The 144,179-nt window shown below is 37.4% G+C and overlaps 5 protein-coding genes and 1 long non-coding RNA gene across 9 annotated transcripts in view; 2 read left to right on the forward strand and 4 right to left on the reverse strand.

Moving 5' to 3' along the window:
* Positions 1-20,699: 20,699 nt before the first annotated feature.
* Positions 20,700-23,711, reverse strand: LOC113308898. 4 transcript variants are annotated; one of them, XR_003340172.1, is made up of 6 exons: positions 23,478-23,711; positions 22,988-23,035; positions 22,675-22,869; positions 21,687-21,810; positions 21,248-21,418; positions 20,700-21,152 (listed from the first exon to the last, which is right to left on the reverse strand). It is a non-coding gene; the product is annotated as an uncharacterized LOC113308898 (long non-coding RNA). The 4 variants fall into 4 exon arrangements; XR_003340173.1 differs by lacking the exon at positions 21,687-21,810; XR_003340170.1 differs by lacking the exon at positions 21,248-21,418.
* Positions 23,712-24,980: 1,269 nt separating this feature from the next.
* Positions 24,981-26,338, reverse strand: LOC113354717 (zinc finger BED domain-containing protein RICESLEEPER 2-like). The gene is made up of 2 exons (XM_026597873.1): positions 25,623-26,338; positions 24,981-25,479 (listed from the first exon to the last, which is right to left on the reverse strand). Exons 1-2 carry the CDS (start codon positions 26,336-26,338, stop codon positions 24,981-24,983), a joined length of 1,215 nt encoding a protein of 404 aa, XP_026453658.1.
* Positions 26,339-56,230: 29,892 nt separating this feature from the next.
* On the forward strand, positions 56,231-65,294 carry LOC113354733. Its single transcript, XM_026597874.1, has 7 exons — positions 56,231-56,880; positions 57,877-57,969; positions 58,730-58,803; positions 62,479-63,068; positions 63,159-63,336; positions 63,895-64,256; positions 64,754-65,294. Exons 1-6 carry the CDS (start codon positions 56,231-56,233, stop codon positions 63,957-63,959), a joined length of 1,650 nt encoding a protein of 549 aa, XP_026453659.1. The 3' UTR covers positions 63,960-64,256; positions 64,754-65,294.
* A 10,336-nt stretch (positions 65,295-75,630) lies between these two features.
* LOC113354765 lies at positions 75,631-78,105 on the reverse strand. The gene has a single exon (XM_026597875.1). It carries the CDS (start codon positions 78,103-78,105, stop codon positions 75,631-75,633), a length of 2,475 nt encoding a protein of 824 aa, XP_026453660.1.
* Positions 78,106-79,361: 1,256 nt separating this feature from the next.
* Positions 79,362-80,330, forward strand: LOC113354781. Its single transcript, XM_026597876.1, has one exon. The coding sequence runs from the start codon at positions 79,362-79,364 to the stop codon at positions 80,328-80,330; it is 969 nt and encodes a 322-aa protein (XP_026453661.1).
* Positions 80,331-137,773: 57,443 nt separating this feature from the next.
* Positions 137,774-144,179, reverse strand: part of LOC113308914 (CTP synthase-like) — a 7,128-nt gene continuing 722 nt past the window's right edge. Inside the window, exons 2-22 of the mRNA XM_026557364.1 lie at positions 144,109-144,179; positions 143,431-143,510; positions 143,214-143,300; positions 143,030-143,080; positions 142,806-142,923; positions 142,660-142,716; positions 142,481-142,545; positions 142,300-142,383; positions 142,159-142,209; positions 141,992-142,054; positions 141,851-141,897; positions 141,650-141,719; positions 141,494-141,556; positions 140,921-141,010; positions 140,791-140,820; positions 140,467-140,694; positions 140,262-140,347; positions 139,770-139,818; positions 139,541-139,621; positions 139,367-139,460; positions 137,774-138,569 (exon numbers count right to left, since the gene is read on the reverse strand). The exon at positions 144,109-144,179 is cut by the window's right edge and continues 79 nt beyond it. Of these exons, the coding sequence (XP_026413149.1) occupies positions 138,343-138,569; positions 139,367-139,460; positions 139,541-139,621; positions 139,770-139,818; positions 140,262-140,347; positions 140,467-140,694; positions 140,791-140,820; positions 140,921-141,010; positions 141,494-141,556; positions 141,650-141,719; positions 141,851-141,897; positions 141,992-142,054; positions 142,159-142,209; positions 142,300-142,383; positions 142,481-142,545; positions 142,660-142,716; positions 142,806-142,923; positions 143,030-143,080; positions 143,214-143,300; positions 143,431-143,510; positions 144,109-144,179 (1,792 nt within the window). The 3' untranslated portion in view covers positions 137,774-138,342. The remainder of the gene's footprint in view (positions 138,570-139,366; positions 139,461-139,540; positions 139,622-139,769; positions 139,819-140,261; positions 140,348-140,466; positions 140,695-140,790; positions 140,821-140,920; positions 141,011-141,493; positions 141,557-141,649; positions 141,720-141,850; positions 141,898-141,991; positions 142,055-142,158; positions 142,210-142,299; positions 142,384-142,480; positions 142,546-142,659; positions 142,717-142,805; positions 142,924-143,029; positions 143,081-143,213; positions 143,301-143,430; positions 143,511-144,108) is intronic.

Raw genomic sequence — 144,179 nt, forward strand, 5'->3', positions numbered from 1 at the left:
TCTCTTAACAACTACCAAAGTAATTGTCTAGACTATGCAATCAATACTCTTAATCACAAAGAACTATGTTGATGCTGATCTACTCAACTAATCAATCAAGGTTATCACAAAGATAAACCAATTATAGTTGGATCCGCAGCCGATCAAGTTTTGTGCACACCAAAGATTATGAACTCAAATAAGAAATCTTTATTGTATTCAAATCTTCTTAGATCTTCAATAAACACATGTACACAAACAACTTGAATCTCTTGTGATCAATCACACACAGAACGAAGTCTGTTAACAATGGATCATCACAAGATGTCTTTAGATTTACAAACAGTCTAACGATCCCCGTCGACACTTCGATCTAGTTAGAGTGAATCTTATATCAGAAGAGAAGATTCTCAAGCATAAACAAACTAGGTGCAATCAAAGTTCAACAATTGTTAGTCAATCGAATCAATCGAAAACTAATAATAAACTGCAACTATCTAGTTTCCCGCCAACAATACTCTTAGAGCTTCCCAATCCCAAGGAAGTCTTTAAAACGAGCGGTCATAAGAGATTTCTCCTAACTAGGGTACTTTCTCTCCGAATAGACGGCTCCACCAGTAACAACACAACTAGGTAGTTTTGCTGGCTCTGAGGATTAGTTTGCTTGAATTGCAAACTTTAATATTTATAAACCAAGGAAGTTTGGACACCAAGGAATTTCCAAAACCGAATATTCTCAAAGATATGCAATAAACGCCAAAATCGGTTTTCATAATTCCTGCAAATGTACTGTCCAAATATTGACCGAAATCTCAGTAGAAAATCTCCAATTAGTAAATTCACATTACTAATTTTTATTTTCTAAAGATATGCATTTAACTGTTGGAAATTAAAAGCATATAAAACTAAAATCCTTAATTAAAATATTCTCAATTTATTTCGATCCGGGATTCTCCTTTAGCTATTAAGGAATATCTTTGAACAATAAAAGATAAGAGTTACTGCACATGTTCAAAGTATGTTGACATCTTTACTTTGTAAATCCTTTTTCATATTTACAATCTTGGAACCGATTTGCCACATTTCCAAACGAGTTTAGAATTGGTTCATCTGACTTCCAAGAACTATGTGATTGATTATCCTATCAAATCACCATTAATGGCTTTCACGGTTCTACCAAAACACAAAGCTTCGGTTCTACCTCCATGTGGGTACTAGGATCAGTCACACTAGCTTTCCAAAAATTGTTTGACTAGGTACTAGGATCATTTACCACATATTTATGGTATTTAACTTGTAATCGGTTGCACAAGTCATAGGACCGGTCACCAATTACTAAGACTTGTTGTACCGCTTACAAGGATCAATTCCCCATGCTTGTGATCGGTTGCACCTCTTACTAGGATCGATTACCCAATGTCTAGAGTTGGTCATACCAATTACAACATATCGATCATACCATCTCAGGTGATTACTTAAGATCGGTTTCACTAATAAAATTCATACCAATACAAAAGTCAGGCATTGTGAATAGTTTTACCAAGATACATAAGAAAGTTATGAGCGGTTATACTAAACACACATATTGGTAATCAAAAGATTTGCAATGGATAAAAATACCAATAAGCCTAGCGATTTCCCTTTCGATTCATAGAACAAGTTTATGAATTGTACTTCCTTTAAGAGAATGTAAAACATTGTTTCCTAGGACGAAATCTTCACCCATACCTATACATAATCACAATATCATTCATACGATTATGTCTATGTCTTATATACGAAGTTCAAAAGATAGGCGTTATACTTCGTGTTGCAATTCCTTAATACTATGTCTAACTAGAGTATAATCATTCACATCTTCGTAGTTATGTTTTCAATATGCACGACTTGAAAGATACGTTAGGAATGAAACATTTCAAGTCAAATATTACTAACCTCAAGAGGAAGGAAGATGTCGTCGTTGTAGTTCTTTACTTCTTCACATTCTTCAATTTTTCACGTAATACTTGTAAGTCTCATATCCTAGTAATTGTCTAGCTAACCTATACGAAGTTGACTTTAGCAAATAATCAAACGACTCTTTAAATGAGTTTTGATGCACTAAAATATGACAACCAAACATGACATACCAATGCTTTGTGGGTTCAGCCGAGATATGCTCTAACATCTTCCAAGTGTAGAAAGGACTAAGTGTGGGGGAAACTTTCAAGCAATAACAATTTCATTATTCATATCTTATGCTAATAATTATGTGAAATTTTTATTAGAATTTCAGTTTTTTCTGGCAGACTACCATATTTTCAGATTGTAGGTATATGGACGATAACAAGAGAGTCGGGCTGACGACTTTAAACCAAGCGCTAAATGGGAGGCAACCCATAAGTTTTGTATCTTAAACCCTTTTATTTTTACTTTTTATAGTTTTCATATCATATTTGAATCCCATGTTTAATTTCAGAGGCCGAAATCTATTTTAGAAGAAAATTATGACGAAAAATTCAGAATGCACGTAGTTCAGAACAGAGACCATAGCTGTCAGACCGTTTATCGAAACAACGTTCCCTTTTGAAACCCTGTAGAAAATACGTACATGAAAAACCTTTGTGAAATGGTGTTTTTCCAAATTTCTTACCAATTTGTATAGTTTTAGCGTTTTATCTGCTATTACGTCAGAATTCAGAATTTTCGGTTTTAAACATTGAGGACAATGTGAAGTTGAAGTGTGGGGGAGTATTTTGGCATATAGATTTTTCACTTTTTTGTAAATTTTTGCATAAAACCTCCAACTTGTAGAGATTTTAGAGTCACTAGCATACTTCTAGCTATGTTTACATAAGGAATTCTTACCGAAATAATGGAACTTAGAAGTGCTAGAGAATACTACACATTAGGTATCATTAATCTTTGCGAGAAGTCATTTACTGTTTGTGGATCAACTTAACCATGCTGGTGGCAAATTAGGTGCAGGGGGAAATGCATTACTAGAGTTGTTGATCAATCATTAGTGGAGACTACCTATTTTCACATCAACAGAGGCACCAGACCTTAAATTCTTTGTTCCCGACTTAAATGCTTGAGATAGCAACGCATGCGAGTTCGACCGAGCAATGCTCTAACAGATTGTTTGTGAACTTATTTATATTAACTAAGGAATGCAAAATGGAAACCGTGGCTATAAAGTTCATGAACCGATTCGAGTGAATCAAATCGTTTTTGCTTCGACTGTGTCTTGTGTAGTTACATAAGATTTCCTTGCAATTGAACAACTCTCTAACTAGTTCATTTGAGTCATTTGAACTAGTTATGGTGAAGAAGAATATGGTTGATATGAAAGTGCTCATATGGCTAACCATTTGGTTAACTATTGTTGAACCAACAAATGTACATGTTTGGGTACGGTTACACAAAACTAAAATCGTGAATTTCATTTGTGTGTAACAAGCTAAGTTTTAGATCCAATGGTTGAAATATATTAGCTTGAATCTAATCAGGTTTTCTTCTAACGGTGAATATTGAATGCTTTGTTACCAAGCTAACATTGATTGCAAACCCTGATTTGAAAGACTATAAAAGGGAGAACTCTAGCAACTGGGAAACCTAATCCCCACACCTCATGTGTGATACTAGTTGTATTAGCTAGAGTCGATTCTCCTTTAACCTTAGGCTTCTTCTTGAAAACCAGGTTAACAACTTAAAGACTTCATTGGGATTGTGAAGCCAGACCGATACTACTTTCTCGTAGTTGTGTGATCTGATCTTGATGATTATATCGTTTTGAGTACAATCGTAACGATTTCCTTGAGATTTATATCTCCGATAGGCAAGATAGAAAAGTAGTCACAAACATCTTCGTCTCATCGTTTGTGACTCCACAATATCTTCTTTCGCCGCGTCGATTAAGATTATTGTGAGGTGATTGATAATACTAGGTTGTTCTTCGGGAATATAAGTCTGGTTTATCAATTGGTTCCTGTTCACCTTGATTTATCAAAAGTCGGAACAAAACTTGTAGGTATTTCTGTGGGAGACAGATTTATCTATTCCTGTAGACTTTTATGTGTGATACAAATTTGTTTATTAAAGTCTTCGATTTTGGGTTGTAGCAACTCTTAGTTGTGGGTGAGATCAGCTAAGGGAATCAAGTGTGTAGTATCCTGCTGGGATCATAGATGTAAGGAGCGCAATTGTACCTTGAATCAGTGTGAGATTGATTGGGGTTCAACTACAGTCCAGACCGAAGTTAGTTTGTAGTAGGCTAGTGTCTGTAGCGGCTTAATATAGTATGGTGTTCAATCTGGACTAGGTCCCGGGGTTTTTCTGCATTTGTGGTTTCCTTGCTAACAAAATTCTGGTGTCTGTGTTATTTCTATTCCGCATTATATTTTGTTATATAATTGAAATATCGCAGGTTGTGCGTTAGAATCAATCAATTGGAAATCCGACCTTTGGTTGTTGATTGAAATTGATTGATGTTTGAACATTGATCTTTGGTATCGTTCAAGTTATTTCTCTTGTATTCAATTAAACTCGTAGATTACTATTTGCTTGAGTAAGAATTGAATCGAGAAATAAAGATATAACTCTTTGGTATACTTTATTAAGATTGAGTCTAGTTGATTCTCTTGAAAGTATATTGGAGTTTGTCCATACAGATTGTTAATCGAAAATTGGGTGAGGTTGTTGTACCCCCGCTTTTTCACAATCAAATTAAGGATTTCTCATCACCATTTTGAAGAGAATTGAAAGATAAAAATAATGCAAAAGGAGTGAGGTCATTCCGAGTTCGGACGAAGAAGTTGTGGCCAAACGAATTTTTATTGAATACCGAAGACACTAGGGTACGCGTACGAGTACGCATACCCTAGTTCCGAAAATTTCTGCTGGAATTTGATGTACGCGTATGGGTACGCATACCTAGCAAGTAGGAAAACGTGTATAAACTCCTTGGAAGGCCTAAGGGCACGTTTGGGAACGTTATTTCGTTATTTTGGGTTGGGTTCTTGAACCGAACTAAATACGTGAAGACCAAGCAATGAAAACGTATAAAAAGGTGGTAGGTTATGTAAAATGATATCATTAGGTCACGAAATTATAATCTTTGGAGAGGAGAAACAACACACTGAGTGATTCTCAATCGTAACGATATCTCTAAAATTTTCTTATATGTATATCATGGATGCTTCTACATCCATGAGTAGCTAAACAACTATTGATTGAGGATGAATTCTAAGTTGTAAACTTGAGTTGATTTAATATATGAATCTATTTTGATTTCTTCATATGATTATCGTTTGTTTCTACTATGAATAGATATTATGATTGATTGATTGATTGATTGTTCTAGGTGGCCAACTAAATCAGTTTATTGATTAATCTAAAGCTAGTAAAGGGTTAGGATATCCGTGTAATTGTTGAATAACCCCTACACAAGTAGAAAACGTGAAACCTTGCAGAGGGATTCTGTGGAGCGATCATGTGTAAAAACAACACTATAAAGTGGACCTTGCGCTAAGAGTCTAACTACTAGGATTAACCTAAGTCACAAAACATAAAGTATTCGACAAGATACACCTTAAGTGCGCTACTACTTGGTGGTTTGGACGAATAGAATCTGGTATTCGAGCGCTTCGGAACCCAGTGACCAAAGGACTTTAGAGAATAGCACTGCTCTAGCTGCTTTTCTACGGTTGGTGATAATCTATGGTTAATGACGCATAGGTAAATATATTAACTCATTGAAGGTTTATATACGGAGAAGGATTCCTCGATCATATCTCTCTCTATTGATTACAATACAATTTTATTTGCTTTGATTATTTATTTTGTTCTCAATCTAAAACAAAACCCCCCTTTGTGACACTTTGACAACTAAAACTCACTGCTCTTCGTGGGAACGATCCTTACTTCCATTATATTACCAGTTAATTGTGTGAAAATAAGATTATTAATTTGTTGAGCCTACAACACCCATCAAATTTTGGCACCGCTGCCGGGGAGCAGTCGGTAGCTTTAGTTGTTATTTCTTTTAGTTTTATTATTGTTTTTAGAATTTCTTGTTAGTTTTTAATTTGTTTTCTAGATTTTTATTTTCAGGTACTTAATATCTGGCACCGAAAGACCGGGAATACTAGAGGTGCGGTATTCAAACCCGTAAAGGAACGTTACTTCAAGCACGTCAGCAAACACAACAAGAAGAACCATCTACATCAACAATGGTGAACGACATAGCACCACCTCCACCTCCACCTCCGGAGAGGAAAACGTTGAGAGATCTAACATCCCCATGTTTGGATTCTCAACCCCTGTGTATCACTCTGAATTGCACAGTGGAACTTAAGTCAAATCTTCTTCATTGGGTTCCAAAGTTCAAGGGACTACCGGATGAAGATCCTAATCGACACCTGCAGCAGTTTCATAATACAGTAAGAAGTATGAAGAAGAGCGATGACAATGATGATACAACTTCTCTACAAGCATTTCCGTTTTCATTAACAGACCAAGCAGAATCATGGCTATATCATCTCCCTTCCGGAAGTATTACTACATAGACCAGAATGAAAAAACTATTTTTAGAGAAGTATTTTACTTCTTCTAAAGCTTCAGCTATTCGTAAGGAAATCAGTGGCATCGTACAAATCTCTGGAGAATCTTTGTATGACTATTGGGAGAGGTACAAGAGATTGTTGGCGAGTTGTCCACACCATCAGATACCACCACAACTTATTATCACACACTTCTATGAAGGGTTACTACCGCATGAAAGACACTTGATTGATGCGGCTAGTAGTGGTGCACTGGCTAACAAAACTATCGAGGAGGCTACTAGTTTGATCGAGAGCATGGCTGCAAATACACAACAATTTTATACTAGAGATTTATCGGTGGTTAGAAGAGTTAGTGAGATGGGAGATTATTCGCATATTGAGCAACAAATAGGTAATGTGGAAAAGATGGTTCAACGGATAGCTTCTGCAGTCATTCCTACATATGAAGTTGATGCTGAGGTGAATGCTATATTTCCTAATCAAAGGAAAAGGTATGATCCGTACTCAAATACTTATAATCCTGGTTGGAAAGATCACCCAATTTTAGTTATGCGAATAAGCAAGCTGCAGTTCCTAATCCATATGCGAGACAAGGTGGTTTTTAACAATCACAACTCCATGCTCAAACTCAGCAACAGACTCAGATTTCCAGTTTAGAGGATATGATGAAGGTTATGATGCAAGAACAAAAGGGAATATCTCAGAAACAAGACGTTATTTTGCAACAAAACCTACAATATCAACAAAAGAATAATGTTGTTGTTAGAGACTTACAAATGCAGATGGGGAAAATGCCGACTGATATGAATTTGCTAAAAACACAAACATCAACAAAGTTTCCATCACAACCTTTTGTGAATCCGAGAGAGCATGTTAATGCAGTAACTCTAAGAAGTGAGAGACAAACTGAATAACCACAACAACAACAACATCAATACTTGGTTAGTAACGACATCGAAAAGGAAGTAGAAGAGGAAAGCATCCCAAAGGAAAAGCCAACCTCAAACGGCCAACTTAAGGACACGGTTCCCACTTTTACCATACCACCTCCTTTCCCTATTCGTTTTGCCAAGTCGAAGAAGCAAGCTCAATACAAGGAGATCATGGATATTTTCAGCAAGATACACATCAACATTTCATTTATTGAGGCCATCAGAACCGTACCCAAGTATTCCAAGGTTTTGAAGGATTTGTGTACAAGGAAGGATAGGTTGATTGCCAATGAGATTACTCAGGTGGGCGAAAGTGCTACAGTTATGTTACTTAAGAAGATGCCTACAAAGTGTAAAGACCCTGGTGGCTTCACAGTTCCCGTTACCATTGGTAACCGACGATTTGAGAGGGCTTTTCTTGATTTGGGAGCTTCCATAAGTGTGATGTCAGCCGATGTTTATGATTCTTTGAATCTCGGACCTTTAAAAGAGGCAAAGATCACTATTCAATTGGCTAACAAGTCCAATATATATCCTAAGGGAGTCGTGGAGGACGTGTTAGTTCAAGTGAATCAGTTAATCTTCCGGTTGATTTCTATATTGTGGATATGCACAATGGAGATAATCATTCATCTACTTCGTTACTTCTTTGGAGACCGTTCATGAAAACTGAAAAGACGAAGATTGATGTTGATAATGGTGCACTCACTATGGAATTTGATAAGGAGATCATACGGTTCAATATTTTTGAGACCATGCGCTATCCTAGTGATGTTCACTCAGATTTCTCTATTGATGTTATTGGTTCGTTAGCACAACAAATGTTTGATTTGAACGGTGAAGATGAACTTGGAGTTGTGCTACACAATAGCATTGATTTGGATGTTCACGGGAAGCCGAACCTGGACGTTGACTTAGCCAAAGAGCTAGTGGAGATGTGTGGTGCTTTAACAGCATTACAAGAAGCAAAAACGGGCAATATTTCTTATATTTCTTTACCCATAACTAATGAGGTTCATTTACCTTCTATTGTGCATGCACCGAAACTAGAATTGAAGCCGCTTCCAAACCACCTGAAGTACGCTTACTTGGGTGATAAAGAGAACTTCCGGTGATTATTGCAAAGAACCTCACCCCAATACAAGAAGAACGTCTACTTAGGGTTCTGAAAGAGCACAAAACGACCATTGGTTGGACAATTGCTGATATCAAAGGCATTAGTCCATCCATGTGCATGCATAGAATCCTAATGGAAGATGATTTCAATCCAGTACGTGATGCTCAGCGTAGGCTTAACCCCCCAATGATGGAGGTCGTGAAGAAAGTGATACTCAAATTACTAAGTGTGGGGGTGATTTACCCAATTTCTGACAACAAATGGGTTAGCCCAGTTCAAGTGGTGCCTAAGAAAGCAGGTGTCACTGTTGTTAGAAATCATGATGATGAACTCGTTCCTACAAGAGTTCAAACAGGATGGAGAGTGTGCATAGACTACAGAAAGCTTAATGCCGCAACCCGAAAGGATCACTTTCCTTTGCCTTTCATTGATCAGATGTTAGAGAGGTTAGCGGGACACTCACATTATTGCTTTTTGGACGGTTATTCGGGCTACAATCAGATTGTTATTGCACCGGAGGATCAAGAGAATAGTACTTTCACTTGTCCTTTTGGTACGTTTGCCTATAGACGAATGTCGTTTGGTCTTTGCAATGCACCTGCCACTTTTCAGAGATGTATGGTCAGTATATTTTCTAACTACGTGGAACGCATCATTGAGGTATTTATGGATGATTTTAGTGTTTATGGTGATTCATTTGATATTTGTTTACAAAATATTGAACTTGTGCTTAAAAGATGGATAGACACTAATCTTGTTCTTAATTGGGAGAAATGCCACTTTATGGTAAACCATGGCATAGCACTTGGTCACATTGTGTCCTCTCGAGGGCTCGAAGTTGACAAAGCAAAGATAGACTTAATAGTAAACTTACAATATCCCACTTCGATGAGGGAAATTCATTCTTTCCTTGGTCATGCAGGTTTTTACAGGCGGTTTATCAAGGATTTCTCCAAAATCTCAATGACGATGTGAAAATTATTGCAAAAAGAGGTTGTTTTTTACTTCAATAAGGAGTGCAAGGATGCCTTTGATAGATTAAAAGAATTGTTGACCACTGCACCAATTATTAAGTCACCAGATTTGAGCTTGCCATTTGAATTAATGCGTGATGCAAGTTACTATGCAGTTGGAGCCGCTTTGGGTGAAAGAGTAGACAAGTTGTCTCATGTGATTTATTATGTATCTAGGACCCTAAACGATGCACAAGTCAACTATTCTACCACCGAGAAAGAATTTCTATCTATAGTGTTTGGACTAGAAAAATTTAGATCCTATTTGGTTGGTTCAAAAGTGGTTGTGTATTCTGATCACGCAACAGTTAGGTACCTACTAAAGAAGAAAGAAGCTAAGCCAAGACTTATACGGTGGATATTACTATTACAAGAATTTGATTACGAAATCAAGGATAAGAGATGTGTTGAAAATACTATCGCGGATCATCTTAATAGACTTGTTGTTTCTGAATAAGAACTCCCTTTACAAGATCGTTTTCCAGACGAACAACTTTTCTCAATTGAAGAATCAACACCTTGGTACGCGGATATAGTGAACTACTTGGTTACAAGACAAGTACCTAGTACGATGTCTAATTTTCAAAAGCTTAAGCTTAAGAAAATAGCCAAGCAGTATGTGTGGGATGAGCCCTACTTGTGGAAATACATTTCTGATCAAATCATCCACAGGTGCGTACCTAATTCTGAATTTCAATATATTCTTACTTTTTGTCATACTTATGCATGTGGTGGTCACTTTGGTTCTAAACGTACCGCTTTCAAAGTACTTGAAAGTGTATTTTATTGGCCTACCCTATTTGAAGATGCATATATTTTTTGCAAATCTTTTGATAGATGTCAAAGAACGGGCAATCTAGGTGCTCGAAATCAAATGTCACTCACACCAATTCTTGCTGTTGAAGTATTTGATGTGTGGGGAATTGATTTTATGGGTCTTTTTGTCAATTCTAATGGAAAATTCTATATACTTCTTGATGTGGATTATGTTTCGAAATGGGTGGAAGCTAAAGCCACCCCTACTAATGATTCTGAAGTTGTTTGTGAGTTTGTGAAGGAATATATTTTTTCTATACATGGTACACCAAGAGTGGTTATCAGTGATGGAGGCTCACATTTTCAGAAATCCTTTCATGCTCTACTCAAGAAGTACAATATAACACACAAGGTCGGTACGCCGTACCACCCACAAACTAGTGGGAAAGCTGAAATCTCGAACCGTGAGTTAAATCCATTCTTGAGAAAACCGTAAACACTACACGGAAAGATTGGAGTTATAGGCTTAATGATGCATTATGGGCATATATAACGGCGTACAAAACACCGATTGGTATGTCTCCATATAGGTTGGTTTATGGAAAAGCTTGTCATCTTCCGGTTGAACTTGAACACAAGGCATATTGGGTGATAAAGATGTTTAACATGGATTATGACAATGCGGGGAAACAAAGGAAGTTACAACTTAACAAGCTAGAAGAGATACATAATGATGCTTATGAGAGTTCTCGTATATACAAGGAAAAGACGAAACTTTTCCATGACAAGATGATTTCTCGGAAGAGTTTTGTTGTGGGTCAAAAAGTTCTTTTGTTTAACTCCCGTCTTAAATTATTTCCTGGTAATCTAAGGTCCCGATGGGGTGGACCGTTTGTTGTTACCAATGTTTTTCCTTATGGTGCAGTTGAGGTTACTAGTCTCACTACAGGGACAACTTTTAAAGTCAACGGCCATAGATTGAAGCCATATTATGAAAATTTTCGTACAAAGAATGTGGACGTAATTGAACTTCAGGATTTACTCCCTCTGGAGGAGTAGCATAATTGGAATGCCAAGTCGGGATGAGGATATTAAACTAAGCGCCACATGGGAGGTAACCCATCGGTTTTGTATCTCTATCCCTTTTGTTTTAAATTTTCTTATTTTTGCATGTCATATATTGCATTCCCATCTTATATTTTACAAGTCCTATATCTATAATGAAAGTTTTAACGAAACTATTCTCGTCAGAAAAATTCTGATTGTGCACTTGTCACGAAAATAGCTCTCGAGACTTCATACGGAGTCCGATTTGAGTGTCTGACCCCAACTTTTAAAGAGGACAGAGATACATTTATTTTTCAAAAATAAAATATGAATTCGGAGTCTGTTAAGTTGGAGCGATAGGCCTGGACATTTATGTTTCGGTATTTTTCCAGAATTTTTTCAGATTGCATGTCAGTCAGTCCGGAGGCCGTAAATGTCAGACCATATATAGAAACACTGTGCCCTTTTGACATGTCATAGAAAACACATAGGTGAACAACTTTTGTTTAGGATGTTTTTCCTAGTTCCCTACCCATTTGTACAGTTATTGAGTTTTTCAGGGCTGTTATGTCAGAAATCAGAATTTTCGGTTTTGAACATTGATGACAATGTTGAGTTTAAGTGTGGGGGAGTAGTTAAGCATGTTTGGTTTGCATAAAAAAAATACATAATAAATAATACTCTTTGATTTCTTGGATTCTTGAGACTTCATATTTTGGAGTTAATTATGAGCTATTTAGGATGACACTCTACACCTTTTTAAGGTCGAAACAGTTCTTACGGCTATAGATTGAGTTACACTTTATCGTTCTAAAATCTTTAAATATATATGTTCATAATTTAATGATAAACTAAGTTAAGGTAGTCGTTTGAAAGAGTCATCCTCGCAATTAATCATCACTGAATCACTTTGTTTTTATTTTTGTAGTTTTATGTTTCTCTAAAGTGATTGGGTCGGATCCTGATACTGCCGTGGATGTTGTCGCAAGGTAATCATTCGTTGAGTCTATAAAAGCCCCATAGAAAATTGTGTTACACTCATAAAGCATGAGCCGAAAAAAAACATATATATAAGGCTTTTCTTCATTTATCGACACTTGGATAGCAATACGTGTGAAACGTTGTCCCTGTCTCCGTCGCCTAAGCAAGCGTGGAATGCAGGATCCAAGGCAACTATCAGGTATTTACTGAAAATGAACATGCTCTTAGAGTATCTAATCATGTGGTCGATGAAACAAAAACCATATCATCATTATATAGCAAGTCAAAAAGACTATTGATGAGGTTCTTGACGCTTAGATAGCAGTATGTGTGAAACGTTGTCCCTGTCTCCGTCTCCTAAGCAAGCGTGGAACGCAGTATCCAAGGAAACTATCACATACTTGCTGAAAAGGAAACATGTGCTTAGAGTATCTAATCATGTGGTCAAGTTAAATGGGTGCTTCTCTCAACTATTGCGGTATAAATATGAATCCTTTGACGACATTCATACAAGTATTGTGGGTAACATCTTTCACTTTAGTCAACATTTGCACTTCACTTTTCTATTTTCATTTTTTTATCTATCCATGTGATTTCAGTATGCGAGTGTTGTGGCAAACGTTGCAACAAGTAAGATGACTATCTTAGTAGAGTTTTACAGTCAGGTTGAATGACACACGCAAGTAATTGCTTTGTGTGATGATTGAAATGTTTGTGGGATGTTTGCAGCTAAAGAACATATGCAAGCTAATTATTTGGCTTTCTACTTTGTGTCTATCCTTAGTGGTTCTTCCAAGGCGAGATATTGGAGTAGGTTTTGTGGGTATATCTCTTGTAAGCCCTCACGAGACTATAACTCGTCCATTAGGGACACCTAGGGGTTTAAAGGCCTGTTATTCATGCTAAGAGTAACCATATCCTCGCGACATGGAGTTGTTGTATTTAGGATTAGTTTTATTTAGTTTGCTCGAGGACTAGCAAAATCTAAGTGTGGGGGTATTTGATAAGTGCATAATTCATATGATTTTAGTGTCCATTCCATACTTGTTTAAGCTATTATTCTTGCATATTTTCGTATTATTACTCTTGTTTTCTCTTATTTGCCTCCAATAGATGAATCATCCAAAAAGGAGCTAAAAATTTCTGAAAATATCTAGGAAGAGAAGTATTCCAAGCATTCAAGTGCCCAAAGTCCAAGAGAAGTGGAAGAAGTGCGACGAAAAGGAGCAAAACGCTCAAAATCAAGACTCAGGCCAAAGACCGATATTAACTCATTCAAATTAAGGATTTTTCATCACCATATTGAAGATAATTTAAAGATAAAAATAATGCAAAAAGAATGAGTTCATTCCGAGTTCGGACGAAGAAGTTGTGGCCAAAACGAGTTTTTATTGAATACAGAAGACACTAGGGTACGCGTACGGGTACGCATACCCTAGTTCCGAAAATTTCTGATGGAATTTGAGGTACGCGTATGGGTACGCATACCTAGCAAGTAGGAAAACGTGTATAAACTCCTTAGAAGGCCTAAGGGCACGTTTGGGAACGTTATTTCGTTATTTTGGGTTGGGTTCTTGAACCGAACTAAATACGTGAAGACCAAGCAATGAAAACGTATAAAAAGGTGGTAGGTTATGTAAAATGATATCATTAGGTCACGAAATTATAATCTTTGGAGAGGAGAAACAACACACTGAGTGATTCTCAATCGTAACGATATCTCTAAACTTTTCTTATATATCATGGATGCTTCTACATCCATGAGTAGCTAAACAACTATTGATTGAGGATGAATTCTAAGTTGTAAACTTGATTTGATTTAATATATGAATCTATTTTGATTTCTTCATATGATTATCGTTTGTTTCTACTATGAATAGATATTATGATTGACTGATTGATTGATTGTTCTAGGTGGCCAACTAAATCAGTTTATTGATTAATCTAAAGCTAGTAAAGGGTTAGGATATCCGTGTAATTGTTGAATAACCCCTACACAAGTAGAAAACGTGAAACCTTGCAGAGGGATTCTGTGGAGCGATCATGTGTAAAAACAACACTAGAAAGTGGACCTTGCGCTAAGATTCTAACTACTAGGATTAACCTAAGTCACAAAACATAAAGTATTCGACAAGCTACACCTTAAGTGCGCTACTACTTGGTGGTTTGGACGAATAGAATCTGGTATTCGAGCGCTTCGGTACCCAGTGACCAAAGGACTTTAGAGAATAGCACTGCTCTAGCTGCTTTTCTGCGGTTGGTGATAATCTTTGATTAATGACGAATAGATAAATATATTAACTCATTGACAGTTTATATACGAAGAAGGATTCCTCGATCATATCTCTCTCTATTGATTACAATACAATTTTATTTGCTTTGATTATTTATTTTGTTCACAATCTAAAACAAAACCCCCCTTTGTGACACTTTGACAACTAAAACTGCTCTTCGTGGGGACGATCCTTACTTCCATTATATTACCAGTTAATTGTGTGGAAATAAGATTATTAATTTGTTGAGCCTACGACGCCCATCAGGTTTACCCCTTTAGGGAGAAACCAGGAAACGGTGTAAACATGATATGCGAGCGCTTCGGTATCAGATTACACAAGGAACTTTGGAGATAGCTAAGCATACCTGTTATTCTATGGTTGGTGATAACTGATTCTTACGGAAGGCAAACGAGTATTCTATGAGAGTCAACGTTTGGTAACTTCCTAATCATGTTTTCATCTTATTATTTATTATTCTTTTTGTTTATTATAATCAAACCAATTCCCCTTTTTTAGTATTTTTTATTGTTTAGCTATTCCAAATAATATATTAATTACACAGCTCTCTGTGGGAACGATCCTTACTACCGCTATATTACTAGTTAATTAGTGGGAAATATCTTGATTAATTTGTTGCACTTACGACACGCATCATAACTCGGTTTGACCGATCACATAGTATCCTTGGAAGTTTGGTAGAACCAATTCTAAACTTGTTTGGAAGTGTGGTAGAACCGATTCCAAGATGCAAATCCACGTAGATACGGAATAAGGATTTGCAGTGAAAAGATGTCAACATACTTTGAGAACGTGGAGTAACTCTTATCATTTATTGTTCAAAGATATTCCTTGGTACCCAAGGTGATCCTGTGCCGAAATAAATTAAGAATCTTTTAATTGGGGTTTTTGGTTTTATATGCTTTAATTACTAGCAATTAATGCATAGCTCTAGAGAATAAATATTAGTAATGTCATTTACTAATTGGAGATTTTCTATGAGAGATTTTGGAGAATATTGGACCAACATTTATTGGATTTAGGAAAACCTAATTTGGGCATTCATTGCATATATTGAGAATATTTTCGGTCTTGGAAATTCCTTGGTGTCCAAACATCCCTGGTCTACAAATACCTAAGTTTGCATTTCTAGCAAACTATCCTAAGAGCCAGGCAAACTTCATTTCTTGTTGTTTCTGGTGGAGCCGTCTATTCGGAGAGGAAAGTATCCTAATTAGGTGAAATCTCTTACGACCACTCGTTTAAAGACTTCTGTGGGATCAAGAAGCTCTACGAGTACCGTTGGTGGGAAACTAGATAATTGCAGTGTTATTAGTTTTCGATTTGATTTGATTTGATTGACTAGCGTTTGTTGAAACTTTGATTGCACCTAGTTTGTTTATTCTTGAGAATCTTTTCTTCTGATATTAGATTCAATACTGGATCAAAGTATCGACGAGATCTTTAGAACTATTATTAGATCTAAAGAAATCTTGTGATAATCTATTGTTAACAGACTTTGTTCAGTGTGTGATTGATCACAATAGGATTTAAGTGTTGTTGTGCAGATATTTGAAGGCAGTAGAAGATTTGAAGACGAAGAATAATTCTTATTAGTTTTCGTATCTTATGGATTTAGTGCACAAACCTTCATCGGTTGGGATCCAACTAGAATCAGTTTATCCTTGATAGATTTGATTGATTAGTTGCGTGAGATCGGCATTCTCTATATTTGTCTTTGAGATCTATATCGATTGAGTGCAAACCTATACTTGACTATTTCGGTAGTTATTGGATTGATTGATCTAACCAGACAAAGGAGTTTATTAGATTAAACATAAGAGCCTTTGTCAACGACTCATCTTATCTTTAGAAATATTGATTAGAGTGGTTACTAAACAGATACTTCCTTGCTTTTTGGAATACGATCCAATGGACTTGCTATTCACGTGCGCGACTCTAAAAGTCGAAGGCGCAGGGATACTGAGGAAACTAAGTAGCTAGGGATAGTCTGCTTAGTCTCAACTATACGAAGTTGGTATTTGATTTTGTATTGCGGCTTAAGTCTGAGAGTATTCAAAACTGGACTAGGTCCCAGGTGTTTTCTGCATTTGCAGTTTCCTCGTTAACAAAATCTTGTTGTGTCTTTTACTTTGTTTTCCGCATTATAATTATTATAGAGTTTCGGTTTTTTGAACCTATTATCAAGTACACACTTTGTTGTCCTATCGCCTCGGTCTTTTATCCATAGTCAATCACACAAGTGATCTTGTTGTTGTATTGTCTCGATCTCGTATCCATAGACGATCACACGAAGTGTGAACCGAATTGTCGTATTGTATCGACTTTGTCCATAGACGATCTCATTCGTTAGAGGACTTATAGGTTGAAATAAAAAGATTTTGATGCATTTGGGTACCCCCGTCTTTTCAATATCTCTCTAATAATCAATATGAAACATTCCCGAATAACATCAATGACACATATCCAGGTTATTTTTAAATGATTAAATCTTGAATCATAATTAGGTCATAAAAAATAAATTGTTCTTAACCAAATTCATCAAGTATGAACAAATGTTCTTAAGCTTAGCATATTTCTAGAACAATATTCAAGATAAACTTGAATCGAAATTTTTGTTATGCATGTACTGTCTAATTTAGTCATGCGACAGTGTCTCATTAGATAGAAAGGTGAAAATTTGAGAAATAGGTGGTTCACTCTTCACTTATCTTTTGTTAAGGAAGTTTTCCAGAGCTCTTGTTGATCTTCGCCTTCAAACGGTAGAACGCAGTGATATCCGATACTCAACTACACACTTCTATCCTAATCCGAGACTTGACTAAATGTAGACTAGAAATCAAGATATAGTTTTGACAACTAAATTTGACAACAAGATTGAGATAGCAACACTTGTGTGTTCAACCGAGCAATGCTCTTACAAATTTAATGTTTTAAGACTTATGGTTTTGATAATTATGTTTATAGTACAATTATGGTATGCAATGGATTTTGTGGTACAATTGGTTTTTAATCATGACTCGGTTTTTTTTTTTTGTAAACACGAGCATAGAATCAGTTTATGTAGGTATTATTTATGATATGATTCTGTAAGTCTTAGAGAAGTCAGTTTCCTGTATCTTTTTTATGCACAATCGGATTAAGTATGCGATAATATGAACCGATTACGGTCGGTGGAAACTTCAAAATTTGTTGTTAATTTTCAAATTCATGATCGGTCATAGTGGCACATATGCCGATTCCTTTTGGCATCAGTATGGATTCGGTTTTTATGCACGATTGTGCTGGATTATTTCACTTTTTTCGGAAAAAATAGTCGGTGAGGTCTTTCTCTATATAAAGAGGCCTCATACCCAGACCCAATTTGTCCCATACTTTCTCATTATATTCCTTCATACTCCATATACATTGCAACTACTCATTTCATACCTCTATATACAAGCATGGCATCATTTGATTTTGCTGAATATTTGGCCATAGTCAAAACATGGTACAATCAAACCCGACGTGAAGATGTCTTATCCAAAAGGGTTACACCTGAAATCTTTTGGGTCAGGGTGTATCTCAAATTTGTGGTAGATTCTGAAAATACAAGGGGAAGAACTTGGCGACAAATGTTCTAAAGGTTCCAACTTATCCAAAAACGGATTACTAATTACGTAGGCATACAAGAGATGATATTTTCAGTAACCATTCAGGCTTGTCGATCCAAGAATTATTAAAATATTTACCAATTTCTATTGCATGAGCTCGGTTGTTTGGTCTTCCACTTGAACACTAAAAAATTAAGTTTGTGTTTTTTTTTTTTTGTGCAGGAGGAAGTCACAAGACACTACTTGGAGGAAAAAGGTGAAGAATTCATATTTTTTTGAAAGCTATGAATTCATGAAGTCCAAAATTTTGGAGTTCAACCCGGACCATATGTCATTCAGTGTACCGGGATTCGATTCTTCCAATGAAGATTGATAGTTTTAGAAGTTTTTTTGTAGATTTTATGGGTAGATCTCTATGTAATCTGGCTTTAGAAAATATCTAATGTTAGTTTAGCACTTAACTAATATAGTTTTTCTAGAGATATGTTTTGATTAATGGAAAATCAAAAACATATAATTCGAAAATCTTAATCAAAAGATTTTCCAATATTTAGGTTTGGGTCATCTCGAGTATCAAGGAATATCTTTGAACAATCAATGATAAGAATTATGTACATGTTCAAATGATGTCGACATCTAGAACTTTACTATCTAACAAACCCTAATTCCAAACTCACACAAAACCCTAAAGTAATATGTGAATATTGAAAATTGGTTTTGCTCTTGGGACCAGTTCTACCATGACTCCCAACATAGGATATGATCGGTTCTACCAAGTCTCCCAATATAGATAGGGATCGGTTCTACCATGACTCCCAGCAAAATCTAGGATTGGTTCTACCATGACTCCCAATATAGATAAGGATTGGTTCTACTAACATTCCTAACAAAATCTAGGATCAGTTCCACTATGTATCCCAAAATAGGTAGGGATCGGTTCTACTTAACTCTCAATATAAGTTAAGTTCGGTTCTACCTGATCTCGTTCGAATTTGGTCATCCAATATATCTTCATAGAAAACAGGATCAAAACACCTATTGATTTTCTTTCGATTGCGAAACAAGTTCGTACATTTACTTCCTTAAAACAATGTAATAAAACATAGTTTCCTACGATGAAACCACACATATATCCGATACACAATCAAGTAACAAGTTACATAAATTATGTCGATTGTCGCATTTACGAAGTTCAAAAGATAAACGTTATACTTTGTAATTCAATATACTTCCTTGACACTTTGATCATACTAATATGACCAAGTCTAATACTAGATTGTCATATATGTAACCTCACATGTTATGTTTTCAATCTTAAACGACTTCAAAGAAACGATAGGAATGGAGACAAGTCAAGTCAGTATTACTAACCTCAAGTGGAAGGATGATGTCTTCGTTGTAGTCGATACGTCTTCACGTTCTTCAGAGTAATACTTGTATGTCTCAACATTCGTAGACTTTCTAGTCTAACCTAAACAAAGTTGTTTCTTGTAATCTTAATCAAACGACTCTAATTGACAACTAACCTTGACATACCAACGCTTGTTGGGTTCAACCGAACAATGCTCTGACATTACCTACAAGATCTTTAAACTTTCTATAGAATGAGTTGTGAACATTTACTTCATTTATACGAAAGAATTACCCGTGCCGTACCGGCACGAGCTATTTCACACCGTTATACTCTGGGGAGATTTGCAGTCAGATCACGTCTGGCTTCTTCTTGATGTTATCCTCTGGGTTTTATCTGCCAAGTCACACAGTTCTGCAATTGATCGAATCCCTTTTGGCAACGTCTAGCTTAGGGGATTTTTTAGGGCATTGCATGAAGGTCTGTAAGACCGGCAACTGATTGATAATTTAAGTTGCACCAGTATAATGACTTGTTTTGTTAATAACGTAATAAATTGAAATGGACAAACTGATAACATAAATGATAACGTAATGGAACTCTCCTTTGGCGGTATCGCAACCACCAAACTCAAAGAATTTGATACAATGAAGTTTTATATCGCTTAAGGACCCCCGTCGTTTCTAATACACTGAGAACTGCGTCACAGAACAGGAACGCTGATGACTGAGGATATAAAATGAATAATTTTATTTTTTTTACGCAAATTGATAAAATGTAACTATATTTTGAGCAACACATCAATGGCTTTCCATTGGGTTGAAAGCATCTCATCATTATAGACAGGGTTGGAAGATTATAAATTCGTCTACGCCTTAACGATATTATCATTAATCTACACAAAAATGCTTCGTGGCAATTCAAGCATAGCATCTCAGCTTCCATAAATTCACATTCAGCACATATTTCAACTTCCCAACCACTTCAATCATTTTTTCATAATTCAATTCATTAAATTTATTTACGCTACGGCGACAAAATTACCACCCATAAAAGAAAAGCAATAAATTAGTGAACATTAGCGGTTTAACGATCTAAAAACTAAAAATTATAGATTCTTTATTACCGGTATGTACATCTGTAAAGGAGTATATGAAAATTACATATGGGAAAAAATTCAAAAAGAAAATCTAAGACCGATAGTAATTGATACAAAGAGAGAGCATATGCTTAAAAAAAAAATTTGAAGGGGCATATGCTTTAATCAAACATTTGTATCAATAATGGAAAAAACAATCTCAGCACCAATGGTTTGTATCAATACAGTTGATTAACAATGGCATACGAATTTTATTATAGGGTTTATACATTTTATATCAAAGATAAGGATATAGAGTTGAGGTGCAAGATAAGGAGAAGAAGATGAACCTTGCTATTTCTTTTTCAACCATCAGCAAGGCAACCTGTCGCTTTGAAGCTTTGAATCTCTTCACCCATACATTTTACTCCCTTGACGAAAGTGTTATTGTAAAGATAATTAGATCCTGAAATTAATCCAAAAACAAACAAACATTAGGCTGCAAGAAGAAACACTAACGATAGATCTTTCTGGAAAACTGATGGTATACATCGCCAACACCTTACTGGTGATTTGCAATTAACCATATCCTTGTCCCAGTATTCGCACACACGAAGCCCTCCCCAATATATCAACCCACTCTATTTTTCATGATTATAATTTTACCGCCATTATCTACCTAACTCGTTACAGGCTCCTCACCTTCCAACCTTCAAAATAATAGTTAATGACCTGCAATATAGTGGAGTTTCGGGTTGCGCGTCATGGCTGTAAACTTAAAAGATTTATCAACAACACAGGTCTACAATTTAACCATTTTTAATGGAACTTACAATCCAAAAAAGGATATATAGAACTATAATTTCACGCACAGGGTAGGACATGTTTCACCAACTATTAGTTTCAAGTTTGTTTCAGCTTCAAAACTGAACTGGGGTTAAAGAGCCAATAAATGAAAAAAATATTAAAGAAACTGCATAAATAGTGAACAGAGACTAACATCAAACTGCCTCGGGCTGCAAAGATATGAGCGACTAATTCCACTGAGAGCAACATTCCAGCTTTATAGGCTCTAGTATACGCAAGGTTTTCTAAGACACTTTTGCCAACAATTAAGAACTAACCTGCAACCATTGACTATTATGTAAAGCCAAAATTTTCCAAACTTGCTTCATCATATATATACTACCTACAATATGTAAGAGTCCTACGTCCTGAAGTTCCCTTAGCGTCAATGTACATTGATTTAACTCACTTTTATGTTAACATTTACCGCGATAGCCTTTTGAGAAAAATGTAATGCATCTATGTTATTCTAAGCACGATCAAAATCCTTAAGACAATTACTACAAAGCAATCTCATATCGTTTTTTATACAAAGTTGCATTGAATCGATGACATGTTACACTTGAGCCGGCATTTATCAAATTCATGGTCATCCTAACATGAAATAGGCACAACGTATAGCAAATGCGCCTGTATTCTGACATTTCCACACTTACAGTCATACATAGTAGCGAATTCAATATTCCAGTGATAAAGTAGAAACAAAATTATTCACTCAAACTCCAGGTGGTTTCACTAACGATGCTCAATTGAAAATCAACTATATTTAAACAGTTTTGATTCAACAGAGATCATAAGCATTAGATTATCTCCATTTGTTTCTCAGTAGAGGTTTAGACAGTGAGAAAATCCCATTAATAAATCACCAAAAACTCATGGCTTTTCCTAATGTATATACCAAATTAAATAGGATAGTTAGCAGAGCTGAAATTTAGATTCATGGGTTACGAACTTTCCTTTAACTTCAATTGTTGGATTCATGAGTTAGTCTTGGCATGAGCACAACTGAAATTTGGTCTCCTCATGGAATCAATTGTTTAGATCAGTAGTATATTTGAGCCCCTCATGGGGGTATTTTAACACTAAACTTGAAACAGAATCGACTAAATATAGTGAAGCAAACTAAACGGAAGTATGAATACCTCCTCGTCAACGATAACCTCTTCCCATTTCCTTGTCATTCGAACTGTGACGACATTTGACTTTCCTTCTTCCGCTAATCGCAAGCACTTGAAGTTGTCCTGTGTGGCTGAGAAGCCTAACTTTGGTGGGTTGTAATTGACCTGTGCTGCCATTTTGATGTCAATTTACCAACCTATGCCAACGAAAAACACGTTCTTGCATAATGACAATATAAAAGTAACATTAGGTAAAGCATATCCAAAAATAACAAACATCCAAACTGAGAAGTTGGTTTTCGGCTGAAATCATGAGAATCAAACTGGAATATCATACCTAATTCGATTAGGAATCCTGACCCCACAAACTTCATCAGCAACAAACCTAATTATTAAAAAAAATTAATATGAAAAAAACAACAGGAAAGGAAAAAAAACAATTTTACCATGTTCAGAACATACTTTTGCTAGCTTATGTTCAGTATTTGTTTAACCAAATCAAACAAATCAAAAACACAAAGAAATTGATAGGGGAAAAATTTCCATCAAACCATATTAATCGAACATTATCCGGTCAAGCCAGCAAAAATTTATGGATTACTGAAGATTAGCTACAAAGCAAACACTATCAGATTAAGAAATTAAAAAACAACATGGTTTATTGATAGAACTAAAACTTCAACATCAACATTAGGTTTGCAACTCAGTAGTGAAAAATCGAATGATGCAAAGCTGAAATTCTAAAAATCGAAAAATCTACTCATGCAAAGAAGAAATTCTCAATTATTTTGGGGAAAAGACTGAAAGTGCAGAGAGGAGGAACATACGTGTTGAAGGGGTTGAATTGATACTCCATTCAAACTGGATCAGACAATTTGAAGTGAAAAATTAATAGAAAGCTGTCATTTTTTAAGAGTTTAATTGCAAAAATTTAAGATGAGAAATTGATAACAGAAATCGGAAAGATGAATATCAGAAGGCCATGGATTTGTGATTTTTTTTCTCCTTAAATTCTCCTGGTGGTGTAGAGTAATCTTGAAATTGATGGGTTTCGGTTGGGGTTCTTTACTAGGGATGGTCATGGGGCGGGAATGGGGCGGGGATCTTGTATCCCGGTCACTGCCCCGTTCAAAAAAAAAAAACCACACACTCCCCATTACCTGCCTGATCTGGGACGGGGAGGGTTTTTTTACGGGTTACCCATAACATTAAGCTCAAATATGATGAGTTAATTTAATAATCAATACCTAAGTTCAACCAATAATAATAATAATAATAATAATTTAAAATTTCAAACTCATAAATTCATCGTAAAACAAGCAAAGAAAAACAAATTGGTCTATAAACGAGCATCACTCATTTTAGTTCTTAATTATTTCTTATCAAGTATCTTCCTCCATGTTGATCACCTCATCGTCTGTTTCAGTTTCTTCCCAAAATGTTTCACCATCGAATTTTGATCCACCTAGCCAAAATAAGAAAGTGTATCATATAACCATAATGATGTATTAAATGTAAAAAAAACATTTCAATAAAAAGAGAATTTCATTACCATTCAGCATATCCCATAGCCAGTCTTGAGCGCACATCAAATCTTCCAACGTTTTTGGACGAAGTCTATTACGTTGGACACTCACAAATCTACCTCCGGTACTAAAAGCTGATTCGGAAGCTACTGTTGAAACTGGAATCGCTAAAATATCTCTAGACATACACTGCAAGACTGGATATTTAATCCCATTTGTCTTCCACCATGCTAGTATGTCAAAATTACCAATCCTAGGTAAAAGATCTTCTTCTAAGTAATTGGTTAATTCTGACTTAACAGTACTAGTAGGAGCAGTATTAGAGACAAACATATCAAACTTTTCCAAAGGATCTACGTCATCGTTAAAACCATGCATCTCTGAAGTGAAAGACAAATCATTTTGGTTAACAGATGTTTCAGCAAATTTTACTTTCAGTTCATACTCCGTCGCCAAATCAACGCATAAATCGCGTACTCGATCAATTTCGATTTTTGAAAAAGCTTGACCATAAATTTATGGAAAATAAAACTCAATCAATTTCATCTTAAACCTTGGATCTAACATAATTGCTACGGTCATTACTCCATTGATCACAAACCAATACTCTTCAAACTTCTCTATCATTTCATATGTCATTTCCTTAATCACACCAACTTTAGATTTTTTCTACTCATTTAATGACAATCTAATATCACAAAAACTTGGAAAGAAAAGGTTGGTGGTAGGATATTTTACTCCGGAAAACTTCTCTGTGAAGGTATAAAATATCTTAAGTTTGTCGCACATTTCCTTTGCCAACAACTAATCTTCATCATCTGGCAAACAATCATACTGTGGCTCACGTTGCTTTAGTCGAGCAAAAACCTTCTGATACTTAATAACAGTATTAAGCATCAGGTATGTTGAGTTCCATCTTGTCTCACAATCAAGAACTAACTTATTTATACTCGAAATATTTAGTTGACGGGCGGCCTCTTCAAATTTCTCAACTCGTTTTGGTGTTGCTTTCCAGTAAGCAACACTATTACGAATCAATTCGATTGCTCCTTTGATCCCCTCTAATCCTTTCTTGACTATAAGAGCTAATATGTGTGCACAACAATGCATATGAAAAATATCTCCACCCGACAGTAAGTTACTTGATAATTTTTCTAGGAGAAGTTGGATCATAAGATCATTAGTGTAACAATTATCATCAGTAAGAGTGGATACTTTACCATCGATATTCCAGTCTAGCAGACACTCCATCAATGCGGCTGACAGGACTTCAGCCGTGTGCGGACATGGCACATACATAAACCTAATACAAAATAAAATTTAGATGGTTGATTAGACCGTACTACGTAGCAACTAGTAATTAATCAGTAACAAAATTAATGGTAGTGATTTTTCATTTATGACATGCATATCCAATGCCTGAAATCATTAAATGAATACACATACCTGATAATTCGGCTTTGCAAGATCAACGATTCATCGATGAAATGAGCCGTAATAACCATGTATCCTTTCTTTTGCTTACTAGTCCACATATCAGTAGTCAACGCAATTTTACCTTGATGTTTTTGTAGCACCTCCATTGTTTTAGTTTTTTCTTCATCATAGATTTTAAGGATATCCCTTTTAACTGTGCTTCGAGATACCACCTTAAACAACGGTTGAAGCGCATTTGAATATCGTCTAAATCCGGCATGTTCAACGATGGAAAGCGGATACTCGTGTATGGTTATCATATAAGCAAGTTCCTTCCTAGCGAACGATTGATCAAAACTGTACGTGTTAAGCTGACTTCTTCCGTCACTTTTTTTACTCGGAGTGATTATTGATTGTCTTATGTCTTGCTGTTTACATCGAGGACATCTTTTCATGTGTGCGTGTAGATGCTTAGTCCCATTTGTGTTTTTTCCTCCTAATGGTTTATGACAATATTTGCAAACTGCTTTGTCTTCCCCTTTTATCTTTTTCTTTTCAAAGTGGTTCCACACTATGGATCTTTTCTTCCCTGAAACTATAGCAATTTCACCTTCGGCATTATCACAATCACCTGTAATGTTTGCCTCCACAGTTTCACCATGGTCATCATCCATTGGAGAACTTGGAATTGTCTCGACATGGTGTTCAGAGTGTTCGGATTCACCTCGTGTGGATATAGTTGTCATTTTGGGATCACTGTGTAATATATACATAAAGTAATATAAAATATATAATAAAGAAAGCTTAAATAATATAATATAATCAATACAAAAATTAAATAATATAATATAATATAATTTTTTAGTTTAAATATAATATAAATAATTAATGATATCTTATACTTTTACGTTTTCTTTTATAATATAATATAATATAATTTTTTAATTTAATATAATATAAATAATTAATGATATCTTATACTTTTAACTTTTCTTTTATAATATAATATAATTTCTTAGTTTAAATATAATATAAATAATTAATGATATCTTATACTTTTACCTTTTCTTTTCTTTTATAATATAATATAATATCTTAGTTTAAATATAATATTAATAATTAATAAAAATATAAAATCCTAAAATGGGAACGTACGGGGCGGTATGGGGCGGGGACCTAGAATCCCATCTCCGCCCCATCCCGCTTCACTAATTTCGGGTATTACTCATACCCAACCCCAAACTCGTTTGTACGGGTAAAACCCTATCCAATAGGGACGGGTATCCACAGGGATGGGTTTGGGTGGGGCAAATGGCCATCCCTGTTCTTTACCCGTTACTGATCGGAAGAGTGGGGAGGGAGAAAAGGAAGGAAACATAAACGTGGAAAAGTATTGTATTTATAACGCCCACATGGCACATGAAAATGGATTGACGTTGGATCAAATCTAGAAAACTACGCTGGGAGGGGAGGGAGAGATCACGACTCCTAGTTGACACCAAAGGATGTATCTTGGCCGTCGGGTGACACAACAAACACTACTGTTGTATAAGCATTGATACTCTATTCAAAGAATTATAAAACATAACAATATCCAAAGTAAAAGTAATGAGAGAGTGTGTGACGGAACAGAGAATCTGGATTTCCAAGGAACCGGGTTTCGGCCCGCTTGACAAGTTCCGACTCCCAGATACGCCACTCAAGAAACCAGACTTTCAAATTTTTGGAACTAATTCGCATTTAACCTGCAAAATGTTCATTGAATTATCCCAAGAACAACAGACCTGAGATCCTGCTAAACGAAAATCTTATTGGTCTCAAGTTTGGAATTCTATTAGCATATGTCCCATACCATAATACTCATAAAATTCCACGAGGGATCCAATTTCCAAAAAAAAATGAAATATAAGAGTCGAAACTGTGACGGACCAGAGAATCTGGACTTCCAAGAAACCGGGTTTCGGCCCGCTTGACAAGGACTCCCTGATACGCCACTCAAGAAACCAGACTTTCAAATTTTTAGAACCAATTCGCATTTAACCTGCAAAATGTTCATTGAATTATCCCAAGAACAACAGACTTGAGATCCTGCTAAACAAAAATCTTATTCGTCTCAAGTTTGGAATTCTATAAGCATATGTCCCATACCATAATACTCATAAAATTCCACGAGGGATCCAATTTCCAAAAAAAATAAAATATAAGAGTCGGCCAATTTGCCTAAAATAAAATTTGGCCAGTTGCCAACCCAATAACTTATACGGCCAGTTGCCAAAATTAGCACGGCCCAATTGCCCAAAATAACAGACGGCCAGTTGCCAAATTAACACGGGCCGATTTCCCAAAGTAGTCTTAACTTACTTCTTAGATTATTTAAAGGAGGATAATTATTTATAGAAGAAGAATTATCTAAATTCAACTGTCACTTAAGAGCTTCTACTCCAAAAGCATTATGACATAATTAAATATCACGACCAGCCATAAAGAACATAAATTAAAAGCAACATCAAGTCTAGGCGTCTATCTATCTCCTCTCATTGACACGAGACAAAATGGCTAAGCATTTTTAATGTTGACGTTTCTAATCCAAGGATGCTCGACATTAATATTCAGCAACCATATAGGATAATAGCATCCGACAATGAACCGAAGGGAAAACATCAAAATTTAGATAAATATGTAAAGAAAATAATAAGAACCCTTCAGGGATTTTACCGAACACATTGCAGGTGTGAGATAGCCCTGGCGCTGTATTTTAAGCCCTTTCTACCTTCTCATTCCCTGTGAAATTTCAAGTTGGAGAACAAACCCAATCATTATATACCACTGTACACTCTAGCAGCACCGTATACGATCTACGCAACCATGGGAAACTAGCTACACAACCAAGGATGACTAGATAATTATACATTCATACTTTCTAGTTCCTATAGAAAATCTGCAAGCATCTTGTTAACAATGAAAGTAAAATTTATCATCCCCTACTTTCAAACTTTTATTGCTATTTTCCATCCTGTTAAGGATTCAATCTACAACATAGAAATGACATTGCAATATACATATATAATTCAGCGTAAACGACAAGAATGTTAGCGATTTCAGCGAACGCACATCAAGCAACTTTCTAAATTGTGCTTTTCAATGGATATGTTAGTTCAGGACTTCTAACAAACAGCTAGAGCACATCAGATTCTCAGTTATTATCAAACAAGCTATAAATGAAAAATCCAAATAAAAGACCCTGATACTCACAGTGTTAGCCCTTAGCCAAGATAAACAAAATATTTCGTGATGATTCCCAAGATGAACAAAATCTCTCGCGATCATTCAAATCCATAAATATCCAAGACCCCAATCTCTATTTCGGAACATCTGTTTTATTCCACTAATTTCTCTGGTTATAATCTCTTCAGTTCTTGATTCAAATTCAAATTCAAGAAGAACCCATATTTCCTAAACCCATAGAAACTTTGTAATACTCGTTAACTCTCAGGGAGGACATCAAGCAACACCATTTTTCATAGCAGTGGTTAAGTCTTCTTTACTATTTTCTCGGTAGTGGTCTGTGTCCAAACTCGGACCTGACTATAAGCAAACTTCTTAATCTCTCATAACTCCTCTTCTGTATATTTTAGTTTCTCCAAAGAACGACGGAGTGGAAGAAGGGAAAAAGATAGGGAGACGGGGACAACGAAGATCCCCTGAATTCTCTTGAAAATATGATTTTCATTTTATCTTATAGGGATGAAAATTTTTATTTTAGTTTATACACTCTGTTAGACATGTGTCAGACATGCTAAAATTATCTAGTGTTTCAGTAGCATTTACTAATGGTACATATTACCACTTCTAAGGGATAACCCATTTAGTGTACACTAGGTTTAGTTAAACCCAAGAAAAGACACATAGTGTTACACCATTAACTCCTTCAAAAGAACTTTGTCCCCAAAGTTCAAAATAGAAATTAGAAGTAAAGAAAATTACCTGTAGTCACATTACAACAAAAACGGCGACGAGTCCAAAACTCACAGTCCTGAATGAACCGGAACCGCTCTGATACCAACTGTGACGGACCAGAGAATCTGGACTTCCAAGGAACCAGGTTTCGGCCCGCTTGACAAGTTCCGACTCCCTGATACGCCACTCAAGAAACCAGACTTTCAAATTTTTGGAACCAATTCGCATTTAACCTGCAAAATGTTCATTGAATTATCCCAAGAACAACAGATTTGAGATCCTGCTAAACAAAAATCTTATTCGTCTCAAGTTTGGAATTCTATGAGCATATGTCCCATACCATAATACTCATAAAATTCCACGAGGGATCCCATTTCCAAAAAAAATAAAATATAAGAGTCGGCCAATTGCCTAAAATAAAATTTGGCCAGTTGCCAACCCAATAACTTATACCGCCAGTTGCCAAAATTAGCACGGGCCAATTGCCCAAAAATAACAGACGGCCAGTTGCCAAATTAACACGGGCCAATTGCCCAAAATAACAGACGGCCAGTTGCCAAATTAACACGGCCAATTGCCCAAAGTAACAGACGGCCAGTTGCCAAATTAACACGGGCCAATTGCCCAAAATAACAGACGGCCAGTTGCCAAATTTACCAGCCATCATTGGCCAGTTGCCCATGATATATACCTGCCAAGGTTGCAATCATCTCTGAATAGATGGTATGAACTGCAAAGCAGTAACCAGGACTTTCAGATGATATGAACAACCTTGTAGAGTTGTGCTGAACCGCATAGCGGCTGCCTACGTACCTTCTCCGTTGCTCGAAGGAGTCAAGCACGACCATAGTTCGTCATTCTTTTATTTAGATAATATGAACTACCCTCAATGGTAGCAATTATCTCTTATGCTAGATAGTAAGAACTGCTTATCGTAACAGTAACTATCTCTAGTGGTTGATAGTACAGACTGTATAAACAGTGTAACAATAACTATCCCAAGCAATTGATTGACGGAAATACGTCAACAATTAAGTCTGTACTAGTACCTGCAACTTAATATCAACAGTAGACTACTACATGACATATACAAAAGACAATTCATTTAAATTGCCATTACATTAATCCTAATGAAGTTAGAAATTTTACATTTTAGTTTTTAAGCGGCAGAATAGGCATTTAGTGATACAAGTGCCACTTTAACTTAATGACAGTGCACAACGAACTGCATACAGTTACACGACGATATCTAAAAAATGGCATAACATCCTCGCTACAAAGGTGACCAATAAGGTTCTTTGACCATAAGCACATTTTAACAAACACTAGACAATCTATCAATGTAATCCACCAGTATTGTAGTACGGTTTGCTAAATTAAAGAACAGGCACTAATATCAGCAAAAAGAACTAATAATTGTGCATATAGATACACTTGGTTCTAATACTTGAAGACTACCAATGACACATATACTACCTTTTCAAATTTCCACTGTTTATAAGATTCAGTAAATATGGTTATATGCTTTCTGAATCAACAAGGTGGTTATTGAACCATTAAGCTATTGCAAACAAGTTTTATGTCATATACCGTGTAAGCATGTAAAGTGAGAATGCTAAATGAATTGTGGAAATAAAATGAACTGCCACTGTGTCGCGGTGTCCAAATATTTACACATTTCATATAAGAAAGTGAGCATGCACACCAGATCACTATTGTGCTTAATTTATCCAAGTTATAAGCATATTAATACGATACCCACCGGACTGCCCTACTCAACAATAAAGAATGCATAATCCACATGACTATATTAAACGAGTAGAACTTATGCACCCAAAGTGCGAAGTCAGTGCATAAGGATCCCGAGTCAAGTAGACATGAAAGACAATTGAGATTAAGATCTCCAAGATACAAATCCATCTCAGTAAAAACTAAATTGGAAAAATAAACTGCCATTAAACACTTTCCTCTTCTAGCGGCGCAGCACCAGCAAATCAAACTCCTTTTTCTAGTATGTCCCGACACAGTCTAGTAATTCAGTAGCTAAGTTCCAAGACTGTAAATTAAAATACCATGAAGACATTCGAAGGACCAGAACTGAGAGAAAAGTAAAACAAAAATATCATTTATTCTCGCATATAATTACCGTTCAGTCCTTATCAGTTTCACCGCAGTGTGTCAGATTTACATAAAGAAAATAGATTAGTGAAATCATTCAAGGGTACTAGTTTATAACATTTAAAGAGGGCAAACCAAGTCATGTACATGCTTTCGAATATTCAAAATACTTATTCTGTTGTACCTCAGATATCACATAGAAATGTGATGCGCCATCTACAAACACATATCCTTTGGTCATTAATCGGAAACTACTGACAGGGTGTAATAGTAGTGCTTTAGAAATTAAAATCAGGATCAGTAATAAATATGCCATCACATAACACCGAACTGGTCCATAATACATTCCTCCATTGAGAGTAATACATTTAATGCTAGCACGACTAAATGCATGTCTTAAGACTAACCCGGCATCAGCATCATCTAATATCCCAGAGTACCTAGAGCTTAGTCATGGCTTTCATGGGAAATTATGGCCATCGAGGCATATATACACATACAAGGAAAAAAATACAAAAACGTGAGTTGAACTTAGTGGATTACATTACTACCATGAATGTATAGCTCATCCATTATAACATTTAGTGGACTGTACTAGCTTCCAAACAAAGATAGTGTTCCCCCATAATCAAGTACACAGTAGTCTTAACTTACTTCTTAGATTATTTAAAGGAGGATAATTATTTATAGAAGAAGAATTATCTAAATTCAACTGTCACTTAAGAATTTCTACTCCAAAAGTATTATGACATAATTAAATATCACGAACAGCCATAAAGAACATAAATTAAGAGCAACATCAAGTCTAGGCTTCTATCTATCTCCTCTCATTGACACGAGACAAAATGGCTAAGCATTTCTAATGTTGACGTTTCTAATCCAAGGATGCTCGACATTAATATTCAGCAACCATATAGGATAATAGCATCCGACAATGAACCGAAGGGAAAACATCAAATTTAGATAAGTACGTAAAGAAAATAATAAGAACCCTTCAGGGATTTTACCGAAGACATTGCAGGTGTGAGACTTGTGATGAGATAGCCCTGGCGCTGTATTTTAAGCCCTTTCTACCTTCTCATTCCCTGTGAAATTTCAAGTTGAAGAACAAACCCAATCATTCTATACCACTGTACACTCTAGCAGCACCGTATACGATCTACACAACCATGGGAAACTAGCGACACAACCAAGGATGACTAGATAATTATACATTCATACTTTCTAGTTCCTATAGAAAATCTGCAAGCATCTTTTTAACAATGAAAGTAAAATTTATCATCCCCTACTTTCAAACTTTTATTGCTATTGTCCATCCTGTTAAGGATTCAATCTACAGCATAGAAATGGCATTGCAATATACATATATAATTCAGCGTAAACGACAAGAATGTTAGCGATTTCAGCGAACACACATCAAGCAACTTTCTAAATTGTGCTTTTCAATGGATATATTAGTTCAGGAGTTCTAACAAACAGCTAGAGCACATCAGATTCTCAGTCATTATCAAACAAGCTATAAATGAAAAATCCAAATAAAAGACCCTTATACTCACAGTATTAGCCCTTAGCCAAGATGAACAAAATCTTTCGAGATCATTCCCAAGATGAACAAATTCTCTCGCAATCATTCAAATCCATAAATATCCAAGACCCCAATCTCTATTTCGGAACATCTGTTTTATTCCACTAATTTCTCCGGTTATAATCTCTTCAGTTCTTGATTCAAATTCAAATTCAAGAAGAACCCATATTTCCTAAACCCATAGAAAATTTGTAATACTCGTTAACTCTCAGGGAGGACATCAAGCAACACCATTCCGCGAGATGCTGGAACTTATTTGAAAGTTTTTCATAGCAGTGGTTAAGTCTTCTTTACTATTTTCTCGGTAGTGATCTGTGTCCAAACTCGAACCTGACTATAAGCAAACTTCTTAATCTCTCATAACTCCTCTTCTGTATATTTTAGTTTCTCCAAAGAACGACGGAGTGGAGGAAGGGAAAAAGATATGGAGAGAGAGACAACGAATATCCCCCGAATTCTCCTGAAAATATGATTTTCATTTATCTTATAGGGATGAAAATTTTTATTTTACTTTACACCCTCTGTTAGACATGTGTCGGACATGCTAAAATTATCTAGTGTTTCAGTAGCATTTACTAATGGTACATATTACCACTTCTAAGGGATAACCCATTTAGTGTACACTGGGTTTAGTTAAACCCAAGAAAAGACACGTAGTGTTACAGAGTGGGGAATCAAAAGAGAACAATGTTTGGGAAGGAAGGAGATAAGTTATACGATATAAAGGTTATAGCAGAACATATTATTTGTTGAATAATCGTTGCATAACACCAAAAATTTACGTTACTATTTGAGTTCGTTTTACCCGTAGATGGGGTTATTCGACTCAGAAACTTGACCACAACTGACATCAAGGATTCCTTGAACAGTTAATTCTTTCCTTAAAATTTTAATTTTCTCGTCATCATCCTTCCCTCTGCATATCAATTATTTCTCTTTTATTAACAAGACTCAGAATATGAATCTTACTTTTATTTGTAATCCAAAAAATTCCTCGCGGACCACTAAAAATAAGAGGGGAGAAAATTTCTACCCACATAGTTGTGGGTCCCAAAGCCACCTCCAACAAATCCTGGAACAGATATTCTGCACGAACCGTCCAGTTAGATTATATAAGAACCGTATAAATACAAACAAACCCCAAAAATAGGACCTCCTATTTTTTTGGGGGGGTGGGGCCCCACTTTTTTATGTGTCTACACGATTTTTTTTCCTTGTTCAAAATGGCGGTCCATGTATAACAAAGGGGATAATCTCTTGTGAAAGGTTTTTTTTCCCACATTGTTATAATCATTTATAAGAGCATCTCCAATACTTGGATCAAGGTCATCCTATATGGAGGTTTTGTTACACTTTTTATTCGGTCATTGCAAAATGACAAATAAGATAAAGGAATAAAACTTTTCACCAAAATTTAATCTCCAGTTTCCAAGGTCTTATCTAACGAATTTTGTTTAAATTTAGAAACAAAAATGATGAATAAACTGAGAAAAAGTAAACATGGTGTTAGAGCATAGCTCGGTCGACCTCGCATGCGTTGCTATCTCAAGCATGTTTGTCAATGTTAGTGATCAAAACTATGAGTCTTGATTTCTAGTCTACATAGCTAAGTTTCGGACTAGGATAGAAAAGTGTAGTTGAGCTCAAGGACTTCATGGCGATTCATTATACAACGATGAAGATCTACTCAAGGAACCGTGGAACTTCATCAACAAAAAGGTATGTGGAGACTTGAACTTATCTATCACTTAAAAGTCTATCTCTTCTATCTCCTACTTCTTATGAGAAAAAAGTCGTATGCTATATAGACTGGATCATACACATTTGATATTTCGAGCCGAGTATATCTCGCCTATCTATATCTCGAAATCATGTGTTGGTAAAGCAATGACGAAAGTCATAATGTTTCAATCACTTTGAAAATCGCTTTGACGAGAAATAATGTAACAACTATATAACGTCCTCTAAGAATGTTTCAATGGTTGGAATGAGAGTTTAGGTCTATATAACCAATGATGGATATAAGCATTGTGTGGAAATACATATGTGCATAAGTCCTATTCCTTAATCCGAAGTTTGCGAACTTTGTTGATTGAAAGAAATCGGAGGAATTGGCTTTGCCAAGTCCGCGAACTGACGAAAGTTCTCTTACCGAGAATTTCTGCTGGGATTTTCCAAAAACTCGTTTGCGTGTTTAGTCCGCGAACTGGCGGAAGTCTCCTTGCCGAGATTTTCTGCTGAGTTTGGAAAACTCTGCCGGTTGTCTTAAGTCCGCGAACTTGTTTGCGTACTTGAGTAGGTTATGATCTAAAGATGTGCTCTGAACATGAAAGTTAAATTACTAAGAAATGCAGTATGCAAACCGTGGCTATAAAGTTCATGAGCCGATTCAATCGAATCGAATCATCTTTGTTTCAATTGTGTCTTGTGTAGTTACATAAGATCTCATAACAATTGAACAACTCTCTAACTAGTTCATTTGAGTCAATTGAACTAGTTATGGTGAATAAGAACAAGGTTAATATGAAATGCTCATATGGTTGACCTTTTGGGTTACTATGTTGAACCAACATACAGGTACACGTTTGGGCACGGTTTTCACAAACCCAGTAAACGTATATCTCAAGTGTGTGTGACAAGCTAAGTTTTCGATCTAACGGTTGAAAAATATTAGCTTGAATCTAAATCAGGTTTTCATCTAACGGTGAATATTGATTGCTTTGTAACTAAGGAAAAACCCTGATTTGAAGATTATATATAGGAGACATCTAGCATTGGCCAAAACTAATCCTCACACGTCTGTGTGATACTAATGCGCTCGCTAGAGTCGATTCTCCTCTAACCTTTGGTTTTCTTCTCTAAAACCAGGTTAACGACTTAAAGACTTCATTGGGATTGTGAAGCCAGACCGATACTACTTTTATCGTAGTTGTGTGATCTGATCTTGCATCTTCTATCGTACGAGTACAATCTTATTTATTGGCTTGAGATCGTGAGAGTTCTCAGATAGGCAAGATAAAGAAGTCACAAACATATTCGTCTCACTGTTTGTGATTCCTCGACGTCCTCTTGTGTATTCAAGTAAGACTGTTGAGAGGTGATTGATTAATCTAGGCTATTCTTCGGGAATATAAGACCAGATCATCAATTGGTTCCTGTTCACCTTGATTTCATATCTTAAGACGGAACAAAAACCTAAGGTTTTTCTGTGGGAGACAGATTTATCCTTTGATAGACTTTTCTGTGTGAGACAGATTTGTTTATTATCAAGTCTGCGATTTTGGGTTGCAGCAACTCTTGGTTGTGGGTGATATCAGCTAAGGGAATCAAGTGCGCAGTATCCTGTTGGGATCAGAGGCGTAGGAGTACAACTGTACCTTGAATTAGTGGGAGACTGATAGACGCATTTATGTGTCTAATTTGTCCTCAATGTTTCGTATTGTTAGTACTCGTTTTCGTCCTTATTATGGTGTTTTGTGTGTTTGTAGGTATTTTTTTGGAAATAAATATTTTTGGAAATTTCGGCTCGAAAAGTTGCCCGGGACACCCTTGGAGGACATTTGCTATACGGACCCTCACTTTTGATATGGGGTAACATAATTACTAAGGTGCACCCCATTTCTAGGCAGCTGCTAACCGCACCCCAGAACCGGATAGGGGGCAACCCTTCTTCTTCATTTCAAATTCATTTTTTGGCGGGAAGAAGAGTTCACTCCTGGCAGTTTTCTCGATCGGATTTTGGATGGGTTAGAGGTAGACTAAATCGCTGAAACTTCATGGGTGGACGTGATATAGCCTAAAAGTCTTGGTATGGGCCTTTGGTTCGATCCAATTTGGCTGGATATTCCGCGAGAAGCAAACAGAGCTACACGTTCGTGGGAGAGTTTTTCACGGGATTTGCTATGAATTGCGTGTGCTGCTGGGACTCTAATTTGTGTACTGAACGTGTATGGAGGACTCTTAGTTGCGATAGACGCGTGAAGGAAGTAAAGAAGGACATAAAACCATAATTTTGGAAATAATATATTCCCGAGTAATGGCTTTGTTGTGAGAGAATTTGGAGACATTACTGCGAGATATTTTGGTCCTGTGAGGTGATGGGGACTCAGAGAGGCCGGAAGGAGAGTTTCGGAGGTTTTAGAACACCACAGAGCTTAAACACCAAAGTTGCAGAGTTGCCATTTTCTGCTACTGCATTTCTGAAGAACGCGAAGAACGGACCGACCAGGACAGTCGTTTATCAACAGTGATAACGACTCCCAACTGAGGGTCGTATATCTGCAGCATACTTATTTACTACAGTTTTTGCGACAGAGCGGCAGCAGTCTTATTTTACCGAGGGTCGTAGTTCTCTGGTTTGTAACAAATATAATTGTTACAAACCCGGTTTTATTGTATTTCTTATATTCTCATCATTTGTAAACCATTTTTGAGCATCAATGAAATTCTTTGAGAGGTTTTCCAACATGATGGGCGGCTAATTTTCTCACAACCAAGACAATGAGGAAGCTATTTACGCATGAATAATTGGTAATTATTTATTCTCTCGAATTTATAATTTATAATTCACTCAATCACTGCTTTTGCAGAGTTTTTAATTGTTTGCAAAAAATTTCTTCATTAGTTGTGATTCAATTAGATAGGTTATGCTTTGTTTATATAATCTATGATTAGGGATACAATTAATTTTTGAGAATTTTCCAGATTATTTGTGAATTAAGAAATAAGAGTCTTAAAAGATAATTGGAGTTTTGGATTGTTTACCATAATTTATTCATGTGTAATAGTGAAATTAGTGTCTTGGTTGTTTTCTAATATCTTGAAGTCAATTTTGTAATAAGTTTTCTTTGTTTTTAAATTTTTATTAAGTCTAAAATTCATTGCCTTCACATGTCTTAAAACAACCCTTTTATCACTATCTACAACAACTTTGAGAACACATCAAATTTTTGGCGTCGCCGACGCGGACTTGTCTTTAGGATAGAGTTTTTAGATTTTTTTTTTTTTTTTAGTTTTTTTTGTTCTTCTTTACGTTTTTGGGTTTTTGTCTTTTCCTTTCAGATTTTGGGAATTTGGAGCGAAAGAAATTTTTGCCAAAGCTTTTGGCGAATATTTAAAGACTTGAAGTAAAAGGCAAAGCGAAAGGAGCTAAAGAAGAAGAATTTTTTTTTTTATAGAAAAAGAGAAAAAAAAAAGAGTGTTATTTTATTAGATTGTATTAGGAATTCTTTTTATTTTGTATTTTTCTTTTTCTTTTTGCACTTTATTTTTTGGACCTTTCTTTTGGACTTTGGACATTTGGACATTAATTTTTTTTAAACCCTACGGAAGGGTAGATTAAATATTAAACTGTTTGCAGAGAAGGACGGTGATTACGATATCACCTCGGCCCCTCGGGTTCGTACACAACATAGGAGTTGTGGCCCGAGTCGACGACAACGGTTCATCCCCCGTCTGGAACGGGAGGTAAGTCTGTCGAAACACTCGCGAATCCCCTGTCAGCGAGTTACTGTATTCCTTCGTTTGCATATATGCTGAGGAACTGAAAACGGTTGTTTTAAATTCCTAGTAAAGGGCAAGGACTGGCCATACAAGATAAGGGTTCGGATTTCATCACCGTTCTCTTCTTGCCCGCCTTAGGAAAACGAAACCAAACGCGAACCTAAGCTTTAAAATTTGGAATAGAACGAGACCTATAGGGTAACGAGCTTAGTAGGAAAGTCGTTCGAAAAATATTGGTTACTCTTTTAGCATACTTCGAAGTTCATGATGGTTTCTGTGAGTTGAATGCGTGACTGCGCGCCGCCTTTGATAGGGTGAGGCCTTGGGTATCAAAGCTCCACTGAGCTTCCCTCGCCTCAATTCAACTTACTTTGACTTCGGATTGATTCCAGAGGGGTTTGCTCAAATTGTAACGAATTCCCATTCGAAGGATTAGAAGCTGGTCTAGAAACAATCTAAGTGGAGCCATCATGCTTTTTGTTTGCTAGAAATCAGTAGGTTTGCTGTGGTGGAGTCAGCCTTGTTTGTGTTTGCATAGAACTTCCCTTCCTTTTAGGACTTTTTTTTTTTCTTTTGTTAGTGTATGCCCGAAAGGGCTTGGAAAAGAAATACTTTTGGCCGTTTGATTAGTGACGAGCCTAGAAGTTCTTCTTGTGAAAGCGGGGAGCTCGAAGACTCTTCTTTTGAGAGCCCTGTTTTTGGAAACTTTAGTTTTGAGAATCTGTCTCTTCGTGAGGAAAGTACCCCTAGTACTTCAGCTGTGCCAGCGATGGCAACTTTGAAAGATTACATGTTCCCAACTAGGACCAACCGAGCTTCGTGCATTAAATTGCCAGCCAGTACGGCTAATTTCGAGATAAAACCTAGTATTCTTCAGATGATCCCTATGTTCTTAGGAAAAGATGATGAGAACCCTTATTTTCATATTAGGGACTTTGAGGAAATCTGTGGGACAGTTAGAATAAAAGACCTCACTGATGAAGTTTTGAAACTTAAGATGTTTCCCTTTTCCTTGAGAGATAAAGCCAAGACCTGGATGAACAACCTACCACCTGAGTCCATTGAAACATGGCAGGAACTTGTTGCTTTCTATATGAAATTCTACCCTAAGCATAAAACTGCAGCTGTTAGGCAGAAAATTAGTGCTAGTGTGCAACAAGAGGGAGAGTCTCTTTATAGGTTTTTAGAGAGATTCAATGATCTCCTATCCCAGTGTCCTCACCATGGATTTGATAAAATGAAACTTGTTGAGATTATTTATAATGGTTTAGACTATTCGACCAAAGCCATGGTCGAGTCTATGTGCGCTGGTGAGTTCACCAGTAAAAATGTTGATGATGCTTTTACCTTCTTAGGAGCTATCGCTGAAAAATCCCAACAGTGGGAGTCTTGTGTTGAACCCCCTAAAAGACTCTTGGTCAATAGAAGTAGCACCAATGTGGTAGATACAAGCTTCGAGTCAGATGCTAAGTTTGCTGCTTTGTCTAGAAGGTTAGAAGCTTTGGAATTGAATCAGCCTAATTATAGGTCTCTTGTTGAACCTGATGATAGGATTAGAGCCGCTCAAGTCTCTAGTTGTGGAGTAGAGCCCAATAACTCGTTTTGGGAAGGTCATGTTAGTGAAGAACAAGCCCATGCTGTCTATAACAACGCTAGGTTTGAGAACCGTCAGAAGTTTGACCCATACTCAGAAACCTACAACCCTGGTTGGAGAAACCATCCTAATTTTTCTTGGTCTAAGGGCCAGAATCAAGGTCAGTCTAGTAATTCTCAGCCTCCCCCAGGTTTTGGTTATGCTAAGAACTCTTCAGGTCAACCCCAGTTTCAGAACCCTTCGGATAAAAAGATCACAAGTTTAGAAGACACTCTAGCCTCGTTTATTAAAAACTCTGATAAGATCAACCTAATGGTTGCTCAAGGGATAGAAGAAAGTAAAAATATAGGTTATGCTAACTCCCAAGCTATTTCTGAGTTAAAAAACCAGGTTAGTCAGATAAATGAATCTTTGAGGGAAAAAGGTAAGTTTCCTAGTCAAACTCAACCCAATCCTAAAGCAGAGAAATCGTACAATCATGTGAACTCTATTACAACCCTTAGGAGTGGAAAGAAAGTTGACAATAAGGTTGCCATGCCTGATAGTGAACATGTTGTAGTTCACCCTTCTGAGCCAGAAAATGAGGAGACTGATAGAGTCTCTAAAAAGACCAATGAGGGTCCTGCTGAGCCCGCTTTGTTCCCAGAGCCCCGTTTCCCCAGCTGCTAGTTCCAACTAAGAGCGAGTCGAACTTTAATGATATATTGGAGGTTTTTAAGCAGGTTACTATCAACCTACCATTGTTGGATGCGATTAAGCAGATTCCCGCTTATGCTAAGTTTCTTAAGGACTTGTGTACACGAAAGCGTAAGCTTAGTGTCCAAAAGAAAGCCTTCCTAGCTAGTCACGTGAGTTCCATTATTCAGAATACCACTACTCCTAAGTATAAAGACCCAGGGTCCCCTACCATTTCTTGCACAATAGGTAAATACCGTGTTGAGAAAGCTTTGCTTGACTTAGGAGCCAGTGTGAATTTACTTCCATACCATGTGTACCTCAAGCTAGGACTTGGTGATATGAAACCTACCCAGATGACACTTCAGTTAGCTGATAGGTCCGTTAAAATTCCTCGTGGTGTGATCGAGGATGTTCTTATTGAGGTCGACAAGTTTATTTATCCAGTGGATTTTGTTATCCTAGATACCCAACCTGTCCCTGACCCAGAGAACCAGATACCAGTGATTTTAGGTCGCCCATTTTTAGCAACATCCAATGCGATCATTAATTGTCGAACTGGTATTATGAATTTGTCTTTTGGTAATATGACTATTGAGCTGAACGTCTTTCATATTAGTAAGCTACCCTCTGAACTAGATGACTCGAGCATAGAAGAGGTAAACATGATAGGAACATTAGTCGAGGAGTCATTACCAAACACTTTGTTAGAAGATCCGTTAGAGAAATGCCTAGCTCACTTTGGGATTGATTTCGATGATGATAATGTGATTAATGAGGTGAATGCTTTGTTAGATTCAACCCCTTTGTTAGACATTAGTAACGGATGGAAACCTAAGTTCGAACCACTACCAGTTTCTAAGTCTACCCTAGTTCCTTCGTTAGAAGAGCCTCCTAAGTTGGACCTAAAACCATTGCCAGATACCCTGAAGTATGTGTTTTTAGGCCCGTCTGAAACTTTACCTGTGATTGTTGCTTCCAACTTGGATAGTGATCAGGAAAGTAGGCTAGTGACGTCCTTCAAAACAACAAGGAAGCTTTAGGGTGGACCATAGCAGACATTAAGGGTATAAGTCCTACTGTTTGTATGCATCAGATCTATTTAGAGGAAGATACCAAACCTTCTAGGGAGATGCAACGAAGACTAAACCCTAATATGAAAGAAGTAGTTCGAACCGAGGTTCTTAAGCTGTTAGATGCAGGCATTATCTACCCCATTTCAGACAGTAAGTGGGTCAGCCCCGTTCAGGTTGTTCCCAAGAAATCCGGTATTACTGTAGTCCAGAATGATAACAATGAGTTAATCCCGACCCGAGTGACCACGGGTTGGCGTGTTTGTATTGACTATAGGAAATTGAACAAGGTCACTAGGAAGGACCACTTTCCCCTTCCCTTATCGACCAAATGCTAGAGAGATTAGCTGGACATAGTCATTACTGTTTTCTAGATGGCTACTCAGGCTACAATCAGATCGTTATTGCCCCAGAAGACCAAGAAAAAACTACTTTTACTGTCCCTTTGGTACCTTTGCGTATAGACGCATGCCTTTCGGGCTATGTAACGCCCCTGCGACTTTTCAGCGTTGCATGATGAGCATATTTTCCGATATGGTAGAAAAGTTTTTAGAGGTCTTTATGGATGATTTTTCAGTGTTTGGTTCGTCTTTCGATGAGTGCTTGCATCATTTGTCATTAGTGTTGACTAGGTGTAAGGAAAAGAATCTAGTGCTTAATTGGGAGAAATGTCATTTCATGGTTCGATCAGGAATTGTCTTAGGGCATATCGTATCTTCTAAGGGTATAGAGGTAGATAAAGCCAAAGTTGACCTTATCAAGACTTTACAGGTCCCAAAAACCGTAAGAGATATTAGGTCATTCTTAGGGCATGCAGGTTTTTATCGTCGATTCATTAAGGATTTTAGCTTGATTTCTAGACCTCTTTGCAACTTGCTTGCAAAAGATGTTAAGTTTGTCTTTGATGATGCTTGTTTAGAGGCTTTTGAGAAGCTTAAGACTTTACTCACTACCGCCCCCATAGTCCAGGCACCCAACTGGAACTTACCCTTTGAGATCATGTGTGATGCTTCAGATTATGCTATTGGTGTTGTGCTAGGTCAGCGAGAAAACAAATTACTTCATGTGATTTACTATGCTAGCAAAACTCTGAATGATGCCCAGTTGAACTATACCACTACCGAGAAGGAACTGTTAGCCATTGTGTTTGCCTTAGACAAGTTTAGACCCTACTCTTAGGTTCTAAGATCGTCATATATACTGATCATGCTGCTTTGAAATATCTTTTGTCTAAGAAGGATACGAAACCTAGATTGATTAGGTGGATACTTTTGTTGCAAGAGTTTTCTCCAGACATTAGAGACAAAAAGGGTGCCGAAAATGTAGTAGCAGACCACTTGTCTAGGCTAGTTGTTGATTCCCATGATGAATACCTTCCTATAAGGGATAACTTTCCTGATGAACAACTGTTCTTTGTCACCCAAACACCTTGGTATGCGAATATAGTGAATTATCTTGTTACTGGTCGAATGCCCCAACATTGGGGTAAACAAGATCGTTCTAGGTTTTTAGCCGAGGTTAAGCACTTCTTTTGGGATGATCCTTATTTGTTTAAGTATTGTCCAGACCAAATTATTAGGAGATATATACCTGAGAGTGACCAGTCCAGTATTATTTCCTTTTGTCATAATCATGCTTGTGGGGGTCACTTTAGTGCTAAGAAGACTGCTGCTAAGATATTGCAGTGTGGATTCTATTGGACTTTTTTGTTTAAATACTCCCATAGTTACTGTGTTACTTGTGAGCGTTTCCAGAAATTAGGAACCATTTCCCGTAGGAACATGATGCCCTTGAACGCTATTTTAGTTGTTGAGGTCTTTGATGTGTGGGGTATTGACTTTATGGGTCCGTTTCCTAATTATTTTGGTAACCTATACATCCTTGTCGCCGTAGACTATGTCTCTAAGTGGATTGAGGCGGTTGCGTGTAAAACCAATGACCATAGGGTTGTGATTGAGTTCTTGAAAAATAATATACTTACATGTTTTGGTACACCGCGAGCTATAATTAGTGATGGAGGGTCGCACTTTTGTAATGGACCTTTTAGGCTTCTGATGAAGAAAAATGGTATTACACATAAGGTAGCTACCCCGTATCATCCGCAGACTAGTAGTCAGGTAGAGGTTTCCAATAGGGAGATAAAACGTATATTAGAGAAAACAGTTAATCCTAATCGGAAAGACTGGTCTTCTAGGCTTACTGATGCCTTATGGGCTTACCGTACTGCGTTTAAGACCCCCATTGGAATGTCGCCTTATCGTCTTGTGTATGGAAAGGCATGCCATTTACCTGTTGAGTTAGAACATAGAGCTTATTGGGTTGTTAAGCAGCTAAATTTTTCACTTGACAAGGCAGGAGCCCATAGGAAACTCCAGCTCAATGAGTTGGGAAGAGATTCGTATAGATGCTTACGATAGTGTGAAGGAGTATAAGAACAAAATGAAACTTGTGCATGATAGAAATATTTTACGGAGGTCATTTTCTCCAGGTCAAAAAGTTCTTCTGTATGATACCCGTTTACATCTCTTCCCTGGGAAGTTACCTTCTCGGTGGACGGGTCCTTTTATTGTTCGCACTGTCTTTCCTCATGGAGCTGTTGAAATTGAGACACCGTACGGTAGTAGTTCTTCGAAGGTTAATGGTCAGAGATTGAAACCCTTTTTAGAGCCCTTTCCTACAGGTGATGTTGAGGAGGTCCCTCTGGAGGACCCTGTTTACCCTTGATTGACCATCGAGGAAGTTGTATGTTGTATATTAGTTTTTGATTTTCTTCACCCAGGTACTATCTTTCCAACTTCTCCTCGTGTTATTTTACTTTTGGTGTTGCTCTTTCATTAGAAACATTGAGGACAATGTTAGATTTAAGTTTGGGGGTGGGGAAGAACTTTTTAGTTGCACTTTTGAAACTTCTAGCGTCACATGGTATCCGGTTAGCTAAGTTTACATATTGTTTCTCACCGAAAAGATAGAAATTGGAATGTTAGGGATAACAACCTTTTGAGACATTAGAGAAAAAGACATTGAGATCCTTGAAATTCAGGAGAGAACTTGTTCCTTTTAGAGGGTAACCGTGATGGACCTAACCATACATGATGGAAAGGCAAGTAGGTCAGGAAATGCCAGAAAGACAAAAACAACCTCACAATGTAGTCTTAGTTACTGGATTGCGACTCTGTCTCAGTAGAAACTTTTCATCATCAACAAGCGGAGCGACATCAAAATCTATGAAGAAAGTGAAGACGTTTTAGGTTTAGAAGCAACAATAGAAAAGAATGATTCAAAAATCAAAGTTGAAGTTATAAGAGCGAATGATATAAGTTGTTAGAATCCATGATACCAAGAAATCACAAGTTGCGAAGATCCAAGTTTTGAAAGTCCTTCTCTCATGGCCATGTAAATTGTTGTCTTGTAATTTTTTTGTTTTTATTAAAAAAAAAAAAAAAAAAAAAAAAAATTGAAAAAAAAAAAAAAAATCATCGTTACGTTTTGTTCAATAAGGAAAAAGGGAAGTAGAAATTTATAAGTCAAGCAAGAAATCGAAGAGAATAGTTAATTGTCAAGGTTCTATGAGGTTCGATAGTTTATCATCAACAGTTGAAGACCGAAGAAGACGTTGTTTCTACTGAGCACTATGAGAGAGTCGAAGAAAGATACATTTGGTTGCTTTGTTAGTCCACTTTCAATCTGGCACAAGATCTTTCTAGCACTGGTTTAACTCATCACACGTAATTAGTCCAACTGTGTAGCAGATGTCCCTCTCATCTTTATCTCTCTCCTAATCTTATCCAGCTGTAAAGCAGCGGACACATCTTACAATGTTTATCCAGCTGTGTAGCGGATATCTCTTTATCTAGCAATGTTGCGGATGTGTCTCCCCTTTTCTTCAGTCAGCTTTAGAGCTGACACCTTTAATTTCTCTGGCATTCTAGTTACTTGGAGATAGGTTGAGAATATGTATGTCCTCATAGCTCTTTGGATACTTGTGACCAATTAGAAGTAATGGTTTTGTGAGTACACCTCTGGGAAACCCTCCCGAGATTAACTCGGTTTTATTTTTTTAGTTTTGCTCGGGGACTAGCAAATAATAAGTTTGGGGGTATTTGATAGACGCATTTATGTGTCTAATTTGTCCTCAATGTTTCGTATTGTTAGTACTCGTTTTCGTCCATATTATGGTGTTTTGTGTGTTTGTAGGTATTTTTTTGGAAATAAATATTTTTGGAAATTTCGGCTCGAAAAGTTGCCCGTGGCACCCTTGGATGACATTTGTTATATGGACCCTCACTTTGGATAAGGGGTAACCTAATTACTAAGGTGCACCCGATTTCTAGGAATTTACTAACCGCACCCCAGAACCGGATAGGGGGCAACCCTTCTTCTTCATTTCAAATTCATTTTTTGGCGGGAAGAAGAGTTCACTCCTGGCAGTTTTCTCGATCGGATTTTGGATGGGTTAGAGGTAGACTAAATCGCTGAAACTTCATGGGTGGACGTGATATAGCCTAAAAGGTTTGGGATGGCCTTTGGTTCGATCCAATTTGGTTGGATATTCCACGAGAAGCAAACAGAGCTACACGTTCGTGGGAGAGTTTTTCACGGGATTTGCTATGAATTGCATGTGCTGCTGGGACTCTAATTCGTGTACTGAACGTGTATGAAGGACTCTTAGTTGCGATAGACGCGTGAAGGAAGTAAAGAAGAATATAAAACCATAATTTTGGAAATAATATATTCCCGAGTAATGGCTTTGCTGTGAGAGAATTTGGAGACATTACTGCGAGATATTTTGGTCCTGTGAAGTATATATAGGGTGATGGGGACTCAGAGAGGCCGGAGGGAGAGTTTCGGAGGTTTTAGAACACCACAGAGCTTAAACACCAAAGTTGCAGAGCTGCCATTTTCTGCTACTGCATTTCTGAAGAACGCGAAGAACGGACCGACCAGGACAGTCGTTTATCAACAGTGATGACGACTCCCAACTGAGGGTCGTATATCTGCAGCAGACTTATTTACTACAGTTTTTGCGACAGAGCGGCAGCAGTATTATTTTACCGAGGGTCGTAGTTCTCTGGTTTGTAACAAATATAATTGTTACAAACCCGGTTTTTATTGTATTTCTCATATTCTCATCATTTGTAAACCATTTTTGAGCATCAATGAAATTCTTTGAGAGGTTTTCCAACATGATGAGCGGCTAATTCTCTCACAACCAAGACAATGAGGAAGATATTTACGCATGAATAATTGGTAATTATTTATTCTCTCTAATTTATAATTTATAATTCACTCAATCACTGCTTTTGCAGAGTTTTTAATTGTTTGCAAAAAATTTCTTCATTAGTTGTGATTCAATTAGATAGGTTATGCTTTGTTTAGATAATCTTTGCTTACGGATATAATTAATTTTTGAGAATTTTCCAGATTATTTGTGAATTAAGAAAAAAGAGTCTTAAAAGATAATTGGAGTTTTGGATTGTTTACCATAATTTATTCATGTGTAATAGTGAAATCAGTGTCTTGGTTGTTTTCTAATATCTTGAAGTCAATTTTGTAATAAGTTTTCTTTGTTTTTAAATTTTTATTAAGTATAAAACTCATTGCCTTCAAAAGTCTTAAAACAACCCTTTTATCACTATCTACAACAACTTTGAGAACACATCAGAGACTGATTGGGGTTCAACTATAGTCCAGTCCGAAGTTAGCTTGGAGTAGGCTAGTGTCTGTAGCGGCTTAATACAGTGTGTATTCAATCTGGACTAGGTCCCGGGGTTTTTCTGCATTTGCGGTTTTTCTGCATTTGTGGTTTCCTCGTTAACAAAATTTCTGGTGTCTGTGTTATTTCATTTTCCGCATTATATTGTTTATCTTTATAATTGAAATAATACAGGTTGTGCGTTAAAGGTTAATCGATTGGAGATCCGACCTTGTGGTTGTTGATTTCATTGATTAACACTTGGACATTGGTCTTTGGTACCGTCCAAGTTATTCCTTGTATTTGATAAAGACTCGCTATTGTTTTTAGCTTGAGTAAAAATCAAATCAAGAGAGAGATATTAACTTCTTGAGATACTTTTATCTAGATTGAGTCTGGCTGTCTAGTTGATTCTCTAGCAAAGTATTTTGGAGTTAGTCCATACAGATTGCTAAGCGAAATATTGGGTGATATTGTTAGACCCCCGCTTTTTCAATTGGTATCAGAGCAGGCAAACACGTTAAAGACCTTATAAGTCTGTGTTTGTAGCGATATGATTATGGACGAGTCTATCTCTAATAACGTACCAGTTCAGAAATTTCCAGATGATTCTAAAAGCTTGGATTCACCTGAGAGAACTGTCACATCTAAGTCAATATCCAAACATTCTCTTGATATAAAAACTGTTGATTGGGAAACTCTCCTAGAAGAACAGTTGGATGAACTTTCTGATGAAGGTGATTCAGATATTGATAGAGATGTTGATGAGGAAGTCTCAGAGTATGTTAAGTTTTTGGATTCGTGGAATATGAAGAAGATTACAACTTCTCATGTCACACCTATTCTGACTCCTCTCTGTCGAGAAAACAAGAAATTGAGAAGATGTTACGCATGTGTTTATTTTTCGAATCGTTCTACCGAATCGATCCTCAAGGATTCTGAGGAAAACCTACGTATGAAGTCACTTGAATATGATAATCTTTATCAAAAGTACTTTTTGTTGGAAGAGAAACTTGCAGAATCTGAAGCAAGGTTTAACTTCCATCAAACAAGTTTTGACGACAGAGAAAGCGCTTATCTCACTCGAAAAAAACGCCTTGAGGCCGATTTAGCTGCTGTTCTTGATAAAATCAAGATGTTGGAAGATTACTTGAAAAAGTTCAATACTAGTTCAAGCAAATTAACCACTATGCTAGGAGCAAGTAAAAATCATCGTGATACACGAGGATTGGGCTATAAGGGAATAGATGCTCCAAGTATTAGCAAAGAGGTAAAATTTGTCAAGGCTAGTGATTCTTCTAAACAAAAGGTTTCCATTGATGGCAAAAGTGAAATACCTTCACCGGCAGTTAAGGTTCGAAAGAGCAAAGTATATCAACCTCCAAAGTCAGCACATACAGATCGAGGTAAGAACATTCCTTATGTTTGCCACTATTGCGGAAATAAAGGTCACCTAGAAAGGAGATGTCGTTTCCGTATAAGGAATAAGAAACTTCATGATGTTCTTGTTTGGGCATCACAAGAAGTTGTGAAACCAAGATCATACGTTAAGACTGATCCTCTTAACGTTACAGGTTGTAATTGTACAACCTTTAGGCAAAGGAATCAGTGCTATGATAGACCTAGATTTTCCTATAAACGTCGTACGAATCCTTTTCATAATCATAATGGTTATCAAAAGGATAACTTCGTAAAGACGAAGACATGATCCGATGCTCCCAATTGGAGAAAAACTAACTTGCAAAAGAATAGTCAATCCAATTCTCTTCCAAGAATTCTAGAAGAGAGTGATGGGAAGAAGGTTCCGACTGTTCCTAAACGCACTCAGAATAGGATACCGAAGAAAGACAATGATGTTTTGAGTGTGAAAAGGAATGATCTTCCAGAAAACTCCATGACTATGGAAAAGGCAGTATCCATGATGTTGGAACTTAACAAGTTTTTTGGAAAAATGGAATTGGATGTGAAAGGTTCTAAAAGTGATCTCTTTCATGATAATACAAAGGTTACTTATGGTGAGCAAGACTTTGTTCACCCCAACGCAACTTGATTGTGTTGGAAGTGCATCCTCACCAAGGAATGCCCTGCTTTGTATACGGTGAGAGAAGCACAAGAATTGGGGTACACAGATTATGTTCGGTAAGGCGGTAGAATTCGATTGGATTCATCTAAAAAGGTATGTCTATAAACTTGAGCAAGAATTGTACTTTTATTTTCTTAGAATACTTATAATAATCTTGCTTATCGTTCATTTCTACCTAACTTGATCTGTGTTTAAGGTTCTTAAATGTTTAGATTTGAAAATAATAGTTCGGGATGTTTGGACTAAATGGTACACATACCAAGTATGCATAACAACATTAAAAATCAAAATTCAGGGGTTTAAGTTCGCAAACCCGCATGCATACTTGACGTCGATATTCGGTAAACTTGTTTTGGCCGTAACTTCTTCGTCTGAACTCTGATTTACCTCATTATTTTTGCATTCTCTTCCTTATTGAATTCTCTTAAAAATGGAGATGATAATTGTTGTATTTGGATGAGTTAATATTGGTCTTTGTCTTGTCTCTTGTTTTTTAGTGTTTCTCCATTTCGTTGCACTTGTTATATTCTCTTGGACTTGGGCACTGGGATTCTTGGAGAAATCCTATTCTAAGCTATTTTGTGGCTGTTACAAGAGTGATGTTGGTGAATCACAAAGAAGGAAGTTCGAGAATGGGTAGTAGTTCACATTTCTATATGTTCTTGAGTGTTCACAATCATCTCATGTGAACTATGGTGCATAGTCGTCAATGACTTTGTATGTTCTTCTTTGTTAAGGAAATCTTTTTATACGCTTTTGGTAACCACTCTTGGTATAAATCCGTGCGAAAAAGATTGATTCTACCTTCTTAGGGAAAAGATTGTTATTGCAGTATTAATCTTTATGATTTTGTGATATTGCAATTGTTTATGGATATGTATTGTTTGCGCCCGAGAACTTGAAGGTCCCATATTTTGTCAAAAGTAAAGTCATTCATAAATTGGTATTCGTATTGATGAAAGGACGAATGGAATTTTGACAAATACAAAAGTTATGCCTATGCAGTCATGTATTTGATGAAAAATAGGATAAAATCTTTTGTGTGACAAGGATAAAGTCTATTATGTCATTATGCGTATAGTGATGGAAAGATAGAATAGATCCTTGTATGTATTCCACGGTATTGATCTTCATTGATCCATTCTTTTTGTATTACCGTGAAGGCTCCATTGTGTTTCTTATGTTGAGCACGATACAACTAAGTCGATTATTCTTATTGGCTTTGTTGGTTGTTCCATAAGATGCTATATGTTGAGCATTATGAACTAAATTAATCATCTTAGTTGGTTATTTAATTATTTGCTCCGAAAGTCTCTTTTGTCGAGCAAAACTTTTGAAAATCAAATTGATTACCTTCGTGATTAGTTTGGTTGTTTGTATTCCAATTAGATTAATTATGGGTTCTCTTGTAATTAGTCTAGTTGAGTTTTCATATATTCCACAAGTTCTTGTGTTGAGTATATGAACGGTTATACTAACTATGTTCTATTGGTTGATGTAGTCGTATATTCCGTAAGGTTTTCCTTATGTTGAGTATGTGAACGATTAAGTTAGTCATCTCCGTATGATTACCTTAGTCGTAGCTCCGAAAGTTTACTTATGTTGAGCACAATCAATTAAATTGATCACTTTTATGGTTTGATTTAGTTGCATATTCCAATTAAACTAATCATGGGCTTACTTGTGATTAATTTGATTGAGTTTTGGATATAGAAAATCATTTTCCTATGATTTTTGGTGTCCAATTAAAAATCCTTATTTTCTTTCGAAATTAAGGTCGCTCTTGTTGTTCTCTCGGGAATGACATCAAATGGGGGAGAGTTCTTTTGAACTTGTGCTTAATGGTAATATCTTGCGGGGTGTGCGGCTGTGGAATTTTATAGGGGTTATCTTGTATCTTAAAACTCCTTGATGAATGCATTTAGCTTCGGCTTTATGATTGCATCTAAATTAAGTTGGTATGTATTCTTCTTTTAGTCTATGAAACGTCTCTTCTCAGAAATTTTATTAGGAATCCGTTCTTGTACTTTTGCCAATTTTATTGACAAAAAGGGGGAGAACTAATGTGTATTTCTACTACATATACATATGGTTTTCGGATCATTGTGTAAGGAGGAGTGGTTTCCATTTGATATGGAGTATTGACTAAGGGGGAGTGATACATATCACCGTAGTATTAATGTTAAAGTCGTGATGTAATTGGACTTTGATGTTACATAATAATACTAAGTCACTGTATAATGATGATTGAGAATCTCGATTTCTCTCATTTTTATAGCTACGGATCTTCAACAACGGTGATGCTAAACTTACAACCTTTGGGATCATTTGAGTACTTGGAAGAACGAAGATTTCAGGGAACGTTGAAGATTAGACTATGAAGTATGAGCCACTAAAGTTTATCTTTTTTGTATTCCATATGTATTAATAGTTTTGTCACTAAAATTGACAAAGGGGGAGATTGTTAGAGCATAGCTCGGTCGACCTCGCATGCGTTGCTATCTCAAGCATGTTTGTCAATGTTAGTGATCAAAACTATGAGTCTTGATTTCTAGTATACATAGCTAAGTCTCGGACTATGATAGAAAAGTGTAGTTGAGCTCAAGGACTTCATGGCGATTCATTATACAACAACGAAGATCTACTCAAGAAACCGTGGAACTTCATCAACAAAAAGGTATGTGGAGACTTGAACTTATCTATCACTCAAAAGTCTATCTCTTCTATCTCCTACTTCTTATGAGACAAAAGTCGTATACTATATAGACTGGATCATACACATTTGATATTTCGAGCCGAGTATATCTCGCCTATCTATATTTCGAAATCATGTGTTGGTGAAGCGTTTCGCTTTGATCAGGTTTATCTTCACCTAATGACGAAAGTCATAATGTTTCAATCACTTTGAAAATCGCTTTGACGAGAAATAGTGTAACAACTATATAACGTCCTCTAAGAATGTTTCAATGGTTGGAATGAGAGTTTAGGTCTATATAACCAACGATGGATAGAAGCATTATGTGGAAACACATATGTGCATAAGTCTTATTCCTTAATCCGAAGTTTGCGAACTTTGTTGATTGAGAGAAACCGGAGGAATTGGATTTGCCAAGTCCGCGAACTGACGGAAGTTCTCTTACCGAGAATTTCTGCTGGGATTTTCCAAAAACTCGTTTGCGTGTTTAGTCCGCGAACTCCGTCCGCGAACCTAGTCCGCGAACTGGCGGAAGTCTCCTTGCGGAGATTTTCTGCTGAGTTTGGAAAACTCTACCGGTTGTCTTAAGTCCGCGAACTTGTTTGCGTACTTGAGTAGGTTATGATCTAAAGATGTGCTCTGGACATGAAACTTAAATTACTAAGGAATGCAGTATGCAAACCTTGGCTATAAAGTTCAGGAGCCGATTCAATCGAATCGAATCATCTTTGTTTCAATTGTGTCTTGTGTAGTTACATAAGATCTCATAGCAATTGAACAACTCTCTAACTAGTTCATTTGAGTCAATTGAACTAGTTATGGTGAAGAAGAACAAGGTTAATATGAAATGCTCATATGGTTGACCTTTTGGGTTACTATGTTGAGCCAACATACACGTACACGTTTGGGAACGATTTTCACAAACCCAGTAAACGTATATCTCAAGTGTGTGTGACAAGTTAAGTTTTTGATCTAACAGTTGAGAAATATTAGCTTGAATCTAAATCAGGTTTTCATCTAACGGTGAATATTGATTGCTTTGTAACTAAGGCAAAACCCTGATTTGAAGACTATATATAGGAGACATCTAGCATTGGGCAAAACTAATCCCCAAACGTCTGTGTGATACTAGTGCTCTCGCTAGAGTAGATTCTCCTCTAACCTTTGGTTTTCTTCTCTAAAACCAGGTTAACGACTTAAAGACTTCATTGGGATTGTGAAGCCAGACCGATACTACTTTTATCGTAGTTGTGTGATCTGATCTTGCATCATCTACCGTACGTGTACAATCTTATTAATTGGCTTGAGATCGTGAGAGTTCTCCGATAGGAAATATAAAGAAGTCACAAACATCTTCGTCGCACTGTTTGTGATTCCTCGACGTCCTCTTGTGTATTCAAGTAAGACTGTTGAGAGGTGATTGATTAATCTAGGCTGTTCTTTGGGAATATAAGAACGGATTATCAATTGGTTCCTGTTCACCTTGATTTCATATCTTAAGACGGAACAAAAACCTAGGGTTTTTCTGTGGGATATGGATTTATCCTTTGATAGAATTTTCTGTGTGAGACAGATTTGCTTATTATCAAGTCTGCGATTTTAGGTTGCAACAACTCTTGGTTGTGGGTGATATCAGCTAAGGGAATCAAGTGCGCAGTATCCTGCTGGGATCAGAGGCCTAGGAGTACAACTGTACCTTGAATTAGTGGGAGACCTATTGGGGTTCAACTATAGTCCAGTCCGAAATTATATTGGAGTAGGCTAGAGTCTGTAGCGGCTTAATACAGTGTGTATTCAATCTGGACCAGCTCCCGCGGTTTTTCTGCATTTGCGATTTCCTCATTAAAATTTTTTTTGGTGTCTGTGTTATTTTATTTTCCGCATTATATTGTTTATCTTTATAATTGAAATAATACAGGTTGTGCGTTAAAGGTTAATCGATTGGAGATCCGACCTTGTGGTTGTCGATTTCATTGATTAACACTTGGACATTGGTCTTTGGTACCGTCCAAGTTATTCCTTGTATTTGATAAAGACTCTCTATTGTTTTTAGCTTGAGTAAAAATCAAATCAAGAGAGAGATATTAACTCCTTGAGATACTTTTATCTAGATTGAGTCTGACTGTCTAGTTGATTCCCTAGCAAAGTATTTCGGAGTTAGTCCATACAGATTGCTAAGCGAAATATTGTGTGGTGTTGTTAGACGCTCGCTTTTTCACATGGCAAAAACCGATAGACACACAATAAATGGACCCCTGCTAATCTTCAAGGGTGGGCCCATTAGCCATATTCCTCTGTCGGTTTTGGCAATGTTTGTTAATCTCGTTACCTATACAATTGTTAATTTAGATGCAAATGATGACGTAGACTTAAGATTCAACATCATGTAGTCTTATCTATGATGTAGACTTTGTTAATCTCGTTACCGATTAGACTTTCTTCTTTACTCCCGTTTAGTCATGTAATCTTTCTTTATGACCTTAATCCTTATATTGGAGATTCAAATTTGGTGGGATAAGTCTTGAATCCTCTGTGTCATGATTCTTTTAAGACCTTAGATTAATCCCTTGCATTTGAGATGCTCTAGTCATAAAAAAAAAAAGTGGATCATTTTTACAAAATCCAGGGGCAAACCGTGATTCCCAAGCTGGATTTTTTGGTAATCCAACGTAACCCAATCACGTAAGTTAAATTAGGGCCGAAAGAGTGGAATCGTTTTCAACCACGATTTATCTTTCTTCCTTTGAAAACAATGTGAGTATTTGATAGTTCAGTTTAATAAAACAAGATGAGAGAGAGTAAGTCGTATGTTTCCTTCCATCCCCCTAATCTTCCCAGTCAATACCGCCTATTTTAGTCAAAACCACTCTTGTTTCTTCCAAATCCACCTCCTCCTCCCTTAATACCGCCTCTACTTTCTCTCTTTTCAGTTATAATGTTTCTGTAATCCCCTTCCTATCGTCTATGTTCCATGTTTGTTTCTTATGTCTCTAAGATTTTAGCTTATTGAAATCCATTTATTGGTTTCCTTTTTCACATCTGTGGAGTTTGGTCTGTCTTTTAATCTTTGTTTAGTTTTCCTATAAGAGTTCCTCCTACTTCATCGTTTTGTATCCCTTTAAAATTCTTTCTCTTCTACATATGTTGAGGCCTTGATTCTTTACTCTAGTAGATCTGTTTTTCTCATCTTTTCTGCTTAGTTTTTCTCTCTATTTCTTAATTTTCCTTTTTGGTTTTCTTTGTGATTTTTCTTGGGATTTCGTGGTCTGGTTAGTAGTTTTTGGATCTACCGTTAATTCTCGAAAACCCTTCTGTGCAAGCGGGTTTGAATTTTTCTTTAGAGTTTTTTCTTCCCTTTTATTTTGTTTTCTCATGGAGGTTGATCAGATCTGCCAATTATTGAATCGACTGGAGTTAAATCTTAACTCTAGAAAACCCTTTGTTAATCAGCTTCTTGGGATCAATTCCTTTTGTGATCAAACAAAACAATTTATGGCCCCAAGTAAACTGAATCACGAAGTCAATAATTTGGCTGATAAAGGCTTTTCTTTTCCTTCTGCTCGTGTTGTTAGATATTCAGAGAGGTATAATAGTTTCTCGGATTCTGAAATCATTCTCTCAGGTGACCTTCATCCAGTTCTAGATGATAAAGTCTCTAAATGAAATGACGGATTCGATTGATCCTAAACTCTCTGACGAGAAAGAAGGAATTACAGTGTTCAACAATGTTAAGGCTATTGAGATTGGAGTTTCAGGGGATAGAGAGTTGTTTTCCTCCGATAAGATTTTCTTCTCCGACGGTCCTTCTGAAACGGCGGTCTATAACAGTTTACAAGTAGATGTGCATGGTAATTCAAGTGACCTAGTCATAAGTCAAGTCTCCGCTTTTGATAATAAATATATCGGTCCAGTCAATTCTTGGGTTGGTCAGATCGAGGGTTGGTTCGAGTCAACAGTCGGAATAGCTAAAGATCTACGGGATGCTCTATCCGAAATGTCGTCTTTGGGGACCACCGGGAGTATTGAGAGTTATAACTGTTTTCCGGCAATCGACACCAATGATTCTGATGACCTAATCCTAAATGAAGTCAGCGGGCAGTCTTCCTTGGTCAATGTGATGTCCGATCAGAGTCAACGATCGGGTCAAGTCAATAATCAGTTTGGTCAAAGTCAAATGGTGGGTCAAGTCATTCCTTGGATTGGTCAAAGTGAATCGGTGGGTCAAATCAGTAATTGGACTGATCTAGTCAATGGATCGGTCCATCCAACAGTTGGAGATGCAAATAACGTCTCGTCCTCTTCGAATATTTATAGGTATTTCTCCTTTATCTCCTGTAGTGGAAAGTATTTCTTTGCTCACATGGAGACTGTGGTGGTTTATTTCTTCATAATAGTTAGCCTAGCACATCATGATGTCCATCTCCTAGAGAATGATAAAAATTATGACAACGGGAAGCTTTCTTTGATTGCTTCCCCCGAGCCTATCTATATAGAAAATCTCCATGAGGTGGAAAAGGATTTGTACCCGTTTGTTATAGACAGTTGTTGTTTTGGCCGGCCTCTAAAAGTTGGGTTTTCTGAGACTGTTTTTATTGCATGCCAATACTTTACAGTCAAAAATGTGGATGTTTGTAGACAAATAAGACTTGATTTTTACTTGTTCTCGCGAGAGTGGAAGGGTCTTATTATTAACTTGACATTCAGAGAGTATGATGCAAGTTGTAATTGGAACAAGTTAACAGTCACGATAATTATATCTTCTAGACAAATCAGACGTAATTTCTATTTATTCTCTCGAGTTTTGTGTGGCTGGATGTGTATCTTGGATGGCGAGTCTGTTAAGTGGATTTGTTATTATGGATGTCATTTGAGCACTTGTAATAAGGTGGATAATAATTTTCGGTCGATGGTAATTTCTTTGAGATTTAATCCTTTCCTGCATTCTTGGGGGGTTGATAAGCATATTGAGCAGTATGATGAGGATTGGTGTGTCTCAAGTATGATGAGGATTGATAAGAATATTTCTTCTAGACATATTGAGCAGTATGATGAGTATGGTCTAAGTTATACTTATACCTGTAAAGCTTTCTATAAGCTTTTAGCCATCAAAGTCATTGTTTTTCGAAAGATTGAATAAGATCTTTATTGGTTCTCTCGTGTGTGGAATGGGCTCACTTCTTTGTCCCTTATGGAGTATGATATGAGTCTCATGTTTAAAGCCTTTTCTCCAAATCAGTCTAGTCCGTTGAGTTCTTGGGATGATTTGTCGGTCTTCAGTTTATTCGTAAGTTGGTTATATCTTGTTGTTAGACCTTTACGCCAGTTTACACCTACGGGGGCTTGGGCTATCAGTACTTATGATTGGTACAAGTCTAAGATGAAGCTGGTTATTGACCATAAATGGTACGTCTGGTTCTTTCAGTGGGTTGCGTCTTCTTCTCGGCAGGTCTTCTAGGAGTCTTTCACTTCGAGTTTTTTTCCAATCAGTCTAATGCAATTCTTCTGTTTGGAGGAAACAAGTCTTGGTTCACCTTTGTTAGTCATCCTCTTCTTTGGAGGAGTGATGCATCTTTGTATGTCACGCATGCCTCATTTATGAGAATTAAACGTCAACATACCCACGTCTTGAAAGGGGCACCAGTAGTGGTTTACTGTAATCACGGTCATAGTGACACTAATGATAAGTTGGCGGAATCAGAGATTTCTTCTGTAGAACTGGATCAAGTGAGGATGTATACTTCTATATCTGGCTGCAACAACTCTTGTCTCGACATTTATTCGCTTTTCCTTTCGTTTCATTTTCCTCTTTGTTGTATTAGCTTACTTTTCTTGTCTTGTGTACTGCCCTGTAATGGTTCGGCCTCCAGTTTAGTGTCTACTAGGTGTGACGGCTAAATTTGTAACCGTTTGATTATAAAAAGAAAAGAAAAGATGGGAGTATTTGATCGCGGGAGAAATCTTATCCCGGACCGTCGGATCTGGAAAGAAAAACCCATTTGTTTTGAGATAGATAATCATAGATAAGTGAAAATCCGGAGGCAAATCGGTAAAGCGATTCCTAGTATGTGTTTTTGGGTAAATCAAAGATCCTGGCTAGGGGGTTAATCCAACAAATCTCCCGTTGATGGGGATTTTAACTTTTAGGGTTTTTCTTTTGGTTCAGGGTTCCAACTTTTGCTGAGCATTCGATTCATTGGGAGCTCCATCACCAAGTTCGTCCCTCTCTCTGTAACCAAGGTTAGTCGTCTTTTTCCTCTTTTCTCATTTGTTTTACTGTGTTTTGATAATGAACAATCATAATTCATAGAAAACCAATAACACATATATGGATATTGTGAAGCCAGAATCTTAATTAATAACTTGTATTGATTCCTCTAGCCTTAGTTAAATGGAGGAAGTTGTGCAGAAATTGCAAGAGGATGTTCGAGAACTGAGTTTAGGTACGTCTACACGAGTAGAACGATTGGATGGTCCACCATCGCCACTCCGTTTCCTAAGAGCAACTGCAGTGGACGACCAAACCTATAATTATGGTCCATGGACGAGACGCAACAGGACAGAGTAAAGATTAAAATCTGGACCAAAACCAAATTCAGGACCATATTTGGTCTGGCACCAAGACCAAAACTATATATAGTGGAGCGGATGTATAATCACCGTTTGTCATCGGGCGTGTATATAATCTACGCCTGTTGTGAAACGCACGTAAAGTCACCGCCCCATAAAGAGGCGTGTATATAAGTTACGCCTGGTTGAGGCGTTGCTGAAATGTTCGCCTGTTGGGACGTTGCTAAAGTTTACGCCCCACGCCAGGCGTTCATAAAATTAACGCCCCATTGAGACGAAGATTATACATACGTCCCAACCCGACGTTTATATAATTAACGTCCCACGCCCGACGTTTATATAATTAACGTCCCAGCCCGGCGTATATATAGTTAACGCCTGTTGTTGAGCGGACTTAATAGCTCCTCCCCATTTACATGTGCATAGAACAGAAGATCAGCGTTGAGAATTCTAACCACATCTTTTATTGCCAACAACTACAAAGCTTGAGTAGGAAACCACTTGGCTAACAACAATTTGGTCTTTTCTCACTGAACTCTTCTAATTGAAAAAATAGAAACGGAGTTATTTACTTACAATTACTGTTTCCACTGAATAATAACCACGATCCACATAGTCTCCCATAAACAAATAATTGGTATCTGGACACTACACCAAAAGAGAAAGAAAAAAAACATAGATTAAACCCCAAATTCATCAATGCATGCATGTGCAAGAGATTTTCAACACAAACAGGATTATCACAAGGAAACCCAGTTAACAATAGCCTTCTAATCATCGAACATGTATCATGTCCCCACTCAAAACAATGACCTTTGAACTCATGTGTTCTTCCTCGTTCAAAAACTGCTACATGAAAAGCACGATTAGAATGCTTTTGTACATCTGCACACGATCTTATCATTCTGTAAGCATGTGATTTCCCCAAGTTTGCATGCCGTTTTTTAGAGCAGTTGCAGGGGATAAAAGCTAGGAGAGCATTAATTGAGTAGGAGGCGTTGATTATACGTACGCCTGGTTGAGGCGTTGATTATACGTACGCCTGAATGAGGCGTTGATTATACGTTCGCCACACCAGGCGTAGATTATACCTACGTCCCTTCTCCGAGCGTGAACTATATGTACGCCCCACAACCAGCGTATTCTTTACCAACGCCCCACAACCAGCGTAAACTATATCCCCGCCTGGCCCAGACGAAGATTATACGCACGCTCCACATGCAAGCGTAAGTTATACATCCGCCCGACTAAATATACTCCACTGCCTTAACGTGACACTACAGACTAAACTCAAATTTGATCGTTTGTTTTGGTCTTTGATCTTTGGTTTTGATCGTACCACTGTGGACGCTCTAAGAGCAAAGATCAAAGACCAAAGATCAAAGATCAAAGACCAAAACAAACGATCAAATTTGAGTTTAGTTTGTAGTGTCACGTTAAGGCAGTGGAGTATATTTAGTCGGGCGGATGTATAATTTACGCTTGCATGTGGAGCGTGCGTATAATCTTCGTCTGGTCCAGGCGAGGATATAGTTTACGCTGGTTGTGGGGCGTTGGTAAAGAATACGCTGGTTGTGGGGCGTATATATAGTTCACGCTCGGAGAAGGGACGTAGGTATAATCTACGCCTGGTGTGGCGAACGTATAATCAACGCCTCATTCAGGCGTACGTATAATCAACGCCTCAACCAGGCGTACGTATAATCAACGCCTCCTACTCAATTAATGCTCTCCTAGCTTTTATCCCCTGCAACTGCTCTAAAAAACGGCATGCAAACTTGGGGAAATCACATGCTTACAGAATGATAAGATCGTGTGCAGATGTACAAAAGCATTCTAATCGTGCTTTTCATGTAGCAGTTTTTGAACGAGGAAGAACACATGAGTTCAAAGGTCATTGTTTTGAGTGGGGACATGATACATGTTCGATGATTAGAAGGCTATTGTTAACTGGGTTTCCTTGTGATAATCCTGTTTGTGTTGAAAATCTCTTGCACATGCATGCATTGATGAATTTGGGGTTTAATCTATGTTTTTTTTCTTTCTCTTTTGGTGTAGTGTCCAGATACCAATTATTTGTTTATGGGAGACTATGTGGATCGTGGTTATTATTCAGTGGAAACAGTAATTGTAAGTAAATAACTCCGTTTCTATTTTTTCAATAAGAAAAGTTCAGTGAGAAAAGACCAAATTGTTGTTAGCCAAGTGGTTTCCTACTCAAGCTTTGTAGTTGTTGGCAATAAAAGCTGTGGTTAGAATTCTCAACGCTGATCTTCTGTTCTATGCACATGTAAATGGAGCGGAGCTATTAAGTCCGCTCAACAACAGGCGTTAACTATATATACGCCGGGCTGGGGCGTTAACTATATAAACGCCGGGCGTGGGGCGTTAACTATATAAACGCCGGGTTGGGACGTATGTATAATCTTCGTCTCAATGGGGCGTTAATTTTATGAACGCCTGGCGTGGGCGTAAACTTTAGCAACATCCCAATAGGCGAACATTTCAGCAACGCCTCAACCAGGCGTAACTTATATACACGCCTCTTTATGGGGCGGTGACTTTACGTGCGTTTCACAACAAGCGTAGATTATATACACGCCCGATGACAAACGGTGATTATACATCCGCTCCACTATATATATTTTGGTCTTGGTCCCAGACCAAATATGGTCCTGAATTTGGTTTTGGTCCAGATTTTAATCTTTACTCCGTCCCTTTGCGTCTCGTCCATGGACCATAATTATAGGTTTGGTCATCCACTGCAGTTGCTCTAAGAGCAACTGCAGTGGTGCGATCAAAACCAAAGATCAAAGATCAAAAAAAAGACCAAAATTTGGGTTTAGTCCGTGTTGTGACGCAACGGTACATGATTAAAATTTCTTCAGGCGGACTTTAAAAGTCCGCCCCATTTTTTTTTGGAAAATTTCATCAGGCGGACTTTAAAAGTCCGCCCCATTTTTTGTACATTTCATCAGGCGGACTTTAAAAGTCCGCCCCATTAAAATTTCATCAGGCGGACTTTAAAAATCCGCCCCATTCTTTGTAAATTTTAACAGGCGGACTTTTTAAAGTCCGCCTCATTCTTTTTTTTTTTATTTAATTAAAATTTCATCGGGCGTAATTTAAATCTCCGCCCGTTAACAAGCGTACTTTAAATTTACGCCCAGCAACAAGCGTACTTTAAATTTACGCCCGACTATATTAGAATTTGGGATTTGGTCGCGACCATATTTGGTCTGGAATTTGATCTTTGGTTGGGATTTGATCTTTACTCCGTCCCACTGTGTTACGATCTCATCCCAAATTTTTGGTTATACTCGCCCACTGTGGATGCTCTACGAGACTATGTCTCACCAAACAAACCTTGCATTATCTCCAATGCTATTCAACACTGGCCTGTCTTAACTAATTGGACACATAATGATGATTATCTTTCCCAAAAACTATCTCGATCAATTGTATCAGTTCATCTCACTCCTGATGGCCAAGCTGATGCATTGGTTCCATCTCCCACTGCTACCAGTACCACCACCAGGTCCACCACCACTTCACTGTCATCTCTCTGCTTTGCATCTGCCCACACCCAACTCATGCCATTCCCGGAAGCCCTTCGACTTATCTCTTCAGGTTCCTCGGATCCATTTGTGGCTTATGCTCAGGAGCAGAATGATTGTTTTCGCTCTGAATATTCATCTTTATCCTCAGATGTGGAAACTCACATTCCTTGGGCCACCGAAGCCCTTGGATGCCATCCTGAAGCCGTTAACCTATGGATAGGGAATCATCTATCAACCACCTCCTTTCACAAAGATCATTACGAAAACCTTTACGCTGTTATCACTGGAGAGAAGCATTTCTTACTCCTCCCTCCTACTGATGTTCACCGTTTATACATTCAAAACTATCCTGCTGCACGCTACTCTTTATCTCAGGTATTCTGTGTAGTCAGAATAAAACTACTTCAGTGTTTAGTCAGAGAATCTTTCACTCAGTAACTTTGTATGTATGCATTTTTCGTTCAGGAAACTGGAGAACTGACATTGCAGCTTGAAGAACCCAGACGACATGTTCCTTGGTGCAGCGTCAACCCTTATCCTCCTGCTGCAATTAAGGACCAAGAAGTTTCAAAATTCCCTTTATATTTCAATGGTCCCAGGCCGTTCGAGTGTACAAAATTGTTTGGCGGTTTCTATGAAATAGGTATTCGACTTCAGACTTTGGAGAACGATATAGTACCATTAAACTAAAAAGGTGAAATGTAAATGGGCAATATTATGTGAATTTTGAAATGCTGATGCTGTTCAGAATTTACAAAGGCTCTTCCATTTCTAGTCAAATGAACCAGTACTTCTAGAAGGCGAATAATCATTTTATTTAAGGATGGATGAGAAATACTGGGATAACCATCTTCAAGTAATATTTGTTATCCTATGAAACCAGTGGAATATTGATGCTTAAGTAGTTAAGACCTTAAAACCCTCGCCATATGATGGTGAAACTAATTAATAGCTTAGTTACTCTAGATTTTCACCGGGTGCACATTATTAGAAGCTACTTTAGCATGTTTGATTAGTCAAGGCAGGGGCGGAACTATGCCAAGACTAGGACTGGCTGAAGCAAGCCCTAGAATTCTTTTCTTTTTTTGCTTACTTAGTAGTAATCAAAGCCCAAGTTTCGTCGAGCCCAGTCCAAGCCAGGGTAAGAATTTCTTTTTATCCAAAAACAGAGAATATGGCTGATTAGTTGGTGTTAATGCAGGCCAAGTATGTGGTTTCATCATGTTAAACAGAGTCCAGACAACAGAGGACGCACCATTGCGATAAACTACTGTATGGATTCTACGAGCCCTGTTTCTCACACTTAAGTTTTTCCTTCTTCTGAAGCCTTCTTTCTTTGTTTTATTTTTGTTGTGAGGTTAAAATTTGATAGATGGGTATTTGGCACGGTACGATATGCAGTTTGATATTAAATATGCATATTTCAATATGTGGCAGACGATTCGGTCCCCATTATTTTCTAATACGTTAGCAGTTCGTGAAAAGAACTTTGATGATTCGGCCATTATAAATGAGTGAAACGTGAATGCCTGAAGTACTGCATGTGTAACTCGATCAAACATGGTAATAAGCTCACCTTCTTCAGAGTGGTCTAATGGTTCCATCAAAACTTTTTATCTTCCTTGATATTCTGTAAGCTTGTATTCATTTGGTTTCATTTCTTTTATAATTTTATATTTCCATAAGTAGGAGCACCTTAAGAAAGTATATTATGTTGTTGGTCTATGTACACTCAAACTTGCCGACCATCAGTTGAAGCTATAGAATGAGCAAGTAGAACATGCTTCACCTTCTTTGTTTCTTTTCTGTACTCCTTAATGTTTGAAACGCATGGACTTGCAGTTGTGGTTTAATAGCTAACAGATCTCGTATTTGTATCTACTGTTTGTTACTCGTGATATTCGTAGGGCAGGTAATTGGTTTATGTAAAATAAACTCTAGAAATACTTATACAGTACATTCTAATAAACATTAAATTCGTTTTCATAAATTGATGATCAACTTTCTTCTCCTTGTCAGAATTCGATCTGTTTGAAAAGTATTAGTTATTTTTCTTCCAGGTAAACAAGGCATGATTTACATGAGGATGAATTGCGCTGGTGGTATACGAAGTATTATGTATTGTTTGCAGAAAATTCCTGTAGAATTGTAACAAGGGTATAGAGATTTCTACTGTAATGCCCAAGAAGCTGGAAATCAGGGCTGGCTATTTTTTTCATGACGGAAGACAAGCAGACTCTGACGAAGGAGACTCGCATGATCGCTGGCCCAGACAATTTTGTGAAACTCTTTTCCTTTGTAGTAGTTAGCTACTGCTACTCTAGGTCAACTTTGGAAAGATTCTGTAAAAACCATGAGGGCCTTATAATTGTTGGGGTTGAGACTTGAGAGTTGTAAATTAGCTGTGTATTCACATAATTTGAGAGTTCTAAATCTTCCCGTCGGAAATATCTCCATCAAATTGGAACGGTTCAAACAGATGGAGTATGACGGGTGAACCATGTAAAACTGTTATGTTGTATTTGTCTGATAACAGACTCGAATTGGATTCTCGCTTTGGGTGCGAGAGGTCCCGAGTTCGATTCTCGGAATGACCTTTGATTACCAGTCGGGCAAATAAACAAAGAGGACGTGTCCGGTTACAAAGATTTAGGGCTGAATTTATAAAGTCAACTAGGTATCGCCTGAGGCTACGGCCCGGGGTTGAGCTTGTAAGTTAGGCGGAACGGAATCTTCCTGTATTTTAACTAGTCGGTCATATTAGCTGGGTTTTTTCCCGTAAAATCATAGTAACACTGAGTATCATCCCGGCCTATGGAAGGGTCTCAACCTCTATCTTTTTTATTTCAGAACTAATAGTAAAACACTAAGGTGATCAAATTTGGAGTACAAAAACTCCATTCAAATGTTGGGATCCATTTGAAGATCAGGCAATGGTGCTAGAGGACTCTACACAAAATCAACAGATCCTGAGCAAGCAGAGGCACTAGCAGCTTTTGAAGCAATCCAGTGGACGAAAGATAAAGGAATTGATAGACTGCATCTAGAAGGAGATAGTCAAACAGTGGTGAATGCTTTAAAAGGAAAGCAAGGAATAGTAAAATGGACTAATTCAAGCATAATAGCAGACTCTTTATTTCTTCTAAACAATTTCAGGAGCTGGAAATGTTCTTTTATTCATCGTGAGGGCAACAATGTTGCAGACACTATAGCAAGAAAAGCTATTTCATTTTCTAGTATGCAAGATTGGCAAGAACTTATGCTTTCTTGGTTAAAAACAACAATTACAGCTGATGAAAACTTATTGGCAGTCTCTGCTTAACTTTAAATCTAATAAAACTTCCCCTTTTGTAGTAAAAAAATAAAATAATAATAATAATGTTGGGATCCATTAAAACTCCATATTAAACAAAATTGATATAAAAATCCCAAATTTTTAAAAATTGATACAAAAATCCCAAACAAAATTGGGTTCATCTTATTTTTGCCTATTTTTTATCCTGAAACCAAAAAATCTAATGATGAAACAGTAAGTTTATGATGAAATCAAATTTTGGTGGTACTGTTTCCGGTTAGTGGTGGTGTTAGTTGGTGGTGGTGCTTTTTATGGTGATGGTAGTGCTAGTATTTGTTGGTGGTTGTGGTGTTGGTTGCTAGTAGTGGTAGTTGATGGTGGATATGGTGGTGGTGGTTAGTGATGGTAGTGCTGGCATATATTGATGTGGATATGGTGGTGGTGGTTGGTGATGGTAGTGGTTGTGGTTGGTGATGGTAGTGGTGGATATTGATACAAAACCCCCAAATATTCATATTATTTGGGGTTTTTGTGTTATTTTTGCTTTGATGGGTTTTTGATGGATGGATAGTGACACCTTTGGGTTATAACTCACGACCCATTTTTATTTTGTTTGTTTTTTTGATTACCGGTTGTGCAAATAAACAAAGAGGAAGGGTCCAGTTATAAAGATTTAGGAATGAATTTTATAAAGTCTACTAGGTGTCGTCAGAGCCTACGGCTCGGGAGTTGGCTTGTAAGTTAGTTGGAACTATAGGTTCTCGTATTTTAATTAGTCGGTTATATTAACTGGTTTCTTTCCGTAAAATCATAATAACACTAAGTATCACGCCGACCTACGGACGTGTCTCAACCTCTACCAACTCTTTTATCTTGTTTGGTTGGCCGATATGTATCCTCCCATAATATTTTGTTTAATATGTAAGTTAGTCGGGGTCCACGGGCATTAAGTATTACCCCGGTTTACAGCTGGGTCTCAACCTCTAATCAATATTTTTATGTCGTTCGTTGGCCGGTATGTATCCTCCTACAATATTTTAGTTAATATGTAAGTTAGTTGGGGTCCACAGAACCGATATTTAATAACCATGTCAGAATATCGTGTTTAGTTAACTATGTCATAGTACCCGGGAGGGAACATCACAGTGCTTGGTTGGGGCCTATGGTCCTGGTATTTTATTGGTTGGATCAAATAGTCATGTCTATGGATTAGAAAATCTAGAGTCCAACGTAGTCTCCGTATTAAAATTAGTTGTGATTCGGTTGAATCTATAGGTTGAACGTTTAAGTTAGCTGGGGCCTTCCGTCCGGTGTTCTGTTGATCGGGTCAAATTAGTCGGGACCTATAACCCCGATCGTGGACCCTTAAACTGTTTTGGAAATTAATATTCGACATTAAAGTTAGTCGTTTTTAATTAAGAAATTAAGTTAGATTAAAGAAATCTATCTATATATATATTAAGAAACTTGTTTACGACAAAAAATAAGATTAGCAGTGTTTGGGATTAATAGTTCCCGTCCGCGGCATAATGCAAGCCCTTCAAATTAAGGTGAACAAATCCCCATTGTAGTAGGAATAATCCGCATTTTGTAGTCTATAATTTTAGTCCAACTGAACTATCACAATGATCCGGATCTTTTAGTATAAAGTTTTGGCCCAAAACGAACTAAAATGACTCGGAGAGAAACTCAAGTCCCGAAAACCTTTTAATGGTTTATTTTGCTTGGAATAATACTATTGGGAGCATTCAGTATTGCAACCAGTGCAGCCTCGATCCACTTGACGACTCTAAAATTCTCGATACCAATTTCACGGTAGGTACTCTTTGGAGTTTGGCCTGATAATAATTTAACAAGTATTCCAACCATCATACTTAGTTCAGGAAAGGAGGTAATGCATTCTAGGTGTACTGATTTTTATAGATACTCAGATTATTGAATGTCAGGCTTCCAAAATAAAAGAACTCCGAGAGTGGTTTTCTCAGTATGCATATGAACTCAGTCAATCTCTTAATAAAGAATGCGAACTATGCGAGTCTGTTGAATATTTTTCTGACAATATCAACAAAGTCATTCAAGAACTAAAATTCATAAAGGAAAAGCTTGATATTCTTGAGGATACTGTCAGAAAAGCAGCCGCTCGGGAAGCACGTAAGATTGAGCTTCATAATACTGAGATGGATAAACTTCGAGTGCTAAAGGATAAGTCTGAATCTAATCTTCTCCTTTCTCAGAAGCAGTGTAAGTCCTTGAAAGAGGAAATTCATGTTTTAAAAGATAACTCTTGTTCTACATCAAATATTGTTCCCAACTCAAGGACATTTTCTGATTGTAGGAAAGCAACTCCCGTTTTTTTTTCTGAGAAACTGTTGAGAACTTCACTTCAAAAAACAAAACCTAAAAAGGCATCTGTTCCAAATCATAATTCGAGAAAAGTTAATACCGAAATGTATCGTTCTCATTGTGATAAAAAAGGACATCTTCTGAATCAGAATGTTAAGTAATCTAAGGAAAATGGTTCATATACTATAATACTCAGTACTGCCAACAATGGTAGAATTGGTCATCACATATCAAACGACATAATACAAAGGATTGTTCCTCAAAACTTTAGAGTTCAAAATCGTCTACATTATGAAGGACATTGCAACATATCACTTGTTATGTTACTTCTCTCAAATCTGATGAGTTTAAAAATAATAATTTTAAACCATAATATTTAAAGAAAGGATTTCTGATGCAGATCGAGCGTTAAAAAGATATGATAATTTTCGCAGCAGCATGAAATATTAAAAAGTAACCGATAAAATTTGTAGAAATTAGGTTTTCTTCAAAGAGATATCCTAAACTCTACGGGTTTATCTAGACCTCGTTAAATCAATAAAAATAACGACTATAGATATGGTTTATCTGGACCTCGTTAATTCTAAGAATAACGACTGTAGATATATCTAAACCTCGTTAATTCACTACGAAAAACGACTATAGATATAATATTAGTATTTAGACCTCGGGGTAAATCTAACTATGAATAAAAAATCAAAATCAATAAAATCAACAAGTTTAATGAAAATAAAATAATTTTGATTAATCAAAAAAGTATCTCAATTTTCGTTTTTGGAGCTCCTTATATAGATAATAAACAAACCCTAAACTTAACAAAAATATAAAAAACTTGTTTTCCAAGGTATCTACTACCTTTAGAAAACTTTCCTAACTTATTAAAACTCTTAAAATAAACTTCTATTCTATTTTAAAATTGCCCTAATTAATAAATCCAAATTTGAATTATTTTTCTACTAAAATTATCATTAATAAAATAAAAATAATAATAATAATAGTAAAACAAGAGATTTAGTTTCCATAAATCTTCCTTCATCACTTTCCTACTAACATAGTCACTGATTTTGGAGTGGTAAGTCATATTAATATTGACGAAAGAATCTATGTTCCTAGATCTTCCATTAACAGATTGAGACATGGCATAAAAAGAGCAAAGTGTGATATTGCTTCAGGTAATCTTTCTTCATCTCTCTCTGCTACTAACGTCAAGAGTTTAGGTACCGAATCAAGATTAAATCCAAGGATTTAGTTGTGGATAACTTAATTCTTCTGTCTAGTGTGTTCATAGTTTTAGAGAATGCATAGTTTAGGGAAGTTTTGTTATGAGAAACATTCGAAGGATGTATACAGTTTAAATCCTATTGGACAGAGAAACTGATGAAATCTTCTATGTGTTTTCACTTAAAAAATTCCTCTTGATAGATGGTATTTCTTAATTCCTACCACCTGGACAAAGTGTTAGAGCACTGCTCGGTCGAACTCGCAAGTTTTGTTATCTCAAACTTGTTTGTCAAGTTTAATTGGTCAAAACTATATACTCGATTTATAGTCTACTTATAGCTATGTCTCGGATTAGGATATAAGTGTGTAGTTGAGCATTAGACTTCACGGTGTTCACCAATTGAAGAAGAAGATCTACTGAAGAGCTTGGACGAACTTCATCAACAAAAGGTAGGTGAAGACTAAAACTTATCTATCACTCAGAAGTCTATTTTATTCTATCTTCTAATGAGACTAAGTCGTATAGATTTATAGACTTTGCATTATACACATTTGAAATTTCGAGTCGAGTTTATCTCGTTTATATATTTCTTGAAATACGTATTGGAAGCTTTTTAGCTTTAGCTAAACTTCATCATCTACTTGACGAGTTTAGTTGTAGACAATTTATTTGTTGGAAACTAAATATTAAGTCAAGATGATCATGTTGAGATTACCTTGAACATCTTACATGATTTGTGTGAGACAATCATTTGATGTTAACTTGGGAAGTTTCGTATTGATCAATTAATCACTTGAAAATTACTTGAAGCTAGTGGTATGTGTAAGATTACTATTGTTGTCTTTTAACGATGTTTCAATGATTAAATGAGAGTTTCAGAACTGCTACCAATATCTGGATAGCACAATATGTGTAATACCCCGAGTTCCGGACCAGGGCCAAACTCATATGAAGATCCGAACTCAAAGCGTTATGGGTCGAAAAGAGACTTATGCATATATATATTTTTATTGTTTAAGTTATTTCGCCAAGCACAATAGAATTTAAAGAAAACAATAATTCACTATTTAAACATCTTTAATAACATTTCTAATAAACAATGATATCAAATTACACGTCAAGCAATTACAGGGACACAACGAAATCACTAAGCTACACATTTCTAACTTCCACTTCCAACTTCCATGAAATATGCAAGGATGTCAATTGGGGTGAGATGACAACTCAGTAGAATGCACCCCCAATCTCAAAACATGCATAACATTATCAATGAGTCAAATAACATACAACATGAGCATACGACATAATTTCGAGCAAATCACTGATATAGATATTCAATCAACATGATTACCACACGAGTATTATTTTCAACAAATCATTTAATTCATTTGTTCAATAATGAATTCACAATACAAATATTGTTTCTACGAAATCATCTTAATATTTCAAAACAAGACTTCACAATATTAATATTATTTCAACAAATCATCCTTCAATCATGAGTTCATAACACCAATAATACTTTCAATAATTCATCCAATTAGATTTCACAATTGAGTTCATAACACCAACAATATTTTCAATAAATCTACCAATTTAGGTTTTAACAATTGATTTCATGGTACGAATTTCCTTGGTTCGTACACCCACCTATCGTTTCTCCGGCATGGACAGCCGCCGTCGATGGTCAGGAACAAAAGTTCCTATGGGGATCATACTAATCTTCTCTCGGGGATCATTACCCGTTTCATATTCGTTATCTGGCAAAAACAACCGCCATCAATGGTCAGGAAACACAAGTTCCTACCTGGGGATCATTACCCATTTAACTCTCGGGGATCATTACCCGCTGTTAACGTGAAACCATATTCCATCTAACGGTAAAACATGAACTCATTTCCATTTTTGAAATCATTTTTTTTACAAGCAATACAAGCGACCATGGCTTAACAACATTTGAAAAACAACAAGAGTTTCTTTTGGGCATTTATACAAACAAGTTAACTGCACACACTTAAGATCATACATCTTATCCGATCTTCCTAAAATTTTATTAGAACATAAAAAACTCAATAAACAATTGCACACCTAAAATTCACAGAAAACCAACGGTTCAAACAAAATCTATTGAATTTACAATGGCATACTAAAACTGGGCAGATTACATGTCATTACCAAACAATTCATGATAAATTCATAATAACCTGAAATTGATCAAATCCAAAGCACGACGAAAGATATCATACATGAATACAACTTTTGTCAAGATTATAAATTATTATAAAATCATTAAGGTTGCCTAATCACACCCAAACCATTGCAAAGCGAAACTGTCCATAATTTCAGAAACAATCATCCAAATTCAACCAAACATTCAACGGTGAACTTACGGTGGATTATTATCAAATTTTAACCAATAATACACAATCATGTTTTTTTTCTGAAGCATAACAATCATGTTATTTATCAGTATAACAATCCCGATCATCAATCAAATATACATAGTTATGCGAATAAATTTCTGAAACCTAGCAATACAAAATCATACAAGAAAGCACATGAAGAAAAACACCAGAAGAGAAAGGGCCTAGCATTCTACCCTCAATTGATACAAAATCCTCCTGATTTTATTTATCCTTTTTCTCCAAAAATCTCTACCTCCATCTTCCTATCCTAGCTTTCTCTCTAACTTATCTTTATAACCCCTATTTTTCTTCTCCCACTTTCCTTTATAAACCATATTCTAATTCTCATATTAATACTACTATGTTATAGGGCCTATGGCCCATGGATGTGCGGTCCATTGGTAGACTAGGGTTTAATCCTTTACTCTTGTATAAATAGAATACTTACATATGTAATGGGGTTCCTTCCCTTCTCTGGTTAATGAAAAGTTCCTCTCTCTCTTTTCTCTCTTTCTCATTCTTACTCCAAAACGTCATAGCAACGAGCTCTTCCCTGAGTCAAGATTTTTTTTTTAAATTTCATTGAACAATCGAACAAACCTACGATCGGTCTTATACTTCTCAATCGAAGCTTAGCCACTAAAAAGAAGAAAATTATCTGTTTAAGAAAGCTCCATTATAATCAGGGATTTTAGTACTTCTATTTTATCTTCTTCCTCTTTCAATAAATCGAAAAGTTATATCTACACCTATCTTTTTATTTCATTTCTTGATGTGAGTGAGATCCTCCACTTGTCTACAATGGCTTGATGTGTAAAATGGTTGTCCGCGTATGCTTGTATCTCTTTATTTCATCTCTTTATTTATTTATTTTTCTTGGATCTGCTCTCATATGCTTGTATGCTCCACTTGTATTTTTTTTTTTTAAAAAAAAAAAAATGGTTGTCCGCATATCATGTTTCCTGTGTCCATCTATGAATATGATTGATGTGTCAAAATGTTGGTCTAATGGTTTGCTTTTTTTTTTTCAAATCTAACAACTAAGCCTAAGTTTTTTTTGTTTTTTTTGTGAACTATGCATGACCTAAACTCTGAAATGTGTACCAGGATGATCGCATTTTTTCTATCTCGGTGCGTGCATACAATTGTCTTTGGTTCATAACCATGTTTTGTTTGATGTGTTCACACTATTCCGCCACATCTAGCTATTTTCATGTACTACCGTATTTGATTCTGACCTAATCATATGTTCTTACTGAAATCATCCGTCGTGATCATATATATTATTCAAATCAGCCCATCTTATGCCGTGTATGTGTACTGTACTAGTACGATTAATAATTCATAGAACCGAAAATTGATCGAACTGAGTAACTCTGCCGTAGCAGCCTCTATTTACTTCAATAAATTCATCACCGCTCACAGGAAGTTCATTACAGCTTAATAAAGCAAACCGAAAAGAATTGGAATCCTAAGATAGAACAAATGAGGACTCAACACCTGTCCACTTAACAACTACCAATCAGGGCTTAGGATAAAGGCAGACACGGAAATATTGGGGCACCCACAGTACAGGCATCCAACAATACTAGGCACATGACAAACACTCCCCCCATGAGAAAAACCTTGTCCTCAAGGTTTGAACTGTGGAAAATGATGAGCTATGTGTTTAGAGTCTTCCCAAGTAGCATCCGCCTCAATAGCATTTGTCCATTTGATCAGCAATTGTGGAACAAAAACCCCTCCTCTGATGACAGTCCTTTTGTCTAAAACAGCTGCAGGTATTACCAAAATTTGGCCATCTGTGTCAAGAGTAGGCAGTGTAGGGAGATGAGTTGCGGAGTTACCCAGTTGCTTCTTAAGTTGGGATACATGAAAGACAGGATGGATTCTTGCGTCAGGTGGAAGAGCTAGCCTGTAAGCTACAGTGCCAATTTTCTGTAGGATGGTGAAGGGGCCATAAAACCTCACTGCTAGCTTCAAGTTCCTTCTGAGGGCAACAGAAGCTTGCCTATATGGTTGCAGCTTGAGGTAAACCCTGTCTCCTACCTGAAACACTCTTTCAGTCCTCTTCAAGTCCGCAAAAAACTTCATTCTATCTTGAGCAGTGTGGAGGTTTTCCTTGAGAAGTGAAAGAATATCAGCGCGTTGCTTCATATAATCTGCTACATCAGTGATTGTAGAAGTGGCAGAAGAAGGAAAAGCCAAGTGTGGATCTACATAACCATACAGAGCCTGGAAGGGACTCATTTTCAAGCTTGTGTGGAAGGTGGAGTTGTACCACCATTCTGCCAAGGGAAGCCAGCTGTGCCATTTTTTGGGTTGGTGACTGCACATGCACCGTAAGTATGTTTCCAGACAATAGTTGACCCGCTCAGTATGCCCATCAGTTTGGGGGTGATAATCCGTACTCAAATTTAGCTGAGTCCCTAGAGCTTTGAAGAGGTCCTGCCAAAAGTGACTTGTGAAGATCTTGTCTCTATCGGATGTAATGGAAGCCGGTAAGCCATGGAGCTTGAACACAGTGGAGATGAACTCTCTAGCTACAGAAGAAGTTGTGTAGGGGTGATGCAGACCAATGAAATGGCTGTACTTGGTCAATCTGTCAACAACCACTAATATGACAGACTTCCGTTCACTCATTGGTAGACCCTCAATGAAATCCATTGATATATGCTGCCAGGCATGATCTGGAATGGGTAAGGGCTGGAGTAGTCCAGCATTGAAATTGTGATCCACCTTGTGTCTTTGACATATATCACAGGAGGAAACAAAGGACAAAATCTCCCTTTTCATAGCAGGCCAGAAGAAATGGGATTTAGCTCTATGGTAAGTTGCTTGCATACCTGAGTGACCTCCTACAGCTGAGGCATGCAGAGACTCCAAAATGTGAGACCGTGTGTTTGCTGAGCTTCCCACATATAATCTTGCTTTGTATCTCAAGATGCCATCCTTGTACGAGTAGTTAGGATGTGCCTCCGGGGTGAGAAGCAGCTGAGGAATAATATTTTGTACCTTGGGGTCAGAGACATAGCTTGCAAGAATGTCCTGAGTCCAAGTTGGAGTGGATGTTGTAAGGGATTGGCATTGTAAAGTGTCGTGCTGTCTCCTTGAAAGTGCATCAGCCACTCTGTTTTCCGAACCCTTTTTGTAGTGGATGACATAGTCAAAGCCTAGTAACTTGATGAGCCATTTTTGTTGCAGCATGGTGGAAATTTTCTGCTCCAAAAGATATTGTATACTCCGGTGATCAGTTTTGATGATAAATTGAGAGCCCTGAAGATATTGTTTCCATCTTGTAACAGCCTGCACAATTGCCAAGAGCTCTTTTTCATAAGTAGATAAGGCTGCAGCTCTTGGACCAAGGGGTTTGCTGTAAAAGGAAATAGCTCTTTGATCTTGCATGAGTACAGATCCAATCCCTGAGTCACATGCATCAGTTTCCAAGGTAAATTGTTTGTTGAAATCAGGTAGTGCAAGTACAGGTGTAGTGGTCATAGCCAATTTGAGAGCATTAAAAGCAGTCGTGGCAGCAGGAGACCAATGAAAGGAGTTCTTCCTCGGTAAATCAGTTAAGGGTCTGCTGATGATACCATAATTCTTCACAAACATCCTATAGTATCCAGTAAGACCCAAAAACCCTCTCAGCCCTGTAATGTTGGTGGGCACAGGCTAATCCACCATGGCTGAGATTTTGGCTGGGTCAGCCACAACTCCATTGCCTGTAATGATGTGGCCTAAGTATTCAATCTCAGGCTGCCCAAATGAGCATTTAGAAAAGTTGGCAGTTAACTGGTTTGCCCTGAGAATGTCCAATGTGGTTTGGAGGTGAATTAAGTGAGAATCCATGGTTGGACTGTAAACCAATATATCATCAAAAAACACCAGTATAAATGATCTGAGGTGATCTTGAAAAATGTGATTCATAAGAGCTTGAAATGTAGCAGGAGCATTAGTGAAGCCAAATGGCATAACCTTGAATTCAAAATGCCCATGGTGAGTCCTGAAGGCAGTCTTGTGTATATCAGAAGGGGAGACTCTAATTTGATGATAACCTGACTTAAGATCAAGCTTGGTAAAAAATTTGGAACCATGCAGTTCATCTAGGAGCTCATCAATGACTGGAATGGGAAATTTATCCTTGATGGTGAGACTGTTGAGTTTCCTATAGTCTACACAGAACCTCCAAGAGTTGTCTTTCTTCTTGACAAGGAGAATAGGAGATGCAAAAGGGCTGTTACTTGGTTGAATTATACCAGTATGCAACATTTCCTTGACTAAGCTTTCTACCACTGCCTTCTGCAAATAGGGGTATCTGTAAGGCCTGAGGTTAACTGGTTCTGAGTTTGGTTTCAATGGTATTTTATGGTCTAGGGCCCTTGTAGGAGGAAGTTTTGTTGGCACATCAAAGACATCCTTGTATTGAGTTAACAAGGAAGAAATTTGGGGTGGTGGTGAAGGAGGAGGTTGGGAAGAGATGGAGAATAATTGTCCTACCAACCCATGTGAGTGTTTTTGAAGGAATTTCCTAACTGCTGAACCACTCATCATGCTCAGAGAAGATTTTTGTGGAGCTCCAGTAAGAGTGATCTTCCTACCCTTATATGTGAATGTAATACAGAGCTTGGAAAGATTGAATAAGACATCACCCAAATTTCTTAGCCAGTCAGCCCCCAAAACAATGTCACAACCCCCCAATGGAATTAGTCGTAAGTCCCCACAAAATTTATGTCCCTGCATTGACCAATTAAGTTGAGAACATATACCTGAGATTATTGTTTTCTCTCCATTGGCCACAGTCACTAGTAAGCTAGCAGTGTGGGTCACTGGACATTGGAGTTCCTTTGCCAGAGCACTGTAAATAAAACTGTTAGTGCTACCTGTATCAATGAGGATAGAGATGGGCTTCTTGTGCAGTATACCAGGAATTCTAATGGTATCAGCCGATACAGTCCCTGTCAGGGCATGCAAGGAGATCTCCATATCACTTTCTACAACAGGTGCTTCCTCTGTGTCCATAATTAACCCATCCTCTTGCTCTGAACTGCCTGAAGGTTCTTCACCAATCAGAACACAAAGATATTGTTTCTTGAAAATATGACCTCGTCTATAATAATCATCACAATTGAAACATAAGCCTTGGTCCTTCCTGGCTTGCACTTGTTCAGGTGTAAGTTTTTTAAGTGGAATGATGGTATTAGACTTTGGAACTGGTGGAGTAGGAGCTGGGTGAGGAGGTGGCGTTGAGGTGAAGGAGGCTGGAGTGAAGGGCCTGCTAGAATTAATGGGTGTATGAATTTGTTTTTGTGGGTACTTGGTCACCCTATGCTGTAAGCTCAGTGTTTGTTCTTGCATTCTAGCAAGGGAAAAGGAATTTAACAATGTCTGTGGGTTAAACATTAGTAATGAACCCCTTAGTTCTTCCTTCAGGCTACCAATGAAACTAGCTATAAAGTAAGTTTCAGGGAAGTGTGGGTGAACACTCAATAACAATGCCTTCAAATATTCAAATTCTTCAAAATAAGCATCAACTGTAGTCAACTGAACCAACTTATTGAATAAACCCACAATATTATCATGAGCTGGGTTCTCAAAACGAGCACAAATATTTTCACAAAAGCAAGTCCAAGAAATATGGGGTTGGGTAATACAGAGATTGGCATACCACTTAGTTGCTTTTCCATCCAGATGAATAGCAGCCATTCGTGTTTGATTGACGTCTGGAACGCCTTGCATCTGAAAATAATACTCACATTTCTGTATCCAACTTTTTGGGTTCTCTCCGTCGAATCTAGGGAAATCGAGCTTAGGAATACGATTAATTGAGTGAGGGTTACGAATGTTGGTGTGAGCAAACAAATCGTTACCTTCAGTATGAGCATAACCACCTGTAGAACCTTCTGCTTCCCCCGGATCTGGATTGTGAGAAAAAAATTCTGTCAGATGAGATCTCAAAGTCTTCTCGAATTCAGATCGAAGAGACTGTATACTCTTTTCAACCTCCATCTTCACTGTTTGTACATCCTCCTTAGTCGATGTTGTATTGAGCTGTAAGGCTAGCTGATTAACCTTTTGATGTAAGGAATCGATTTCTCCCTGTTGTCTATTGTTAGTATCCTGTAATTCTCTGCACGTCGGAGCAACCATTGTAATTGATAGGAAGGAACGGCTCTAGATACCAATTGTACTGTACTAGTACGATTAATAATTCAGAGAACCGGAAATTGATCGAACTGAGTAACTCTGCCGTAGAAACCTCTATTTACTTCAATAAATTCATCACCGCTCACAGGAAGTTCATTACAGCTTAATAAATCAAACCAAAAAGAATTGGAATCCTAAGCTAGAACAAATGAGGACTCAACACCTGTCCACTTAACAACTACCAATCAGGGCTTAGGATAAAGGCAGACACGGAAATATTGGGGCACCCACAGTACAGGCATCCAACAATACTAGGCACATGACAATATGCTCATATAGTTGTATCTGCACTTGCTTACTTATTTTCTCTGAATCAATGGTACCATCGTTTTTTTTCTTTAGTAATTATGATTGATTGAATGATAAGTATATTTGAAGAAATAATATAATATTATAATATTTTGTCCGTTTATGAACCTATGCTCAAATGTTTAATATAATATTATAATTTTTAATATATATATATATATATATATATATACTATTGTGTCTGTTTGGGCATATGCCATCCGTGTCTGTACCATTTGACCTGGTATGATTCGATTAGTCATAAGCGTCAGTTTGACTATATGTCTTGTGTGCACCATGAGAGAAGCAATTTTTTTTATCATTATAATTACCAATCACGTCTGATCTGTACTGGTCCTCCATATGCTTTATGTCTTTCCACTGTTTTATTAGTGTGTCTATCTATATTCACTAAAAAATTATTGATTGTGACGTACGTTTTTTGTCTGTTTGCATGTCCGTTTCTTTTCTTTTGAACGTCATTATGAGTGTCTGACTTTGACTGTTCTCTGTGTAACGTAAGGTTATGTCTTTATTATTTGTTTCTTTTTAACGTAGTCGTTGCCTTGTCCTTTATAACGTATTCTGTGATGATTTCAATGTATTCTATAATAACAATAATTATTATTAATATACATTTACCATCTGTGTGTTTTATGTATCGTGTGTTCTATATGTGATCGTATTAATTCTTTTCATCACTATCATAATATGAAATACATTTTAATTTTAAAAATTACGTTCATTTCAATTGTTAATGGCGTATTGTCATCCGTTGGATTTTGACTCAAATGGGATACTTTAAGAACCATAAAGAGACTTGGTTTTCCCAATCCATAAAGGAACTTGGTTGTTGGGAATATAGTATCGGAATGGTTCATACTAATGTCCTTTAAACTTGTCTTGTATAGATGAGCAAGACGGAATATATCCGACAAGAGTTTGGACTGTTGGATATAGATGGACTTGAGTATCACCGTTGGATGGTTGATGTGAAGATCGCTTTCGTAGCAAAAGAATGCACCCACACCATCACACCCTCTACTGACAAAGATGCTGTCCCAACAACTGAAAAAGAAAAGGCTGAAGCCCTCCGATATTTGAAGGCACATATTGACCCTAATCTCCTTTGGGGATACCAACACATAATGTGTCCTAAAGAACTGTGGGATGCACTAGCAAGCCGTTCTGGGAGCATTGAGGATTGCCTTCTCCCACAGTTGAATGAACAGTGGAATGACATCCGGTTTCTTTATTATGTGAAGGTAGGTGATTTCCAAAGAGATATGCTTAAGCTACAAGCACACCTCAATTTCTGTGGGATAATACTTACAGATAAAGATATGATTCAAAACACATTGTCTACTTTCCCTTTGTCATCTGTTATTCTAGCCAACCAATACCGCATAGAAGTTAATAACAAGAGATTAACAACTTTCAGCAAGTTGATCAACTTATTGCGGGTGGCCAAAAGGCACAATGAAGTTCTAGCAAACAACAATGCTAGAGCCCCCGGGAAGAATAAAACTCCCGAGGCTAACTATGGCAAGGATAACAAGGGAAAATACCCCAAAGAAAAGAGGGTTAAAAATGTTGATTCATATTCTCATGCTCTATACTCACGTGGGGATAATAACCCACGTGGAAGAGGACAAAGGGGCCATCGTGGAAGGGGCCATGGGCGTGAGGGCCATGAGCGTGGATGCCATGGGCATGTAGGCCATGGACGTGGAGGCCATTCAAATACCTGGTCTAGAGATGTTACTTCTGGACCTAGTGGTAGGGGCAATACTGTTGAAAAAACACATAAGAACTCCGTGTCTAAGAAGGTCGAGAATGAGAATGCACCTTGTTACAGGTGTGGAATATCCGGACATTGATACCAGCAATGCAAAGCTAGTGCCAAAGTAGCAGTCATCTACAAAAAGTATCGGGAATCTATAGATCAAGAAGCTCAATTGTGTGTAAGAACATGATCATGCCCAAATGCCAACTTCACCATTTCAGACTTCCAGGGCAACAAGAACCATGCCCTTATGGAAACACCTAACTTTGATTGATTGTTATTTTTATTTATTTGGTTTTAGTTATCCTTTGAACCTCAAAACTTGTCTATTTTCTTACTTTGTGGTTTAGCAGACTTTGGTTTAAATATTTCTTTTGATGACTTAAACTATGTTAGTTAGCCTTAAATTATCGTTTTTTTGTTGATGGATCTAATTTTTACGGGTACTTATTATGCTTTGGATTTAATTTTTACTGTGATAATCTATTGCATGATAGAATTATGTGACCGAATTCTCTGAAGTACCATTTACTTGTAAGAATGTCATCCTCAGAAGAGATTGAATGCCTAGCTGATAGTGGCACCACACACGCTATTTTAAGAAATATGCAACTATTTGTTGACTTAATTCCTTATAAATCCTCGGTGACTATGATGATTGGATCATCACAAGTGATCATTGGGCGAGGTAATGCTCAATTTTTGTTGCCAAATGGCACAATGATTAAAGTCACAGAAGCTCCATATGCACCAAGAGCTAACCGTACCTTGTTGAGCTTCAAACATATCCGTGCAAATGGTTATCACTTGGAAACTCACTGTGAAAATGGAATTGAATATATAAATATTATCTCTAATACAAGTGGAAGAAAACGCATTTTAGAGAAATTAATGAGTCACTCTAGTGGTTTGTACACTACAACTATTCGGATTATCTAATCACATGTTGTTACCAACGATGAACTGTTGAACAGTGACTTATACAAGATTTGGCATGACCGCTTGGGGCACCCAGGTCGTGATATGATGATCCGTGTTTTAAAGAACTCACACGGACATCCTTTCTTTCGAGAGAAAAGTAAAATGAGACAAAAGACAGTTACAATGCAAAGTAACAACGTCTTCCAGTCACTGACATCTAAAGCAACTGATGTGCAACCTCTCTCTCATTCTACTTCGTGGACTTTGTCAAAAGCACACCACTCATTTTGTAAAGTTTGTTCTTTAGCAAAGACAGGAGCCAGACCATCATATGCTAAAGATACAAAACAAAATATTCCGTTTTACAAAGAATACAAGGTGATATTTGTGGACCTATACATCCATACTGCGGACCATTCATGTATTTTATGGTTCTGGTAGATGTTTCGACCCGTTGGTCACATGTTGCATTACTGTCCACAAGAAATACTGCCTTTGCAAATCTCCTAGCACAAATTATACGTTTGATGGCTCACCACCCCGATTATCCAATCAAGTCTATCAGAGTTGATAATGCTGGAGAATTCACATCTAAAGGATTTAATGATTTCTGTATGTCTATCGGAATTGACGTAGAGCACCATGTACCCCACGTACACACTCAAAATGGTCTCGCAGAAGCTACTATCAAAAGGATACAGATGATAGCTAGGGAATTGGTTATGCGTTCCAACCTGCCTATTACTGCCTGGGGGTACGACATATTGCATGCAACATTACTTATTCGTTTTAGACCCACTATTAGCCAACCATTTTCTGCGTACCAGTTGGTAACTGGATATGTGCCTGATATTTTACATTTACGCATTTTTGGTTGTGTTGTATACGTGCCTATTACGCCCCCACGGCGTACTAAGATGGGTCCCCAAAGACGATTAAGTATTTATGTTGGATATGAATCCCCAACAATTATCCGCTATTGAGAACCTTTGACAGGCGATCTCTTTACCGCTATATTTTCCGACTGTCACTTTGATGAGACAACCTTCCCGTCATTGGGGGAGGTATGGAAAGGGATTTCATAAGGGAACGACAGGAATTTTCATGGTGTGTACCCACTTTGTCTCATCTTGATCCCCGCACCTCACAATGTGAAAGTGAAGTGCAAAGAATTATTGATCTTTAAAATGTGGCAAACTCAATGCCTGATGCATTCACTGATATTGCTAAAGTGACGAGATCACACATACCAGCTGCAAACGTGCCTGCAAGGTTAGAAATCCCTAATACAGGAAAATGCACCTTTATAGAGGTGTCAAACCTACACTTGGTGGAAGTGTAGCTGAGGCCGTGGCCCCCTAAAGGAAGAGGGGAAGACCACCTGGTTCGATGGATACTCACCCAAGGAAGAAAAGAGTTAGTAAGGCACAATCTGATCCATTTATCATCAATACAGATAATCCCTCTCATGAAATTGTCTCTGATTACAGTTATGTCCATGAATCAATACTGGAGGACGCTCCGATGTTTGAAATGATTCCAGAGAACAAATAAATCTCTATGGATTATGAGAGTGCATATGTGTTGATGGAAAGATCCTCCATGCAGATTGATGATGCATTTGCATACACCGTTGCTCAAGTGATCATTGAGCACGACGACATCGAACCACGCTCTATTGCAGAATGTCAAAAAAGAGCAGACTTGCCTAAATGGAAAGTTGCAATCCAGGAAGAATTAAATTCACTGGCAAAGAGACGGGTATTTGGTGCGGTAGTGCTAACCCCACTAGGTGTAAAGCCCGTAAGATATAAGTGGGTATTTGTCAGAAAGCGTAATGAGAAGAATGAAGTCTTGAGGTATAAGGATCGCCTTTTGGCGCAAGGTTTCTCACGACGCCCTGGAATTGATTATGAGGAAACATATTCTCCCGTAATGGACGTCATAACGTTCCGCTACTTAGTTAGCTTGGTAGTTTCAGAAGGACTTGAAATGCAGCTTATGGATGTGGTTACAACATATCTCTATGGGGATCTAGATTCAGAGATATACATGAAAGTGCCTGATGGACTTCCATTTCCTGAATCAAGTAACTCTAAACCACGGAGTGCGTTTTCGATTAAGTTGAAATGCTCACTTTACGAATTAAAGCAATTTGGGCGGATGTGGTATACCCGTCTAAGTGATTATTTGATTGGGAAGGGATATACAAATAATGAGTTATGCCCCTGCGTATTTATAAAGAAAACGAGTTCCGGATTTGCAATTATAGCTGTTTATGTTGATGATATGAACATAATAGGTACTCTTGATGAAATAAAAGAAACCGCAAGCTACTTGAAATCTGAATTTCAGATGAAAGATCTTGGAAAAACTCGGTTTTGTCTAGGAGTTGACCTAGAACACCGAGCCTGTGGAATACTAATCCACCAGTCTGCATATGTCCATAAGATACTCAGGAAATTCAATATGGACAAGGTGCATCCTGCTAGCACTCCCATGATTGGTCGAAGTTTAGATGTACAAAAGGATCCATTTCGTCCAAAGGAAGATGGCGAAGAGGTATTGGGAGCTGAAATTCCCTACCTAAGTGCAATAGGCGCATTATTGTACTTAGCACAATGTACTCGACCTGATATATCATTCTCAGTAAACTTGTTAGCTATATATAGCTCAGCGCCAACGCAGCGTCCTTGGAATGGTATAAAGAATGTATTCAGATACCTTAAAGGAACCATTGACATGGGGCTATTTTATCCCTATAAGGACGAAAGGAGGATTGTTAAATCGACCCCCTACACTGAAACCCCAAATAATGTTTTGGTTGGTTTTTCTGATGTTGGGTACCTCTCTAACCCATATAAAGCTCGATCCCAAACTGGTTTTGTATTCACCATAGGGAACACAGCGATATCCTGGAGATCGACCAAGAAAACTCTTGTAGCTACCTCCACGAACCACTCAGAGATCATTGCCCTACATGAAGCGGTTCGTGAGTGTATATGGTTAAGGTCTATCATTACACATATTCGAGGGACGAGTGATTTGAATTCCACCACTGAATAGCCAACATGCATTTATGAAGATAATGCAGCTTGTATCGAACAAATGAAGCAAGGATATATCAAGGTTGATAATACAAAACATATTTCACCAAAGTTCTTTTACAATCAGCAACAACAGTGCCTCTTAAACATTCAAGTCAACAAAGTACCGTCTGATGAGAATGTGGCAGACTTATTTACTAAGTCACTTCCTAAGTCCTTATTTGAAAAGCACGTAAAGAGTATTGGACTAAGGAAATTTTCCGAACTCCCTTGATTGCAATCAGGGGGAGATGGTGACATCAGGGGGAGTATCTAATGATATGATGTCGACATCAGGGGGGCGAGTGTCTGTTGAACTCTTTTTCCCTTCACCGAATTTTATTTTGTCCCAATGGGTTTTGTTACTCGGAAAGGTTTTTAATGAGACAACAACACTAAGTTTATGACTCTATGATTGAAATTATCTTTTTCCCACAGGGTTTTTATATTTTAGGTTTTTCTGAAGAGAAGTCGCCAGCTTTATCAACACGTTGTACTCTTTTCCCTTCGTCAAGGTTTTGTCCCATTGGGTTTTCCTTGTCAAGGTTTTAATGAGGCAACACATTTGAAGTTCCGCTTTTGAACAGCACAAGGGGGAGTGTTATAGGGCCAATGGCCCATGGATGTGCGATCCATTGGTAGACTAGGGTTTAATCCTTTACTCTTATATAAATAGAATACTTATCTATGTAATGGCGTTCCTTCCCTTCTCTGGTTAATGAAAAGTTCCTCTCTCTATTTTCTCTCTTTCTCATTCTTACTCCAAAATACTCCTATTAATAATAATACATTTTATTTATTATTTTCTTTACTTCTCTTTATTTGTCTTTTCATTTTCTATTAATAAAAATATTGATTTTATTATTTATTTTAATTTATTCCTAATTATTTTTGTATCCCTCCAAATTAAATTGGAAAAACTATTTCCACCCCAAATGTAACTTACTAGTTACTAGGTGAAGAAACTCAACAATCTTATAATTTCTAACTAATAACCTAAGCAAAGGTAAACTGCAAGTTTAGCTAATTCAGGTAAAACCCCCGAAAGACAAATAAAAATACTGGGTATTACAGTGTGTGTACCTTGTATGCGAACTGAGAAGTTCTAGTTCAGGTCCGGAACTCTTGTTTGCGAACTGTGTTTGTGAACGGGTTTATTAGTGAAAGGTTCAGAATTGTGGTTTGCGAATGACAAGACTAGGCCAGGTCTGGAACTGTGGTTCGCGTACTCAGTTTGCGAACACAGTGATTAGATTCTAAAATCGGTAAGTATGACAATTCATACTCATGAACTCAGGTTCGTTTGCAAACTCAGTTTGCGAACTAAAGTCCCTGGAACTTTAATGAAATAAGGTATGGGAACTTGTTTTGCAAACCGTGGAATTATGTTCATGAATTGGTTCTTGTATAAGTACTTTGTACAACTACAAACCAAATCGAATATATTTCAAATTGTTCATGGATATTTCTATAAGACAATGAACATTTGAATAACTCTCTTAAAAGCACATTTAGATTCCTTTGATTTTCCATCATGATCGATTGATCATCATATTTGATCTAGAAGTGTTAGATGAATATGGCTAAACTAAAAGTGTTCATATGGCTAACTTCGATTAACTGTTATTGAGCCAACTGGTTATACACGTTTAGGTACGGGTCATCCATATCTAAATATAAGTATATTTCATTTGTGTGTATCAAGCTAATACCATCTAACGGTGGATATTGATTGCTTATATTCTAAGCAGAGTTAGCTTGAATCTTATATCAGGAGTTCATCTAACGGTGAATATCAATTGCTTTGTTACTAAGCTATCTTAACTTTGATTGTAAGCAACCCTGATTTGATTTGAAAGACTATATAAAGGAGAACTCTAGCATCTGAGAAACCTAATCCCGACACTCTCATGTGTCCTATTTGCAAACTAGAGTCGATTATCCATTAACCTAGGTTTTCCAAAACCATTATTAGGTTAACGACTTAAAGACTTCATTTGGGATTCGTGAAGCCAGATCCAACTATTTTCTCTGTAGTTACGTATTCTGATCTTACTTTTTCTATCGTATTGAGTTTAATCTTCTCTAAGGTTTTATCAAGATTTATCTCCGATAGGTAAGATATACAAAGTACTCACAACAGTTTTTCGTCTCAGAATCTTGTGATTCGGCAATAACTTCTTCTGTTAATCAGTTAGGCTATTGTGAGGTGATTAATATTTCTAGGCTGCTCTTCGGGACTATAAGACCGGATTATTAGTTGAGATTCATGTACACCTTGATCTTTATCTTAAGAGGGAAACAACAACCAGAATAGACTTATGTGTGGGAGACAGATTTTTTTATAAGTCTTCGACTTTGGGTCGTAGAAACTCTTAGTTGTGGGTAAGATCAGCTAAGGGAATCAAGTGCGCAGAGTCCTGCTGGGATTCAAGAGGCGTAAGGAACGCGACTGTACCTTAATAGGTGTGAGACTTGTTTAGGGATCAACTACATTTCAGTCTGAAGTTAACTTGTTGTAGGTTAGAGTCCGTAACGGCTTAATACAGTGTGGTGTTCAAGTCTGCACTAGGTGCCAGAGTTTTTCTGCATTTGCGGTTTCCTCGTGAACAAAATTTCTGGTGTCTTTGTTATTTCTTTTCCGCATTATATTTTTTTTATATAATTAAAATATCACAGGTTGTGCGTATTTCAATCATGGTTGATAAATCCGACTTTGTCTGTTGGATAGGACTTGATTGGCACTCGGCTATTGGTCTTTGGTGCCATCCGAGTTATACTCGTAACAATCAGTCTCACGGATATCTATCAAGTTGATTTACTGACTGTACTGAGAAAGAGATAAATCTCTTTGATATCTTTCTTGATTGAGTCTCACTTTTAAGTTGGTGCTCTCGGAATCATATTAGAGTTCATTCCATACAGATTTCCGAAAGAATTAGTTAGGTGTGGTTGATGTAACTCGCGTTTTTAATTGGTATTAGAGCAGAAAAACACGCTAAGACCTCATAAGTCTATGTTTGTATCAGTCTGACTTACATAAGTATGCGTTTTCAACGTCATGTCTGATTGATTTCCTGACTCATCTCTGTCAAGAAAACAAGAAAATGAGAAAACTCTTTAAGGGTTATGATGGTGTATATAAGATTTTACAGTCTCTTCTTAAAGATCGAGAAGAAGATGTGCGTTCACAAAGTTCTGAATGTGAAAATCTTCGTCGAAATCTCTTTGTGTTGAAAGAAAAACTTGCAGAATCTGATGCAAGGTGTAACTCTCAACAAAGATGTTTCAACGACAGAGAAAGAAGTTTTCTCTCTCGAGAAAAACAATTAGAGGCTGACCTAACCACTGCTCGTGATAAAGTCAAACTGTTGGAAGAAAACTTGAAAAAGTTTAGCTCTAGCTCAATCAAATTATCCACTATGCTAGGAGCATGAAAAGATCATCGTGATATACGAGGATTGGACTATAAATGAATGGACGCTCCAAGTATTAGTAAGATTAGTTTTATTAAAGCTAATGGCAATTTCCAACAGAAGAATCTCACGAATAACAAAAGTGAAAAACTCTCATCAGCGGCTGAAGTTCAAAAGAACAAGGTTTGCCAACCTCCAAAAACAACTCACACGAGGTCAGACGCCTGTGTCAATGCTCCAGAAAGAAGAAAGACTAATTTGCATAAAGGAAGTCTTTCAAAATCACCTTCTAAGGTTGAAGAAAGTTTTGGAATGAAATACTCAGTTGTTTCTGAATACGTTCACATCAACAATCGCGTTTCGAAACTCAAGACAAGTATCAATAGACTCAAACGCAATATTAGGAAGGCAAAGATGGCGGAAACATCATGTATCTCTTATTCCTTTCCCGTTAATTCTCTTAAGACTAACCTTATTGATGTTTCTGTTGTTTCTCAAGAAAGTAACGGAGAGAAAGTCAACACTACTAATGAGCAAAATGCTCATCAACATACAACTTGACTACTTTTGTTTTTGCCTCCTCCATTGAGACCATGTAGGATGCACAATATTCTCAAGAAGGCATCTTCTTCTTAACAAAGTGGTCTTTGTTGTACTTGTGTTATTTTTCTGTTTTTATAAAAAGAAAGTGATCATCTTACTGTTGAGCCTTGCTCCAGCTAATATTCACACTTGATAATGTGTATGATCAACAATTTTTTATAATCTTTGTTGCAAAAGATGGGAAGCTCCAATAAGTCTCTCCTCAAAAACATGTTTGTTAAAAATGCAGTTGGTTTGTTTTGTCAATCAATAAAACTCTTGTGCTCTAAATTTATTTATTGAGCTAAGATGTTTTGCTTAGGCTAAAAAAAATTGTTATCGACAAACTGTTCAAAACATGTTTGTGTTAGGCTCCGTTGGTTCGTTGGTATTGAATAATTTTATTTATTCACGTCCAGAAACGGCCCATGTGGAAGGTTCATGATCGTACGTACGGTTCCAATACGGACTTTGTTTGGGAACAACTATATGTGTTCCTAGGGTTTCTATTCTAGGAAATCATATATATATATATATATATATACATAAGATAGATTCTCAGATATCTTATGTATATGCACGTTCCGAAACCTCAAGAAATTCTCTTCTGGAATCATAGACAGTACTATGAATGGAAGTAAAAAAGGAAGATGAAACTGAAGATAACAAGGTTATTGAGTTTCATGAGAATCCTCTCATCATAACTTGTTATTATGCTTGCGATCATGAAGACAATAGACCTGTTCAGATGTCATCTGATTTGGTTGGAAATCTTCTCCGAGATTTTAAGGTTGTACGCGATCAACTTGTTATTGCAACACAGACACTTGATTTTCTGAAGACTGGACTGAAGAAAGCAATTGACGATCTTATCTTTGTTCGATCTCTAATTGCTGACTATATTTGAGTCTCTTAGAATGTTTTTGTTCTAAAGTTTAAATAATGTCTAGGAAACTTGTTATGAGAATTTATTCTGATGTTTAATAAGGATAACTAGGGTTTGGTATAGCAGATATTGTGATTACACACAGTTATTTCCAACGTTTTTCATCTGCAATGGTTTTAGATTTATTTATTTAAATTCTAAGTTTTTGGAAGATGGACTTGCAGTATTTAATCTTATTGGTTTTACATATTGCAAATATTTTATGAGATATATGTGCCTTTGCATTCTTGAATTGTGTTATTATCTCATATATGCTCAAAAGTTAAGTCTATTATGTCTTTATTCATATATTCATGAAAGATGTAATGAACTTTTTGAGAAAACTCTGCAGTATTGATTTTTCCCAAATCGACTATTATGTGAAAGTATTGTATTTACTCCATAAGTTCTCTTATGTTGAGTGTAATCAATAAGATCTTCTTGTGGTTAATTTGCTCGAGGTTTACTAGATACAAATCCATGTGATTTGTTAATGTCTAAAGAAATCTTTCTTTTCTAGTAAAAGTAAGGTCGCTTTTGTTGTTCTCTTGCGAATGACATCTAATGGGGGAGAGTTCTTAAATGAACTTGTGCTTAATTTCCATATCTTTGTGGGGAGAGCGGTTGTGGAATTTGAAGGGGTTAACATGTATCTTAATAAACTCCTTGATGAATACACTAAGTTTCGACTATGTGAAATCATCGAAAGAAAGTTGACATGTTTCTGTTTAGTCATGAATTATCTTTTGAGAATTCATTATGATCCCATAGTTTTCGTACCTTTGCCAATTTATATTGACAAAAAGGGGGAGAATTATTTAGTAGTTCACACTATATACATATGGTTTACGGATCATTATGTAAGGGGGAGCGGATTTCGATCTAAGATGGAAGTATTGACTAAGGGGGAGTGATACATATCACCGTACTATTATTTCAAAGTTGTGATGCAATTGGACTTTGATTCTATACAATAATATTATGACACTGAACAACAATGATTGAGAACTTTCATTTTCATATTGTTATTGCTACGATCTTCAACAATAATGATGTTAAATTGAAAACATTCAGAATCCATGGAGAACTTGAAGTAACGAAGAATTCAAGGAAGTTGAAGAGCCAAGGAAATCAAGCATGATGGATCAGAAGCTACAAGGTTTACGTATTTTGTAATCATATGTATTGATTGTCTTGTCACTAAAATTTACAAAGGGGGAGATTGTTAGAGCACTGCTTGGTCAAACTCGCAAGCGTTTCTATCTCAAGCTTGTTTGTCAAGTTTAGTTGATCAAAACTATATCCTTGCTTTCTAGTTTACTTATATCTATATCCCGGATTAGGATAGAAGTGTGTATTTGAGCATTAGACTTCACGACGTTCACCAATTGAAGAAGAAGATCTATTGGAGAGCTTGGGGGAACTTCATCAACAAAAGGTATGTGGAGACTAAAACTTATCTATCACTCAAAAGTTTATTCTATTTTATCTTCTAATGAGACTAAGTCGTATAACTATATATACTTTGCATTATACACATTTCAAATTTCGAGCCGAGTTTATATCGTCTATATATTTCTCGAAATATGCGTTGGAAGTTTTTTAGCTTTAGCTAAACTTCATCATCTACTTGACGAGTTTAGTTGTAGACAATTAATTTGTTGGAAACTAAATATTGATTCAAGATGATCATGTGAAAATTACCTTGAACATCTTACATGATTTCTGTGAGACAATCATTTGATGTTAACTTGGGAAGTTTCGTATTGATCAATTAATCACTTGAAAAATTCTAGAAGCTAGTGGTATATGTAAGATGACTATTGTTGTCTTCTAAGGATGTTTCAATAAATAAATGAGAGTTTTAGAACTACTACCAATGTCTGGATATAGTACAGTATGCGTACATTGTATGCGAACTGTAAAGTTCTAGTTCAGGTCCGGAACTCTTGTTTGAGAACTGTGTTTGCGAATGGATTTATCTGTGAAAGGTTCGAAATTGTGGTTTGCGAACTATGTTTGCGAACAGAAAGACGTTCATGGATATTTCTATGAGATAGTGAACATTTGAATAAATTTCTTAAAGCATACTTAGATTCATTTGATTATCTATCATGATTGATTGATTATCATATTTGATCTTGAAGTGTTAGATGAATATGGCTAAACTAAGAGTGTCCATATGGCTAACTTCGGTTAACTGTTATTGAGCCAACTGATTATACACGTTTAGGTACGGTTCATCCATATCTAAATATAAGTATATTTCATTTGTGTGTATCAAGCTAATACCATCCAACGGTGGAGATTGATTTCTTATTTTCGAAGCAGACTTAGCTTGAATCTTCAATGAGGAGTTCATGTAACGGTGAATATCAATTGCTTTGTTACTAAACTATCTTAGCTTTGATAGTAAGCAACCTTGATTTGAAAGACTATATAAGGGAGAACTCTAGCATCTGGGAAACCTAATCCTGACACTCTCGTGTGTCCTAGTTGCAAACTAGAATTGATTCTCCATTAACCTAGGTTTTCCAAAACCATTATTAGGTGTTTGCGGGTAAAATGACTCACCGGTTTTCTGGTAAAAAAGTGGTGGAGGAGGCAAGTGGTCGCTGAAGCAGGTGCTCGAAGTTGCAAATCATCTGAACCTTAAAACAAATGTATTGCACGTGAGTACTTTGAGTTCGAGAGACTAATCTGTAGGACCCTGGCCTAAACCAATATAATGGTCGTTTCAGTTTTAATTCGGTCACAAGAGGAGGAGAAGGGTCGGACTGTAGGGAGGGAAGCTTAGATTATGTGGAGATCAATGGAGATTAATTTGTAGGTGATGTGATGTGTTGAACTGTTGTGAAGATGATTCTTTGTGTAGACGAGAGAAATCCTCTGAAAGTGTTTGATAACTTGAGTCTTAGTTGTCGTTAGTTATCAGATCATAGGTTCAGAAACCTATTTTTAGCAGCACATCAATCTCCTGTAAGTGGTGACAGTTGAAGGTAGTGGAACAATGGGAAGTGGGAGATTGTGTAAAAACCATTTACACTTTGTATGGAAGACTGGGTTGATCGACCATCCACTATTACATTTACTACTTAACTGTCAGTACGCCTTACCACAACTCTCATCTTGGATGTACCTCACATCGCACGTGACGTAGGCCGCCAGACTAAAACCCAAGTGATATCTCCCCATGTGACGTGAATTGATGTCTCATGTGTGAGTGGTCAATCTTTGACCTAAGACTATGAGTCATATGAAGCAAGTTCAATATTATTGTTAGAGCATTGCTCGGTCGAACTCGCATGCGTTGCTATCTCAAGCATGTTTGTCAATGTTAGTGATCAAAACTATAAGTATTGATTTCTAGTCTACTATAGCTAAGTCTTGGACTAGGATAGAAATTGTAGTTGAGCTCAAGAACTCCATGGAAATTATCATACAAGACGAAAGACTGCTCAAGGAACTAGTGGATCTTCATCGACTAAAAGGTATGTGGAGACTTGAAGTTATCTGTCTCTCAAAAGTCTATCTACTCTATCTCCTATTCTGAGACAAAAGTCGTTTTGCTATATAGACTTTGATTATACACATTTGTTATTTCGAGCCGAGTTTATCTCGCCTATCTATTTATCGAAATACGTTTTGGTAAGCTTTTGCTTTGGCCAAGTTCATCTTTACCTAGTGACGAAAGTCGTGTTATGTTTCAATCACTTTGAAAATTTCTCTGACGAAAAATGGTTTGTGAATAACAACTATATAACGTCCTCTGAGAATGTTTCAATGATTGAAATGAGAGTTTAGATTATATAACCAATGATGGACATAAGCATTTTGTGGTAATACATATATATATAAGTATTTTTTTCCTTGAACCGAAGTCTGCGAACTTTGTTGATCAAGAAAACCGGAATAGTGGCGTGAGCTAAGTCCGCGAACTGGCGGAAGTTCTCGACCCGAGAATATTTGCTGGAGTTTGTGAACTCCTTCCAGGAACTTAAGTCCGCGAACTAAGTTTGCGAACTTGAGTTGGTTATATCTAAAAACGATTTTTTGTGAACTTATTCATATTAACTAAGGAATGCTAAATGCAAACCGTGGCTATATAGTTCATGAACCGATTCGAGTGAATCAAATCGTTTTAGCTTCGATTGTGTCTTGTGTAGTTACATAAGATTTCCTTGCAATTGAACAACTCTCTAACTAGTTCATTTGAGTCATTTGAACTAGTTACGGTGAAGAAGAACATGGTTGATATGAAAGTGCTCATATGGCTAACCATTGGTTAACTATTGTTGAACCAACAAATGTTCATGTTTGGGTAAGGTTACATAAACCCAAAATAGTACATTTCATTTGTGTGTAACAAGCTAAGTTTTTTATCTAACGGATGAAAGATATTAGCTTGAATCTAATCAGATTTTCATCTAACGGTGAATATTGAATGCTTTGTTCCCAAGATAATTGATTACAAACCCTTATTTGAAAGACTATATAAGGGAGAACTCTAGCAACTGGGAAACCTAATCCCCACACCTTTCGTGTGATACTAGTTTTATTAGATAGAGTCGATTCTCCTTTAACCTTAGGTTTTCTTTTTAAACCAGGTTAACGACTTAAAGACTTCATTGGGATTGTGAAGCCAGACCGATACTACTTTGTCGTAGTTGTGTGATCTGATCTTGTTGATTCTATCGTGTTGAGTACAATCGTAACGATTGGCTTGAGATCTTTATCTCCGATAGGAAAGATAAAAAAGTAATCACAAACATCTTCGTCTCATCGTTTGTGATTCCACAATATCTTCTTTATCCGTGTCGATTAAGATTATTGTGAGGTGATTGATAATACTAGGCTGTTCTTCGGGAATATAAGTTCGGGTTATCAATTAGTTCTTGTTCACCTTGATTTATCAAAAGGCGGAACAAAAACTTGTAGGTTTATCTGTGGGATACAGATTTATTTATTATGTAGACTTTTTTGTGTGATACAAATTTGTTTGTTAAAGTCTTCGACTTTGGGTCGTAGCAACTCTTAGTTGTGGGTAAATTCATATAAGGGAATCAAGTGCGTAGTATCCTGTTGGGATCAGAGACGTAAGGAGCGCAACTGTACCTTGAATTAGTATGAGATTGATTGAGGTTCAACTACAGTCCAGACCGAAGTTAGTTTGTAGTAGTCTAGTGTCTATAGCGGCTTAATACAGTGTGGTGTTCAATCTGGACTAGGTCCCGGGGTTTTTCTGCATTTACGGTTTCCTCGTTAACAAAATTCTGGTGTCTGTGTTATTTCTATTCCGCATTATATTTTGTTATATAATTGAAATATCACAGGTTGTGCGTTTGAATCAATCAATTGGAAATCCGACCTTTGGTTGTTGATTGAAATTGATTGATCCTTGAACATTGGTCTTTGGTACCGTTCAAGTGATTTCTCTTGTATTCAATTAGACTCGCAGATTTCTATTTTCTTGAGTAAGAATTGAATCGAGAAAGAGAGATATAACTCTTTGATATGCTTTATTAAGATTGAGTCTTATTGATTCTCTTAAAAGTATATTGGAGTTTGTCCATACAGATTGCTAAGCGAAATATTGGGTGTGGTTGTTGTACCCCCGTTTTTCAATTGGTGTCAGAGCAGGCAAGCACATTTAAAGACCTTATCAGTTTGTGTTTGAAAGCGATCTGACTCTATGGACAGAAGTGTTATCTTAATAAATGCACCACCAGATCCAGGAATTGCAGAATTTTCTTCTGTGGCTAATTTAATAAAATCTATAGAAGAAATTCTATCTAAACCTCCACCAGGTTTAAAATCCCTTGAAGTATTTTCAGGAATTGAAAAGAAACTTGAAAGACTTTCTTCTGATGTTGATTTAATTCTCCAGAAAGAACAAATGTCCCTTGACAGGCCAAATCAAGTCATGATGAATAATATTCATGTTGAGGTTGATACTGATTTACTAATCAGTGAGTGTAATACTCCTCCTCTGTGTAATCTGTCTGGTTGTAGCAAACTAAACGAATTACAAAAGGAGTTTAAGTCTCAGTCATCTGAGTATATCACCTCAAAGGATGAATTGTTTCATTGCTCTGTCCCTGACACTTCCTATCAAGATAATAGAATTATTTTTATTAAAGAAGCAAGGACGTCTCTTTTTATCAAAAGAGTTACCCTGTGCAATGCCAAAAATCATCTTCAGAAAAGGTTTCTCATAAGGTTTAAAATAAGAAGTCAGAAACACAAGTCTTGTTGTGCTTTTTGGATATCCTTTGAAAAATCTACAGAAACAATTCCTTGGGATTTTTCCATTAGTGTAAGATGTAAGAGCTGCTGGAAGGAGACTCTTTCCTGGTGTCATGGCACTCAAGACTAGTACACACTATGTCTTTGTGACCACATTCTCGACTCTAGGGGTTTATTTGCTAAGCTTCTGCGTCAAATATATGTTTTTGGTTAATCCAAACAAGTTCCCCTTCCACACGTGTGGCTCACACTACTTGAACTCAGTTTCTGTACGTCTTAATCTTATTCCAGGACGCACTTGAACTAACTCAATACCACCGCTCGACATATTAAAAGAGGAAATCCAACTTCGTTCTCCTCGCCTCTTCTTCTTCTCAAACAGTTCAAGAACAAAAAGAACAAACTGTTCACGAACTGTTGAATTCTCTAACCTCAATTCTCAATCTTTTTGAGTGTTCTTAGGTTCTTTGGAATCACAACGAAAATTTACATCAAGGGTTGGTTTTTTCTTCATCGTCTCTTCAGTCCCAGAACTTCACCTTTGTCATCAGTTCGCAAACCAAGTAAGTTTTTTTCTCTATCTTGTCCAAAAATGGCTCATAGGAAAAAGTTTTTCCATGGTGAAGGTTCAAGTTCACAACCCAATCGAAACTTAGACAGATAATGAGTTTTAAGATGATGAAATTGGTTTAGATGTTCTACAGCCATTCTATGACCCTGCCCTTCAAATTAGTTTTTCTAGTCTTCTTGCTAGGAATAAGTATGTTAAGTTTCTTAAAGGGAAATTTGTTGTAGAAAGAATATATGATCGTACTGTTAGTGAACCTGAGTTTCATCAGTTCATGAACCAACATGAGTGGGGTTATATTCATGATGGTCTTGGGTCCTCTTATCCTGAGATGACGTGTCAGTTTTATGCTAACTTGCATGCTGCTAATAAAGTCAGTTGTTGCTTCAAGACAATTGTTGGAGGAATTACCTTTGAGGTAAACCGTGAAGTGATTCCATATTTGTTGAATATTTCTCTTGATCGCTCATTTGCAATTCCTCAACCAGAAAATCACAGACCAACTCACGGTCAGCTGTCCGAATTGCTTCTAAATAGAAGTGAATCGTGGTCTGGGGGCAAGTTGTCTGTTGGCAACATTAGCTTTCATCTGAAGGTATTCAGTAAATTTGTTGTTGCAAATATGATTCCAAGTACTCTTGATAAGAATCTCTGGAGCAGAACCCTTGCAGAGATGGTTTGTTATCTTATCTCTGAAGCAGAGATTGGTTTTTGTGGCCTGATTATTCGTCAGATGGTCCATATGGTTTCATAGAAGAAGAATCTTGGGTTCCCATGTCTTATCAGTAGAATCTGCAGTCAATTCAAGGTTAAACCTATTGGTACCTGCACTTGTTATGCTTCTCCTCTATCCCAGGCAGACATTAACAAGATGAAGAAGCCAGTCACTTCTGAAGACAATCTTCTTAATGAAATAATTGAGTGCCTTCAGGAACAACTAAGCTTTGTGTTGAGAATTCATCCTGAATTAACTGAACAAGTGTGTAAGATTGCTGAGAAATATAATCGTATTCAAGCTTAGGTTTTTTTTTTGATATCCGTTAAACCTCTTATGTTGAACTATTGTTATTTATCTGGTTGTAATAACTCTTATGTTTAGCCTTGAATGATTTGATCTTTTAATTAAATTTCTACATATGATAGATCCATAAGAAGTACAGGTATATCTTGTCGAAAGTTAAGTCATTTATATGTCGATATGCATGTGTTGATAACAGAAGGAATGAACATTTGACAAATACAAAAGTTAAGCCTATTATGTCAATTATTGATGGAAGATAGGTTAAAATCTTTTGTTTACAAGGATTATGTTTATTGTATGTCATTGTGCAAATGGTGATGGAAAGTAGAATGAATCCTTGCTTATTCAACGGTATAAGGTCGATCTCCGATCCATAATTTTTGTGTACATACTGTGTTGTTCCATAAGGCGTCTTATGTTGAGCATTTTCGACTGAGTTATTCTTAGCTTAGTTGTTGCTCCGTGAGGTACTTTATGTCGAGCATGTTCAACTGAATCAATCATTCTCGTTTGGTTATTTAGTTGTTGCTCCGTAAGTTCTCTTATGTCGAGCATGACCAATTAAATTGATTACATTTTGTGGTTAATTTGGTTGTGTATTTCGATTAGATTAATTATCGGTTCTCTTGTAATTAATCTAAATTATGTACTTTTGAGTCTCCATAAGTTCACTTATGTTGAGTATTTCCTATTAAATTAATCATGGGATCTCTTGTGGTTAATTTAATTGAGTATTTTTGGATTCAAATTCATACTTGTATGTGATTTTTTATGTCCAAAAAAATCCTTCTTTTCTTTTGAAATTAAGGTCGCTCTTGTTGTTCTTTCGGGAATGACATATTATGGGGAGAGTTCTTAATTGAACTTGTGCTTAATTGCCAAATCTTTGTGGGGAGTGCGGCTGTGGAATATTATGGGGGTTATCTTGTATCTTTATAAACTCCTTGATGAATGCATTTAGCTTCGGCTATATGATTGCATCTAAATAAGATGATATGTGCTTTCTTTTGGTCATGAAATGTCTCTTTCGGAAATTCCATTAGGATCCATTTTTCGTAACTTTGCCAATTTTATTGACAAAAAGGGGGAGAATTAATATGTAGTTCACACTACAAATACATATGGTTTTCGGATCATTATGTAAGGGGGGTGATTTCCATGTGAGATGGAGTATTGACTAAGGGGGAATGATACATATCACCGTAGTATTGTTGTCGAAGTTGTGATACAATTGAACTTTGATGATGTATAATGATACTATGATATTGTATAACAATGATTGAGAACTCTTCTTTTCTTGTTGTTATAGCTACGAATTTTCAACAACGATGATGCTGAACTTACAACCTTTGGGATCATTGGAGTACTTGGAAGTGACGAAGATTTCGAGTAATGTTGAAGATTAGGCATGTGGAATAGGAGCTACAAAAGTTAATTCATTTATTTTTGTATTCCATATGTATTGATAGTTTTGTCTCTAAAATTGACAAAGGGGGAGATTGTTAGAGCACTGCTCGGTCAAACTCGCATGCGTTGCTATCTCAAGCATGTTTGTCAATGTTAGTGATCAAAACTATAAGTATTGATTACAAGTCTACTATAGCTAAGTCTCAAACTAGGATAGAAAGTGTAGTTGAGCTCAAGAACTCCATGGAAATCATCATACAAGACGAAGGACTACTCAAGGAACTGGTGGAACTTCATCGACTAAAAGGTATGTGGAGACTTGACCTTATCTATCACTCAAAAGTCTATCTACTTTATCTCCTATTTTGAGACAAAAGTCGTTTTTCTATATAGACTTTGATTATACACATTTGCTATTTCAAGCCGAAATGTAGTGAATACTCAGCTCAACTCAGCTCACATTTGCTATATAGACTTTGATTATACAATACTTCTTGGGAAAACCGTGCCCAAACGTGTACGTGTATGTTGGTTCAACATAGTAACCCAAAAGGTTAATCATATGAGCAATTCATATTAACCTAGTTCTTCTTCACCATAACTAGTTCAATTGACTCAAATGAACTAGTTAGAGAGTTGTTCAATTGCTACGAGATCTTATGTAACTACACAAGACACAATTGAAACAAAGATGATTCGATTCGATATATCGGCTCATGAACTTTATAGTCACGGTTTGCATAAAGAATTCCTTAGTAATTTAAGTTTCATGTTCAGAGCACATCTTTAGATCATAACCACTTAAGCTCACAAACAAGTTCGCGGACTTAACGCAATCGGCAGAGTTTTCCAAACTCAGCAGAAAATCTCGGCAAAGAGACTTCCGCCAGTTCGCGGACTAGGTTCGCGGACTGAGTTCGCGGACTAAACACGCAAACGAGTTTTTGGAAAATCCCAGCAGAAATTCTCGGAAAGAGAACTTCCGTCAGTTCGTGGATTGAGTTCGCAAACTTAGTTCGCGGACTTGGCAAAGCCAATTCCTCCGGTTTCTCTCAATCAACAAAGTTCGAAAACTTCAGATTAAGGAATACATGATTATGTTATCTAAACTCTCATTCCAATCATTGAGACATTCTCAGAGGACGTTATATAGCCGTTATTCACAGACCCTTTCACGTCAGAGCAATTCTCAAAGTAATTGAAACTTTCATGACTTTCGTCACTAGGTGAAGATAAACTTGATCAAAGCGAAACGCTTTACCAACACACGATTTCGAGAAAAACAAAAGTAGTGAATACTCAGCTCGAAATGTCAAATGTGTATGATCCAGTCTATATAGCATACGACTTTTTGTCTCATAAGAAGTAAGAGATAGAATAGATAGACTTTTGAGTGATAGATAAGTTCAAGTCTCCACATACCTTTTTGTTGATGAAGTTCCACGGTTCCTTGAGTAGATCTTCGTCGTTGTATGATGAATCGCCATGAAGTCCTTGAGCTCAACTACACTTTTCTATCCTAGTCCGAGACTTAGCTATAATAGACTAGAAATCAAGACTCATAGTTTTGATCACTAACATTGACAAACATGCTTGATATAGCAACGCATGCGAGATCGACCGAGCTATGCTCTAACAATCTCCCCCTTTGTCAATTTTAGTGAAAAACTATTAATACATATGGAATACAAAAAAGATAAACTTTAGTGGCTCCTATTCCATAGTCTAATCTTCAACGTTCCTTGAAATCTTCGTCCTTCCAAGTACTCCAATGATCCAAAAAGTTGTAAGTTTAGCACCACCGTTGTTGAAGATCCGTAGCTATAACAATGAGATAAATCGAGATTCTCGATCATTATTATACAGTGTCATAGTATCATTATGTAACATCAAAGTCCAATTGCATCACGACTTTAACAACAATACTATGGTGATATGTATCACTCTCCCTTAGTCAATACTCCATCTCGATCATGGAAACCACTCCCCTTACACAATGATCCGAAAACTATATGTATTTGTAGTGTGAACTACATTATTTCTCCCCAATTTTGTCAATCAAATTGGCAAAGGTATAAGAACGGGATCATAATGAAATTTACATAAGAGACATTTCATAGACTAAAAGAAAAAATACATACCAACTTAATTTAGATGCAATCATAAAGCCGAAGCTAAATGCATTCATCAAGGAGTTTTAAGATACAAGATAACCCCTATAAAATTCCACAGCCGCACACCCCGCAAGATATTACCATTAAGCACAAGTTCAAAAGAACTCTCCCCCATTTGATGTCATTCCATAAAGAACAACAAGAGCGTCCTTAATTTCAAAAGAAAAAAAGGATTTTTTAATTGGACACCAAAAACCATGGAAATGATTTTCTATATCCAAAACTCAATCAAATTAATCACAAGTAAACCCATGATTAATTTAATTGGAATACGCAACTAAATCAAACCACAAAAGTGATCAATTTAATTGATTGTGCACAACAAAAGAAAACTCACGGAGCTACGACTAAGATAACCACACGGAGATGACTACCTTAATCGTTCAAATACTCAACATAAGGAAAACCTTACGGAATATACGACTACATCAACCAATAGAACATGATTAGTATGTCCGTTGATATACTCAATACAAGAACTTGTGGAATATATGAAAAACTCAACTAGATTAATTACAAGATAACCTATAATTAATCTAATTGGAATACACAACCAAACTAATCACCGAAGCAATCAATTTAATTGTCAAAAGATTTTGCTCGACAAAAGAAGACTTTCGGAGCAAATAACTAAATAACCAATTAAGATGATTAATTTAGTTCAAGAATGCTCAACATATAGCATCTCATGGAACAACCAACAAGTCCAATATTAATCGACATAGTTGTAAGGTGCTCAACATAAGATACACAATGGAGCCTTCAGGGTAAAACATAACAAAATGGATCAATGAAGATCAATACCGTGGATAACATACAAGGATCTATTCTATTTTCCATCACTATTTGCATAATAGACTTTATCCTTGTCAAACAAAAGATTTCATCCTATTTTCCATCAAATAAATGACTGCATAGGCATAACTTTTTTAATTGTCAAATGTTCATTCGTCCTTTCATCAATACGAATATCAATTTATAAACGACTTTACTTTTGACACATTATGGGACCTTCAAGTTCACGGACGCAAACAATACATATCCCATAAAAAATATTGCAATACTTCAAAACAGATTAATATTCTAATACTTCAAAACAGATTAATACTGCAATAATATCATCCTCCAAATATTTTTAGAATTTAAAAACCAATAAACCTAAAAAAATAAACATAAGAAGATGAAAACAAAATAGCTATGTGTAGTCACAATCTTCGCTATTCAAAATGCTAGTTATTCTTACAACTAATCCAAAAAGAAGACACACTAGGAAATTCTTTTGGAAAATTCTTTATCATTCCCGAACTCCTTGTTATCGACAACCATCGGTACATAAGGTTCACAGAGATAAGTGTCAATACCCACGAACTGTCTTGGATGAAGAGGTCGAATTAGGATCCTCTGAATTTCCAAAGATTTAGACACGAATGTCTTTATTTCATAAATCTCCCTTCTTATTTCCTTTAACTCATCAAGAACATCGGAAAACTTCTGAGAGTTAGAAGGAACAACCCTGGGTTTTCTTGTATTCCTTCTTTTTCTTTTCAGGGACTTAGAAATATGAGATTTCTCTTTTTCCTTGATTAAATACTTAACAATCATATTGACATCTTTTCCATCTGACGACATAGTGCTTTGAGAACAGTTATGAACAACTGGATTAGTGTGATGGAATCACTTAACTCAACAAGTAGTCTTATAAAGGATGTCAAAAGGAAAAAAAGGAATGTAGGGTTTGAAACCTATTGACAGGTTCGTAATCTTGTCTCTTTTCGAACAGGCACATGAGACAAGATTTTCCCAACAACACAATCAAGTTGTGTTGCGATGAACAACGATTTGTCCATATTTTTCCTCAAGGGAGGAATCCTCTGATCTTTTTCTATCAAAACGATTTTACCATATTTTCTTTTCAAATGGTCTTATTCTATCCTTGGAACCCAACTTCTTAGACGAAGATAAGATCCTACATACCTCGGTAGTCTTCTGAGCAAGTTTCAGCTTCCTTGCTAATCGATCTGCTCTTCGTTGAAGTTTGCTGGCGTGCCTTATTTGGTGCTTGTATTTGTAACACCTTGATAGTTCGTGTCCCTTCATCGAACAAAACGAAAAACGTCAATCTTGGATAGTATTCAGGCATCTGAGATGTGCAAGCATCTAGACATACAGTTGATCCTGAAACATCACTGATAGGGTATCCAGTTATCGGATTCAGTGAATCTTCCATCTTGATTGGGTTTCCCTCTTCTTTGTACCCATTGAGTTTGATATATGTATTGCTACAAGTATCAAAATCGATGTTTTCACAAAGAAGCCCTACACTTGATTTCCTATCTTCATCGGAATCATAGGTTTCAGACATTTCATCAAGTGTTACAGCTAGACCTTTGTTCCCAGTGTATTTTATACGATTTGGGCATTCGTTAGCAAAATGGCCAAAACCCTTACACTTAAAGCACTGAGGCATGTCCTCGTCATCAGCCTCGTCAGCATCCCTGTTTTTAGGAGGTACGCGACCGTGAGGTTTGTCTGATGACTTAGGTTTGTCTCTTGAAAACCGTTTACTTCTCTTCAACAGAAGATCCCTAAACTGTCTTGTGATCAAGGAGACTGATTTGTCAAGATCTTCATCCGAAAAATCATCCTCAGACTGATCATCTTCAGAGACATGAACACTCTTACCTTTGACAAGTAATTTAGTGTTCTTTGGTGCTTTAAAGGCAACATCCTCACCGCTTTGGATGTATGCTCATGGTCAAAGATATTAAGCTTTCCAACCAAGGTGTTTCTGGAAAGATTATCGAGGTTATTCCCTTCAACGATGGCATGCTTCTTAGACTCGTATCTAGATGGCAGCGATCTGAGAATTTTCATCACAATGTCCTTTCAGGAATAGTCTTACCAAATGAAAAAGATGCATTAACAATTCCAGACACTTTAAACTCATCAAATATTTCTTCATCTTCCATACGAAGGTTCTCCCAATCGGAATTAAGGTTTTGAAGCCTAGCATCCTTTTCACTGGAGTTGCATTCAAATACAGTTTCTAAAATATCCCAAGCATCTTTAAATCTAGTGTAGTTTGCCACATGATGCTGAAGATTTGGGGTAATGGCATGTTTGATAGCATTCAAACCGTCGGAATTTTTCTTTGCAGCAGTTATATCAACAGCGGTGTATTCACCAATAGGTTTGGGAACGTTTACATCACCAATTGCCACAACGGGAGCATCATATCCATTAACCACATATACCCATGATTGAAAATCACACGATTGAAGAAGAGCTCGCATAGCAACTTTCCACCATAAGTAATTGGAGCCATCGAAGACTGGTGGTACGTTAATAGAGATATCACCTCTGTCCATAGAGTCAGATCGCTACAAACACGGACTTGTTAGGTCTTAAACGTGTTTGCCTGCTCTGATACCAATTGAAAAGGCGGGGGTCTAAAAACACCACCCAATATTTCGCTTAGCTATCTGTATGGACTAACTCCGAAATACTTTGCTAGAGAATCAACTAGACAGTCAGACTCAATCTAGATTAAAATATCTCAAAGAGTTAATATTTCTCTCTTGATTTGATTTTTACTCAAGCTAAAAACAATAGCGAGTCTTTATCAAATACAAGGAATAACTTGGACGGTACCAAAGACCAATATCCAAGGATCAATCAATATCAGCCAACAACCAAAGGTTGGATTTCGAATTGATGATCTTAACGCACAACCTGTATTATTTCAATTATATAAAAAATATAATGCGGAAAAGAAATAACACGGACACCATAAGTTTTGTTAACGAGGAAACCGCAAATGCAGAAAAACCCCGGGACCTAGTCCAGATTGAATACACATTGTATTAAGCCGCTACAGACACTAGCCTACTACAAGCTAACTTCGTACTGGACTATAGCTGAACCCCAATCAGTCTCCCACTAATTCAAGGTACAGTTGTACTCCTATGCCTCTGATCCAAGCAGAATACTGTGCACTTGATTCCCTTTGCTGATCTCACCCACAACTAAGAGTTGCTGCAACCCAAAATCGCAGACTTGATAATAAACAAATCTGTCTCACACAGAAAAGTCTATCAAAGGATAAATTTGTCTCCCACAGAAAAACCCTAGGTTTTGTTCCGTCTTAAGATATAAAGTCAAGGTGAACAGGAACCAATTGATAATCTGTTCTTATATTCCCAAAGAACAACCTAGATTAATCAATCACCTCTCAACAATCCTTCTTGACTACACAAGCGGTTTGTCGAAGAATCACAAATAGTGAGACGAAGATGTTTGTGACTTCTTTATCTTCCCTATCGGAGAACTCTCACGATCTCAAGCCAACCAATAGATTGTACTCGTACGATAGAAGATGCAAGATCAGATCACAACAACTATGATAAAAGTAGTATCGGTCTGGCTTCACAATCCCAATGAATTCTTTAAGTCGTTAACCTGGTTTTAGAGAAGAAAACCAAAGGTTAAAGGAGAATCGACTCTAGCGAGCGCACTAGTATCACACAGACGTGTGGGGATTAGTTTTGCACAATGCTAGATGTCTCCTTTATATAGCCTTCAAATCAGGGTTTTGCCTTAGTTACAAAGCAATCAATATTCACCGTTAGATGAAAACCTGATTTAGATTCAAGCTAATATTTCTCAATCGTTAGCTCGAAAACTTAGCTTGTCACACACACTTGGGTAGACGTTTACTGGGTTTGTGAAAACCGTGTCCAAACGTGTACGTGTATGTTAGTTCAACATAGTAACCCAAAAGGTTAACCATATGAGCAATTCATATTAACCTAGTTCTTCTTCACCATAACTAGTTCAATTGACTCAAATGAACTAGTTAGAGAGTTGTTCAATTGCTATGAGATCGTATGTAACTACACAAGACAGAATTGAAACAAAGATGACTCGATTCGATGAATCGTCTCATGAACTTTATATCCACGGTTTGCATAAAGAATACCTTAGTAATTTAAGTTTCATGTTCAGAGCACTTCTTTAGATCATAACCACTTAAGCTCACAAACAAGTTCGCGGACTGAAGGAAACCGGCAGAGTTTTCCAAACTCAGTAGAAAATCTCGGCAAAGAGACTTCCGCCAGTTCGCGGACTAGGTTCGCGGACTGAGTTCGCAGACTAAACACGCAAACGAGTTTTGGGAAAATCCCAGTAGAAATTCTCGGCAAGAGAACTTCCTTCAGTTCGCGGACTTGGCAAATCCAATTCCTCTGGTTTCTCACAATCAACAAAGTTCGAAAACTTCGGATTAAGGAATACATGGTTATGTAATCTAAACTCTCATTCCAATTATTGAGACATTCTCAGAGGACGTTATATAGCCGTTATTCACAGACCGTTTCACGTCAGAGCAATTCTCAAAGTAATTGAAACTTTTCATGACTTTCGTCACTAGGTGAAGATAAACTTGATCAAAGTGAAACGCTTTACCAACACACGATTTCGAGATAAATATAAGTAGTGAATACTCATCTCGAAATGTCAAATGTGTATGATCCAGTTTATATAGCATACGACTTTTTGTCTCATAAGAAGTAGGAAATAGAATAGATAGACTTTTGAGTGATAGATAAGTTCAAGTCTCCATATACCTTTTTGTTGATGAAGTTTCACGGTTCCTTGAGTAGATCTTCGTCGTTGTATGATGAATCGTCATGAAGTCCTTGAGCTCAACTACACTTTTCTACCCTAGTCCGAGACTTAGCTATAATAGACTAGAATTCAAGACTCATATTTTTGATCACTAACATTGACAAACATGCTTGATATAGCAATGCATGCGAGGTCGGCCGAGCTATGCTCTAACATCTAGCGCGACCCGTCGGTGGGAAACTAGATAATTGCGGTTTATCTTTGTTTTCGATTGATTTGATTGACTAACGGTGGTTGAAATATGATTGCACCTAGTTTGTTTATTCTTGAGAATCTTCACTTCTGATATAAGATTCACTCAAACTAGTTCAGAGTTTCGACAGGGATCTTTAGACTGTTATTAGTTCTAAAGACGATCTTGTGATAATCCATTGTTAACAGACTCCGTTCTGTGAGTGATTGATCACAAGAGATTCAAGTGATTGTGTGCAGGTTTTTATTGAATATTTAAGAAGGTTTGAAGACAAAAAAGATATTGAAGATCTGACTTGGGTTTTGTAATCTTTGGTGTGCACAATAATTGTTTCGGTAAAAGAGGATCCAATTAACAATCGGTTTATCCTTGTGGTAGATTGGATTGATTAATTGAATAGATCGGCATCAACACGGTTCTTCGGATTAAAGTTTTTGTTGTCTTAATCTTAAATGATTACCTTAGGGTGATTAAACATAAGATAGATCTAGACCCGACGAAGGAGTTTATGTTAAGATAAACGGAAGAGCCTTTGTCTGACTCATATCACTTGGTTGGATAGTGTTGATACCAAACAGATTTCTTGTTCCTTTACTGTTTGGAATACGAACCAAAGGGATTATTCCAAGTACGTGACTTATTCATAGGTCGGAGGCGTGGAAATACAGACGGAACTAAGTGAACTATAGGGTTAGTTACTTGGTCTCAACTATACGAAGTTAGGTGTAATTTGTGTAGCGGCTTAATCCTGAGAGTATTCAATTCTGGACTAGGTCCCGGGGTTTTTCTGCATTTGTGGTTTCCTCGTTATCAAAATCTTGTTGTGTCATTTACTTTTATTTTCCGCATTATAATTATTTTATTATAATTAAAGTAAATTACACAAACGTTAATTCCTATTTACTTGATAAGCAATCCTATTGTGTTTGATTAATTCCGAACTTTTGTATCAAGTAAACATACTTCGTTGTTGTATTGTCTCGATCTCGTATCCATAGAAAATCACACGAAGTGTGAACCGATTAGTTGTATTGTCTCGACTCAGTCCATAGACAATCACTTTCGGAGAAAGGACTTATAGGTAGGAAAAGTTTTAGCTTGAGGTATATTTGGGTACCCTCGCCTTTTCACAAATCTTTTTTGCTTCGATTGTGTCTTGTGTAGTTACATAAGATTTCCTTGCAATTGAAAACCTCTCTAACTAGTTCATTTGAGTCATTTGAACTAGTTAAGGTGAAGAAGAACATGGTTGATATGAAAGTGCTCATATGGCTAACCATTGGTTAACTATTGTTGAACCAACAAATGTTCATGTTTGGGTACGATTACATAAACCCAAAATAGTACGTTTCATTTGTGTGTAACAAGCTAAGTTTTCGATCTAACGGTTGAAAGATATTAGTTTGAATCTAATTAGGTTTTCATCTAACGGTGAATATTGAATGCTTTGTTATCAAGCTAACATTGATTGCAAACCCTGATTTGAAAGACTATATAAGGGAGAACTCTAGCAACTGGGAAACTTAATCCCCACACCTTCCATGTGATACTAGTTGTATTATCTAGAGTTGATTCTCCTTTAACCTTAGGTTTTCTTCTTAAACCAGGTGTTGATGGTGGTTTAGGGTTAAAATCGTAAAACCTTGCATCAGATGTGACGTCACTCTGCAAGGAAGCGGTGCTGCGAGTACTAACCTCTCCACCGACATATTTATTGAGCCGCTCAATACACTTCATCCATAACACTCTGTAAATTTCGGCACCTCGCCAATACGAGACTCGCTGAGTACTTTCCTGTGTTACGTTCCCCAGCAGAACCCTTAATCGGTATGGCATGACGGATTTATGTTCACTCGCAGCGGAGTAGCATGAACCTCCAAGTACCAAAGTTAAGGCCATTGCATGAAATGCTCAGATAGAAAGCACACTGCATTCTATATATAAATATTTTGTGTGGAAGCATAAAAAATCCAGCTAATTATTGTGATAACTCGCAAAGAACTCATAAACCCAACTAATTTGCAAATTAGAGTTTCGCGCCCCGCGCAGTATACTGGACCCCGTTGGTCGAAACCATGCTTAAACAAGCTAGGAAACCAAATCCGCCACATCGCGCTAAAAGTGCGGCCGTGTCCTAGCATGCCGTCCCTCTTCCCGTCGACCAATCAGGTCGCTTCAAACCTGCCACGGCCTCAAAAAGGTCTCCATACTAAATTGGCTTCCCAAAACACGCCAGCTTCCCAAAAATGCGCTAGCTTCCCAAAAAACACCAGCATGCCGCACGCACATGCCAGATGCGCTTACTAGACGCGCATGCCAGACGCGCTTGCCATATGCACATGCCAGACGCACATGCAAGACGCGCTTACCAGACGCGCATGCCAGATGCGCTTCCCAGACACGCTTCCCAGACGCGCATGTCAGCGCCACTTACAACACCACGGCCACTGTTAGACCATCATTCCACGGTTACTAGCACGTCGCTATGCCACGGCCACCGGCATGCCACTATGCCACAGGTACTAGCACATCGCTATGCCACAGCCACTGGCATACCACCATGCCACAACTACTAGAACGTCGCTATGCCACGGCCACCGGCATGCCACCATGCCACAGATACTAGCACATCGCTATGCCACGGCCACTGGCATGCCACCATGCCACAACTACTAGCCAAAACGAGCCTAGCATCACATATGTTATTTTCCTACGGCAAGCTTCTCAATTTTAACTTGCCACACGTAGCAAAGTGCTACATGTTTTCTACGAAAACTCTCGAGACATCATAACATGTCACAAACTGGGGGATGCTCATCAGGGTATTGTTCTGGTGGTTTACAGCGTGCGGCGTGCAATACGCCCGTTACAAGAAAGTGTCATAAGAGTGAGGTGGTTAGTAATGGCAAGAAATAAGTGGTGAAACGCATCTTCATTATGGAAACATCAATTCCAGGCGTTATCCGTTACCACTTTTCCACCACTCAACCACTTCCACTTCTTACGAGGCCAGGGTACGTTTTATTACGACTTGTATAAATAGGCTTCACCTATTTCCACCAAACAACAAGTTTTTGGTTAGGAGAACCATACACATCCAGAAATCACCTGGTAGCTTTCCATTCAGCTCGCCAGTTCAACTTTCGGATACAAGTCGCAAAACACCCGCACTTCCAGAATCAACTATTCTGGCCTCAACACTTTCTTCGCTTCCCTCCCTAAGACCAACCCTTCTCCTTCACTTTGTGACCGAAGCAATCCTGGAACGGCCATTTCTTGGTTTAGGCCAGGATTGTACAGATTCTCGAATCAAAAGTACTCCTATGCAGTACATTGTTTTGGGTTTAGATTTGTTTTTCATCCGCACTCACACGAAATCACCGAGATCAGCAGAAACGGTTTTCACCCAAAAACAATTGGCGACCATAGTGGGAGATTAATCTCTCGGTTACAATATCAATTTTCAATTCCCAATTTCACTTTTCGATTCAATTTTCAGAAGGTGGTCGGTCTTGGAGCTGAGTCCACAATCTCAAACTCCACTCAGGCTCCGGGGAATGGCAACACTCCTCCTCCCAACACGACACCTAATGACGCAACCAATGGAGAAATTCCGAAGTTGGCCGAATTGGCACGAGTCCAGGAGATCCACGGAAGAAATATGGACCTGATAAAGGATGCAATCAACAGCATACTCAACTTTCTTATCGGCCTGACATCGAATCCGAATGATTCACCCACCCCGGAAACTCAAAGACTGGGGACTGACGTCTAGGATGATCACTCTCAGGTTAACAGCTTCACCACCAATCAGAAACCGGTAGACCAGGAAGCAGTTACGTTGGTGGAAAATTTATGTGAACTTTTACACCTTTCAAAAAACCAGCGAGCAGAAACATTTGTTGCTATCAATCAAATATCCCTAGACGCATGTTTGGTTCCCTCGCGATCAAAGACTCCAAGATCAGAGATGTCCGTCAACAATATTACATTTACTGAGGACGACATGATGGCAGAAGAAGGGCATAACCGGGCCCTACACGTCACTGCTCGCATCAAAGATTCGGAGTTCAAAAGGGCCCTCGTCGACACGGGGGCGTCCTCCAACGTTGTTACTCTCAGAACGCTCAGGATAGCCAAGGTGCGGCCAAGCAAAATCATACGTCAGTCTACCATGATGACGGATTTCGAAGGAAACCTAACCAGCACGTATGGATGCATCAGTCTGAATATGTCGGTAGGGCCAATCCAGTCAAAGTTAAAGTTCGAGGTAATTGAAAAGGAGTCAGACTACCACATGATACTGGGAAGACCGTAGCTCCACGATAACAGGATCATTCCTTCAACATATCACCAGTGTCTGAAGACCATGTTGAATGAAGAAGTTATTTGTATCCCCGCGTCGTTATCTCCTTATGCTCCAATCTGCGGTATGGAGATATTCGAACCAAGGGAAAATTCGCGGGACTCATCAGGCAGATTCCACTGCACTCCGCTCCCGACATGGACATCAATCGAAGAAAAGGACAGACTCACATCGATGCACCAAGAGACCCGACCTCATGTTCTCCCTCCAAAAGAAAAACACGCCAATATCCCCTCATCAAGTGAAAGCATAAATCACACTCATACCAAGCGGGAGCGGGATTTTATCGCAAGTCGTGACGAAAAAGGGAAAACCGTATATCGGCGCCGCTGTTAGCAATTAGCAGGGGAGACTACCACCCAGTCTCTCAGCCCAATGGAATGCAATCAAAACAGTGAGCCACAAGAGGAGGTGCCAGATGCACCACAACAACTGCAGGACGGAACCAACTCCACCACAGACGAACTCGAAGTCGTCAACATCGGAAGCGAGGAATCTCCACGTCCTATCTCCATAAGTTCAACTCTATGCGCTGACGAACGTGGAAAACTTGTGAACCTTCTTAAGGAATATCGAGATGTATTCGCGTGGATGTACGAGGAGATGCCTTTCCTGGACGAGAAACTGGTCACACATCATCTACATGTAATACACGGATCCAAGCTAGTCAAACAATCCCCAAGGAAATTCAGACACGATATAGAAGAACAGATCAAAATTGAAGTTCAAAAACTATTAGCCGTTGGTTTCATCAAACCCATTCACCATCCCACCTGGTTAGCCAATGTGGTTCCAGTAAAAAAGAAGAGCGGCCAAATCAGGTGTTGCGTTGATATTAGGGATCTGAACATATGCTGCCCCAAGGACGATTTTCCTCTCCCTAATATCGATATGCTGGTATACGCCACCAGTGGACACGGCATGTTCTCTTTCATGGACGGGTACAGTGGCTACAATAAAATAAATGTACGAGCACAGCGCAAGTAAGACAGCCTTTCGTACTCCTCTCGGAAACTTTACTATACCATGACGCCTTTCGGTTTAAAAAATGCTGGTGCCACCTACCAGCGCGCCATGACAGCAATTTTCCATGATATGATGCATAAACAAGTTGAGGAATACGTGGATGACATAGTGGTTAAATCCAAAACCTGGGCAGCCCATACAGAAGTGTTGCGGTAGGTGTTTGAAAGGTGTCGTGAATACAAGCTAAAGATGAATCCTTTGAAATGTGCCTTTGGCGTCTCTTCGGGAAAATTTCTAGGTTTCCAAGTGACCCGAGGGAATCAAAGTCGACCCAGCCAAAACCCAAGCCATCCTCACGATACCACCTCCGCGAACTGTGAAAGAACTCCAGAGCTTCATGGGTAGGGTAAACTACATCCCGCGTTTCATACCAGGTTTAGCTCAATTGGTTGCCTCGTTCACTCCCTTGCTGAAGAAAGGGGCAAGTTTTGTTTGGACGCCGCTGCAACAAGAGGCTTTTCAGAAGATTCAACAGATACTGTCATCTCCAGCCGTCATGAAATATACTGTACAAGGAAGACCGTTATGTCTCTACACTTCTTTTAGTGATATTGTTGTCGGAGCCCTCTTCGCCCAAGAAGATGAGGAAGGAATTGAGCACCCTATATATTACTTCAGTCGGACTTTGAGGGATGCTGAACTCAGATACCCTAAAGCAGAAAAGGCGTGCCTAGATCTGATTCATTCCATTCAGAATTTCAGGCATTATTTGCTTTCAAACAAAGTGGTGCTGATATCCAGGTCTGATCCCGTGAAGTTCTTACTTTCAAAACCGGCCCTGATAGGAAGGACAGCCAAATGGCTCCTCCAAATGTCAGAGTTTGATATAACGTGCACTTCCTCGAAAGCTATCAAGGGACAAGCGGTCGCATATTTACTCGCAGCTTTCCCGGGGGAAGGTACCACAGCACTGCACGAAAACCTTCCTGGAGAGTTTTCGTAAGTCTCTTTCGCCAAGGAAGAGGCATGGCTACTATTCTTCGATGGCTCCGCCACCCCTAGCAATAATACCGGATGAGCAGGCGTGGTTCTAGTATCCCCAACCGGTGAAGTTTTCTCGCATTCCTTCAAGCTAGACTTTCACTGCACCAATAATTCAGCAGAATATAAAGCTTTTCTCATAGGGTTATCATTCGCCAAGCAAGATGGAGCTACGCGTCTGAAAATAAGGGGTGATTCTAAGTTGCTGGTTAACCAGATGAATGGAGTGTACGCGCTGAAAGAGGTAACGCTGGCCCCGTATAGATCCGAAGTGCAAAAGCTGTTAAATTACTTCGCTGACGCAACCATAACGCATATTGGTCGTAGTAACAACAGACATGCTGACTGCCTAGCCACATTAGCATCAAAGCTGCAGTTCGAGGGTTTGGAAGAAACCCTGACAGTGAAGAGACGAACCATGGCATCAACATGGATTTCACGATCCAAGGAGACTTAAGCCAACGACTGGAGAACGCCGATTATTCAAGAACTTAACAGCTCGCTTTCTCAAGGGAAAATCAACCTCAAAACCTTACAAAACTTCTTCATGCTTCACGGGATGTTGTATCATCGGAACCCAGATGGTTCCCTATCAAGATGCCTCGGAGATGAAGAGGCGCAGCAGCAGCTTAACCATATTCATAACGAAGTTTGTGGGCAAACACTGGTAGTAACACTTTACCGTCGTCTGCAACGCCTTGGATACTACTGGACAGAAATGGAGACTCAATCTCGTTTGCTCCAAGGATCTTGTTCCAATTTCCAAGCACCACCGCATCAACTGGAAGTTTTCAATATTAACCACGCTGGGGATTGGCATAAGTCGTACATCAGTTATCTTCGCGGCGGCGTACTTCCTACCAGCAAGAGAGATGCAACCAGGGTAAAGCAAAGATCTAAAAGATTCATACTTCACGAAGGAATCTTGTATCGTAAAAGCTTTGGGGGAGACTTATTACGATGTCTGGGCGAGGCAGAAATCCCAATCATGTTGAAAGAAATGCACGAAGGCGAGCACCAAGGGAAAAGGAAGTTGTTTCTCCAGATACACGAGCGATACTACTGGCCGACCATGGAAGACGACGCGGCTACTTTTGTTCAAAGATGCCACAAATGTCAAATTCATGGGAATCTTATACACGCACCCTCTACTCCGCTGCATTAGATAAGTAGTTTGTGGCCGTTTTATAGATGGGGACTCGACATCATCGGGAAGATCAACCTTTCATCATCAAAACAACACGAGTACATAATAACCGCAACAGAGTATTTCACAAAATGAGTCGAAGCCGACATTCCTTTACGAGGGACTACTGGAGCCACAATTGCAGCGTTCATCAAGGAATATATCATTTGCCGTTTTGGTGTGCCTAAACACATCATCACCGACAACGGCACTCCTTTCGCCAACAAACAAGTGTGGGAGTTACTTGAAGAATATGGAATTAAACAAGTTTTCTCCACCATTTACTACCCCCAAGGGAATGGGCAGGCCGAAAGCACCAATAAGACTCTGATTCGAATCCTCAGCCGGACAGTGCACGATAACCCTCGAACGTGGCATGAACAGTTACCCATGGCGCTTTGGGCATATCGAACATCACCAAGGAGCTCTACTGGCGCCTCCCCTTACTCTCTCGTCTACGGCGCGGACGCCATTCTCCCAGCAGAAATTAAAATCCCGTCAGCAAAGATTTTCGAGGCAAGTGGAGTCCAATGGAATGAAGCCGAAACATCGAATGTCAGGATAGCGGAGCTAGACATTTTAGATTCCAGGAGAGCTAAAGTAGAGGATCACGCGCAATCATACAGAAGTAGAGTTTCCCGAGCGTACGACAAAGCAGTGAAACCTCGAGTTTTTCAAGCGGGAGATTTGGTGTTGAAGACTGCCAAACACATTCAACAAGACATGACCGCACCAAAATTCTCCCCAAAATGGGAAGGGCCATATGTAGTCACCAAAGCGTACAACAATGGATACTACAAGGTCATCAAGGAAGATGGAGGCAAATTGGAAACATTCATCAATGGAAAATGTCTCAAGGCATACTACGCCTAACTATTAACTCACCCATCGCCATCTCTTGGCACGGCTAGCCAGGCATTTTTCTGTTTCCTTCACATCCCAGTTATTAAAACTTCATTTTAGTCAAATCATATCAATGAAAATTATCTTATTTCTCCAAAACCAGTACAAAAAAAATGTATATGTTCGAGACTAGAAAGAAAACCAGATGTCTCACAACTACATAACTCAGAAGATCCCGTCCAATAGATTATAATTCCGTGAAAGCATCATCTTCAACCTGTTTTGATACCTTTCATTTCTACTCTTCAACTCCTGGATAGCCTTTCCCACCTTTTGAGATTCCACTGCCAGAGCCTTCTCCTCTTCCAAAAAGGCTTTTGTGGAAGGAACGATGTTGGAAAGAATACCGGCTCTGTCAACCTTCACAATGTCAAGGCGATGCCGCAGCCAACTTATATTGAACTCAAGATATTCACAGGTAGACACCATGTTTTGACACCTTTAAATAGTTGATTCCGTGACATCGCAGATGGATGTTCCCTCCATTTCAACGATCATAGGCAGGAGACAATTCACTGTGGTAACCAAAACCGACGAACAATGCTTCACCACGTTCCTGGTGGCAGTATGGCCATATTTTCTCCATATTTTCGTATACAGAGTCACGAATTCCTTTCGCATTAGGAATTTACAGACGCTTCGGTAGCTAGAAGACAAACACTTCATGCGGATTTCAAATGACAAGCCTGCACTGGGATATTCATAGCAAGAGATGCTCAAATAAACATTTTCCAAATCAGCAGCGGTCGGTGTGCTCGGTTTCGAAGAAAGAGGGGAGGTCAGATCATCATCATCAACGACAGTCACACATTTCCCAGTTGGATATCTCTGCGCAAAAGAAAATATCCTTTCGTCACTCGCCAGCAATAATAAACAAATGTCTATTTGTTAACGAAAGCATACTGGTATGATCTTCTTGACTCGGATAATCCGGATGGGGGAATTGTCGCAGGATCAAGAACGTCTGTGCTTAACTGAAGAATCAGGCTGGCTCGAGGACGATTCACTTCTGCTCGACATGATGAAAGAAATATGGGTTCAACAGGAGAAATCTTTACCGTGAACTGGGAAGGATGATATAGTTTCACCAGCATATATATTGTGGAAACTCTAGAAAGAAACGGATGCTGGAAAAACGCGGTGAGCCTACATGACAGCCGAAAAATCAGCCACAATTAAATCTCTTGTCGAAACCCAGATAAAAAAAACGGTCAAACATTCAAGGGAGGAATATATTTCCAGCTCGGAACCCATGCATAGACGCATACCTGGAATGTGCTCTCCTTCCACAGAGGCGTTAACCACGCAAGAGGGCGACCAAGACAAGCCGAGCCAACGGCTCCGCGTCCAAGCCGAGCCAACGTCTCCGCGTCCAAGCTATCTCTGCGCCAAGATAATCCAATGGCTCTAAGCCAAGCCATCTCCGCGCGCAAGCCAGACTGTGTTCGAGCCGCGTCCAAGCCGCGCCAGGCCGAGTCGCGCCCAAACCAAGCCAAGTCGCGTCCAAACCGCGCCAAGCCAAGTCGCGCCCAAACCGCGCCAATTCGCTCCCAATCCAAGCCAAGTCGCTCCCAAGCCAAGTCAACCTAGCGTCGGTGCCAACGCCAAGACGAATCTAGGCCAAATCCGCCAGCATAAGGATCACAGATTTCTTATGCCTTCCACTAAAGGTTAGTTGAATTCCCTTGGCGATCTCTTCATGTATTTCTCTCTCGATTTTACTCTCGCCTGTCACCATCTCATGCTTACCCCGCAACAATGTCACTGTTACGTGCTAAGAAGGGGACTTAATTTTGATGGTGGTTTTTAGCTTAGGGTTAAAATCGTAAAACCTTGCATCAGATGTGACGTCACTCTGCAAGGAAGCAGTGATGCGAGTACTAACCTCTCCACCGACATATTTATTGAGCCGCTCAATACACTTTCATCCATAACACTCTGTAAATTTTTGCACCTCGCCAATACGAGACTCACTGAGTACTTTCCTGTGTTATGTACCCCAGCAGAACCCTTAATCGGTATGGCATGGCGGATTTATGTTCACTCGCAGCAGAGTAGCATGAACCTCCAAGTACCAAAGTTAAGGCCATTGCACGAAATGCTCATACAAAAAGCACACTGCATTCTCTAGATAAAGATTTTGTGTGGCAGCGTACAAAATCCAGCTAATTATTGTGATAACTCGCAAAGAACTCATAAACCCAAATAATTTGCAAATTAGGGTTTCGCCCCCCGCGCAGTATACTGGACCCCGTTGGTCAAAACCATGCTTAAACAAGCTAGGCAACCAAATCCGCCACAGTGCGCTAAAAGTGCGGCCGCGTCCTAGCATGCCGGCCCTCTTCCCGTCGACCAATCAGGTCGCTTCAAACCTGCCACGGCCTCAAAAAGGTCGACATACTAAATTGGCTTCCCAAAACACGCCAGCTTCCCAAAAACGCGCCAGCTTCCCAAAAACGCGCTAGCTTCCCAAAAAACGCCAGCATACCGCACGCGCATGCCAGATGCGCTTACCAGACGTGCATGCCACGCGCGCTTTCCAGACGCGCTTACCCGACGCGCATGTCAGACGTGCTTGCCAGACGTGCATGCCGGACGCACATTGCCGGACGTGCACGCTAGACGCGCATGCTAGGGGAGCTTACCAGACGCACTTACCAAACGCGCATGCCAGACGCGCTTCCCAGACACGCTTCCCAGACGCGCATGCCAGCGCCACTTACAACACCACGGCCACTGGCAGACCATCATGCCACGGCTACTAGCACGTCTCTATGCCACTGCCACTGGCATGCCACCATGCCACAGGTACTAGCACATCGCTATGCCACGACCACTGGCATACCACCATGCCACAGCTACTAGCACGTCGCTATGCCACGGTCACTGGCATGCCACCATGCCACAGCTACTAGCACATTGCTATGCCACGGCTACTGGCATGCCACCATGCCACAGCTACTAGCACGTCGTTGTGCCACGGTCGCTGGCATGCCACCATGCCACAGATACTAGCCAAAACGAGCCTAGCATCACATATGTTATTTACCTACGGCAAGCCTCTCAATTTTAACTTGCCACACGTAGCAAAGTGCTACCTGTTTTCCACGAAAACTCTCGAGACATCAAAACATGTCACAAACTGGGGGATGCTCATCAGGGTATCGGTCTGGCGGTTTACAGCGTGCGACGTGCAATACACCCGTTACAAGAAAGTGTCATAACAGTGAGGCGGTTAGTAATGGCAAGAAATAAGTGGTGAAACGCATCTTCATTATGGAAACATCAATTCCAGGCGTTACCCGTTACCACTTTTCCACCACTCAACCGCTTCCACTTCTTACGAGGCCAGGGTACATTTTATTACGACTTGTATAAATAGGCTTCACCTATTTCCACCAAACAACAAGTTTTTGGTCAGGAGAACAATACACATCCAGAAATCACCTGGTAGCTTTCCATTCAGCTCGCCAGTTCAACTTTCGGATACAAGTCGCAAAACACCTACACTTCCAGAATCAACAATTCTGGCCTCAACACTTTCTTCGCTTCCCTCCCTAAGACCAACCCTTCTCCTTCACTTTGTGATCGAAGCAAGCCTGGAACGGCCATTTCTTGGTTTAGGCCAGGATTGTACAGATTGATCTCTCGAATCAAAAGTACTCCCGTGCAGTACATTATTTTGGGTTTACATTTGTTTCTCATCCACACTCACACGAAATTACCGAAATCAGCAGAAACGGTTTTCACCCACAAACACCAGGTTAACGACTTAAAGACTTCATTGGGATTGTGAAGCCAGACCGACACTACTTTCTCGTAGTTGTGTGATCTGATCTTGTTGATTCTATCGTGTTGAGTACAATCGTAACATTGGCTTGTTATCTTTATCTCCGATAGGCAAGATAGAAAAGTAATCACAAACATCTTCGTCTCATCGTTTGTGATTCCACAATATCTTCTTTCGCCGCGTCGTTTAGATTATTGTGAGGTGATTGATAATACTAGGTCGTTCTTCGGGAATATAAGTCCAGGTTATCAATTAGTTCTTGTTCACCTTGATTTATCAAAAGACGGAACAAAAACTTGTAGGTTTATCTGTGGGATACAGATTTATTTATTATGTAGACTTTTTTGTGTGATACAAATTTGTTTGTTAAAGTCTTCGACTTTGGGTCGTAGCAACTCTTAGTTGTGGGTAAATTCATATAAGGGAATCAAGTGCGTAGTATCCTGTTGGGATCATAGACGTAAGGAGCGCAACTGTACCTTGAATCAGTATGAGATTGATTGAGGTTCAACTACAGTCCAGACCGAAGTTAGTTTGTAGTAGTATAGTGTCTATAGCGGCTTAATACAGTGTGGTGTTCAATCTGGACTAGGTCCCGGGGTTTTTCTGCATTTACGGTTTCCTCGTTAACAAAATTCTGGTGTCTGTGTTATTTCTATTTCGCATTATATTTTGTTATATAATTGTAATATCACAGGTTGTGCGTCTGAATCAATCAAATCCGACCTTTGGTTGTAGATTGAAATTGATTGGTCCTTGAACATTGGTTTTTGGTACCGTTCAAGTGATTTCTCTTGTATTCAATTAGACTCGCAGATTTCTATTTGCTCGAGTAAGAATTGAATCGAGAAAGAGAGATATAACTCTTTGATATACTTTATTAAGATTGAGTCTTATTGATTCTCTTGAAAGTATATTGGAGTTTGTCCATACAGATTGATAAGTGAAATATTGGGTGTGGTTGTTGTACCCCCGCTTTTTCAATTATGATGGATGAAGCACGGAATGTTGAAACAACAACATGCTCTGCAGGCCATGAATGTTGAATTAGATGACCATGTCATATCATTATGCTAGTTGAAGCAGTAATGATAGTCAAATGACTTAGTAATAGTTTTATGAGATTGCTGGATCGATCATAAACCATTATGTTGGTGCACTTAGCACTTGTAAAAATAATCATTGTTGAATGATCATAAAAGACCTTTCTCGATCCGTGTGCCATGAGTCAGTCGAATGACAATGAGAGATTATAATATTAAAATAATGATTGACATACGAAACAAATGTTGGTTGATGAACCAATAAACTACTGATACCTGGATCAGTATTAAATTCTTCAAGTATTGATAGTTGAATCAACATGAGAAATGCTGCAACTCAAATATTGGTAGTTGAACCAATATGAGGGATGTTGCTCTGAGCAATTAAACATTGATAGTTGAATCAATATTGGTGGTTCTGAACCCTGTTGCTAGCTGAAACAATTAGGGTGCCAGATGGAATATTGATGATTAGATAAAATATTGCTAGTCAGAGCAAATATTGCTATATCCATGAATAATTGGTAGCAAAACCAAATAAAATATTAATTAAAAATATTGACCGAATATCATTTAATTAATTAATTGAAATATTTATTGCTAGATCAATATTAAAGTATTGGTGTTTGAACAAGTTCAGAATTATGCTAGACAGAGCATTCAGTTCAAAACCCTAATTATGATCAGTGGATGATCAATAGATGATCGACTGAGAATCAACCGATGGATCAGAGAGGGACTGCCTCTACTAGTGATGGACCGACCATGTAGTATTTGGATGCTAGACTGAGCATTTACCAAACTTCTTTGCAGAGCAGTTGGTGAAAGGATGATTAATTGTTGTTTAATCATTATTAAATCGTGCTTGACTGAGCAATAGGTAGTAGAACCTAGCCATGGAGAGAAGGACCAACCAATAGGTATAAAACCGGCCCTTGTGGTCATGGGACCATCTGATGGTGGGTGGATGACCATTCCCAACTGCAGGAAGGAGTTTGAACCAAATATGGACTCTAGATGATTAATTAGGTCAAAAATGATCAAAGGAAGTGGGACCGGCTTCTGCAAGCCAAAGGGCCGGCCATGATCGGTCATGGTGGCGTTCCCGTCTTTCCATGCTCTTCGCGGACCAATCCTGAGAATTTTGGTATTTTCTGATGGTCCATCGAGCATTATTTCATCCTTGTATAAAGAATTTGAGTTTAACCGAAACTCTTAATAGTGGTGGAAGGACCACTATTAAATGTATTAAAATAATATTATTTTAATATTTCTCATGGTGGTAAAGGGACGAGTCATGATGATCGCAGGACCACTTGCTTTGCTAACCACATGGCTCATGGAAAATTATGGAAGTTTCATGAGTTTTAATTGAAAGAGGAATCCTTGAAAGAGGAAACACTAAAATAATAATAAAATAAGAATTTTAATAATAAAATATTAAGGAAATGGGGGAAGAGACCGACCAAACTGGCGGCATGCCTAGCCGGCCGGCCGGTGGGCCCGCCCACACGGTTTCCTTTATTTTATTACATTATTATTATTTATCTCTCTTCCTTTTCCTTCTTTGATTAGACTTCCAATCTTAGTTCTTCTATGGATGCTCCTTTGAACATTATTACTAAATACACCCGTGCTTGTTGCTCGGGGCTTACTCGGGTGCCCCAAATGCCCGAAAGGTAAATATCCATTACTTTCCATGGAATTCGATCGAGAGAAGCCACAGATACTGAGTAGATGAATATTTAGGGTTTAATCATTGTATAATTTCTAGGAATTCAATCCGATGAGTACTTCAACTAGATTTAATTAGTTAGTTACTCTATACATGCAATATGTCTAGGAGCATTTAGATATCATGTGATCAACATCATACATTGTTCTGGGTTAATTCATACACCATAGATGAATTCTGAATTCAATAAAAATGTGTTGAGTCTTTCAGCTTTAATCATGAAATACATGGAACACTAAAAATCTTCTTCAGAAACCCTAGTATCGCCATCATACATTATTACCGTCATGGTATTGCTAAACTGCGATTCACCTTGTGAAGATACAAAATTCTTATGATTCCGCTACCGATCAGAGAAGCATGATTTTTCCGGTGTGATTTTACGAATATGACCTTCGTCAAAAATCCACCATCAATATTAGGTTAACGACTTAAAGACTTCATTTGGGATTCGTGAAGATGTATCCAACTATTTTCTCTGTAGTTGCATATTATGATCTTACTTTTTCTATCATATTGAGTTTAATCTTCCCTAAGGTTTTCTCGAGATTTATCTTCGATGGGTAAGATATAAAAAGTAATTACAACCGTTCTTCGTCCCAGACTCTTGTGATTCCGCAATAACTTCTTATGTTAATCAGTTAGGTTATTGTAAGGTGACTAATATTTCTAGGCTTCTCTTCGGGAGTATAAGACCGGATTATTAGTTGAGTTTCCTATACACCTTGATCTTTATCTTAAGACGGACACAAAAACCAGAATATACTTATCTGTGGGAGACATATTTGTTTATATGTCTTCGACTTTGGGTCGTAGCAACTCTTAGTTGTGGGTGAGATCAGCTAAGGAAATCAAGTGCGCAGAGTCCTGCTGGGATTCAAGAGGCGTAGGGAACGCGACTGTACCTTAATCGGTGTGAGACTTGGTTAGGGCTCAACTACATTCCAGTACGAAGTTAACTTATAGTAGGCTAGATTTTGTGGCGGCTTAATACAGTGTGGTGTTCAAGTCTAGACTAGGTCCCGGGGTTTTTCTGCATTTGCGGTTTCCTCGTTAACAAAATTTCTGGTGTCTATGTTATTTCTTTTCCGCATTATATTTTTTATATAATTAAAATATCACAGGTTGTGCGTAGTTCAATCATAGTTGATAAATCCTATCTTTTTTATTGGATAGGACTTGATTGACACTCGGTCATTGGTTTTGGTACCATCCGAGTTATTCTCATAACAATCAGTCTCACGGATTTCTATCTAGTTGATTTACTGATTGTATTGAGAAAGAGATAAAGCTCTTTGATATCTTTCTTGATTGAGTCTCATTTTTAAGTCGGTGCTCTCAGAATTATATTGGAGTTTAGTCCATACAGATTGGCGAACGAACTGGTTGGGTGTTATTGTTGTACCCCCGCGTTTTCAATTGGTATCAGAGCAGAAAAACACGCTAAGACCTCATAAGTATGTGTTTGTAGCAGTCTGACTATATGGATCGAAGCACTGTCTCTTATGACACATCACCAGTCCAGAAATATTCATACTTGTTTCAAAGCTTGGATACATTTGAGAAAAACTCTCACATATTTATCATTGTCTGAAACTGTAGATAACTGGGAAACACGCCTGGAGGAACAGTTGGATAAAATTTCTGATGAAAGTGATTCATATGTTGATAAAGATGTTGATGAAGAAATCTCGCAATATATCAAGTTGTTTGACCAACTTATATAGAAAAAGAAGTCAACATCATGTCTGATTGATTTCCTGACTCCTCTTTGTCAAGAAAACAAGAAAATGAGAAAACTCTTTAAAGGTTATGATTGTGGATATAAGATTTTACAATCTCTTCTTAAAGATCGCGAAGAAGATGTGCTTTCAAAAAATTCTGAATGTGAAGATCTTCGTCGAAATCTCTTTGTGTTGAAAGAAAAACTTGCAAAATTTGATGCAAGGTGCATCTCTCAACAAAGTTGTTTCAACAACAAAGAAAGCGGTTTTCTCTCTCGAGAAAAACAATTAGAGGCTGACATAACCACTGCTCGTGATAAAGTCAAACTGTTGGAAGAAAACTTGAAAATTTTAGCTCTAGCTCAATCAAATTATCCACTATGCTAGGAGCATGCAAAGATCATTGTGATATACGAGGATTGGGTTATAAAGGAATAGACGCTCCAAGTATTAGTAAGATTAGTTTTATTAAAGCTAATAGCAATATCCAACAGAAGAATTTCACTGATGACAAAAGTGAAAAACTCACATCAGCAATTGAAGTTCAAAAGAACAAGGCTTGTCAACTTCCGAAAACAGCTCACAGAGGTCAGACGCCTATGTCAATGCTCCAGAAAAAAGAAAGACAAATCCGCATAAAGGAAGTATTTCAAAATCACCTTCTAAGGTTGAAGAAAGTTTTGGAATGAAAGACTCAATTGTTCCTGAATACGTTCACATCAACAATCGCGTTTCGGAACTCAAGACAAGTATCAATAGACTCAAACGCAGTATTAGGAAGGCAAAGAAGGCGGCAGCATCAGGTATCTCTTGTTCCTTTCCCGTTAATTCTCTTGAGACTAACCTTATTGATGTTTTTGTTGTTTCTCAAGAAAGTAAGGGAGAGAAAGTCAACATTATTAATGAGCAAAATGCTCATCAACTTACAACTTGACTACTTTTGTTTGAGCCTCCTCCATTGAGACCATGTAGGATGCACAATATTCTCAAGAAGGCATCTTCTTCTTGACAAAGTGGTCTTTGTTGTACTTGTGTTATTTTTCTGTTCTTATGAAAATAAAGTGATCATCTTACTGTTGAGCCTTCCTCCAGTTAATATTCACACTTGATAATGTGTACGATCATGAACTTTTTATAATCTTTGTTGCAAACTATGGGAAGATCCAATAAGTCTCTCCTCAAAAACATGTTTGGTAAAAACGCAGTTGGTTTATTTTGTCTACCAATAGAACTCTTTTGCTCTAAATTTATTTATTGAGCTAAGATGTTTTGTTAAGGATAAAAAAATTGTTATCGACAAACTGTTCAAAACGTGTTTGTGTTAGGCTCTGTTGGTTCGTTGGTACTGAATAATTTTGTTTATTCACGTCCACAAACATCCCATGTGCAATGCTCATGATCGGACGTACGGTTCCAATTCCGAATTTTTTTGAGAAGAACTATATCTGTTCCTAGGGTTTTTTTATCATAGGAAGTCATATATATTGAAAAAGAAGGGGTATAACAACCACACCCAATAATTTGTTCGGCAATCTTTATGGATTAAATCGAATATAATTCCGAGAGCACCAGATTATAAAGCAAGCTCAATCAAGAAATATATCAAAGAGGTATATCTCAATTTCACAATACAATCTGCAATCGAACAGATAGAAATCTGTGAGCCCGATTGATAACAGAAATAACTTGGACGGTACCAAATACCAACGCCCAAGTGCCAATCAATTACTATCCAACAATCAAGGTCGGATTTACCAATTGATTGAACTACGCATGTGCTGAGATATTTAAATTATATAAACAAATATAATGCGAAAAAGAAATAACACAGACACCAGGAGTTTTGTTAACGAGGAAACTGCAAATGTAGAAAAACCCAGGGACTGAGTCCAGATTTGAACACCATAATGTATTAAGCCGCTACAGACACTAGCCTAATACAAGTTAGCTTCGGATTGGAATGTAGTTGAGCCCTAACCAAGTCGCGCCTCTAGAACCACGCCGGATTCTGCGCACTTGATTCCCTTAGCTGATCTCACCCACAGCTAAGAGTTTCTTCGACCCAAAGTCGAAGACTTATAAACAAATTTGTCTCTCAAGTCTATTCTGATAGATAAATCTGTCTCCCACAGAAGTACCTACGAAGTTTTTGTTCCGTCTTTTGATAAATCAAGGTGAACAGGAACCAATTAATAATCCGGTCTTGTACTCCCAAAGAGCAGCCTAGAAATATCAATCACCTCACAATAACTTAACTATATGGTAGTATAAGAAGTTACTGCGGAATCACAAAGAATAAGACAAAGAGCTTTGTGATTACTTTTTATATCTTACCTATCGGAGATAAATCTCAAGCAAATCTTAGAGAAGATAAAACTCAATATGATAGAACAAGTAAGATCAGATCACGCAACTATAGAGAAAATAGTTGGGTCTGGCTTCACGAATCCCAAATGAAGTCTTCACGTCGTTAACCTATAATGGTTTTTGAAAAACCTAGGTTAAAAGAAGAATCGACTTTAGTCGCAACTAGGACACAGGAAATTGCCGGGATTAGGTTTTCTAGTTGATAGAGTTTTCCCTTATATAGTCTTTCAAATCAGGGTTTGCTTTCAATCAAAACTAAGAAAGCTTAGTAACAAAGCATTCAATATTTACCGTTAGATAAAAACTTGATTTAAGATTCAAGCTAAGTCTGCTTAAAACCAATATTTCTCCACCGTTAGATGGTCTTAGCTTGTTACACACAAATTAAATATGCCTTCATTTTGATATGGTAACCGTACCTAAACGTGTATATTGAGTTGGCTCAATAACAGTTAACCGAAGTTAGTCATATGAACACTTTTGTCTTAACCACATTCATCTAACACTTCTAGATCAACTATGATGATCAATCAACCATGAAAGATAATCAAATGAATCTAATTGTGTTTCAGAAAGAGTTGTTCAATTGTTCATTATTTCACAGAAATATATATGAACCAATTGAATCAAAATCGGATTGATTCGTAAGAATCAATTCATGAACATTAAGCCACGGTTTGCAAAGATTGCATTCCTTAATTCATAAATGTATTAGTTCATGAGTATGAAAAACATATTTAACTGATTTTAGAACTTTAACCACTAAGTTTGCAAACATGTACGCAAACTATAGCTTCCGTACTTTGGTTTTGTCCATCAGTTTGCAAACGGGTATGCATACTGATGTTCCGGACCTTAACTCAGGTAGAACCGTTCACATACTGGTATGGAAACTTGGTTCCCGGACTTTAACATTTAAAACCGTTTGCATATTGGGTAAGCAAACAAGGTTCCCGGACCAGAATCATACCAAAACAGTTTGCATGCTAGGTACGCATACTGCATTGTTTCCGGACAAAGGGTTTTGTTCTAAACTCCCATTTCAATTATTGAAACATCCTTAGAAGACGAAAATAGCTCTCTCACACAAACTATTTAGCTTATAAGTAATTTTCAAGTGATCGAATGATCAATACGAGACTTTCCGAGTCGATATCAAATGATTGTCTCACACAAATCATGTAAGATGTTTCAAGGCAATTTTTACTTGATCATCTTTTGTTATTTAGTTTCCAACAAATAAATTGTTTCCAACTAAACTCGTCAAGAATATGATGAACGTAGCTAAAGCAAAAAGCTTCTAACATAAATTCGAGAAACAGATAACCGAGTTAAACTCAGCTCAAAATATCAAATGTGTATAATATAAAAGTCTATAGCTATATTATAGAATAAGTTTTAGTAGATCTTCTTAGTCTCATTAGGAGATAGATAAGTTTTAGTCTCCACGTGCCTTTTGTTGATGAAGTTCCTCCAATATCTCCTCAGTAGATCTTCGTCTTCAATAGATGAATGTCGTGAAATCTAAAGCTCAACTACACATTCTATCCTAATCCGAGACATAGCTATAAGTATACCAGAAATCAAGACTTATAGTTTGATCAAATAAACTTGACAAACAAGCTTGAGATAGCAACGCTTGCGAGTTCGACCGAGCAACGCTCTAATATATATATATATATATATATATAATTGATTCTCTGATCTCTTATGTATATGCACGTTCTGGAACCTCAAGAAATTCTCTTGTGACATCATGGACAGTATTATGAATGGAAGCAAAAAGGGAGATGAAACTGAAGATAGCAAGGTTATTGAGTTTCATGATAATCCTCTCATCATAACATGTTATTATGCATGCGATCATGAAGACAATACACTCCTTTAGATGTCATCTGATTTGGTTAGAAATCTTCTCCGAGATTTTAAGGTTGTACACGATCAACTTGTTATTGCAATAAAGAACCTTGATTTCCTGATGATTGAACTGAAGAAAGCAACTGATGATCTTATCCTTGTTCGGTCTCTAATTGCTGACTAAATTTGAGTTTAGAATGTTTTTGTTCTAAAGTTTAAATAATGTCTAGGAAACTTGTTATGAGAATTTATTCTTATGTTTAAGAAGGATAACTAGGGTTTGGTATAGCAAATATTGTGATTACACATAGCCATTTCCAACGTTTTTCATCTTGCAATGGTTTTAGATTTATTTATTTAAATTCTAAGTTTTTGTAAGCTGAACTTGCATTAATCTTATTGGTTTTATATATTGCAAATATTTTATGAGATATATGTGCCTTTGCATTCGTGAATTGTGTTATTATCTCATATATGCTCAAAAGTTGAGTCTATTATGTCTTTATTCATATATTGATGAAAGATATAGTGAAATTTTTGAGAAAATTCCGCAGTATTAATCTTTCCCTAATCCACTATTATGTGAAAGTAATGTATTTACTCCATAAGTTCTCTTATGTTGAGTGGTTTTCGGCTAAATTAATCAATAAGATCTTCTTGTGGTTAGTTTACTCGAGGTTTACTGGATAAAAATCCATGTGATTTGTTAATGTCCAAAGAAATCCTTCTTTTCTAGTAAAAGTAAGGTCGCTCATGTTGTTCTCTAGGGAATGACATCTAATGGGGGAGAGTTCTTAAATGAACTTGTGCTTAATTGTCATATCTTTGTGGGGAGAGCGGTTGTGGAATTTGAAGGAGTTAACTTGTATCTTGATAAACTCCTTGATGAATACACTAAGTTTCGACTATGTGAAAAAATCGAAAGAAAATTGATATGTTTCTTTTTAGTCATGAATTATCATTTGAGAATTCATTATGATCCCATAGTTTTCGTACCTTTGCCAATTAATATTGACAAAAAGGGGGAGAATTATGTAGTAGTTCACACTACATACATATGGTTTACGGATCATTATGTAAGGGGAAGTGGATTTCAATCTAAGATGGAAGTATTGACTAAGGGGGAGTGATACATATCACCGTACTATTATTTCAAAGTTGTGATGCAATTGGACTTTGATTCTATACAATAATACTATGACATTGAATAACAATGATTGAGAACTTTCGTTTTCATATTGTTATTGCTACAGATCTTCGACAACAATTATGCTCAATTGAACACATTCATAATCCATGGAGAACTTGAAGTAACGAAGAATTCAAGGAAGTTCAAGAGCCAAGGAAATCAAGCATGATGGATCAGAAGCTACAAGGTTTATTTATTTTTTAATCCATATGTATTGATAGTTTTGTCACTAAAATTGACAAAGGGGGAGATTGTTAGAGCACTTCTCGGTCGAACTCGCAAGCGTTGCTATCTCAAGCTTGTTTATCAAGTTTAGTTGATCAAAACTACATACTTGATTACTAGTCTACTTATAGATATGTCTCGAATTAGGATAGAAGTGTGTATTTGAGCACTAGACTTCACAACGTTCACCAATTGAAGAAGAAGCTCTACTGAAGATCTTGGAGGAACTTCATCAACAAAAGGTATGTGGAGACTAAAACTTATCTATCACTCAAAAGTATATTCTATTCTATCTTTTAATGAGACTAAGTCGTATAGATATATATACTTTGCATTATACACATTTGAAATTTCGAGCCGAGTTTATGTCGTTTATATATTTCTCGAAATACATGTTGGAAGCTTTTTAGCTTTAGTTAAACTTCATCATCTACTTGACGAGTTTAGTTGTAGACAATTTATTTGTTGGAAACTAAATATCAAGTCAAGATGATCATGTGAAAATTACCTTGAACATCTTACATGATTTGTGTGAGACAATCATTTGATGTTAACTTGGGAAGTTTCGTATTGATCAATTAATCACTTAAAAATTACTCGAAGCTAGTGGTATGTGTAAGATTACCATTGTTGTCTTCTAAGGATGTTTCAATGATTAAATGAGAGTTTTAGAACTATTGCCACTGTCTGGATATAGCACAGTATGTGTACCTTGTATGCGAACTGTGAAGTTCTAGTTCAAGTATGTAACTCTTGTTTGCGAACTGTGTTTGCGAACAGGTTTACCTATGAAAGGTTCGGAACTGTGGTTTGCGAATAGTCTTTGCGTACGGCAAGACTAGGCCAGGTACAGAACTGTGGTTCGCTTACTCAGTTTGCGAACATAATGGTTAGGTTCTAAATCGGTATGTATGACAATTCATACTCATGAAGTCATGTTCGTTTGTGAATTAAATTTACGAACTAAATTTCCTGGAACACTTTAATGAAATAAGGTATGTGAACTTGTTTTGCAAACCGTGGCATTATGTTCATGAATTGGTTCTTGTATAAGTACTTTGTACAACTACAAACCAAATCAAATATGTTTCAAATTGTTCATAGATATTTCTATGAGATAGTAAACATTTGAATAACTCTCTTAAGGCACATTTAGATTCATTTGATTATCTATCGTAATTGATTGATTATCATATTTGATCTAGAAGTTTTAGATTAATATCGCTAAACTAAAAGTGTTCATATGGCTAACTTCGGTTAGTTGTTATTGAGTCAACTGGTTATACTCGTTCATGTACAGTTCATCCATGTCTAAATGTAAGTATATTTCATTTGTGTGTACCAATATAATATCATCTAACGGTGGAGATTTATTGCTTATTTTCTAAGAAGACTTAGCTTGAATCTTAAATCAGGAGTTCATCTAACAGAGAATATCAATTGCTTTGTTACTAAGCTATCTTAGCTTTGATTGTAAGCAACCCTGATTTGAAAGGCTATATAAGGGAGAACTCTAGCTTCTGGGAAACCTAATCCCGACACTCTCGTGTGTCCTAGTTGCAAACTAGAGTCGATTCTCCATTAACATAGGTTTTCCAAAACCATTATTAGGTTAACGACTTAAAAGACTTCATTTGGGATTCCTGAAGCCAGATCCAACTATTTTCTCTGTAGTTGCATATTCTGATCTTACTTTTTCTATCGTATTGAGTTTAATCTTCTCTAAGGTTTTCTCCAGATTTATGTCCGATAGGTAAGATATAAAAAGTAATCACAACAGTTCTTCGTCTCAGACTCTTGTGACTCTGCAATAACTTCTTCTGTTAATCAGATAGGTTACTGTGAGGTGACTAATATTTCTAGGCTGCTCTTCCGGAGTATAAGACCGGATTATTAAATGAGTTTCCTATACACCTTGATCTTTATCTTAAGACGGAAACAACAACCAGAATAGACTTATGTGTGGAAGACATATTTGTTTATAAGTCTTCGACTTTGGATCGTAGCAACTCTTAGTTGTGGGTGAGATCAGCTAAGGAAATCAAGTGCGCAGAGTCCTGCTGGTATTCAAGAGGCGTAGGGAACGTGACTGTACCTTAATCGGTGTGAGACTTGGTTAGGGCTCAACTACATTCCAGTACGAAGTTAACTTATAGTAGGCTAGATTTTGTGGCGGCTTAATACAATGTGGTGTTCAAGTCTAGACTAGGCCCCGGGATTTTTCTGCATTTGCGGTTTCCTCGTTAACAAAATTTGTGGTGTCTGTGTTATTTCTTTTCCGCATTATATTTTTTTATATAATTGAAATATCACAGATTGTGCGTAGTTCAATCATAGTTGATAAATCTGACCTTGTTTGTTGGATAGGACTTGATTGACACTCGGCCATTGGTTTTTGGTACAATCCGAGTTATTTTCATAACAATCAGTCTCACGGATTTCTATCTAGTTAATTTACTGATTGTACTGAGAAAGAGATAAAGCTCTTTGATATCTTTCTTGATTGAGTCTCCCTTTTAAGTTGGTGCTCTCGGAATTATAATGGAGTTTAGTCCACGAAGATTACCGAACGAATTAGTTGGGTGTGGTTGTTATACCCTCGCGTTTTCACAAACCATGAATTTTGGGTTCAGGTACGTTAACCTGTCTCGCTATACAAGGTTATAAGTATGGAACTATTTCCCTTTTGACCAAGAACCTGTTTTAGTTAAGGACAGTTCTTTTTTATAAATGTACCTTGAGATTATTTCAAAATATATTGTACAATTTTTGTCTCTTGATCTCAAAAAATATAGATGCTTCTAGCTTTAAACATTGTGCAAAAGAAGGAGAAAAATAGAGTCGAAAGATGGTGCCGAAGAAGTTATTGGGTTTTATGATCATCCCTTTATCATATCTTGCTACTTTTCTCACGTACATGGAGATTTTAAACTTGTTCAAATGTTTGCTGACCTCGTTGGAAACTTGATGAGAGATTACGAGGTGGTGTTTGAACAGCTTGCTGCAGCTGAGAAGAATATTGATCTTCTGAAATCAAATTTAGTGAAGACTTCGGAAGATCCTATATATTATATCCATATGTTTTTCTCATTTGTTTTTCGTTTCACTATTTAACTCCTTTTAGGAATTTTATTCTTATTGTTTAAGGAGGAACACTAGTTTTTGGAGTAGTTTTTATGTGTTACATTAGCTATTCGAAATATTATCATCTTGCATGTTTAAAGTTTATCAATTAAATTTTGTTTTGGAAGATGAGTTGCAATACCTAATCTTCATGGATTATATATATGTATTTATTATTTTGTGAGATTTTTTCTTTGCTATCATTCTTTGGTGATTAGAACATATATCTCATATTTTCTCATAGGTTAAGCTCTTTCACTCTTGCAAAAGAGGAGTAAACTATTTTGAGAATTGCAATTTTTGATCTCTCCATGATTACACTTTTTGTGAATAAACTGCTACAGGATTCCGTAAAATTTTCTTTGGGGATCGACTTACTTCCTTGATTGTGTCTCCACTAGGGAATAAGTGGTGAAATTTAATCTCTACGTTCGTAAATGGCTAGAGAATTTATAATTCTTATGTTGAGTCAGATCGCACTAATTGTTATCTTGTTCGTAACTGGCATAGAGAATGGTTTGTGTTGATGATTTTTCTCACGAAAATCTTGTATCTTAGTGTCTCTAACATTAAGGTCGCTATTTTTAACTTCTTTGTTCGTAACTTGTGAGAAGAGAGAAAATATTGGATACAAATTTATTTTGATCGTAATTGGCGAGTAAATTTAAAATCAAAGAAAATCCTTCTCTTCTGATTAGAGTAAAGGTTGCTCATGTTGTTCTTCCAGGACTGGCATTTAGTGGGAAGAGTTCTTTTTGAACTTGTGCTTAATGGTAATATCTTTGTGGGGAGAGCGAAAGTGAAATTGTAGGAGATGCTTGTGCCTTATGTCTCCTTGACGCAAACCGAGATTTCTTGTTTAAAATCGTATAAACTAAAGGTTTGTATGAATTCTCTAGTCTTGAAACTCTTTTGATTAATTCATGATTATCCCGATTTTTCGCCTTTGCCAATTTTGTTGACAAAAGGGGGGATAATTATCAAGTAGTATCTTACTACATTACATATGGATTTACGAAGCATCATGTAATAGGGAATGAATTATTATCTATAGGTTTTACCTATTTTTCAAAAGTAGTATGTATTGATTAAGGGGGAGAACATATCACCGTATTATTGCTTCAAAATTATGGTGCAATTGAATTTTGAGGAAGGTAAAAATACTATGATTATGTATAACGACTAATGAGTAGAGTGTGTTTACCCCATTCCATAAAATTTCTTAACGGGTATTATCTTTAGTTATTATCGCTACATATCTTCAACAACAAGTGCTGAATGAACACATGCAGAACATTGGAAGAACTTGAAGTAAGAAGAATTCAAGACGTGTTTTGAAGAACCAAGGAAATCAAGCATAGTGGATTGAGCTGAAAAGTTTATTTATTTTATCCATATGTGTTGAATAGTTTTGTCACTAAAATTGACAAAGGGGGAGATTATTGGAGCATTTCTCGGTTGAACCCACAAGTTTTGCTATCTCAAGCTTGTTGTCAATGTTAGGTGAGCAAAATGGTATCTTTATTTATATTCTACTAAGTCAGGTCTCGGATTAGCTTAGAATTTTAGTTGAGTATCAGAGATCACCCTTGGAGACTGAAGATCGACGAAGACATTTGGAGAACTTCTGTATCAGGTATGTGAAGATTTAGCAAATAGATGTTCAACGGTCCTTAACAATATTAGTTCTATGAATTAATTTTTGGATCAATTGAAAATTTCCTATGTAAATGATCATATCACTTGAGAATGTTTCAAACATCATAAGAGAGAAATATGAACTTACTGATATTTTTACTCAGGGTAGGTTGGTGAACAAGTCGCAAACCATAGATATCTGAATTATAAAAATACAGGAAGGTTTGCGAACCAGTTCGCAAACCTCAAGTTCATTTGGGAATAGTTCACGAACCCGGTTGGCGAACTGTGGTGATCCGAATTTTGTAAGTTGGATAAATAGGCTAGCAGTCGAAACCGGTTCACGAACTGTGTTCAACTGAGTTCCGTAGTCTAGTAGGTTTGGGGAACCAGGTTCTCGAACCGTTGCACCCTGACTTGTGAACAAGCCCTGCGGTTCACGAACCGTTGTACCAACTGTCCCAGTTTATATTTTAGCATATGCTTAAAGACTTATTTTCATAATATGTTTAGCATTACTAGAACTCTCTTAAACACTTCTAAGACTTCATTGATCACTTAAACACTTATGTATGTGTATCATGATTAAATTCTTAGGTGTTTAAATGAACATTAAATAGCTTTTACTTCTTGGGCTAACATGCCAAACCGAACAATCATTATACACGGTTCCATAACCGACCTATGTGTATATTCTTCTATTGTATTTTGAAGACCTAAAGTGTTTGCTTGAATTCTAAGCTAACCCTGGTCTTTGAAAACTATAAATAGAGCATCCTTTCAACTGGGAAATTCAATCCCTGACACTTTGTGTCCTAGTTGATTCTAGGGTCGTCCTCTATTGACCTAGGTTTCCTCTATGGAACATTATTAGGTTTACGACTAAAAGACTTCGCTTTGGGGATTCGTGAGCCATGTCTGACTATCTTTACCTTGATGTTCGTGAATCCTGATATTTTTTTTCTTGTTATCGAGGTTCTCGTAATCTCTTTCAGGCAAGATAGATAGTAATCGCAAAGTTCTCTTCGTCTCAGACTTTGTGATTCCTCAAGATAGATATCTAAAGACTGATCTTAGTTGATCTTTCGAAGATTGTTGTTGAGAGGTGTTTAAGAATCTAGGATGCTCTTCGGAAGTCGTAATTTTCGGATTTGTGAGGTTTGCTAGCTTTGTCTATTGCAAACAGATTTCCACACCTTGATTTTTTATCTAAACGAAAATCAAATAGGCTTATCTGTTAGAGGCAGATTGATATCAAAAGTCTTCACTTCGGCTGAAGCAACTCTTAGGCTGTAAGGGACGTCAGCTAAGGGAATTAAGTGTGTAGAACCCTGTGAGGTTAAAGAGACGTAAGGAGCGTGACTATAACTGAATCGCTTGGAGAGTGTGTTCGCTCTCAACTATATTTCAGTCCGAAGTCTGGTAGTAGGCTAATGTCTGTAACGGATTAATACAGTATGGTGTTCAATCTAAGTAGATACGTCCGCTTAATTGTAATCAATTACAAGACCTGTTTCTTATAGAATTCGTATCTTGAAAGATAGATAAGAAGTTTAATCGCTTGGCAGAATTTTGATTAGATTATTTGGATACGACTAGATTGATCTTGGATATTGATTTTTGAGATCGTCCAAGTACTCTGCTTAATAATCAGGTTCATGGACCTTGTGTCTATATACATATTGATTGAGTAGAAGTTGAGATATAAACTCTGTATACATATTATCAAGGATCATTTAGTTGGTTTACTTGCTATTGTATTAAGTTTTGTCTATACAGGTTGCCAAACGAAAAAGTTGGGTGTATTTGGTATCCCTTGTGTTTTCATGAGTAGTGATATCTCCTAAAATTATCCGAGCCTTTTCAACACAATTGGCTCCAGAGGTGGCAAAAAGTTCTCCAGTTAAGTGTGCTTGGGTAACCCAGGGATGGATGACCTCCGGGGAATCTACTGTTGGATGATAGCAACGGTGCCCGTTGAAAACCCACATTGTTCTTTTTTTTTCTTTAATCATCAACAATAAGTCAATAAGATATAATTTTGGGACAACTTTTCTCTTTTTAATCATCTTTTTCTATTTCAATTTCGGTTTCTTCGGCGACTCATAAACTGTAGTTGTTCAACTTTGTTTCAAATTTTTGGGGTTTTTTATTTAAAAACCCTAGGTTTTGTAATTTGGGGTATATCTAAAATGGGTATTTAATTGTTTAAATTTGTTGTGTCTGAGTGTTTGTAGGGGTTCTAATGCATGATGAACATACATCAAGTCAGTCTTTTGCAGTAAAATAGGCCAAATTGAAAAAACTATGGGAACTCTTTTTAGGAACAAAGGTAGTATTTTTTATAGCTCTTGTTGAATGATAAATGAATAATGATGAAAAATGCTCATGTCTGTGATGAATAATGAATTTTCAGAAATGATAAGATTTTATTTTGGGTATTTGCTTCAATTTCGATTGCAGTACAAGTAATTTCAAAACCGTTGAAAACCATTACTGAACGAGACCGGCTCGGGCCATAAATTTATAACTGAACCGAAGTTTGGTCAGCTCGATTACGGTTTCAATTTTGAGAACCAACATATGGCGGCTCGGTAAACGATTTTGGCTAAAACTCAACCGACCAATTTGCAGCAAGAACCACCACCATGTGTTGGATATCAACTGCATCAAGTTGCACTTCATACCACCATGTGAATTCATCCCCTCAGCACATGCATATATGGCATGAACTAATCAATTTCTAGGGATCAACATCAAGTTGTACTTCTGCTCAAGTAGACTTAAAGTTCTAAACAGCATAACATATCGTAGGAATTATTGTTTAGTCCAATTTTTCATGGCCCAGTTAATGGCTAGTCCACCCGTGAAAAACAGTTATTCCCTAGTCCAAAAACATGTTTTTGGACTAGATTATTTACCCTCTAGTCCAAAAACTTCGTGGAGATTATAAAGTGTATTTTCTAAATACCTAAAAAACCCTTCCGGGTCTAATTAGTATCAACACATGTAAATGTTACTAGTAGTATGTTACTACATACTAGTAATATCAATACGGTGATACTACATATTAATATGTACTATACTAGTAGTAACAAAAATATCTTACTAATTTGTTACTAGTAAATTAGGTAACTACTTTACTATACTAGTTACTACTAATATACTATACTAGTAGTAACTAGTACTAGTAGTATACTATATACTAGTATACTAGTAACTAGTACTAGTAGTAACATGTAGTATCAATACATAACAATTTTTTGATATGTAGTATCAATACATAACATACTACATATCAATATATAACATACTACATAGCAATATGTCGTATCAATATCTAACATACTACATATCAAACATACTACATATCAATATATAACATACTACATATTGATATGTGGTATCAATACATAACATAACAGTATTGAACATAACATATTGATACTACATATTAATATGTAGTATCAATATATAACATATTACTACTAGTACTAGTTACTACTACATATTACTACTAGTATACTAGTTATTATATATTACTACTAGTATACTACATAGACAAATGCTATCCCGCTCAAGCGGGCTTCTTTACCTTTCGCATTCAGGAAAGGACCCACCACTTTCAGGAAAGGACCCATCATTTTCCCTAAAGGGTTCAAGGCTGTTAGATCTGGATTTTATCGTGATCTAACGGTAAAGAAGCCGCTTGAGCGGGATAGCTACCCGCAAAATGGTGCGGGACAGCATTACTCTACTACATATTACTACTAGTATACTAGTTACTACTATACTACTAGTATACTACATATTACTACTAGTATACTAGTTACTACTATACTACTGGTTACTACATATTACTACTAGTTATTACATACTACATATGTAGTAACATATATATGTATTAATATACATAATATTATATGTTAGAGTTAGTAGAGTAATTTTACTCTTTTCAAAACTTTTTTGGACGAGTAAATATATTTTCCAGCTGGACTAGCCATTAATCTGGTTCGGGTTTAATGGACTAAACAAGAAAGTTCTCTAACATATCTTTTTTTTGAAACCAACATATTTCAAACTACAGCAACAGTTTTTTGCAATCAATGCAGACTGGCAAGGGTTGGACTGATGACACTGTATAACCTGGCAAATTTCGATTCAAGGAAACTAAATGCCGCAGATACGTAATCTCAACAGTACAATAATAATAGTCCTAAGACATAAAAAGCTCTCAATTTTTCCTTGCAGTGCTTTAGTTTCTCGATCTCACGGGGAATGGCATAAGTTCCCTTGCAAATGTTAATGATTTTTTCTTCTTCAGTTTGAAAAGGAAAAAATAGAACAAACAAAAAAATAGAATAGACAATGTAAACCCTCAATCCATTATACTATGACGATGAACAGAAAGGTGTAACTAGCTGGCTGGATTGCTGTCCCAATTAGAAAAAAAAACTCAGGATTCAGCTCCGCCTACTCTATTCCATGCACGGGACCCCTCGAGAGCTAATCACCTACTAAAAACCCACTGCGTTCATTACTTGACTAAGACTACAAAATTACGACTGTACAAGACCAACCAAACCACCAATTAGTGGGGCTAACCAAACTGAGTATCATATTAGAAAAAGGCAAACCCAGACAGTAGAGCAAAACCTAAGAAGGTACCACCATGCAATGCCAGTCACACCATGTCCACTTTTTCTTTATTTTCTTGTACTTTTCTTTATTAGATGTGCACACCATTACCATTAGCATAAACACCATTTAAAAGCCCATTGGCAGCCTTAATTGAGTTCCCATTTTGGTGCACTTTCATGCCCGATGATCCGTTACTCATTGATGATCCATTGCTCATTACTGTAATACTCGTCTTCTTCAATGATTGTGGCTGGTAAGCACGTCCAGAATTTGGTATGAGTGTGTCTAACTGCCCACATGCTGCTGCTATAAGCCCTGTTGCATACAAGCAAAGCATGCATTGTTATTTAAGTATGCATTTTTCTATAAAAGCATGCAATCAGGAAATATAACATATTTGCAACTTTGGTGGTGTTTAGTCCTCTTAAGTACGCTTTACTCTCTTCAGGACATTATTGCTAGAAATGTGCAGCCTGCAGTCTGTTGGGACTTTTTAAGTAGACAATAAGTAGACAATACAGTAAAGGCGGGCTAGAGCCCCGAAAAATAAGAGAAACAAACCCCTTCGCTAACATGAATGAGAAGAAAAAGCAGGAATATTTGTTCTAGTCCCTTAGATCCCAAGTGAGGTACCAAAGCAGAGAGTTATCAAAATGATCAAAATGCGTTGGACAATCCACACATGCAACGGAAGTGGAAGCTGTGAGTTTGGTCTCAACTATGCATAAGAACCCACTAACATAATCTACTTGTATGATCTTAATATAGACTGCACTAAAATGTTCCATAAAACTATAGGCCCAACAGCACATTCAGCTTAAAATTTTCATGCATGACTCGCATAAGGAAGACCCAAGGATTGAATATAGAATGTTCTTTCAACCAAATGGTTCAACTTAGCACAAAATCCAGCTGCCTCTAAAATTTCTAACCCAGTGAAAGATTGCTTTGCACTTAATGGTTTTCCCATCGATTTCAAAACAACTTCTGCTAGGGTATAAGAAACAAAATAATCAAGTCATGATCTCGTGACGAGGTGAATATTCCCGTCAAATATCTCACCTTAATTTATTTGTTGAAGGGAATTTGAAAGGTGAAAGAAAATCAAATACCTAAGAAAAGTCCAGAAGGTTTTCCAGGTCTCGACTTGAATTCAGGGTGGAATTGAACCCCCACATAGTAAGGATGAAGATGCAATTCACATATCTGCAAACCAAAATATGTTAGCAAAAATTCAACACCACCACACACTTCATGTTAAATAGAATAGAGAAGGAATGGCATACCTCCATACGTTCACCAGTTTCATCTTTCCCAACAAACGAAAGACCAGCACTTTCAAGTTGTTTAATCATAGCAGGGTTAACCTATACATATAATAAAAGTTATGAGAACCTGCTGATGAATGCGAATCATCCGAAGTGAACCACTAAGAATTCCAAATCAAAGGAAAAACTACAAAACAAAACAAAAAAGTACAGGCAATCAGGCAAGCAAAAATCATGTGAATCATACCTCATACCTATGCCGATGCCGCTCATCAACAGAGGTTACGTTGCCATATCTAAAACAAAAATAAAAATCACACAGGTTAAAAATAAGATGAAGCAGTTTACTTCAAGGATTATTGAACATTAGTATTTTTTATGTTTATGATTTTGTTTTTGAATTTACTCCAATGTATTATGCATTTACAATAATTTATGCTCCTCAAAGTTTCTCTTTATTCACACTGGCCCTGTGACTGAGTTAAGCCCCCACCATTGTAAATAATGTCGAGTTGGAAAATATCTCTACCCTTGAGTTGAACAACATGTATACAAAGCAGTAAGCAGTTGGAAAAGATTCAAGAATTGTTACAAAAAAACAGGTGAACTGGAATACTCCAAATATATGGGGTGCAACCATTTGAAGACATCTCAATTATGAAGACTATGCATAACAAGATGAGAAAAGCAGCTCAAGCTAAGAGGTTCAGAAAATGTCACAAGAGTGATGAGGCCTCACAGCTTGGCAGATTTGCAATCAGTAGTCTGGAAGTATGTTGTCCTAGATCCAAGTCGCATTGTACCTCCCATATGCGTTTTTGAACCCTGTTGAGTAGAAGTTTATTTGAGTAGCCTACTCTTTTTTCCAACTGTAGGTAACAAAATGTGCAGTATCCTCTCCTTGGTCAGTAAGACCATCAGATGCACAGGATACATATATTTACCTCTGGCATAAATATAACACATGGATTTGCAGTTTCGGGATCAAATTCAGTACTGTTGGCATCTTGAAGATTAAGAACATTCCGAGCAAATTCAATGACAGCAGTTTGCATCCCCAGACAAATGCCAAGAAAAGGAATTCTGTTTTCACGAGCATATTCTGCGGCCAAAATTTTGCCTTGCACCCCTCTATCACCAAATCCTCCTGGAACCAAGATACCATTTGCACCCTGAAGTGGAAAATGTGACGATTAAGGATAGGAAATCCAGAAAGGATGAAAAAAAAAATTGATTTTCTCTTAAACCGATGGTATTCAAGAGCCAACCTTCAAAAGATCCCATGCAGCCATACGAGTCTGCAAGAAATAAAAATTTATTGTCAGGATTGTGATTGAAACCTTCAATAAATATCTTCTTACAGGTGGAAATAGCATATAAAACCAAGACAGTAGTAACCTCTTCCTTAGTCGTAAGTTCAAGGTCACCAGCTGCAACCCATTCCACTATAAGCTTCTTTCGGCATGCAACAGAAGCATGCAACAGGGCCTGCATACAGAATCAATCTATCGTCTTAGGCAGATTTTAACATTTGGAAATTTAAGAGTCCTCTTATCATAATGTGTTAATCAATATATCCTTCAAACAATCAATCCATGCAAACATTCTCTATACAAGAAGAGCTCAATAAAGAACTTACTTAGATGCCACCTGACAGGTAGTATACATGATTGTCAAAGATATATAAAACACGGGCAAGACAACTTCGTGAGTACAATCGGTGTAAGAATTTTTATCAGAACAAGCACCAGAGAAAATTTTAAAAAAATCCAGGAGTACTTGCTTTCTTCAATGCAAGATACATCATCTCTCATATTTTTATATTGTTGTTTATCATTTCCAATGCCAATGATTGGCTCTTATCTTGTGCATGGATGCACAAGATAACAAAACAAATATAAAAGAAGAAAGGCCATTATATTTCCCATATTAAACTAGCCTTAGCTTTGCACTAAATAAATTAAGATTCACCTTCAAAACAGAGAGATAAGCATCTGAAAGGCCATTATATTTCCCAACCATGGCAATTTTGACCTGTAAGAATACATTGAGAAGCCATTGAGCTCAATAACCAGATGATGAAACAGAGTTTTAGTACTTAACCGGTATTAAACATTTCATACATACAGGATCATGCAACTTGTCACAGAGTTGTGCTCGACTAGTCCAATCTACCAAATCAGGTTCCCTAACGACACTGCAACAAAAGATCAAAGGTAACTCAGCTAGACTCGCGGAGATAATGCTCAGCATCCGCAAGATAAGGTAACGATTCCCAAGTCCTTAGGTGCGAGAATAAGGATGACAAGAATGAGAGTGGGGACAAACCTTAGAAGGTTCAGTACTTTAAGAATTGCTTTGTGCGCCTTTTGATCCTATTTTGAAAGAAACAAACGGTAATATATTTTGTAAGCCAGGAAATCACTTGATAAACAAATAGGAGAACGTAGTAAAAATAAACCACCTTACCTTTAAAAGTAGAGGAATATGCCAAATGTTTGACACATCATGGAGAGTTATGATGTTTTCTGCCTAGAAAATTAAGCGTTTGAACACAATTAGCGAGAGGAATATAAACATGTGGAACGTAAAAAACTACAAGAAATAGCGAACACCATATTCCTGGTCGATCTTACCTGGACATGGCAGAATTGGGAAAGTTTTTCTTTAACATTTTCATCCAATGGCTGTAAATGGAACACAACTTAGGTAGATCAGAACCAGCACAACTATATTATCTGTGTGTGTGTGTGTGAGAGAGAGAGAGAGAGAGAGACCTCTGTACTGCGACAAGCTAAGATATTTGGAGTTAATCCCAATCCTCTTAGACCCCGTACACTATGTTGGGTTGGTTTTGTTTTCTGAAAGTCACAAAAGTGCAACAGAAGCACCAATGAGATCCGAGGTACAACCAAAGGATGATTTGAAGGTTTTCAATTAACTAATATATTTGCTTACCTGCTCACCCACCACACTCAGAACTGGAACGAGACTAACGTGAACCAGGCAGAAGTTGCCAGAGCCTAATTGAAAAATCACAGAGCAACAAAAAAGAAATTAAAAAGAAAGTACACCGGTGAAAAAAAAAGTTGCAAAACCGTAATGTGTTCGGCAGGCATGAATGCCTGTCTCCTTACCTACTCGGTACGAGAATTGGCCCAATGCCTCGATAAAGGGCATAGACTCGATATCCCCTGCAGCAACAGAATAATATTTTAACTCAAACTAGAAAAATAATTTGTAGATCGTGCCACCTAACTAAAGAATACAATCTGAGACATACCTATAGTGCCCCCTAGTTCAATGACACAGACATCAGCTGGGCCCTCTTGACCATCTACTGGTATCATAGCAACGCGTTCAATCCAATCTTGAATAGCATCTGTTACGTGAGGTACAACCTAAAAGAGGCAGCAACGCATTACTAAGGTTTCTCACACAGTCACACTAATTTGTGAGACCTTGATCAGAAGGAAGAATAATGTAATGAGTCAAGTTGAGACATACCTGAACAGTTTTTCCTAGATAGTCACCCTTCCTCTCCTTGTCGATAACAGCCTGTTACGCATTTAAGAAAAAGAAAAAAAAAAAAAAAAAAACTGATATTAGTAGACCCCAATTTTCAAATAACGCACACCTGAAATTTTAGGAAAATAATAATCACATAGCGGTGTTTATGCAATCAAATTACCCTGTGAATCTTGCCATTGGTGATATTGTTATCACGAGTTAGCTTAATATCTAGAAACCTTTCGTAATTACCAAGGTCTAGGTCCACCTACACAAAGAACGAATACAGCAGGCATTTTTTTGTTAGAATACTCCACAAATACTGAGAAACCACTAGGTTAGAAAGATTGCACTACAAAACCTCACAACAAAGACACTCAAAAAAGAAGTATTCTTACCTCACCACCATCATCTAATACAAAAACCTCTCCGTGCTCAAAAGGTGACATTGTTCCTGCATCTATGTTCAAGTATGGATCTGCACATTTTGAAGTACAAAAGAAAATTGTATATGAGCTCAAAACTTTGTGAAAAAGAAGAAGACAAACAAAAGAAAGAGACAAAAGAAAAAAGTAACCATTTTTTTTTATCTCAACTCTTATCTTCTTTAAAGGCCAATAAGCGTGATTTTATGCTTCAAAAAAAAAATAGGCATGATTTTCAACAGTTAAATTCTTTTAATCTGAGTTGCCAACCAAATCGGAGAAGAAAAAAAACTACTCAACTTAAAAACAAAATATAAAATCCAAGTTGAAACATCAGTGATACCAAACAAAAAAATAAAACTGAGATAAAAGAAAGAACATCCATTTTTTTTTTTACTGTAACTAAAGTAGACCTCGAATCTAAGTAGGTGAATTCAAATTTCTACCGTCTCTTTCTTTTCTTTTGATTTCCATAAAAGAGGCGGACAAAACATAGAAATTGAAGCTTTATCTGAAAAACATCCCGAAAGACTACAAAGGAATTCTAAGAACAAGCAAGCAGGAAAGGGAGGGTTCAATTAGAGAAAATGCTTTATATGTCTCCAGCTAACTGCGGTAAAACACAAAACATAAAAATTAAAATATACATACCAATTTTAATGGAAGTAACTCGAAGGCCACAAGATTTGAGAAGCAATCCGATACTACTTGCCGTCACTCCT

The sequence above is a fragment of the Papaver somniferum genome, chromosome 1, assembly GCF_003573695.1.
Source record: "Papaver somniferum cultivar HN1 chromosome 1, ASM357369v1, whole genome shotgun sequence".
NCBI lineage: Eukaryota > Viridiplantae > Streptophyta > Magnoliopsida > Ranunculales > Papaveraceae > Papaver > Papaver somniferum.

Excerpts from the sequence above, each read along its gene's own strand:
- LOC113354781 (XM_026597876.1), top strand. The coding sequence starts at position 79,362 with ATGAGCAAGACGGAATATATCCGACAAGAGTTTGGACTGTTGGATATA.
- LOC113354733 (XM_026597874.1), top strand. The coding sequence starts at position 56,231 with ATGACGGATTCGATTGATCCTAAACTCTCTGACGAGAAAGAAGGAATT. Across the intron at positions 56,881-57,876 it reads TCCTCTTCGAATATTTATAG|ACCTTTACGCCAGTTTACAC; the intron begins GTATTTCTCCTT and ends TCTTGTTGTTAG. Across the intron at positions 58,804-62,478 it reads TCCCTCTCTCTGTAACCAAG|ACTATGTCTCACCAAACAAA; the intron begins GTTAGTCGTCTT and ends ATGCTCTACGAG.
- LOC113354765 (XM_026597875.1), bottom strand. The coding sequence starts at position 78,105 with ATGGTTGCTCCGACGTGCAGAGAATTACAGGATACTAACAATAGACAA.
- LOC113354717 (XM_026597873.1), bottom strand. The coding sequence starts at position 26,338 with ATGACAACTATATCCACACGAGGTGAATCCGAACACTCTGAACACCAT. Across the intron at positions 25,480-25,622 it reads TTGCAAAGCCGAATTATCAG|GTTTATGTATGTGCCATGTC; the intron begins GTATGTGTATTC and ends ATTTTGTATTAG.